This window comes from Lepisma saccharinum, chromosome 14 (assembly GCF_977018435.1).
Source record: "Lepisma saccharinum chromosome 14, izLepSacc3.1, whole genome shotgun sequence".
NCBI classification, from domain to species: Eukaryota; Metazoa; Arthropoda; class Insecta; order Zygentoma; family Lepismatidae; genus Lepisma; species Lepisma saccharinum.
The window spans coordinates 60,884,918-61,029,096 of record NC_139242.1 but is presented as its reverse complement, the minus strand read 5'-3'; the positions used below and the strand labels follow the sequence as shown (position 1 = coordinate 61,029,096).

At 37.9% G+C, this 144,179-nt stretch overlaps 2 protein-coding genes and 1 long non-coding RNA gene across 5 annotated transcripts in view; 1 reads left to right on the top strand and 2 right to left on the bottom strand.

The window, feature by feature from the left end:
• DIP2 (disco-interacting protein 2) overlaps window positions 1-65,111 on the bottom strand; it is a 513,412-nt gene extending 448,301 nt beyond the window's left edge. For all 3 annotated transcript variants that reach the window (XM_083135760.1, XM_083135758.1, XM_083135762.1), the window contains exon 1: window positions 64,942-65,111. In XM_083135760.1, the coding sequence (XP_082991886.1) occupies window positions 64,942-65,029 (88 nt within the window). In that variant the 5' untranslated portion in view covers window positions 65,030-65,111. The remainder of the gene's footprint in view (window positions 1-64,941) is intronic.
• Window positions 36,353-40,921, top strand: LOC145998565 (uncharacterized). Its single transcript, XR_014443329.1, has 3 exons — window positions 36,353-36,418; window positions 39,351-39,498; window positions 40,850-40,921. It is a non-coding gene; the product is annotated as an uncharacterized LOC145998565 (long non-coding RNA).
• A 4,930-nt stretch (window positions 65,112-70,041) lies between the features above and the next one.
• Window positions 70,042-127,381, bottom strand: RecQ4 (RecQ4 helicase). The gene is made up of 15 exons (XM_083135748.1): window positions 127,184-127,381; window positions 121,015-122,309; window positions 112,007-112,227; window positions 110,952-111,091; window positions 109,016-109,139; window positions 106,524-106,753; window positions 102,332-102,601; window positions 98,382-98,684; window positions 93,005-93,128; window positions 89,714-89,889; window positions 87,055-87,516; window positions 80,503-80,662; window positions 78,426-78,612; window positions 75,825-75,951; window positions 70,042-74,339 (listed from the first exon to the last, which is right to left on the bottom strand). The coding sequence occupies exons 1-15, from the start codon at window positions 127,292-127,294 to the stop codon at window positions 74,109-74,111; spliced, it is 4,161 nt and encodes a 1,386-aa protein (XP_082991874.1). The 5' UTR covers window positions 127,295-127,381; the 3' UTR covers window positions 70,042-74,108.
• Between the last annotated feature and the right edge of the window lie 16,798 nt (window positions 127,382-144,179).

Sequence of the window (144,179 nt, the reverse complement as noted above, 5' to 3'; positions counted from 1 at the left end):
ATTTAAACCCAGGAACTTCGGTAGCGAGATCAAGAGCCGGTGAAACACGCAGCTTGTACAAGCTTAAAACATATTTTATAATTCCATAGAAAGAGAATTTCATCTCATATTTCACCATATAACCACTATATTCATACTCTAATAAATATTATTACTATTATTGTAAAATCCACACTGAAAAGGCTGTTCCATTTCTAGCATTTTTCTCTCATCCAGAAATATACCACAGGTGTTTCTTTTCAGAAGTTCAAGCAGATTTCAAGGAAAGTTACGATACTTTATTAAATTCCTTCCCAGTATTCGCGGTGGAGCGGTTAAGGTAGAAAGACGCTACGAAACTAGAGGCCTTAGGTTCGAATCCTGGGTAGGCCATGGAAGTTTTACTGTATTTATCCATTATCTATTGCATCAATTTATCGTCATAGTCGCGATTAACGTATAGAGATAGAATGGCGTTAAATAATCAAAATGCATTAAATCTCTTTATCTATCGTTCTTATGTAGCAACAACAATAGCACAATAAAAATGTTAAAATTATTCATGAACATTGGTATGTCTTGAAGTCAAGCCCTATTCTTCTGTGTTTCCAAATAGCTCCAACTCTACCCCGTTTTGTCACTGACCATTGTATTCCAAGAAAATTGCTACAGGCCTGCTCCTTCATAATTTCGAAACAGGGATGCTTAGCTTTGTCAGTCTAAAAGTTCGTCGTTCCCTTCTTGGCATACATTGCAAGACCTCGCGCTGGAAAGGCGATTGTGTAAGACGATAACGGTTTCTCTGGCAACCAGAAATTCCCAGCTGCATCTATATGGAAACAAGTTTTCAATCGTCGAACTGAAAACGGTTTCGTCAATTGTGATCTTTAAAAGCTGCTTTTGTGGTAAGAATGTTAAACACAGTGTGTGCGGATTGGGGAGACCATATAAAGGCGATACATTTATAATGGAGTCATCAAGTTGCTAAGGGACTCGGGGGGAAAAACAAAAAATACCACGTGGTATTCAAAGTAGGGTTCCCTGATAAATCCAAAATGTATCTTCCCTTACATCTCCGCGAGCTTTCCTCAACCCTATTTTCTTTTTATGGAGCGACGGTGGCATAGGCGGTACAGGGCATCTGACTGCCACGCCGGAGACCCGGATTCGATTCCCCAAGTGGGTGATCTAAGGTTGGATATTTTGCTGCTTTGTCCCTGCATAAAGCGGCTCTGGGGTTCACCAAGTCTCAAATAAATGGGATACCCGGAGGCAATCCAGTAAGCCATTAGCGAGCCTGTTGTAATTCACTGAAGGGTGAGGAAAAACTCTGTAACCTTATGGTCTCAATCTACCTGGGTTGCCCACAGCACAGCCCTGCATTTTGGGGGGAAAAATTAGGATGAATTCAAATCAATAGGTGATTCTGGAAGTATTTTGACACGGAAATGACATCCTTTGCAGTCCGGCTCTCATTTTGGGTGTGGAGATTTTAGTCCTAGTATGATAATTTAGTTTTAGTTCTTAAGGTGTAAATTTCAGCATAAGTTCTCAATTATGTGTGTGTCAAGGGGCTTGTCCCCCCCCATTAAGTGAGGGGTGAAAACAACCAATATGTTGTATCCGCCAATAATTCAACATATCAATCAACACATACTGGCTTGGCTGTGTTTTGGGGGGATCGCCACAGTTGGGTACTTTTCGCAAGGCTTGAAGTGAGGTCACTTTCTTTGCATTACTTCAAGCACACAACAATTGACATTTTTCTATTATCCCCACCTGTCCCAGTAATTATATATCGCTCTTGTCTGAAGAAGCAATACTTTTTTCCTCTCCGGAACGTCTCGTTTTCAGATACCGCACTGGGCACTTCACACAATGGATAGCTCTTCTACCTCCGCTCGATCAAATGCTAAATGGGCTTGACATACAACAAAGCCAACGTCATATCCGACCACAAACGCTTATACAAATCTAATCCTAGATTCCTAGACAATCACAACGGATACCACCTATCTTGACTCCATCCCAGTGAAATCAATGAAGTTAGCGCTCCCTATTTTTTTATTTTTTTCATAGCAAGGTTACTATGGCAACTATCAACCCGCTACCTTTTGCCTTCCACATGGCGGGATGCGAAAAATGGAGCATTGTTCGGCAAACGTTAGTCCCTCATGAAACATTCCTGTATCCCGCTGCTGAAGGTTTAGAGATGAATCGATACCACAAAGTCGAGCTTCCCAACCAAGCTCACTGGATCATCCAGCCCTCAGTGGCCTAGTGGTGAGGGTGTCGAAGTCCTACAATATAAAACTCTTGTAGTAAAAGATCCCACCTCTCTCAAATCGATTTCCGTCATGCACAACGGCGTGTGAAAGGTTTCCTGCTGTCCATTTCTCTCCACAGATCACAATAAATTTTATGCAAATTCTTCTATTACATCCGCATGTCTTTGGAAGATGTTCCGTCCTGCAATTCATGCATGTTCTGCAGTTATAACGCTCAGAAAGCAGTTACAATTTCACTTATCAAAAGAATTGCAAATAAACAAACATGACGAAACAAGTCGATTCCTAGTGTGGTTAACGTGTGTTTATAAAGACGCAAGAAATAAGTCGCTCAGGGTTAATGATTAAATTATTAATGATTCACAATATTTAGTCCACAAATGGTTATGTTGATTGATTGATTTGGTATTTTAAGTCCACTTTATGCACAGTAAGGCTAATCGGGACTGGACCTACGGTTTAAAGTGCAATCCGAACCATTATGTGCCTCCACCGGGTATCGAACCCGGGACCCCTTGGTTACAAGGCGACGACGCAACCACTGCGCCATCGGGGAGGCCACACTGATTTTGATTTGATGCATTTCCAGTTCTGCGTATGGCTCAAACCATACATAGGTGAGACCTCAGGCTTCGTAGTGCTTTATTCTGACCACCGCAGCAATGAGACTAGATTTATTTGGAGAATGTCTTAGCATAAACGTGTACGTATTCCCATTGTATGCGTGTGGCTGCGTGTATCTGTACTGAATTGTTGCTTTTTTTCTCTTTAGTATTAGCATACAAATGTAACGCGAAAAACCATGCCAAAAGTTTACTTTGAGTAATTGCAACAAGACCTGTACTTTCAATCAAATCCGAAACCACTATATGCATCCATCGGGTATCGAACCGGGACCCCTTCATTGCAAACGGATAGCATTATCCACTATGAAAACCTTTAACATTAGCATGTAAGCAAAGTCATAAATAAATTACCGTACCAGAGGAATTTACGAAACAAGTCTGATTAAGCGTTTTGGTAAACGCAGAGAAAAAAAATGGTAAGTAGTATTTACTAAATTTGGTCATTTTGACACATTTTTTTATGCACAATAACTAAAATCCGTGGCGAAGTTGTTAGCACAGCGTGCTACGACACCAGGGGTTCCGGGTCGAACGCCGACCTCGGCATGGGTGTTCCTTGTGAGTGTCCCTGCATCAATTTCAACATGCGATCACTCATTCTCGTTGTCACGATTAGCCAAAAGTGGCAGAAAAGCGACGCTAAATAACAAAAAATCAAATCAAACAATTACTAAGAGAATTTTAGTGTGGTGAGCAACCATTTGTTTCACGCATATTTAAACAAATACTTGGTTACGTAAATATTTTTTGGTTATTTCTAACAAAAGTTTCTCTCTGTGTAGTAATTAACTATCTAAATAACTCTCTAGTATACTAAACCCGAACGCTCATTGCTGCAGCAACAGAGACATTTTATCTGTGCAAAACACATAGCCAAATTCTTCAGAATATTTAGGCATTAGCGAATTCAATTTCTTAACCATTATAGCAGTGCGTGTTACCTTAAAAGTTGGATTCAAAAAGTGAAACAAAACTGGGGAACTTTATACCAATCACAGTTCCACCATGACTGCTCTTTAATTTGTAGATCGAAAGACACTTAATACCACTCCAATATCTCCCGTGCTGGTCACATCGAAGCAAAGATCCTTATGAGGAGACCCAATCTAAGGGACATCTTTGAAAATCAACAGACGCCGAAAAATCACGTGACCGGTATTAATTACTTACTGGACTCGAACAAGCCTCAGACAAATCACGTGGGAAAGCCGTATGGAGCTCTCGCACAACAAAAAAGTACCGGCCCTGCCACCATACAAAACCTGACCTGGCAAGGATATGCGATTGTATGCAAATGTTGCCCACGAAACAGATGTCGTTCCTTGCAAATGCATAAGAATCAGCCATGTGGAAATGCAGGCTACATTTGTCTCAATTGAGGTCGTGAAGATTCTTGCACTTTCATGCAAGTGATCCGGGTTGGGTCGCCGGATATTTCTGGGCAGTTAGGTCTAGGGCAGAGGGTTTTAAACATTTTGCTGTCGCGGCTCCTCTCCGCTGCGAAAATCTACACGCGCATCCCCATACATATATGTGACCATGAAAGATCAACGCAAAATCTCTTGATGTGTTTGTTTACTGTTGGTACACATAGAAGTAATGAAAATATAATGTGTGTGATTAATACAGGTTGTGTGTTTATAAGCTGGTATCGTTTCATTCAGCGATACGATATTCACGAGATAGAAAGAATAATTACAAACAGTAAGAAAAGCCGGATAAAATGTTACCTACTATGGAAATGTTTGTTGTGTGTGCTAATGAAACTAATAATAATTTCAGTAACTTTTCTTCCAGTGAAAATAAAACATTCTGGATGTACTCTATAATTGTAACTAAAATATTAACTTAAATATTTTTATAGTCTTTGTAGTTGAATTTTGGGTATTTTTTAATGATAGAAAAATATCAGATGTCATGTTTATTTACAGTTTAGTGATAATGACACTATTTTTTTTTTTAACATGATTAGTAGTTTGTATATTTTTCTACACAAAATGTTTGTTATTTTTGCATATAAAAATTATTGAATTTTAAATCAAGAGAAATGTGTTAACATTTCCTTTCGTATGAGCTTCCCCCATCACTACATATAATTTATTCCCTTTATTTTCCTATCTTAGAGCCTAATAAACACCATTAAATAATTACGAAATTAATGTACTTTCGCCAAAAGTGATTCTGATATCTACAAAATCCTAATGGACATTATTCTAAGTGAAATAAATCAGTGTTCTTTATTTTTAAATAACCTGATTTAAATCGCGACTTAACTTGACCACTGGCCTAGGGGAAATATAAAATCTACAACACTAACTTAAGGATCCTAATGGTTTCAGTTCAGCAGGTACGCACCCATACAAATAAATTAGAAAATACATAAATATATAATTACGGACACAGTAAACAAGGATATGAAGCGTACTGTTTCATCTATTGTGCAAGTGCAGTTGATTGCGTTGACGGTTAAGCCACGGGTGACAGAAGCTGGAAAGAATATCATACACCTCATTATGCTACCTCTACACTTAAAGGATCATTCATTGAAATGTATAATGTATCAATTTTTGGTTAGTTTTCACGTAGCCATCATCAGTACGTTTCAACATATACTCATATAGTCCTGAATATATTTGAAACTGTCAGGAAGTTTCTTAATATAATATATAATAATATTTGGAGAAATAAGCCAGAGCCCATATTCCTTAAGTGATCTTAGCAGCACTATTACATCCTTAGGATGCATGATCTGGTGTTTTAGATGCATATTGTAGTTAACTGTGGAGGAATTATGTATTATAGAACTATCATTCATGTCTATATTATGTACATTTCTGGTCAGGGATATATACCGAAGGCAATATCTCCGTGCCAATATATACGTTGGATATCCAGAGACGAGAGTTCATGGAAATGGGGAAATTAAAAGATGAAAACTCCTTTAGAATGCGAAAAGAGCGAAATTTTTCTAATGTGTTACCGCATGGAGTTCAATTTGTTGTTTGGTTTCGTTTGAGTTTATGTTTTAAGTCCACTTTGTGCACAGTAAGGCTAATCGGGACTGGACCTACAGTTTAAAGTGGAATCCGAACCACTATGTGCCTCCACCGGGTATCGAACCCGGAACCCCTTCATTACAAGGCGACTACGCAACCACTGCGCCATCGGGGAGGTCCATTCAATTTGTTGTTCTTTGTTAGTTGGACATCCTGTATGAAGATGAAATTAAGAGACAATGTGGTGTATACATATATAAACCATTATGAACAGGAATATGTAACTGAACACAGTGTATGAGATTGCAATTAGAAAGAATGTGATGTGCAGACATTAATATGGCGCACTTTTGCGTATAAATATTAGCATCAAATTGTCCTAGACATTTAGGGTTGTAAATATTAACAATGCACATATTTTACAACACAAAAAAGGTAACAATATAATAAGGATAGTTTGTAGATTTTTGTTTTAAGACTTTCAGTTCCGCACAAGGTTCTCTTACAAATGTGTTTGGTGCAAGTGTCGCGATCTCATTTGCTAAATGTGTGCTTCACAAATGGCATTGCTATATTTTGTACCTTACATGTGGATTTTTGTTAAAAGAAAAAAATAGCGTGCTTCAGCCATCGACATGAGCAAGTCTTTAACAATGGGTGCTCTGAGAGTTGAAATGTAGATGTACACGCGTTTCCATAATCGCAGCTCCAACTCATCTATCGATAGGACACCCCCGCGTAGCACAACCTTGAAGTTATTAGCAAAACGGTTCCTGCGCGCTCGCACACATACACACACACATACGCAAGAACGTGCAGCGAACGGAGGATGTCTGCCGTAAGAGATAACGGAGGAGAGATCGGGGGAAAGAGTGGGGGGTTGGTCTTCAATCGTAAATGGGTGCATCCGGTTCTGAAAGCAGAAATTGAGAGTCTGGGTCCTCGAAGGCTTCCAGTAGGCTAATCTCGTGTGATTACGACTTGGATCGATTCCACAGAGAAAACAATTTCCAACTCACGGGTCCCTCTCCACTTCCTCCTTGCAGTCATAACAAAAGGAATGGGACGGAAGAAACGCCGGTGACATGATGGATTCCTCTGTAGCGGAAACAAAGCAAATTAATCGTATCATTCTATGTTTCAAATGTATGAAGATCCGCAGTGGTCCGGTTGCTATGATATCTGACTACCACGCAGGAGACCCGTGTTCGATAATCGACATGGGGCATCATAGGTGTTAAATTTTCCGACTTTCCACAAATAGCAATCTCCAAGCCATAATACCACATTAGTCAACCATATTAGCTAGAAGCACATCGGTCAAGCCATAACTAACCATCAATAATTAGATGTTAGGTGGCAGCAGCCTAACCTTGCCCTTTAATAAATAACTGAATTGAATATAAATTAATATAAACAATATTAAAATGAAAGCTACATTGAATGTAATTCCCTAATATCTAATATACAAGCCGGACCCTGTGGCCGAGTGGTTAGCACATCGCGCTGCGACGCCAAGGGTCCCGGGTTCGAATCCCGCTCGGGCTTGGTTGTTTGTGAATGTCCATTCATCAATTTCATCATTTCATCACTCATCCCCATCTTCGCAAATTAGCCAAAAGGCACAAAACGCGAAGTGAAATAAACTAAATCGATCAATCTAATATACAAAACAGGACGAATAGCATATCATTAGCAATAATAATTGATTAAAAAATGACAATTTTACCTTAAAATTCAACGTACTAGATCCTCCTCATCTCTGATGTACAAGATACAGTTATCAAAATCTCCACTTACTAAAACAAGGTCCCTGCATAAAAGTGGCTCTGGGGTTCACCCAGTCTCTAATAAACGAGTACCTAGAGGTAAATGCGCTTGGTGCTAATCACATCACCTTCATAAATGGCCAAGATTGTTGATGTTCGAACTTAATTAACTCCGTGACCTAATGTCTCCTTGACGTTAAGTCAACGCTTGGTTATTTCAAATTAACCCAGATAGAAATTAAGAAGACGCGCGTAAAAAAAAAAGGTATTTGAAATATCCTAAGTAATTCACAAAACGTTATGTTACTCTAAAGGCTTTTCGTATGCGATAGGGTGTTAAGAATGAGCAATGCTACTAAAAAGATCTCCGGCAGAAATAAAGAGTATGAATTTCTCCCCATGTGGCAAGTGGAAGCGGTTTCCTAAGTTGATTATTAAGCCTTATACGATTTTTGAAAAATATGATGAATTAGTATTTACCGAATCCCATGTATTCCTTATGGGACATCAACTTCAACTACAAGTTACGGCTCATCAAATGGGAGTTTCGACTTTTCCTACTGCTATGACATAGTTCTACGTGTCCTTTTTCCGTCCATGTACTTTTCTACGTCATCGGATGTTTGATATTCCCGAGAGAACGAATAAAATAATGGTCCCATAAGCCTAGTGCATTTCTCCTTGCCTCCTACGGCCACCCTGGCAGTGTTGCCAAACCTGATGTGCATAATAGAGCTAAATTTCACCATTAATATAGCTAAAGAGGACTTTCAAGGAGCTAGATTAACGAAGGCTGCATAAAGTGCCTACTAGGGTAATTTTAGTTGTCAGAGGGGTAGGGGTGCTGCTATTACCGTTAGCTTTAAAGTGATGGCAATTTATTCTTTCTTAGTTTTCACCGCCTAGATTTGGCGGCATCACCCATCTCAATTATCCAATGATGTTAATATAAAATCGAAAATAAAGGGTTCCCGGATAACAAAATTGTCATCTTCATCTTAGCCACAGCGCTATATATAAAAATACATGGGGAGAAAACAAAAGGTGGGTGACGCAGCCTATAGCTATACGAATACCACGTCACTTGCAAAATGTACACTCATGGCAAAAGTTGGTATTTATGGGCCGGAGCCAGTGGTGACATCATGGTGGGGCAGAGGGCGGGTGCCACAGTTCACAGTCAAACGAGTGCACGAAAGAGCCAGATCTGGCTTCAAAAGAGCGAAGTTGGCAACAGTGATCAGCAGCTGCCCCAGCGAGAAAGACCAAGGGGAAATTGTCCCTCCTCGCCTTAAACGAACACTGAGCTCAGATACGAAAACGCCAGTAGAAACCCTGTGTTAGTGTATCAGCAAAACCACTATAGAAAATTTCCATTTTAATAATGTCCAAGATCCCAAGAAAATTCAAAACTACTGCTTGTTTTCACCGCTTAGCCTCCTTAATGCAATACTTGATATATATATATATATATATATATATATATATATATATATATATATATATATATATATATATATATAAGCACTTTAAACATAGGTTTCACTATGCCTTACCATTCACTCTTTGTCTCGTTGCTGAAACCTTGATCCATCCATGTACGTTGAGGCATCGTTTCGAAACTACGAACCCATGAAAACGGAATGTTTTTACCCTGCATGTATGCAACCACGCGATGCAGAATCACGGTTGCCAATGGCACATATTTTGTCTGCAGGAAAGTGACATCTCTATTGCGATAGGGACACATCATGTTACAAATACAGGCAAGGGCCGCCCTGGCGAGTTAATGGCTTGCTACAGTGTTTCGTTAATGCCAAGGGATTAAATTAATAAGTAAATCGTGTAACGTGATGGCAAATTTAAGATCGGCGACATTACCTTGCAATCATAACAGTGCTCCCATACGGTACCATCACATTAAGAATATTATCCGACAGACAAAAATAAATGACAGTGGCAACTATGATTGTGCCGGTGGTTGCATACATACTAGATAGGAAAGAACGGGGGGAAACTAGTTTCTCGACTGCTGATATCAGCGAAGCGAGACCTCAAGGAGTAAAATATTTCTGAGGAAAGTTCTTCACGCTGATAAATTCTACACACTGTGAAAGTTTGCCGGTGCTATGCTGGCTACATTGTCATAGCCTCTTTACATGCATTTGTCTGTACATGTACGAATAATTCACCCAAAGTAATCCCACACATCGCGCAGGTTAACGCTGGCCCCTTTTCATCAAAGGGACAAGGGCTTAACAGTGAAGGTTTTCTTCAAATTGTTTAGAAATCTGGTGGAGAAAATCTTTAATCGGGAAGGGAACTCCAGGAATATCTCGCGAAGGTTAACGCATCACACGGGGAAAATCGACGGCGAAGTTCTGTTCCTCGAGGCGACAGTAATTCACTTTAGGCGAGCGCCACTTTGGCTTTGCACGAGACGTAACCGAATTAAACCCTATCAACAGATAGCGGGCAGGATAACGTTCGAAAAGCGGAGGAGAGAAACACACAAAGAGTAGAGGGGAAGAAGATAGAGAAGAGGAACGTAGAAGAAACTTGTAGACTAGGAGGTAGAGGGAGAGAAGAAGTGAACTCGGAACCTCTTAATTTCAAGACAGAGACCGTTGAGATGGAGATACGAGAGGTAGAGATGAGGGAGGAATTACGAGAAAGAATGTGAAGAAGAGAAGAAGTGTAAAAGAAATGAAAGGGAAAGAAAAGCAAGAAGGCGGAAATCAAAAAATGAATGAGAAAGGAGGAGTATGAAAGAGGAAAATAAAAGCATGAGAAGAAGTAAAGAAGAAACGACAGAGGAACAAAAAGGCAAGAGAAGAAAGAAATGAGTGAGACAAGAAATCAATTAGAAAGGAGAAGGTGCAGAGAGGCAAATAAAAGCAAGAAAAGAGGTGAAGAAGAAACAAGAGGAAGAGAAAATAAATAAATGAAAGTCAGGAGGGACAGAGTTAAATAAAAGCAAGAGAAGAAGTGAAGAAGAAATGAGAAGGGAAGAGGAAGAAAGAGAGGGAGGAAAGTAAGGGACGAATGAGGGACGGGAGAGAGTAAGATAAAAGCAAGAGAAGAAATGAAGTAGGAAGAAACGAAAGAAGAACTGTTAGAAATCGAGAAGGGAGGGAAAAGGTAGAGAGGGATAGAAACGAGAAAATAAGTATGACAATTATGGGAGAGGAAAATACAAGCAAGAGAAAAAGACAAGAGAAAACATTGGATGATATGGAGACTGAAAATAGAAATGAGAAAGAGGACGAGAAAAAGAGTGTACGAGTGGAGAAAGATAAACATGAGAGTAAAAAGAGGAAAGGCAGAAGGCAGAAATTTGGGAAGAGAGGCAGATGGATACATACACAGACAACGTGAGGATTGAAAGAAAAAATCAGGAGCTTACGTCTGACCCAGTTCGGGAATAAAATTAATCATCTGTTTGGAAAACATTAGAGGACAGGGAACATCTGGAACAGACAACTTTGTTTGGACTGGAACCCGCTCGGCGAACTTTTTTATGTTTCTCCTGGAATGCGATGGAAGGGAGAATAACAGCTACGAAGCAACAATGGAACCGAATTAGAGAATCACTCCCATCAACGTTTCTATCAAAAGAAAGGCGTTCTCTTTGTTGAAGGTTCTCATTCCTACTGTGTCTGAGGAAGTGCCAAAACTAACATACCGATATATCGGGAATTGTTTTTTTTTCCCCGGTATTCAATAACTTCCGTATTCCGAAATACCGGTTTCTATTCATTTTGCATGATTGCTGTTGAAAGTATCGTGAAATACCTAACTGGCGATAGGCAGAAAGCTAACATTTAACAATATTTTGACGTCATGATAATTTGTCTCCATTCGCACCATCGCACGCAGGGATATGAGAAGGAGAGAGGGGGGGAGGAACAATGACACAGAGAGAAAGGACCGAAAGAGACGTAGACACACAGGAAGAATGAAAGGGTAAAAGCTCGAAACAGAGGAAGAGACAGAAAGAGAGAAAGAGGAGATAGAAATATAAAGAGAGAAACAGAGAGTAAGAGAGAAGTTACAGGAAAGATATAAAAGGGAGAAGTAGAAAGTTAAAGAAAGAGAGTAGAGGGAAATTAGAGGAAGGAGATATAAAAGAGGGAAGAATACATAGAACGAAATAGACAGAACGGAAGATATATACAGAGCATTCCCTGACATTCGCTACGAGACTCGGCAGCAAGCTGCCCGGCATCAGCGCTTGTCTTTCCCGGTGAACGGGTCAGCGACAGTCGCTCGAGTCGGCTATTGAAATTACAGTTTTCATGTTGTGTACTAACTTTGACTACAGAAGGTGCTGAAAATTATGTCACTCTGCTGCAACACATTCCTGGCATCTCCGAAGGAAATTGGCATTTGCACGTGCAAGTTCGTCTACTGTAATTCTCCCGATTGTCTTTGTATACTTTATTTTTTTAGATTTCCCCATTTTTCTTTCCACTTTTATTCAGAACTGACCCTGTTACTCTAAACTTCTTTACGAGGTTTAATATAGTGGTCCTATGTGGAACGGGAACACTAGGAAATTTCGTTGCAAAACGTCGTCGCACTTCTCCACAATTCCTCTTTCCGAAGTAACACTCGACAAGATAAATCCTTTGTTGTAATGTAAACTTTTGTGGTGCCATATTAAGCCACAATCTTCAACACACGGACACGACACAACACACCTTCCGAGGGAGGATTATACTGGCGTCAGTCTGCAACGTCAACAGAAAGGGAAAGAGAGCGAAGGCAGGGAGAGCGAAAAAAAAGTGACTAGCGTGCGACTGTCGCGGACCCGTTCACCGGGAAAGACAAGCGCTGATGCCGGGCCGCTTGCCGCCGAGTCTCGTAGCGAATGTCAGGGAATGCTCTATATAAAAAAGGAAGAAGTGGAAAGACAAATAAAAAGAAAATGACAAGAGGAAAGTTACAAAAGAGAATCAAATAGAAAGAAGGAAGAAGAACAATGTAGTGGTATGCCGCAAGAAATCTCGAATCGAACAAGTAGACAGGGTAGAATAGAATCTAGGAATTCTGCCATCCTGTCGTCTTAGGAGTATAATGAAAGGGATTACAAGTAGGATAGCATAGGAAAAGAAGAAACAATTACTAACCTCTAGGAACATATATTTGGTTAGAAGGAAGAGTATTTGGATACGAAACATGGGCAGTGGCTAGAGCTGAAGGAAAGATTGGCTCGAATGCCTTCTGAATGAGGTACGAAATGAAGTCCTCCGTGCTCATTGCACCATACAATGAAGGTAAGTGGGTCTACCTTGTTTCACTTCACTTATGCAACCTTGTCAGACCAGGAAGGTTGGGTTCCATTAGCATAAATACATACAATGACAAATTATTATTTAGGCTAAGAGAACTAAACCTAGCTAGCCTAACCTAACAACGTAGGCATTTAGCCTAAAACTAAAAAGCTCTCTCCCGTGACGTCAGAACACAAGGTTGCTCAAGTGTTGTGCGATAAGTGAGACTCAAGGTACGAATGGGGATGTGCAGGTGGGGCCATTTTTTGGAAGTGGTGTATTCAACACCACGGTCTGGTCACGTTTACCCTTTAACCAGGTACCAATGTTATTAAGAGGCTGGGTAAACCACAGAACCACGGGAATGAAACTGCGTCAGGTTCGGGGCACCGAAATGTGATGATACAGCAATGGCTAAAACAGACGAAGATCTTTTGAGACGACCCCGTGGAAAGAGAGGAGTGTGGAAATAGATCGCCCAGAGAATGTGCAGGATGGTAGACCATATCCTGAGGCATGGAGAAATAGTGAAAACTATACATGAAGGAAGAGCGGAAGGGGAAAATAAATTGGTTGGCCCAGGAAGGAGTATGTAGTTGAAACCTTCCCATGAACGCCAGATCTCATTCACCCCAGCACGGGGACGAGAAATCTTCCTCAAAATGAGTAAATTCAGGGTTCTGTCTTACAAAGACTCAGGAGAGAAAATAAAGACCTCTTATGTGAATACAAAGCCACGGAAAACAAAGGAAAAACCCTAATGGAGGTAGGGGGTAAAATTTTCGAATTGAAGAAAAAGCTTGTACAAACAAATAAAGTGGCACTGCAGATACAGATTTCGTAGTACCTATGCACTTCGTAGTCTATAGCGTCAGTCACTGTGAGCAAGAGCCTTTTGGTTAAACTGTATATCACAACTCTTGCAAAACAATGGCAAACGGCACAAGAAGCAAAGGATTTTCCACACGTTAATACTCCTATGATGATGACGTCAAGAGAACGTCACACACGCCCACGGAGAATGATTCAACAGAGAAAACAGGGACCATTTACCTACGTGAATGCGGTATTTAGGCCCCGAAGGAACGATTCGTCAGCGGTGACGTAACCTACATACTCGTACTTCCGAGGAACTTCTCAAAACTTCAATTCGTTCGCATTTCCTCGTATCAAAAGAAAAGTTGAGAGCACACGAAAAGATGGACGATCTTTATACCCGATTTTGTTCAAAATTTTATGCCATGTGATGCACACCGGCACGATAAGCACAATAATGCGAATTGCATGAAAGCACTTGCTGAGACATTGCCGTGAACTCAACCTCTACGTACAGTCACGGACACATCTGGGTTGTAACACTGCCAACAAATTTCAATGCAATCGTTCCAACCCAGAAGTGTCCGTGACTGTACAACGTTGAACAGAGTCCATCCGATATTAATAATAATAATAATAATAATAAGGATGAACCAGAACATAATGTCGATTTGTTGCAGCAGACAGATGAGGTAAACACGGTCAACATCTGTGGCGGTGGGGTTATGGTAAAACACAACAAAACCATAGGTCCTAGGTTCGAATCCTGGACGTTTCACTGCATTGTGCAATGATCTATTTCACTAATTCATCCTCATTGTTGCGTAGAATTGATTGATTTGGTTTATTTTACTTCGCATTTCTGCCAGTTTTGGCTAACTGCGAAGATGAAGATGAAATTGACGAAGAGACACTAAAAAAGAACACCTATGCCCAGGCCGGGATTCGAACCAGAGACGCCTGGCGTCGTAGCGCGCTGTGCCAACCACTCCGCCACGGAGGCCGGCCCTTCCTTGCCTAGAAGAGCGCGCAAAAAAAAAGCACAATGATATAATAACAATATAATCTAAATATATTGACGCTCAAGATGGAAAAGTCAAAAATACAAATACGAAGTCAGAAAAGAGACATAAAGTAGCTTCAAAAAAATACAAAACTAGAGTTTGAAATGCGTTTACGGTGTTCTCATTGGTACTAATCACAACCTGGATAAGACTATAATAATTTTAATTGTCATTAATTATTAATATATACGTAAACGTATGGTGAATTGCCCTTGTAAAGCCTTAATTTTTTAAAAAAATTAAAAAACACTAGAATCCTTATTTTTGTTTGTGAGAGCATCCAAACTACACCACAGAAAATTCCAGAATAGAATATTGTCACTATTACGGTAACTACGAACAGTGTACATTATATCTATCTATCTATCTATCTACGAAGCTCGATTGTTCACTAAAAGATATTAATAGATGGCATATCGGGAAGATGGAATATCACATGAGGTTTATTAATAATTCACGATTCTTTCAACTCGAGAAATGTCACATCTGATGTATGAATAGATAGGACGATATCGCAACGTTAATCGACGTTCGATTATTATTGGTATTTCGTATGAAGAGCAATGAGGAAATAGGTATTCGACGAGAGATCGATTCCTGGCAAGATCTCGAAGCGTCGGACATCGCGACGAAACGTGTTGCCATGGCGCCTCGGGCAATGGTTCGAGTCGCGTCACGTCCCACGCCAAGACGTTGGAAAGCGACACGTCTCTTCATATTAGAATTCGAGCAACGGCGTCGGCCACATTGACTTTGGAGCGGAAAGGAGAAGCCACGAAATAAAACGCTTCCATTATAGCCTGCGCTCAAAAATATCACAATTTCTGTGAATATTCCACGAACCTCGCTCTCCAGCGTCAATAGCCTTACGTTTTAGCTCTGTATTAACTCAGTATTCTGACAAAAGCAAGTCATTTCTTTTCCCCATTCAGCATTAACCCGTAATAAGTTTCAACCGATTTTACTCTAAATATTTTAGTGGTATAACTAGGAATTTCGTAAAGCGAGAGGGGATAATATTTTTTTTACAGTCACTCCTATATTTGTTATGTTTTCCTATTTTCTTTCAGGAAAGCTGGACGAAAAGAAAAGGGTTATGACACCACTCGCACTCCACTGCTGACATACTGGTTCGAGTCAGGGTATGGGCATGTCTCCTTATCAATTTCAACTAATGAGTATTCATCATCATCGTCATCCAATAATAAGTAAGTCGAATAACCTGTTGCTTGTTGCAATAGATTTGATTCTTGCTTCCTTATAAACCATGTTTGCACTACTACAAGTGTGTCATTATTATAGTAGTATAATATGTGCATGTTTGTGTTTTAATGTGCAGTGTGTACATTACTTCATCTATCCAGTTTATTTGTTTTACGTCTGCATTCAAAACTCGGACGTTTAAGAAATAACATGATTAATAGGGTTAAGATTTTTATGACTTAGCATATTTTTCTTTTTGGTAAGGGTGATGTGTTCCCTAAATATATAGAAATTTATATTGTGAAGAAATTAATTGAATTAAGGTGTTCTGTATGGGCATATTTTGGCATATTTGGTCATTTCTACGTGACAAAGCATATTTTGATGGATTTTCGGTCATATTCAGCATATTTTCGCTTTTTGAAGAAATATACAGTATTTTTCAAGTGGATTCGTTCTTACTCCCATGTTCACTCCAGGGTTTTTCTTGTTTTTTTTTTTTTTTTTTGTTTTTTTGGACTGCAGCAAAATATTTTTCATTTTTAATTGAAAATTTACAGAAAGTATTCATTGTGCATTTCAACTCATCAGGGCCCATAAAGCGAACTAAAAATAGTACGTATGTGAAAATATTTCAGCATAAGTTAGATATTGATGTTTAAAACAGTCTAGTTATAAGGGCATATTTTTAAAATTATAGTGCATATTTTCTAAAATTTTAAGTCATAAGAGCATATTTTATTTTGTATATTTTGGTGATTTTTAGGTCATAAATTTGACCCAAGAAGAGCTTCAAGAATTAAAAGAAAACTCAAAACCAGCTGTTGACAACTTCTGCACCAGCATACATAAAAATCCATAGCTTAAAAACAGATAGGAAAATTAATGAAAATAGTCATGGACAATTTGCACGGTAATACTCATGGATCATACTGTACTAATGTCATTCCATGTACAGGTTTATTACTTTCGAATCGCATTTTTTAAGGGCAGAATTTCAGTTTTGGCTCATAACTGTTATACATTTGTTGTTAAATGGCAGCCAAAGGTTGCAGTTGAATTTCGAACGCATCTTCCTACTTTTTACAAAACTTCGCATTCAAATTTCGACACTTCTCCATCACAGAAGACCAGAGTGGATATCGTCAACGTCCTATTAACAGCTAACATTTCTCATTTTCCTACACCCTCGATTCAGAAGTCTCTTAGCCCGCAGCCACCATAAAATATTCAATACTCAACATGATGTCTCGCCTTTCGCCGAGTTTGTAAAATAGACCCGGTAGAGTAAAATCTTTACAATATCCAACCCATATTTTATGTGCATGTCTTATTCCCCACTGCTTGCTCTAATCTTGGAGGGGGAGAACCCGCAGGTGATGGTTCAATGCATTAACTCGAAGCGCTAGGGAGAAAATAGTAACGTTGTCTTAAAAAGAAAGGGAAAAAAAGGGCATTTGAAAGTGACATTTCATGAAAGCCTTTTCTGTTTTCCGACTTTCGCCTCCAAAGCTAAACTCATTTACACTTTTTTGAATTCAAAGAATTTTTTCGTTTAAAACTGAAAAAAGCCATGTACGAGGGATATCCAGAAAGTAAGTTTTCTCATGCACTGTACAAATCAAAAACTGCACTTTTGTGATTATATCGCAAGTAGTTTAAGGTGTGTGGGTTCTGGTCATAATAAAATTGTGACTACTACATGTATTTCTCTCTTTTAATAGCTTACCGGAACTTACTTTCTGAATTACCATCATAACTTTAACAGCAGTAGAAAGCAGAGTATTGTCTAAAGAAGGGCAGTGATTAGCACATGCACACCAATGTCCCCTAACACTACCGAAAATTTTAACAATACTCCCCTAAAGGTCTGAACATTATTTTGAATCTAAATTTACCCATACATCACTAAAAACGTACTTACACCTCACACGGAAATTCGGGACAAACCAATGGTATAGTCCGCCTGCCTTCGTGGCGACAATCGAAGCAAGTGCGCATGCGCTGACCGAACGAGTCCACTAGCAAAATATGGGTGAAAAGGATATTTATTTATTTCAGAAATTGAACGCAATACGTATATTACCCATTTATGGCGTTCATTATAAAATAATTTTGTGATAACATTATTGATTAATTGCACAGATCAATGTAATATATAGAAAGAAAACATTTAACAAACATACAAGTCTTAGGTTCTATGGTAATTTATGTAATTTTAGTATATTCCTTTTCAAAATTGCGGTCGGGCAAAATAAGTCCACACTGTTTTCACTTTTGATGGTTCATTAAATGTTTTACACATATTCCATCCAAATTGGGGATATTGCCAGAGCGTTGGTTCTATTACGACGGATAATCGCCTGCTGCTGAAACAACATTCTAGATGGGTAGTTAAAGAGTTGCAAAATCCATGACAAACAAAACAAAGCGAGCGTTAATAACGAAATATCGTGCATATTTCTACCTATTTTCCCACCAGCTCACGTTCCTTGTTGGTTGGTGAACAATCATACGCTCTGGAAACGCTGCATTCGACATCGAAGAATAAAAAAGCCGCGTCGCTATGAACGCTTGGCTGCCACGAGTCAGTTATTCATGTAGTAACTTTTCTGTCACCTCCCGTACTGAGGGTGCTCGTCCTCTCGAGCTAGGCTCATCTACCGAGGCAAGGGAGATTTCACACCGAAGCGGCAACCGACACGAGCCCCTTCAGAGCGAGGCGACACAATAAACGGTATCGAGGAAACGACCCAGTCCGAGCGACACATGCAGCTTGCTTTGTCAGTTCGAAAGGTTGCACTGATCACTGAGGGTTCTCTTTCAAGCGACACATGTCGCTTCGGTCTGAAATCTCCTTAAATGATACATACACGCTCGCCAATATTAGACTAATGACTGTATTAAAAAGTACCAACCTAGTATGAGCCTGGAAGAAAACCACGGTTCGGATAATCGCCCGCGAAATTTCCAACAGTTTTCGGTGGCTGAAACGACATGCACTCTCCTCTTATATTGCCTCAGCTTGAACACGAGACTCTCTTGCTTACATAAAACACACTCAAACTGCTGTCAATGAATGGGAAAAGGTCAAGAACAAATTGAATCTAGGTTCTCCATAACTGTTTAAGAGTCTGCTGGGTAAAATTAAAGCAAGATCTGGAGATAAAAGAAGGAGGGGCTGCCTACGTGTGAACCAAAACGTCTTTTCCAGAGTTTGAGGACCCTTCCTTGTCCATGCTTCTACCGTTGAACAGTTTCAGGTGGAATATGCATGCTCAAGAACTAACTAAAAAGCATGTGAAACAGACAATCAGCTTTTTATTCAGCCAGGTACTTACACCCACGATGTGCTCTCGACTGTAACGACATTTACCCGCGGAGACAAAAACTGCACACACACACGAAGGGTGAATCCTCATACAGAACATCAGTAAACAAAGAATGACGGTATCAGTTCTCCAAAGAGCTGCCATCAAAGTATCTGCAAGGACCTGGAATATTCGTTTCAAGGGGTACTTGAACAGCATGGGAAACGATGCAATTTCTCAGTGCAAACACTTCAACACAATTGTTTCACAAAACTTTACTCATTAACTCCAAAGTTTGGTATCTGGACTACAGCAGACTGCAAACTGTTAGCTTGTAACAAACCATGAAAGAAGAAAGCCTGTCAAAAGTGACTTCAACACACAATTTCCCCCAAATATCCTAAACCCCTCACCCCAAGCAAATTGTTGATCCGCAAAATCAGGTTGAAACCTTGTGAAATTGTGAACCTTCGGGTTTTTCCACAAACCGATTACAATTTACCCGTTAATTTATCTGCGTCACGTATCAATTAGTACACCTGAAATGAAAGTACACTTCTAAGATGGTAATATTGGTCGACGCCTCGCATTACATCATGAATTATCGACTAACGGAGATCGAGACAATTTCTGCTCAATATTGATACAGCGTTTGTCCACAGGTACTTTCTATGAAGGTTTTCATATACAGGAGAAAACTTCCGTTGTTGAATAATTACAACATAACTTAAATCCGTTTATTTTTTTATGTCCTCTGGAAGGTTAGCCAGTTAGTGAAAAAAAAATCAACACGCGACACACGAGCAAGGTTGTTTGCTCAGCATGGGCTGAAAGTTGTAGGAATTTCAGTATTTTTTCCAATGAATCCATAACAACTGACATTTTCTCGGAAAGAAATACACTTTTCGTGGAGATCAAAATTACGTAACGGTAGCCCCAGAAGAGTAGGGCCCACGTTCAAATTGTTGTATAACTCCGAACTAATCATTGTACAGACGCACTTTTAATACGGTTCGATTACTATTAGTGTCTTTACACATATACTCACTGCGGAAAGGCATTTTCCCATTCCATATAGGCCTCCCCGATGGCGAAGTGGTAGCGTCGCCTTGTAATCAGGGGGTCCCGGGTTCGATACCCGGTGGAGGCACATAGTGGTTCGGATCCCACTTTAAACAGTAGGTCCACTACCGATTAACATTACTGTGCATAAAGTGAACTTAAAACACAAACTCAATCAATCAAACCCATTCCATATACTTTCATGTAGGACACACCGATAACAGCAAGCCAACGAGGCACTGGCGCCTGAACTCACAGCTAGTATAATACTTTGTGGAGCGTGTGTTGGGCATAATCATCGCGATTAGCCCTAGTGGTAGAAACGTGATGTTAATAAACCAATCAATTCAATTTCGGAGTATGAACACAATACCCTTAGCTTAGTGCCATAAGCCACACACGTTTTCATCGTTCTAGGTCTCTCGGTTCCATTATATACAATTCCATACGGGCCGTGTATGAAGCGTTTTCCAGGTTTGTTCATCAGTACCAGTCACTAGAAGTAATTCAATATACAGTGCGGTTGGTTGAGTCAACCCATTATGGAAATTATATAAAGGAGCCTACCTTGTTCTAATTAAAGATGAGCGCATTCTCACCTTGGTTTACCAGGACATTACTTCCAACACATAAAATTTTGAACCACGGTGCCATTCCACCCAAACCGCAAAGGGAATTAATGGCATGAGAGAGACAGCAAAGGGCATTAAGGCGTTAATTAACCAGATGCTTTCCTGACGAAAAAAATGGCAACCAGACAAGCGCAACACAAAAGCCCATGTTCCCAGTCGGACCTTTTGGAATGAAATGAACAAAACAATGTCTGCAAGGCTCTCCAATTCCTATCTTTGTTTCGCTTCACGTACATGTTACCAATCGGAAGTTTCAGCTTTTGTCTTCTGCTGGTGTTTTTGTTACCCCAGTCCCTCTCTCTCGTGCTTTCACGTTTTGAACACAAAAAAAGCGCCAGCATCAAATGGGTTAATCATGAACTCGCTGGAAATTGGTCCAAAAAAAAAAAAAAAAGTAGATGCATTAATTAAGGTCGGATCACATTTACGCATAACACGAAACGTGATGATGAACACGTTAGCCGTTTAACTGGATTTCAAACCTTGTCACTCTCCAGGGAGTTAACTATTTACAAAAAAATAATTGAAATACTGGGTTTCATTGCCCGGAAGTGGAAACTGTACACTCCTGGTGTCGTGTTACATCATTTGCTTTGAACCAATGCCAGTATTCAGCTTGCTCCAACTCCAGCACGGTGATGACTTGCACCGTGTCTAGTGACCTCAAAGTTGCCGAAAATACGTTTAATTTCCCTCCCCTTTCAAAACGTGCTTCGTTCACTTTATAAGAGAGAAACTCAAATGAAAACCTCGATTTTTTTTTCTTATTATCTAGTTGGTTTCTGAATGTAGGGTTTACACAAGTTGTCTGCGTTTTAGCATGGACCACATTGCTGATGTACATAGTTTCAAGGCTGGGTTAGTGATTGTATACCTCAAGAAAAATAATCTTTGGGATGCACGTGAAGCCACTTATGATCCACAGCGAAGGCCTTTCCACCCATCTGCCTGCCAACAGAGACCATTGTCGAACTTCCTCCCCCCCCCCTTTTGTAAACTTGCTGGTGTGGTAGGCATGCATAGAGGTAATTACAATTTCCATTAAGTTGAAGGCTTTCAGAGGGCAAGAAACCACTTCCCTTTACTTGTACAAGTGTTCGGTGCAGGCGCCATCTTTAAAATGACAAAATAGGTGCTTTGAAGCTTACCTGACGAGTGTTGCAGCTTTGAGGGCGTTTTGTAAATAGCAACTGATATTTCATATAAATTTGAGATATGTACAATGTCATTTATTTGTTGTATTTTTAAGGCTTTAATTTGATTCTCTCTTATGTGTTACGTGATTTCTTCACAGCCAGTTAAACATATTTACTCCTTTATGGGGTTTGTTGTAACTGTCGCAGAATGAAATTAAACAATTAAATCGTTTTGCTATCAAAGAACACAGATGCAACAAAACAAAGGAGGAATGTGGTTCTGGTAAGCTAGGGTGCACTACAACATCGAAAGAGTGAAAATCATGTGACTGTGGTTGTTACTTAAATTTGTATCTGATCTAGAAATGCATAATACAAGAGTCAGTCTTACTTTGTTTGATCTATGCTTAGCGTTAAGAAGTGCGTAAGTCAAAACAATTCTCACCGTTACGCGCAATATTACTGCTGTACCAAGAAGATAATTTTCCAATTGTTAGAATTGTCCTCACGATATTGGGCCAACATCCAAATACTGGTGGTTCCCATCAGGATTCGAACCGGGACCACTCGCACCAAAGGACACAACACTAACAATTTGGCTACGCGGAAGCCAACAGCTTTTTGAATCTAAATACAGAGCCGCGTGGATACGCTCAGAGCGCGTAGGCTCCCTGACCAGTCGCCTTGTACTTTCTCGATAGTCCGCGAACTTTAGGATCATTCCTCGCGAAGAAAATGGGATTTTAATGTCACATTTCGGCTAATGTGGCACAATGTAAAAGTCTAGCCAATGTATGTATAAATAGCAATAGGCCTGTCACTGTCTGCTCATCGTCGATCTCAAAATCTGTAAAAAAAATGTAGTCTGGGATTCGATTGAAACCAACTGGATGCTAATGGGTTGGGAAATGGTTCACATGTCAATTATCATTCACTGGATGTTGGAAACTGCATTCGGGTGAATGCGTGACGCCACGGCGCTCACTTGATCAACGAGCCTGCAAGGTGCAGCGGAATGTATTACATTATGGTCAGGTGCAGTGAACGAACACAGAATTTATAAATTCTGTTGTAATGGCAGGTTATTATATATGGAGATTATAATGCACGCATTTAAGCACTTTTATGTACTGAAAAGACGAAATTTTGTGTTTGTGATTACAGTCACAAGGAACACTGGTCCCGAGACAAGTGTATATAACCTTTTTAATTGGAAGTCACCTGTACTTATCACATATTAAGTACACAGAAAAAACTGGTTTTGGTTGAGCTGTTTGGTTGTTATGCTTTTTGTTTCCGATAACCAAATGTTGCTTGTAATTACTAAATAATTTTGTTTAAATTTGGTTAAATTTACGATATGTGCGTGAACGTGCTTTCGAATTTGAAATAACGATTGTCCAGTTTCGTCGAGTGTAGTATGAAAATCCTTTGTTGAAAATTGAAAGTCATGTAGATAGATAATTACTCGAAGCAAGTCTTTATGTTGTTGTGTAACCTAATATTCTGAAGAAGAAAAAAAAAGCTCAGAATATACTTACTTTATACTGAGTTTCCTACACCGGCCGCTAGATGGTTCTGTCAAAATTTGGACAAAAGTTTTTGGACAACAAATAATGGTACGTTTGATTGTAATCATAGTAAAAAATTGTGCTTTAACACTCTTCAAAAGATATGTGAACATCAAAGCTACAAATTAAAGAAGAAAATGTACTGCAGTGAATAAAAGTGAATCTCTCATGAGCAACCTTTTGATTCTGGACTATATAAGTAGAAGCTAAGGGTGGCGCTGTAATACAAACACGCTCCAAAATCCAGTAGTTCACTTGAACTGTCTATTCTGAATGTGTATTTTGAGAACAGTTAGTTTCTTAAAACTATCCACCCTACCTAAAATTAGCCAGATTATAACATAAATAATTATGAATACATTATTTAACAAATCGTTTGGTAATTTTGACTAAATTATTTGGTTTTACTAAACAAATGGGCTACATTTTGTTAGATTTACCAAAATAATATTTGGTTTTGGTAACCAAAAAATTGTTTACGACAAACAAATAGAACTTGACCAAATCTTTTGGTACTGGTGAACAATTGTTTGGTTGATGCCTATTTAAACAAACGATTTGTTCACCACTACCATTTTTATGGTTAATCCAAACAAACATTTTTCTCTGTGTAGGTGTCTCTACTGATTTATATGGCGGACGGTTAATCAAAGACCACTTTCAAGACACTGAGAACGAGACAGGCTTCTGCAAAATCACACGGAACCGAGAGTAAAATATCGTTTATCTGCAGTAAATTTCTAAAATGTTTCACATACTTATGAATCCCCCTGCACTACATTTTTCGAGACACAGGCTGTGACCGAGACATGCTTTTACAACTTGAGACCGATTGCCAAGTCTTGTCTCGATAGTATTGCTATCAATAAGAAACCATGAAATATTTTTTACGGAACTTATCGAATAAATATAATATTATAGAGAGGAACTGCCGTTCCCACTTTGCTATCGTAAAATAAACAAATATTTCCGATTCAGATCTGAAGAAACCCAAGCATTAACCTAACCATACACAGTATACTGGCTCCGAGCATTGAGAATACAATTGAAGACTTGGCTGAACCTCTGGCTACCCTCCTCAATGGAGGCTGGTATGGGAATGGTCCAAATTAGTAAATGTTCTCAAGATAAACGAGATCAAAATATTCTCCATTACAGAGTACACGGATTTACGTTCTCCAATAAGGGTATAAAATTGACTTCGAGTTATTCAACGTTGCAGTGAACTTTCTCTTCTTAAACCATACTTGGATATTTCATGAATTTTAGTCGATATTTTTACCTTACTACCGGATCGACTTCCTGGTACTAGGTTTCAGCCTATCAGAGTTCTGATGCTGTAATCTTTTATCCCCAAGCCATGCTTTCAGCGACAGGGAAGATTCAAAACACCAAGAGACGTAACCGGAAGACGCTCCAAAGCATACCGTCTTCACAGACAAGATGTAGCCCAAAGTACCGTCCTTAGACGGCAACGTAAACCCCGACGCCCAACTGTCAAGATGACGGACTGGGGGAGAATCAGAGCTCTTGCTGCTCTTCCCGCGAGCAAATTGAACATGACTGAAAAGCGCATTAACCTAAAGTAAAAGGGACGGACGGTCGTTCAGGGAGACTGGAGCTTATGTTCCGATCGAAAGACGTCAAAGTGCGTAGATAAAGGAGGGGGGGGGGTGTAGTTCCATCTTACATTTGAGCTTCTGAACGCGAAAACAACATTTTGCTACTTTGGTTGTGCCTGCTTTTGTAGAACGGGTAGAAACAGAACTTCAAAACTTGAGAAGCATGAGCTCCATACACACACTCACCCCAGATGAATATGTACACTCCTGTTCAGATAAAGTAGCACGTACTTCAACTGTCCCAACGATTTAACATGTGACACTTTGTGCGAACAGGAGTGTACGCCCTAAAATTACTGTAACATACAAGGGCTGGATACACAAAATAGTGCCAACACTGCTGCCACGTGTGAGTCTGTGACGCACGGGGTTGCCGTGGCTGATAGGGTACCACTCAACGCACCGAACTTGAAGATACTTCGTGTTCTGACGTCATTGCGTAAGCCTTCGTTGTTAGGTTTAGTTCTCTTAGCAAACAACTTTTTGGGTAACCTACGAAATATTTTATTGTACTTATGCTAAGAGAAGTAAACCTAACAACGAAGGCTTACGCAATGACGTCAGAACACGAAGTGGCTTCAAGTTGAGAGCGATGAGTGAGACCCTGGCTTTCATAACGGAAGGCTAGACGAGCGAGTGCCGCGACTCGCGAGTAGGAACGGCTGTGTGTTATTCAGTCAAATACTACAGTGACACATTGCACTATGATGTACCTCACAGGTACACGGTCGATGCAGTCTACAACTGCAATTTCTTTGAAAACCACCTTCGTACCGCACTGAGGAGGAAACAACGCAACTTGCTGCCAAGGGTTCCCATCATTCTGCATGACAATGCAAGATATCACACTGCTAACGCTGTGGCGGATCTCCTGGGTAACTGGCGATAAGAAGTACTGGAGCATCCGCCCTATTCACCCGATATGAGTCCGTACGATTATGATATTTTCGAAGAACTTCGCGGGAAGCATTACGACACAAGAGGAGCCATCATCCGTACCATAGGGCGGTCACTGCGTGACATAAACAGAGATAGACGTGGTGACGGCGTACGACGCCTTCCACAAGTGTGGCAGAAGGTGGTCAAGATGAGGGGTGAGTACACTGAAGCAATGTAACTAATGTTTCCTCTGTCCTGTTCTGGTACGAATTATAGCAGTGTTGCCACTACTTTTTATCCAGCCCTTGTATATAAAGATATTTATAAAGTGGCAACATATTTCCTTTACCAACTGGCTAAAAATATCAGTAAATTACAAAATAGTCGAAATTATTTCATTCTTTAGTTTTTGGCTTCTCTTAATGTAAAGTAATTAATTTGAAACTTATATCTGTCTTGCATTCTTGTTTTAAGGTGAGGAGTTACAGTTACGCACCAGTTGTGCATTTATTTCAATATCGCCCGAATGAGCACTGCTACTAAAAAAAACTGGGCGTATGCAAGAGTATGAATTTCTCCCCATGTTGCAAGTGGAAGAGTTTTTTTTAATGTTGATTAAGCTGGACACGATGCTTGAAAAATATGATGAAAAAGAATTAACTACGAAGTACCTAGTCGCTATAAAGAAATTGATGAATGGACACTCACTCCATGCCCAGGCCAGGATTCGAACCCGCAACCACGAAGATGTTTGGTGGGGGATCTTTAGGACAAATTGATGGTAGGTGGACCCCCACTCCCACCAGGATTTTTCACCCTGGCCTCAACAACTCAACTATGCACAGACCTTGTTTGTACCATTTCAAACATGTCCCCTTTTCCATCAGTGCATACGATACCATCCCTACGCAACCTCCAAGTGAGTATAGACGTGATGCTTTCGCACCTGAAAAGTAACACCTTGCACAATGACCGCAGAGGCAACACAAATTCTCTGGCTTCCCTCGATCCCCACATGTCCCTCCAAGGGCGTTGCTCGTCGGTGGTTTTCCGTGTGTGCAACGGCGCGTAGAGGAAACCCCAGCAGGGCAGGGCGAAGGAATGAGTGAATCATAAATAAGTCGGGGTTAGCCATTATAGTGTCTCCGCTCGCATACCAAAATTCCTGGGACGAGCAGGATTACGAATACGAAGAAGAGGTCCCACCCAGAACTAAAAAACAGATGAGTAACTGCAATTTATCCCCCTTCCTAAAAAAAATGACTGTCGATAGAGAGAGAGAGAGCCAGGCTCACTATCAGTATTGCTGGAAGTGTTAGTGAGCTGAATCATAGAATGTGGCCTCTTCCTTCCGCGTTCGGATGGCTCAAACCTCGAGGTTTCTATAAAAGACTGACGTTCAACCAGAGGCACGGGCGTACGAAGAGTGGGTGGGGGCTGATGAGGCTACAGCCCCCTCCGAAATTTTGATAAAATCAATATTTTCTAATAAATGCAGTGAAGAATTCGGGAAAAACCAGAGTGGTAAATTCAAATCCCCCTTAAAATTGCTATTTTTGAGAATGGAAAGATCTAAATATGCGAAATATCCTATTGTACATAAAGCCCCCTAGAAAGCAGAGCTAGTACATAGCTCTATGTACACCCAACGGCGAAAGAAACAGTAGGCGAATTGTCCACCACCGTTTTCACTCGGCCTGAATTACACAATGTGATGATAATGAATTGAAATAAAGACGTCAATAAGCAAAGAACAATGCCTGCTTCGAACAAACATAATTTCATTCCTTAAAACAACGCAGGATGTAAAATAAAAAAGTAATGAAAATAGTGGTGGACAATTTGCCTACCATTATCTTTGCCGTTAACTGTACTATCCAACTTTTCAATTTCAGCACCTCCCGAAAAAAAAAAAAAATGCGTACGCTAATGACCAGAGACCCGCGAATCTTGGTTTTAAGGTTGCACGAAACCTGAAGCCTCTCTCTTCAACAACTGTTCCGCAAATGTTTCCAAGAACCAAGCAATTATTCTAAATGAAAAGTCAAATGTGTATAGTTAATTTTCGAGTGGATGTACGTGAATTGGTTACTGCTCAGGTAGATTCAGCAGAAAGCTATAGGTAGGGAGACAAATTTATGGTAAATAAAAACTGAGGAGAGCGGTAAATAAAATGTTAGATCAGCGGTATATACCAGCGGTGAAAAAAAATAATAATTGGCACACACTTCTTCATTATGAGAGAAAACAACATACAAAAGAGCTATGAATTGATAAACTACTTCATTTTTATATACTGTACGCATACACAAGTACTTAGCTGTCCAACCAAAAAGAAAACATCAACACAAAATCACTTCATTTCTAAATTGCATATCTCAAGTGATTTATACATTGTATGTACGTATATAAAGGATATCCTTGCTGTCCAACAAATAAAATAATCACTACTGCACATACACAAACACATGTTGAAAATCACATGATGATAAACAAAATTCATTCATGACTGAACACAAATGACACCATTGTTTCCCTTGATGTGCGGGAACAGACTAATCTTATCGCTGCTACAGCTAGCAAATTCAATGAAACTGGAAGTTGAGTAGACATTCGGGGGAAGGACGGAATGCAACTTGACAGGGAGCGAAGTTTTCGAACTGAGATTATGTGCATGGGAAATCCCAATTTGCAGCGTCTTCCTGATGTGATCGAAGATAAAACGTTCTTCAGCTGCAAGTGGTAGGAAACTTTAGGCAAACGTTTCGTTACAAATCGACAGTTTGCGCGCACAACCTCGATTGCCGGTTTTTGCGTGTTTTCTACTTAATTTGATGACATTTCACGGTTATTTCGCGAAAAAGCGTTCATTTCGTGGAAAAGCACACATTTCGCATTACTTCGCGAATAAAACTCATGCATTTTTCCTCATTGGGGGTGTAGTTACGTGCAGAATGTTCAAAATTGCATATTTTTTTCACATTTCGCGCATCGCGAAAATTCAATGTCCCTAGCTATAGGGTTCTGAATGTCAGCGTGACAGAAGGGTAGGTAAAATAAAAGTCAAAATAAAGTTGGACTGAGATTCCTACACCACGGACACACATTCGTAATTATATGCACAGAAAACTGCCCACAGTCTTCTACGCAATTTAAACCTTGAACACATCTCTAACATAAGCACCGCATTCATAAGGAATGTCGATTTCCATCTGACTATTGTAAGTCGCTTAAATCTTGAATCAGCTGCTATCATTATCAACGTACGACTTCTGCGTCTATCAGAAAACAATCCTAGTCTTGTATCTACTGCCTTAAGCAACACAGAACTTGGGTTTGCTCCCGCAAGCAACACTGTATTTCAGTCTACATATGTAAACAACACAGGATTTCGGTCTGCTTTACGTAAGCAACGCCGGTTTTCGGTCTCCTTACCTAAGCAACACGGGATTCCGGTCTGCTCCCGAAAGAAATACAAACTTCCGTTTGCTCCCATGAAGCAACGCAGAATTTCTGCTGTCTTTTCTAAGCTTATCACGAAGAAGTTGTACCCAGATTTATTTCTTCGTCAGGTACAATGAACGTGAAATTTTATATGAAAGAAGCTTGCAAAAACCTTGTAAACAACGTTTTCTAATCTGCACAATATAGCTCAGACATCAAACATACACTGCAAAAAAAAAAAGGTGTGTTTGGGGTGAGTTTCGCTCTTTGGTGGCTTCGAAGGTCAGAATACTCGGAATCCTCACCCTTTTGAGTGAGTTTCTCCTCCCTACCCTAGGGTGAGTGCAGATCTGTCGTGAAAACCTTTCCTATACACCTCTTTGGGTGAGTTTCGGCTGCACCGTGATGCCACATGTACAAACTTTCCCACTGAAAATCCACTCACAGGCCTTGTCATAGCGAAAGAATTTTGCCGACATGACAACGTTTGTGGTCCTTGGACCCCCTGCCAGGCTCTCCGAGCAATTTGTCTACCTGCTGAACCCTTTTCCCAACAAATTACCACCCTGTAGCAGTTCTCTAAATATTCAACAGAGGCGCTGTACTGCAAGTGGCGCTGGTTCGAGTGACCAACTCATGAAATACTTTCAAAATAGGTCGAAAACCCAAGGTCCGTCGACGTTGTTCCTGCGGGAGATACTAGCGGTTGACGGCCTTGGAAAAAACCTATCAGTTTTGAGATCCCTGTGATGTTTTTATAATTAAAAAGTGTACGAAATAAATACCTGTATGTTACATGTAAATTTCAGGAATAATCTATTTGAATAGTCATTTCATATTTTCAAGTACCATTTCACTGCTTTACGTCAGTAATTAACAAAATTTGAGCCGAAAGAAAAATATGATTTTTCCTCTCACATTTCATATTGAGGTTTAGATTTGCTGCTACATTTCCTACTGCACTTAAACAAAGGAAATACATGTTTATAGCCTGAAAGAATGTGTGACATATGCAACTGTGCAAGTGCATACAAATTAAGGCATAAAAAGCTGTGTTTTTTTGTTTACAATATTTCTTCTTTTTTGTTGTTCGAACCTTCAGTAAGGTATGACTGTATCTTTGTAGTTCTTTTATCATGAAAATATAATGTGCCTTCATTATCAGTGTTATCTTGGAGAAGTACATTTTGTTATTTGGAGTCGGTATTTCTAGTGTTCATTCATAACGCTTATGTGCCGGGCTGCATTACACTTTTCCTTTTCTTATTTCATTATTTTTTTCGGCTATTAGGAAGCTCTTATGCAAAACACAGATTACAGATATAACACCAGGAGTACACATCCTGAGTACTCAATGTAATTGGAATTATTTTTTAACGTTTAAATAATTTGTTTAACCTTACTACTTTACAGTAAATTTAACGAGAGGCGTCAAGACAATTCTCTTGCCGAGATGTAAAATAAACTTAATGTTTCAAATGTGACCCCACCACAATTAACAATTTAAGATTTCCGAAGTCACTGGGATTATCGTAAAGGATTATGACAGTAAGAGAAGGGTTATGCCTTCTTGTTATGAGGCAAGTTGCCAGGGGGAGGGCTAAGGAGGATGAAGCCACCCGAAATCCTACAAATATCTAATTTAAATAGTGCATAGAGGTAATTAATTTTTCTTTCTTAGCAGGATTAAACATTAGATCGAAAAAAGTTTAGTGTATAATAGAGGAACCAGTTTATATTTTTATATTCTATCATTTTATCCAAAGAATAAATTGATCCACCAGCTCTCAAAAATTGTAGTTTTCTTTGTGACAAGCCATACAATATAAACTTTATGAGTAAAATTTGGGAAAAACTTTTAAAGCCTTTTTCTAACGGAATGTGTAACGGTTAATAACAAAATACAATAACTATGAATTTCAGTAAACTAACTGTACAAAATGTAAGAAAAAATGGACAATGTGTTGGATATACACAGTGGATCGAGTAGCAGTCTCTCTCCATTTACACAATAATAATAATAATAATAACAAATAATTTGGATTAAAATTAATTTATTTTCAATAACTTATAATACTTGTTATTGTAAAATGATAATTATAACCGTAGTAAACTGGTAATAATTATTGTGGTCATTATTCTTTCTACCAATAAAGTTTTATCAATGGCCTGTCCCCTTTCTGCAAATATTTCTGGCGACGCCTGTGCTGATAAGAGATGAGCCCCTGCCCCCCCGAAATAAAATCCTGGCTACGGGCCTGTGTTATAGTCATGTTCCTAGAATTCCCATCCTTCCTGCATTTGAAATTCTTTTTTTAAAGTTCTCTGACAAACAACTTATGTACGCCACGAATATGACATGTGACGAATACTTCAATTTACAATTTGACGAATGGTTTAATTGTAACGATGAGGATAACACTGATGAGACAAAGAAAAGGACATATTCAACCTTTACCCAAAATTTGAACCTAGAACCCTCGGCTTGGTAGTTTACTACACCAACGACTATCTTTTGCATTTATTCAAAAGGTATGCCTAAGTGCGGTAACGCCGACAAAAAATAGTCTAGTAGGAAATGTTTCATCCCACTTTGCGTTTTATCCTTGCAAGGGACCGCAACTCCAGAAGACATTCAACTTTCGTTATTTTCCCCCCACCCCCTACATCACAGTCAATGTACAACCTAAAATGCTTATCCATATCTTTGAAATCTTTAGAGCAGCACAAACAAAAATCATAAAAGCTTCTAAATTAGTCCGCTTTTCTAAATATTCAAAATAAATTTTGGTTAGGCTAATTAATTTCAATGAGCACACAATACCATAAACGCAGTTCCAATTTGTTATTGTTTCATTTCCAAATATACGCTACATTGAATGAGGCAAGTTAGTTCCCTTTCTGAGCCACTGTCTTCAAATAGATGTGGCAACAAATAAATTTTGCAACGACGTGTTGAATACCACACGTGAATATCCTCCAAAGTTCCGTTTCTGGACTTTCTCTCCTTTGTAACGAGCAACCCCTTGCTGTGCGCGTCACGCGTCAAAGCTCCAAACCTGAAGTCTTCCCTGGAAATGACATTACAAGTCGAAGCAGTGTTTTATTTCGGGTACACGATTATATTCCGCTGATAAACGCTGTGATTAAAATTTCTAACTAGCTTTGAAAGCTTTTTCTTGAACAAATTGTACAAAAGTTAATTGTCCTCGTCCGTGGCAGTGCGGTCTAAGGCGCTGTGCTTTGGGCTCCGACGGCATGGGTTCGAGTCCTCCTGGGTCCAGTCTCTGGGTCCTCGGCCTGTGCATAGGACGTGTGGCAACCCACCATCGTGAGGGAATTGGCGAGCTACGAGTGAGTAGTGTAACCCGGTCACGGATATCTCCTATAACGGCTGGGGGTTCGACGTGCTGACCCCACGTCACCCCATTACTGGTTGAAGATCTCCACACCTCTAGGTAGGATTGTGGGATGGAGACTAGCAGCCGGGAGATAGGTCAAGGCCCTTCGAGAGCTGTAGAGTCACGAGTTATTATTATTATAGAAGTTAATAACAACATTTAATTACTATATGCATTTCAGTCAAGTTACTGTTGCGCTGGAAATTCATTTATCAAGTGGATCGAGAAGAAAATTCTCCCCAAGGAGGATATAATAATAATAATAGTAATGATAATACTTTTGGAATAAAGTTGGTTTATTTCAATTAGTTTATAACAATAATAATCATAAGCATGATAATAATTATTGTTATTAATATTACTGTTTAAATTTTATTGTTGGCCTGACCACCCCTATAAAGAACTCCTCTTCCTTGTAATCCACGCGCACGTCGCCTACTAAATCAAGAGATTATTATTGGTTTGTATATATGTGTGGACCTGTTCATAAGCCAACTAATTGATCGTCAAGCATTCTGTAGAAAAATCCTTGAGTCTACTATTCAACGTGCTCTGTCACGGCTTACTTATTACAGACAGTTTGCATTACACTGGCACGTAAGATTTCTCAAAATATGGTGAAATGAAGTGAATCAATGCAATTGAACATAGGATTACTTTTACAAAAATTAATAAAAGTGGAACATTAATTTAGGTTACAAGCTGAGACGAGAGTCGGGAGAGTCGTGAATGAAGGAACCTGTCTGGCCTCTTTCGTTCTTCGCAAGACGTCGCGGTAAGCAGACTCGTTCTCGTTGCTCTTTCTTTCCCGAAGGAAAAGCCTCGGTCTCGTTTAGATTATCTCAATGATAAATATATAAAAAAAATGTTTAAAGACATTTAGTAATAGGACTTAAAAACGAAAGTTTTAGAAAATTAAACATCTTTAAATAAAAAGTAAATCAATTTGCATATTAAAGAAATTTTGATTATAACGAATTCTAAAAATAATTTACACTACGATTTACCAAACCCTTGAAAAATACAAGGCTTTCGGACAGTATAAGTCTCGATTATACAGACGGCTGTCACTCTCGGTCTTGTCTTCATTTTAAATTGTGCTCGGTTTCAGCCAAAGTGGCACAAAAGTGAAGTAGAATAAATCAAATCAATCAATCAAAATAATCATAATAATAATAAATTTTATACCAACGGCTGATCTTCCTTTAAAAATTTCTGGTGACGCCCATGCTTTAATTCTATTGTTCTAGTCAACAGTCGAAGACAATCGATATATGTAATACCTCGAATGACGTGTCTGCCTAGCAGTGAGGGATTTTTTTTAAAAAATGTTATTTTTCGTACGTTCTCATGTCCATTGGCAATATGTACAAATATAGGAAAATAATTTATCTTATGGAAATGGCTATTTCAACAGTCACCCACCCAGGCTCGAACCTGGACCCCAAGTGGCGAGAGCGTTGCACCACAGCTCTGCACCCTGTCCATGGGGGTCCCCTTATTGAGAAGAACTTATTGCTTACAAATCCCGCAGGAAAAGTACATTTTCTTTGGTAACGACCACTATATAAGTTACATTTTCTGGAGTTCTTTGTTCCAATCAGTATATTAGGACACTACAGTAAATGCAAAGACAATATTTTCAACAATAAGACATTAAATACTCATTTATTATTATACAAATTTTCATTACAGATTATTGTAACGAACTGATAATAACCAGCATTACACAATAAACTAAGTTTGAACCTTTCTTTATATAAAAGCGACAAAAATAACATTCTCATGTTCACATTAGTTTTTTAGGTGGTAAAAATCTAGATTTTTGGTCAACTAATCATGCGTATTCGAAAGTATCAATGTCAACTAATAACTAATAAGTTCTGGGGAAGTTTGAAGTTGTTTGTTGCGGAACCTGAATCAACTGTCCTTATTCTCCCCCCTCCTTCTATAGGGCTGTTTCTGGATGAGAATTACAATATTATATTCTACTTTAATATTATTATGAAGTACTTAACCTTATGAAGGAAAGCCAATTTCCATGGCGGTGTGGGTAGCGCAGCGAATCCAGGCCTGGGGATGTGTTTTCTTTGTGAGTGTCCCTTCATGAATTTAATCATATCATCAATTGATTCTCATCTTCGCGATTAGCCAAAAGTGACACAAAAGCGAAATAAAATAAACCAGCTCAATCAATTTGTGGAGGAAAGAAATTCTGTCCTTTATTTTCTTAGAACTTTGGTATCCACAGAGCGCTTTCAAATTGCCACAAACCAGTGGCGGATCCAGAAGTTACAGTTGGGAGGGGCGAATTTCATTCGAATGCCTCACCTCACCGAACCTCAATTCTAACACACACTTGCACTGCTATATATAAACAACATATTATACTGTAAACAGGAATGACGCTGTTTTTTGTGTTCTAGAAGATAGAGAATTGATTTGCAAAAATAGAGGTCGAGGAGTGGAATAGGTGGTTATTATTGTATCATAATTCCTCTTGACCTCCTATTGCCACAATGTAAACTGAATGAGCACATATGAGAAATATAGTGAATACGCAGAGAACACAAAAGTCTATTCCCTCAAGGGGTCTCAGTTCGATTTCATTTTTAAGCATATTGCACAGTGATTCAATACAAATTTAAACTGTAGTGTCTTTTCCGATTAGCTTATCTTGATCATAAAGTTGACTTATTTTATAAATATTCTCGAGCCTTTTAAATTTGGGGATAAAAGGCGGAACATCTGAGTCTCAAGCCCGACCCTGTGGCCGAGTGGTTAGCACATCGCGCTGCGATGCCAAGGGTCCCGGGTTCGAATCCCGGTCGGGCTTGGTTGTTTGTGAATGTCCATTCATCAATTTCATCATTTCATCACTCATCCCCATCTTCGCAAATTAGCCAAGAGGCACAAAACGCGAAGTAAAATAAACTAAATCAAATAAAAAAAAATCAAAATCTGAGTCTCAAAAATATCAGGTATAATATCATATCCAAGAACTGGCAGTTGGGAAAGGAGATCGCTCCCATGGCCCTCCCGGTGGATGCGCCTCCCACAAACAACAGAGTGTAAAAGTTATCTAAACCACCCCCACCCCCAAAGATCGTTGCTTTGTTTGAAGGACATTCACTTTTCTGTGTCTTTTGTTACGAGTCACGCGTCGTATACCCCGCGCTTTTCGTGAGGACCAATCGAAGACGTCTGGGACCAGCAGGAAGTCATCCCAGAATAGGCTTGCCTTTGCCATTGTGTGAGGTCGTCTGTGCGGTGGCCACTGGCCAGAATAGTTTGTCTGCTGAGTGGGTATTTGAAAGTGGAGATAAGAAAGCAACATTCAAAGGTAAGTAAGTTCAATAACGTTTTCAATATTTTTACACTGTAAGTTTTCTTTATACATATATGCTCAGATTGTCGTATCCGCAATGATTAGACCAAAATGTGTTTCACATTTCGAAATAATGACAGTACACAGTGAGAGGACATTGTGTAGCATACAGTGTGAGCCCTTTCAATATTCCTCGTCCGAGGATTGACATTCGTCATGGTTTGATTTGATTTGATTGATTTGTTTTATTTTACTTCGCGGTTTGTGCCTCTTGGCTAATTTTGAGAAGATGGGGATGAGTGATGAAATGATGAAATTGATAAATGGGCATTTACAAACAACCATGCCCAAGCGGGATTCGAATCCGGGACCCCTGGCGTTGCAGCTCGACGTGCTAAGATTCGTCATGGTGTCCCTATCTTTGAGCCCTGTAACCTGGAGCCTACTTTTGAGGGGGAAGGATGAAACCTGAGGCTTAACTTTGGGAGATTAGGGGAAGAGTCACGAAAAATTTTCCATCTCATAAAAATAGAGTCCAGGGATTATTTCATAAATAACTAGCGAAATCACAAATATTACTCTTTATTACTTTGCTCCTCAGGTCGCCTAACTTGAAGATTTTAACAAATGTGAAAATTTTGGGGGTCCTTGTCCCCGCCAATTTACGCCTATGGTTACGGAGACAGAGAAAACATGGTTTAAGTTCGTTTCCGTTCTTCCCACTCCCATTTTTGGAGAGAAATAACTGGAAAACTATAAGGATAAAAAATAAAATTTCAAGTGCACAAACGAAATTCTATCCAAGAAGTTGCTTGATTTTTCTTCCTCCATAATGGGGAGCTTTTAGTTGTTTAGTTTAGTTATTTCAATTGTAGAACGTAATGATTTTGTCCTTCATTTTAAAATTGGGGGCGAGGGAACTTGAAAAAATGCGCTGGGATAAAACTGTACGGGCTTCCCGAAGCCCCCCACCCCACCCCAAGTTCAATTTGTGAATACTCGAACGCTGTAATGTTGCAAACGAAAGTAAATGCGATACAATCCGGTACAAACAAAGGATAATCTTATGACATACTTTAAACAGAATATGTGTATGTTTGGGGGGACAACGTCACAAATGTTGACCGTACTACAATTATCACTGTTACTAGGATTCTCTATCATCTTTATTTCTTTCTCCGTTTTTCATATGTTTCAATTTTTCTTTGCTCTCTTGGTTCCTCTGTTTCCATTTCCGTTATTCTTCTTTACCTTGTCCCTCTCTCTTTGTGTTCTTCTGACCTTGTGTGATTCTCGCTGTGCTGTAAGCAATCCTAATTTTTAACTGTTGGCTATTTGTGTTAGGAGGAGATGGGCCAAAAATATTTCGTGGTGGGCTAGAGCCCGCTTTGGTGTCGACTATTCTGACTGCGACTGACACCTTCGTTTGGTGTGTGATGTTCCTAAAGTTGTAAAGTAACTTGTTGCACACAATTCATAATATTTCGTTATTGGCTGTCGGAACGTACCCCAGAGGGATTTGTAATTGATTTTTAAGTAAAGAGGCCAAAATAATGCAGTGGGATACTGTGGGACGTAAAGTTAATTTCCATGGGAAATATTATTTACAAAACAGGCTTCTGTAAGAGTTTATAAGATTTGTAAGGTGCTGCTTAAACTCACTTCATTCATTCGTTGTAGTCGATTGCGTCTAATATCACAATTTTTTAAAGGAAAAAAGACACATTGTAAGCAAGGGCGTGAAAGTTAAATATACAATGACCATGGCCGTATTTAGAGGGGGGGTTCTAGGGTTCAACCCCCCCCCCCAAACTTCTGACATGTTGCATTAATGGATGTTCAGAAACCAAAATCTGTAACAAATTTTCAATTTTTCTTTCGAAGCATCACAAAAATACAAGGAGACAATGTTGAAACGATCGAGCTTGAATTTTCATACATTTGGAATTCTGAAAGTTGAGTGAAACAGGATTTATTCTCGGAATCGCAGCCCGCCCGCGGGCCCTCCATTATCACTTCTGCTGTCATCTTTCCAGTGTTGCTCCTGCGTTACAAGGAATATAGACTGAAGATTCCCTTATGATTGTCCCAAAATTCCCTTTCCAGATTTTAAATTCCCCGTCCGATAAAGTCGAAAATAAATCCCCCTTGATAGGAGTTCAAACCTAGTACCTCCAGTTTCGTAGCGCATTACGTTCACGATTGAGGTTACAATCCATGCACCAGGCTAAGCTTTTAAAGAGAATAACTGGTTCTACACTTTTCAAAATTCCAAAAATTTAATTTTAAAGTCAAACAACAAAAACTTTATGACTAAAATTTCCATCTAACTTTTAAAGTATTTTCTTGAAGGTATCTAAAGTTTAATGACGAAGTAAAATAATTGTGCATTACAGTACACACTGTATGAAACGTAAAAAAAAAGAAAGAAAGAAACTTATGCTGGATATTCACTCATCTGCTGGATTGAGTAAGCCCCCTCAAGGATATAACAATAATATAATAATAATAATTATTATTATTATTATGGAATAAAATTGTTTTATTATTATGAAATTTTAATTATTATTGTACATTTATTATTATTATTTCTATTATTCAAATTTCTGGCTACGCCCTCGGAATAATTATGAATTAACCCCCCCCCCCACGAAATTTTTCCCTGCCTACGACCATGACAATGACATTAATTTTTGGGAGCAATGAACGCCTTCCCACACTCAGACGCTGATATTCGTGAGGTTTTCTGTAGTGTGCGTCCATAGTATCTTCAAATTTTCGGTCCTTGGGGGATTCTAAACATTAACAATTTAAGTTAAGGAAACTTACAATTTCAAGCAGCAGATAGAATTTCTTTTAGAGTGTTGTCTTAGATTTCTTTTACACATAAATATGGTTGTGTAACATAACATTTTAAGCATTATTTCAATTTTCAACTCCTTTTCAGGAATGTGCCATGCATAGAGCAGTGGATACGGATAATGCCCACAAACACACTTGCCTTAGTTCCAACCTACACTGAACATTAAGCCACTCTTTGCTGAGAGCAGTTTTTCAAGGATCCTGCATGGGTTTGGTTTACACAGATATGCAATGTAAGTAGAGTAGTTCAAATCTAATTTTGTTCTTTTTTCAAGGGAATTTATTATTCATTATTTTCATAAGTTTTAAGCTGTAGGAACTTGAAATGACAGAGGTCTCTTAGGAAGTAAGCTTATATGCTGAGATGGGAAGACCAGTGGCGACCACTATATGTACCCAGGTGTAGCACACGCTAGAGGTGGTCAGCTAGTATTGAACATTTAGTCAACATGGTGAGTGTGAAAAGAAAATGAAAGTGTCAAAAGTACATGCATACTTAAATACATGTATCAAGGAGTCCGATGTTCGATACTCGGTAGCGGTTCATAATGGTTCAGATCTCACTTTGAACTTTAGGTCCAGTCCCGATTAGCCTTTCTGTGATTAAATTGGTCTTAGAAACAAATTCAAACAACAAATCTGGAAATAGGAAAGGGTGGGTGGGTGTCTCAGCTTCGGTCTTTTCTGTTTCAAAGGGAGTGTTCGCCACTGGGAAGGACAGTACTCATAGTTATACACATTGTAGGCTGGAGTGTGAAACTTTGTTGTGGCTGTCTTAAGAAGTATTTTGAAATTGATATGGCATACTAATTACACAATGTGTACAGCGAGATGTTAAAATATTACCAGGCAAGTTGTTCATAATTTTCAATATTTTTTGACGTCCCATGTGTATTTAAGGAATTGAACTCCATTGAACTTTTCCTGGAAATATTTATGCATCTCACTCTTTACATACCTTTCCTAATATCTTTGTTACACAATTAATTTCATGGAGGATTAGTGAAAAAAAATATGGTTGACTAGACCACACAGCAAATATACTTCTGTGTCAGCATCTTTAATTTCTGAGAATCGATTGCTGCTTGTGTACAATTTAGTGTTCTTATAGATGTGGGATGAAGTAAGTGATTCATACATTTTATTTGTTTTCTCTTTTCAACTTGCAAAGTGAGGGTCTGTGATGCTACATTTATTGGCTATCAGTTACCCTGTGAAAGCCTACATACACATTTTGTCTTTGGAAATTAAATTCACTTTGAGAAATTATGTAGAAGAAAACAAACAGATAAAGAAATTAATTCTTATTTGAAAAGTATCTAAACTTTCATCATTCTGGGTTTCTTTCATTCAATCTTCCACTGTATGTATAGACATTCCTTAGGAGAATTTAAATTGCTGGGGGGATCCAAATGATACTAACTTTGCATGATAATTAACTTTTATATGTTAAATCTACTTGAACGCTTCAAATAGTCTTCCATCTATTAACAAATATAGTTGTACAATAAACTGTTGTATTGAAGAAGTTAAAGTTTTGCTACTTTCAAGATTAATCTAATTTAAATTTATTCCTTATTTCAGGCATTGAATGCTGTTTAACTAAAATAACCACCTCTGATGTTTGAAGATGATCCTGATTTTGTAAATGGAAATGTAAGTAAATACATCAATTAACCTGTATGTAATCTGAAAATGTCAGAATCACATAAATAGAACTAGGAACGTAAAATATAATGCTGCGTGTGGGAACCATACATACACACCTTTCATTTTGTAATTAATAATCTTTGGATATGCATTTCCAAAATGCACCTTAACATAAATATACAAATTATAATCTTTATGTATTTCTTTCGTAGCCTACTAAACTTTTAATATAACTTTATTTCTGCTACTTGAAAACAGAATCATATCCATGATTTTATTTTTGGAGAGTTGAACTTTCATATAGCTATGTCTTATTTCTATAGAAAATATTTAAAATTGTCAAGGGTATGTGTCTCTTGACTGCTGGGTGAAGGGATGGAATGAGGCATCCACTCACTTCTCCTTCTGGCACTGTGCCTGTTACATGCTAGTATAATGTACAGAATAATCTTTTTGCCTTTTCGCTACATGATGTTTACACATACACTTTGACAGGACAGAACTACAGGGTGCAAAATCATTGAAAACTGGTGGGGGAACAAAGTTCTTAATCTACATTCCCCCACTCCGCCACATATGTGTATTATTAAAAGTAAATTAATTTGTTACTTTTATACATATCAGATATTATAAAGCAGCCAACTAATTCCTTTAGTAACTTGGTTAAAGATGTTATAAATTATGAAATAGTTGAAGTGCTTTTATTATGTGTAAGTTTTTGTTTTGTTTGTGCTTTATGTTAATATAAATCAATTAGATTTCATAGTTATAATTTTCTTGCATTCTTGTCTTACTTTAATTGTGCGTATTGTAGATTTGTTAATGATCTCTTGAGAGAGAAAGCATTCAATACTCACAACTACACTAATTTGTGTGTTCGATATTATACTTAGTACAGTATATTTGAAATTAAAAGTAATTGCTTATCTTTCGTTTGTTATAACAAAAAATCTTCCCCCCGGAAATTTTTGGTGGGGGGATTTTTGAGGCCAAGATTGTTGGTGGTGGGAAATCCCCCTGTCCCTCCAGGATTTCACACCCTGCAGAACTAACAGAAACACAAGAAAGCTAAAGCTAAACACTCAAAAATTAGTAAAAAATTATTTTTCACACCAACATTGAATGGTAGTGTTTGAGCTCTTAGGCGACACCAGAAAGGTGTTTGTGCGTGTGTGTTGGGGGGCAACCCATTGACTTAACTTAATAGTAGAACAAATATTAACAATAAGAATCATGGTTATGATAATAATTTTACAGTAATAACTATTATAACAAAAAAATAAAATTATATTATTATTATTACTATTATTAAATCATTTGGGAGGACTACTAGATGAATGAATATCAAGTACAACTTTTCCTTATGATTATATTTTTTTTTTTTACATTTTATACAGTTAGTGTACTGAAATGCACAGTTATTCTGTTTTATCTTTAAGTTTTAACTTTTCAATAAAAGCTTTCTAAACATTATTTATGTTATAACAACTTCTGCTTTTTGTGACTTGAAATGGCCGATGGCAATTCCAGGGGGTGGGGGTCAACGGATATGTTCCACCTCCATCCCGACACCGATGTTTCAGCACAAAATATTATCCTAAAGTGTGCCATTTCCAGTTATATACTGTGGCGTGCCCAGTAGTCAGCCCTCATTTCGATATTTTTTCCTGCCTGTTTATAGCCTCATCATCACCCTCCTTGCTTATGAAATAAAAGCATGCATGTTTATATTACCTTTGCATAATAGGGTGACATAATCTTAGTCTCTCCACCTGTTCATTCAATCAGTGGCGTACACAAGAGGGGTTACTGGGTTTAACCCCCCCCCCGAGCTTTAAATATTATGGGAAATGCTGTGTAAAATAAATTGCCAATTTAGCGCTACCTCATTCAATGTAGAAACTGATCAGCTTGAGGGCCTCCCCGATGGTGCAGTGGTAGGTCGTTGCCTTATAATCAAGGGGTCCCGGGTTCGATACCCTGTGGAGGCACATAGTGGTTCGGATCCCACTTTGAACCGCAGGTCCAGTCTCGATTAGCCATACTGTGCATAAAGTGGACTTAAAACACCAACTCAATCTATCAATTGACAGCTTGACTGATTGATTTTGTTTATTTTTCTTCGCATTTCTGCTACTTTTGGGCTAATTGCGAAGATGAGGATGAGTGATGATATGATGGAATGGATGAAAGGACACTCACAAAGAACACCTGTGCTCAGGCTGGAATTCGAACTCGACACCCCAGGCGTTTCAGCATGCTTTCCTAATTACTCATCCACGAAGGCTGGCTACTTAAGCTTGAATCATTTTGTATGCACACATCACTCGTATACTTTTCAGGGAAGTATTAAGATTCATAAATGTTATAAGTACATTCTAAACTATCACACTCTGACCTAAATACATTCTTGGTTATATTCTTATTTACTCTTACATTTTTTTCTCCTTTCAGATCATGGACGCCTTTCCATACAGACATTTTAAAGGAATACAGCATGCATATTTTTAGCAATGAAGTAAAATTGGCACTGAAAAATCAATCCTCTTTTTTTGGATAAAATTGTGAGAACTATGTTGAATTATTGCAAGATGAAATGTACGAATATTGTAAATAAAGTTGAATTTTTTGCTAACTGTAACTTTATTTCTTCAACCTAATCTTTGGGGCGAAAAAAATTAAGCTCTGTATTTGAAATAGAGTGGTTAAAAATTATGTATATGAACATTTATAAATTCTACTAAATTTGCTCTGCCTTCTTAAGAATGTACATTTTCCTTTCTAATTAATTTATTAAAGTACTGAAATAGGTTCTAAAAGCACCAAAAATCACTCACATTGTAATGATTGTGGCATTGAACTGAGTGTCCAGAAACAAAAGCAAAGGAAAGGTAAGGTTGAATTATTGCTTAATGTGTATGCATTTAGTGGCAAGGTAGTATTTTTCAGAGATTATCCCCTTACCATGTATTAATATACTTCCATCCAAAGTATACATAAAATTTATCTACGGATATACAAATATACAGTATTTTGTTGTGTTAAGTATGTCATTTATTTATCCTAGCAATGTATGTGAGCATGAGTGTTGCTTTCCAAACAGTACAGAAAAATTTGTTATTTTTTAATTAACTTCTGAAGATTAATCCCCTTCATGTTATATTGTACACGCAAGGACACTTCTGGGTTGTAAGAGCACCATTGACTTTCAATTAAATCATTACAACCCAGCAGTGTATGTGACTGTACATATATCCAGTCCCAATTGGCTTCTAATCATCAAGTGGAAGTTCCAAAAAAGACTTATTGGAAAATATGTATGTACATTAAAAGTTGCGGCTTTTTTGTATGATTTAGAAATCGATACATAATATTCCTTGCAAGCTTCATGTAATTTATGGATGGCTTGTTCTTCTACATGAATACCTTGGTGAGCGTGCCGCATCTAGTTTCCTCTATGTTTTTTAAGCTTTGTCAAAATTTAATGCTGAATTGAATGGTATTCTTTTTATAAAGAAGACAATTAATCACATTAAAATCTGAACGCATTAAATGAAGAAACACTGTTTCCCCTGTGATGTCGTATATTATACAATGCAAGAGTTAACATTGCATTTCTCTACTTTGATACATTTGCCATCTGGGAAGAAATTACAATGAAGTTATGATTGCTCTATCTTATTCTGAATTCATATTGGATAAGATAGAAAAGATCTGACTGATTCTTCAAGGTTAAAGGTAAGCATTATTATACTAAACGAAGATCATTTACCTCTTCCTCACGAACCCCTCAAACTCACCGTATGGGAGGAAAAACACACTCTATACTATGGTGAGAAAACTCACCCTATGGGAGGAAAAGCACACTCTATACTAGGGTGAAAAAACTCACCCTTATGGGAGGAAAAACACACTATACTAGGGTGAGAAAACTCACCCTTATGGGAGGATAAACACACACTATACTAGGGTGAGAAAACTCACCCTTATGGGAGGAAAAACACACTATACTAGGGTGAGAAAACTCACCCTTATGGGAGGATAAACACACTCTATACTAGGGTGAGAAAACTCACCCTTATGGGAGGAAAAACACACTCTATACTAGGGTGAGAAAACTCACCCTTATGGGAGGAAAAACACACTCTATACTAGGGTGAGAAAACTCACCCTTATGGGAGGATAAACACACTCTATACTAGGGTGAGAAAACTCACCCTTATGGGAGGATAAACACACTCTATACTAGGGTGAGAAAACTCACCCTTATGGGAGGATAAACACACTCTATACTAGGGTGAGAAAACTCACCCTTATGGGAGGAAAAACACACTCTATACTAGGGTGAGAAAACTCACCCTATGGGAGGAAAAACACACTCTATACTAGGGTGAGAAAAACTCACCCCAATATGGGGTGTGGAAACTCACCTTTTGGGGACGGCTATTTGTGACAAGCCAAACTCACCCCAAAAGGTGAGTTTCCACACCTTTATTTTTTTCAGTGTACACACACAAAAAAAATGATCAGCGAACGCCACATCTTCCAGGTATTCCAAGAAAGTTTACACTACACAGAAGCATTTATCACTTGTTACGACAGTGATAAAAGTGTCTCCAAGCTTCTTGAAATGCATTTTTAATGCTGACATGTGTGATTTATGTCATGTTATTATGTAAATCCCAACGAATCTCTCTCTTAGAATAAGCTATGCATATAAGCGTATACAGTATCGAGCGGAAGGATAAAGCGTCGTTATTTAATGAGATGTGATGGACGCTAACTTCGGTGTTTCTCGGAACTACGTATTTAAAACTTCCTACCCAAAGAATAATTTGTACAGAATACTTAAGTAATGATGGGATATAATGCGCAGTGGCAATGTTTGCAAATATCCTTATTTCCGTACTATTTTTTTCAGTCACGCACACGCACAGTTTAACTGAAAAGGACGTGTGCACATAGCATATTTCTATCGGTTCTCTCTTACGTTTGGTTACGAGATGATCAAGGTGGGTGATTAGATAAACACTTTGAAACACTCAAATCCTGGCCGCCAATTTGAACTCGGGACCTTCATTGACCACTCAAATACGATCGGTGTGCTACAAGGACACAAGAGTCTCTACGCAACAGGAAAAAGGAATTCCCCTAGAATCTAATCATAGTTGACCAAGGGGTATCTAGTCGCTATAAAGAATAAATGGTTAAATCTGGTTGTAACTCAATCGTTTAATAAGTTTGAGTTTGTATTTTAAGTCCACTTTATGCACAGATAGGCTAATCAGAACTGCACCTACAATTTAAAGAGAGATCCGAACCACTATGTGCCTCCACTGGGTATCGAACCCGGAATTCCTTAATTACAGGGCAACGACGTTAACACTACGCCATCGGGGAGGGCCCAATTGTTTGACGAAAGAAATCTATAAATATTGTAGTTAGAAATGAAGGGTGTGGTTGTGAAACTAGCACCTTTGAGAGAATCTGCCTGGAGCCCTAGGAGAACTGTGGTGTACAAATTTGCCACTAACTGGGTATTTCCGTGGAGGATAATTCTGATAGTAAAGTAGTTTTGATAAAATTTTTGTATCATACTTAACAGTTTACCAAAGTCTTGGACACTAAGATTTCTCTCGTGTCGATTTAAGGCCGTCTCTGTACCATCCCTAGTGACGTAAATAAATCTCGCACACTTTTGTCTCGCCAGGGATGGCATCCTTCTTATTTTCATAATCTTCACCGTGTGAAGTAACGTTAACACCGTAACGCCAGTCTCCGCTCACGACATCTTACGTCATATCACGAATGCGCGTCCTACTTTAGCTATGCAGATTCACGGAAAGAAAATAGTCCCAATTTCCAACAGGAACAAAAAAAAAAAAAAAAAAAATAAGCATACGCAAGGCAACAGAGATGCCAGCTGTGAACAGAAGCGGACAGCACGGAAAGAATGTCTGCTGAGGAAACTCGAAGGTACAATGGTAGAACACGATGTCATGACGAGACGCCAGCTGGTTATGGTCATTAATTTTCTATTCTAGCAGACCATTAATATAACAAGGTCAATGGAACCCTATCTGCATTCACTAACAATTGTTCCTTCCTTTTGCTTACCCCAATTCTTAACTAATGAAAAGGTTTCCTCCTTCCTATGGTTTGAACTTCGAGAACAACAGAAGAAACGATGTTGAGATGAACCTCAAAAGAACTGACAAAAAAAAGTAAAGTGTTCCCCTGTGCTTAGCACCACGCCATGAAGGCGTATAGGAGATGTGGAGTTAGGGCACCACACTTTCTTGATCACGGCCGAATGTGAAGGGGTTGTGATCAGCACCACGCCCCTGGCCGCCTTTACCCCCCAGAGTTTCCTCCAGGTACCCACTTTATACGACGCTGGGTGGGCGACGGAGCCGCTTAACAGGTGGAAAAAATCCCGGTTCTCCCCCGCCGGGGATCGAAGCAGGGTCTCTCGCATGGTAGTCAGACACCCTAAGGAACTGACAAGGAGCGGCAAAAATGATTTGCTCTTGCACAGGATGGGTACAGACGGAAAGCTTCTGTTGCAGCGATAATGAACCTTCGGGCTTATGAATGCCAGGTAATTAGTTTCACCACAAAAGGCATATCATACAGTTATTCTAATTGATATCGTCGATTTCTCCCACTTTTTATGCCTGAATTGTATTGTCTTCCGTGTGCTAGTGGGCATTTAAATCAAAATTTTGGGTGCGTCAGCTCTTGGGCTATTTGCTCCCGCTAGATTACATGGGAACGCGTCCCTTACCTAAAATAAATTCAACACGAATCTCCGAGGACTAAAATAACCTCACCTAGGTAAAAAATGATGCTGTAAAGAGGCGCTCAGCTCATATAAGGACTAAACACACAGCCCTACAGACGAATATACAGACTGTATGTCCACACGCCAGAGCATCAATGGCCGGCAACAATGCAGTTACCGGGTGTGAAGTGATGCTGACTCTTGGGTGCCTTCTGCGATAGTCACCCCCTCACATCCTACAATCCCAATTCAAATCCACTACATGCTCAGAACGGCTAATCGAGAGTAAACCATATGACAGATCATAAGTTCTCGAGTTCTAAAATGTTGTGTAAAATTTAATTGTATACGAGTTCAATCACGCTGTACAAATTATAACTTTGCAAGTGATGTGAACAAAAGCCATATTGGCAATCAGGCTGTATAAATTATAACTCTGAGAGCGACGTAAAGAAAAGCCATACTGGCAATCACGATGTAAAAAAGACAGTAATGGCAGTGTGGTGATATTTTGTGGATTAGCTGATGGAAGCCGTGGTTGTAAATATTTGCGATGCACGTGAATCCGATTGTCTTGGAATGATTTAAAGCATGTTTGCATGTGAAACCTAATAAAAACCTGAAATTACTAACCAAATACTTGTTTTTGACAATTAGGTTGGTCCCGACTGTTCTCCAGCCGCAGGCAGTACTACGAGAATTGGTGGGCGGTCACAAGCAGTTTCAAGTGGGATTCGCTGAACCTGTAACCACCGAGGATCGAACCCGGGATCCCTTGATTACAAGGCGACATCGTTATCGGGGAGGCTATGGTGTGGCGTGTCACGTGGAAGAACCTGAGGTGGGGTGATCTCAGATGAAAAGAGGTTGTGAGTCTGGATAGATGCGTCTCGATCAATGACGGCGCCGTAAAAAATAATGTGGAGGCAGAAGGGAAAGTATTTCTGAGGTGTGTCACAATTAATGTACTCCAAAATACCAGAAAAATGCATGTTTCGGCTACAAAAGCATTTGCTGAGGAACTGGCTGGTTGACAAGGATTTCTGTCACTTTGTCTCGAGTTTGGAATATAGCTTGTTGACTGTTGTCTACGTCATAGTTTACACTAATGTACTTGCTAGGACATTGTTTCTTCCCCTAATTGGCTAACGAGCTTGAGACCTCCAACTGAGACAATACAAGTTTACGAACACATTATGTAGGAATTGTCCTACTTTTAACGGCGGTTCGATCGCGATTTCATCCTCCACCTCGGTGGCCGATGCGCACAGAATGCATCAAATCAATACACGCTTGGTGTATCAATTGACTCACTTAAACGTGTAATTTTGGTATCTTTGAAATCAACTGCTCAACTGATGCATTCTTAGTGCATCCCGCGGAACACCAGCTCATAAAGGTACCCTTTGATGTATTTCCCTGCACTGAAATAACCCATTTGTTTCCATCAACAAATCATGTTTGGTTAATCCTTTTGGTAACTTTAAACAAAACAAAATAGTAGCATTTACCACACGCAAATTGGGCCAAACAAATATGAACGATAACTAGAATATACTTCTGGTGAACAGTCATTTGTTTATCGCGTATTTAAACCAATGTCTGATTACGAGAAACTACTTTTTTGGATATTTCAAACACACTTTTCCCTCTGTGTGTATATTTGCATACACCAAAAGTACATCATTAGTACGTTATGCACTTTAATTTGTTACTGGAGTCAACATATTTCTGTCAATTGATGATGTGCCCGGATTGGGCATTCCTCTGCGAGCGTCCCTTTATCGTGATTGGTCCAAAGAGTGAAGAGTGACGCAAAATACGAACACGAGAATGCAATACCATCCTATAATGAAGCACTGCAACATAAAAATCAGTACCAGTACAAACTTAAAATACTGGCAACACTGATTTGGGCAGTTGTTCGCAGTTGGTCAATGAATTGAGTGATAAAACTGCTTCTGAGATCACGCCTACTGGCCAAGCCCGTTTTACGATTTCCTGTTGACTCCGAAGAGTATTTTTAAGGAAAGGGATAAAAAGACCAAGCTCCAGTTGAAAGTGGTCCTTCACATCCACCACAGAAACCTTGAAGCAGTTCAACGGCGTCTTATCTCTTCACGCTAACGTGGTTGCAAAAGCCAAGAGCGTTTGATAACATGGCAACAGGCGAATACAGAACAATCAGCCTACATTATCAGTGTCACGCGCATTCACTACAAATTTTGTTCCGTTTTTACCCAATCACAAGCAGACAAAAATGGTTGTGTACACGTGCGCATTACGCTTGTTTTCGGCAAATGGTAATTATGGTAATGAAATGAATGAAGGCCTCCTCGATGGCGTAGGGGAAGCGTAGCCGCCTTCCAACCAAGGGATCGACGGATCGATACCCGGTGAACACACACAGTGATTCGGAACCCACTTTAAACTGTAGATTCAGTCCTGATTAACCAAATCTGTGCACATAGTGGATTTAAAACCTCAAAGAAACGATTAAGTTGTACTTGAATTTTTGTCATTCAGTGTCGCTCTTGAGTTTTAGGTTGATCGCGACAATGAGGACTAGTGATGAGTAGAAATGAAATTGACGAATTGACACAAAGAATGCCCAGACCGGGAACTTCGGTGGTGAGTCCATATGACGTGCTCAGCCACCGAGCCAGGGAGGGGAACCGGCCTCCGTGGCGTAGTGGTTAGCACATCGCGCCAAGACACCAGAGGTCCCGGCCTGGGCATGGGTGTTCTTTGTGAGTGTCCCTTCATCAATTTCACCGTATCATCACCATTTCCATCTTCGCGATTAGCCAAAAGTAGCAGAAAAGCAAAGTAAAATAAACCAAATCAAGAGAGGAGGGGAGGAGAAGATTCACAACGAAGCGCTCATGGCCAGGGTAGGATTCGAACCCGGAACTTGAAACTGGCAGACGAGACGACACTCAATGAGCTGGGCTATCGAAGCGACATCAGAATTTCAGCACTTATTTTAAAGGCAAGTTACTTCTCCCAAACACACGTTCCATATGAAATATCAAAGGTAAACAATTAACATTGCCACTTGAATTCAATCTACGAAAGCACACTGTGCAAATATACGTAGTTTTTCCTTCGTACCCATTCATCTCTGTCCATAAAATTCTGCAAATGATAAATGCTCCGCTTATCGCCTTCTTTCAGTATTGAATCAACTCCATTCGGGTCATCTCATGACCAGATGACCGTTATCAAGAACTTTGTCTAACACTGCATATGCGTTATGGGGAAACGCATTTCCCCCACTCCAGTAGAACAAACCTTATCAGAATTTTCTCTGCATCGCATATCCCCATGACTCAGCCTTCGCCTTTCTTATCTAACACCAACATTTATATTTGGTCACCTCCCCTGCTCACCAATCTGTGCATTTGGTTCTAGGCAGCACAGTCGCTATTATATATATATATATATAAACACCTGCCCTCTTCGGGAACATCGCTTGAATTTGGAATTCTGATATTTTTCTAACAAACTTGTACCAGTCTTGCTTGTAACTATCAGTTCCATATTATAATTACTGCATGTATTCTCACTGTAATGAAATCTAGGAAATTTGAAATTTCTGCCCGACAGTAACATTCCGGAGACGGAGGGGATTAACTTTCCCTGGGTCCGTTTCGAACGCCAATGACATCTCCTAAAGCCACTATTTTTTTGTAAACTGACTCGCAGTAATATAAAATACCTGATTTGTTTGAAACCTAAACTTGCACACCCAACGGCGAAAGAAAACAGTATTCGAATTGTCCACCACCATTTTCATTCGGTCTGAATTACAGAATGTGATGACAATGAATTGAAATAAAGACGTCAATAAGCAGAGATTAATGCCTGCTTCGAATCAACATAGTTTCATTCCTTAAAACAACGCAGGATGTATTGGTTGGTTGGTTGATTTGGCGTTTTAAGTCCACTTTACGCACAGTAACGCTAATCGGGACTGGACCTACAGTTTAAAGTGGAATCCGAACCACTATGTGCCTCCACCGGGTATTGTACCCGGGACCCCTTGAAACGCAGGATGTAGAATAAGAAAGTAATGAAATTAGCGATGGACAATTTGCCTCTTTGCCGTTGTCTGTACGTCATAATAGATTAAGCCAGTGTACGTTGGAGGGACAACCACTAACATTTACAATGTGTTTTAATACTTATTAACAGAGGCCGGATCTTTAGGTGCAAACAAAGGTGTCAAAATAAACCAAAATAGGAAAACCTTAAGTACATTTATGTGTATCATATAATTTTTCATTTTAGACATTACAAAGAAAGTATTGTGAGAAATTAAATTTACTTTGATTGCATATACAGGACATTCACCAGTAGAGAATCCTTGAGTTTTTACCTTCACTCATCCCTGGCACTGGTTTCTGAATACAAAAGGATTGAGTTGTACTGAATTATGTTGTACCTTTCTATGTTGGGGAACTCAAAGCTTAATCGTTTATCGGCCAGGAAGTGTTTCTATGCGGAGAATGACCTCTCCACGTCAACAGACACTAAGGGGGAAATCTACAGAAAAATCTTGTCCTTTTATGATAATCCGTCACCACTTACAACTCATAATATGTCCGGATTTTTGGCCAAACTCTGTTCTAGTTTGTGAAGAGCAAATCCTTGACGACTGTTCTTGGTTTCTGTGAAGATCAGTCACTGTTCAGTGGGTGATAGTTCTCCTTCCTCCAGTTGCTTTATGGATGCACGATTTAGTTTAAAGAAGTGAACACAAAACAACTCTCGCTGTAAAGAGGGATCGAGCACCATTTCTTTCAGTTTCGTTGTGGCTGCTGAACTTCCCTCGCCAAGATTATTGACAAAATTTGTGATTTTTTCAAAGTTCTCAGCATAAAAGACACTGCTTTATATACACTTGCCCCCAGGAGTGCCCACAGGTTTGGTGGGGGGGGATTATGGCGCAGGCTGCGCCATAGAGATTTTTTTGGGGGATCTTTTTTCCTTCAAATAATTTAAAATTCAACATTTATACATTTTTCCAAATATATGTAAAAGTTTTACATCTTAAATGCACCATATTTAATCCATTAGATTAAATATTAGGCCTTAATTGACACATGGGTTCTAGGGGGGATTATGAATTATACTTGGGAGGGACAGTATCCAACTCTAGGTCTTAGATTATGGCGGGTATTTTATTTAGAGGGGGATTGGGCATTAAATTGAGAAGGGTATACAATTATTGTGTATTACTACGAGTATTTTCTTAGACTGTTGTGGAAATTCTGGTGTGGAGACTGAGAATTTAATTTTTGGAGGAGGCAATATCCTATTTTCAATATCAACAGTAAGTCTAAATTTGACATGGAAATTTTGGTAGGATTGAGTATTAAATTTAAAGGGGGAGATAGGAAGCTCTTGATAAAGTGTTAAATCTTAGATTGTCAAGGTATTTCTGTAGTGGAGAGAGAGTTCGAACATTAAATTTTGGAGACTGTATTTAGCGATATGCTATCCACAAGTTTTCTACCCCGAACGTGCCAAAAGAGAAGCTGGAAAAGACGAAATATCTCGGGATCTTAAGAAAGTATTGACACCCTATTAAATTAATATTCTTGAGCGCCTTGAAAGAAAAGGATGAAAAAATTTTCTTGCTCGCTTCGCTCGCATTCTTATGTTCCGAGAATGTGTGTTTGGCGCTTTACTGAGGTCAATGTGAATTTTTATACTATAGCTGGATTACGAGACAAGCGATATTCTCGATTATGATGAACGATTTTAGGGGCGGTCTTGAGTGATGGGCATCCCTGTTCAGGGAGGAGGGCGAGATCAAGTATAGTGTTGAGGAAAGCTAAGGAAATAGTTACTTTCGGTAGACACGCTGACGTAATTAAATACTTTGTGGGGATTACGATATGGTTTGAGGGCTCCAATGATATGATTTGGGGGGACACATGACATGATTTTCTGGGGGATCCGCCATTGGCCTTGGGGAGGATGGGCACCCCTGCTTGCCCCAGCGGGTGACAACAGGATGAGGTGGTAGTGAAAGATCACAGGTGCTTTCTTTGTAGAAGAACGCTAGCTGGACATTTAGTAAGCACTTCTTTCATCAAGAGATGAAATTGTTTGCAACGATGTACTCCGCACGTACTGCTTCCGATACTCTGTGCGTGAGCTAGACAAGCGACATGATTTAATTTGGGAAACACATCTCCCAAATGGCAAAATTGTCCAATTTCTTCCAAAAATTCCCTCGATGTACAGAACATCACATACAATCGTACATATATACTTTAATTCGCTGCAACCATGTTTTAAGGGCAGAATAGGTGCACAATTCATGTTTGGGTGCAAATTAGGGGGAATAATGTACCACGGAATGGATCTATATGTCGATATATAAGATGCAAGATTCCATATATGGAAGCGCCCAACAGTATTCTTGTGAAGGTGCAGTACCTAAAGGTCCGGGCTCTACTTATTAACAATACGCACGTTTCATCCAAGGCCACTCGCACAACTGTACAGCACACAAGCTCATTTCTTCTAGCCCACAAATACTTCTAAATCAGTCCTGGATATATCTTTATGGAGTAAGTAACAGACAAGGGACTACTGCAGGCAATACTAAATGGTGTAATGGTCGCGGTGATGGACGTAAGCAATCCTGAGAGCACTACTCTGCGGACTCGTTTCCAACAACTTTGGAAACTGTGGAGGGCAGAGACAGAGTGCCTGGACGTTGACCAGAATTTTTTGTGTGAGAGGTAAGACCCTCGACATCAAACTGAATAATAATTCAAAATTATTATTATTATTATAAACTAACAACAAACTGCTACTACTGTACCCTTAGAGAGACTCTTCTATTCGATCCAGCGATTATCCAACACGACTGTCATTTGTTTTCTCCTCTCGCTTTCCCTTCTCTCCTGCCTTTTGAAGGTGCTGCACAAATTGGTAACGCAGGAACTTCGGGAAAATGCAAGCAGCTGATTGCATCCCCCATGCCACCTCTGCTAGCCACCGATTGGAAATACGACAGCGCCACAGAGGTTTTCTCATTTTGGTTAAGCTGTCCCAGACTACATAGCTGAACGCTTTGGAATTTTACGTATTCAAAATAGCTTGTAAGAAATAAACCAGTCGCTATGAGCCGAAGAATTCTGAACTGAAGCTTTATTGTTGTACTTTAAAGTGTGGTACAAAATTTCACCAGAAGTTCAAAAAGTGGTGAGTACGTGAATGGTAATATTAAATTCTTGAAATAGTGCGATTATACAGGGTGAGTCAAAAATCAAGTTACATAGGGATTTATAATATATCTTCAATGTGTCCACCTTGAACATCAATGCATTTGTGTACGCAACGATTCCAGTTCTCCAGAACATTTTGCAGAACGTTCGGCAAAATTATTTCTGCACATTGCACAATGCGTTCCTTCAAATGCTGGATGTTCTGAATCTTAACTGAGTAGACGAGCGCCTTTAAATAACCCAAAAGGAAAACAATCCATTGGTGGCCGGTCCGGAGACCGCGGTGGCCACTCAGGAAAATCACCCCCACTCTTTCGTTTGTTGTGAGCTTCTTTCTTCACTCACAGTCAGAAACTTCCTACGTAACCTGACTTTTGACTCATCCTGTATATTAATTAGGAGAATAATTATTTCCACAAATAGGGGGGCCAAAGGGTAGGCCATCACATTTCTTTTGGGGGGGGCGTGATTTCTCAATCGTAATGACTTATGGCTTTGTGAGCAGTTTCTTTCAAGGGAGCCACATAGCGTCCCAAATGGCGTAGTGGTGACGTCATAGCCTTGTAATCGAGTCCCGGGTTCAATGCTCGGTGGATGCATACAGGTGATCGAATTCCACTTTAAACTGTATGCCCAGTCCCGATTAGCGTATCTATACATAAGTGGGCTTCTAACAAAAAAAAATAAACGGAGTATGGATCGAATGGCTAATTTTAAACCCGGCTCTGCATGTACTTGACAAACACCCTGCTCCCTTGTACGAAATCCAAGCGGACGCGTGCGGGACGGGTTCTCCGCTTCTGCCTTTATCCTCATTAACACCCCAACCCCCTAACCCTCCCTGTGTGGCGGATAGCGCCGTAACGCACAGGATGCGGCGCATAATTAAGCTATCTAATCACAGTCGGCTGATAAGGCCCAGCGGCGGGCAGCTGCGAATTCAGTCAAGAGCGCGGGCAGGAGTTGATGATAAAGCCCAATAGACAATCATTTCCTTGTGCAATTATGTAGCTAGATACACGGAAGGTACAATAAAACAGGTAAATTTCTACCCTGTGCATTCCACCGTGGCATGAAGCCACATGGGAATTTTTGATTGATTAGCAATAACAGCAGGCTGCGAGGGCCAGGGTCTGTCTACCTACTGCCTGCCGGTCTCAGCAGAGGTGCGCGATCATCCAACGAGTTACGGGGTGACGTGTGGTCAGCACGACGAACCCTGTCGTTGCTGTAGGTTTACTATGAGCGGCTTACCTTACTCATTCATGGCTCCCCAAATTCCTCATGATGGTGGGTGGTCACCGGTCCCATACACAGGCCGAAATCTCGGGAGAAAAATTGTCATGCTTCCCCCTAGGAGATTCGAACCAGCGCGCCTCCCCGATCCAAAAACTTGAAACCTTAGACCGCACGGTGGCGGTGAGACTTTTGATTGGTTAATTTCGTTTATTTTACTTCCCTCTTCTTCGGCATTTTGACTCATCGCACAAAAACACCCACGCCCAATTTGGGATTCGAGCTCGGGACCCCTGGCGTCGTAGCGCACTGTGCTAACCACTCCGTCCCGGAGGTTGACGTCGGATAATTTTATAGTACGTCCGTTTTTACGGATTCTCCACATGTTCTTAAAATTTTTACCTTTTAGGTCTAAAACAGATCTCTGCATTACTAAGTATACATGCACAAAGTTTTCCGTTGTACCAAAAAAACGTAAATGAGATACAGTTTAACATATAACATTGCCAGTTTCGTGCCCTGATGACCAGCTAACCCTAAGGCTAGACCAAACATCCTCCCCAGCTAACTTTATCCACTTCAAGTCAGATTGTATTTACTCATATGACGACAACAATTATCGAATTTTCGTGCAATTACGTAATTCAAGTAATATCACATCTGGCAATCTAAAATGACATACTGATAAGGTAACAATGGAGATTATCATCCTAAGTGCAATATCTAAGAAAACACACTTTCCTGCATTCTTGAATATTGCATATAGTTGAAGTGGGGGCAGGGCGGGATTAAGACGAAATTGGGCCTGATGCACTTACATACTATGATCAGTGGCGGCGATTAGGGGCCTAATGCTGCAGCATCAATAGCACCCACCTTATCCGTCACTGCGTGGGGGAACGCTGTGTCAATTTAACATTACTACAATGAACACAGGTGTTAGTTTTAGTTCATACTGAAATAAGACAGATATTTGCCTTTATCAGCTGCAATTTCAAAATCAAAGGTTCTTTGTCACTGCACCAAGATAAAATGATGCTGTATACAGGCTGTGCGAAGAGTGCACTGTTAAGCCCGGTTTACATTGGTCGAGTAGACAGGAGAGTAGCTGGAGCGAGTAGGGTCAAGCGAGCTACTCTCCTCGTGTAAACAACTGGAGAGAGCACTGGAGCCAGTACTCGCTCCAGTAGTCAGGACAGTCGAGTGGCTGTCCAAGGAGGACAGCGACGCGACCGAGTAAACGCTTTCTGAGGACAGTAAAGAGTCTGTCTTGTGTTGTGTCTGTGAGTGTCCATGGAATTTGTGTCGATTATAGGAACAAACAAAATAAACTACGTGAGTATGAAGTTGAAGAGATGAGACTTGATGTATTTGGAGCAGGAGAAATAAAATTAAAAATAAGGGATTTACGTTCAACCAAGAATGATCGAAAATAGAAAAATCAAAGAAATTAGTTTTTTTTCCACACATATCCTTGTGCATTATTGTATTCATTTCTCGTGAAAAAAGTGTGTAAACAGTTTCAGAACTTTTTTTATTAAATCGACAACGACGTCGATGGGTTCATTCTGTGAAAAGAGCACCAAACAGCTGCAGCTAGTATCCCACTTTGCCGCAGTCGAGTAGAAAGTGTGTAAACAGCTACTCGCCATAGAAGGGTCGAGTCTATATAGCAGACAGGCCAGTAACTCTCCCGCTCACTCGACCAATGTAAACCAGCCTTTAGAAATACATAGAAAAGCAGTATTCTGTGTATTTGCTTGATATGGATATTCTGTGTATATTTTTGCGCTGCAAGAGTCTGTGCCCGGCGAGAGAGATGTTACGTATTGTATGTATGTGTGATTAAATATTAATTTCCTTATCATTGGCGTTTTGTTTCTAACATGCACCATGGAAGCAGTTATGCAGCTGATATGGTGCTTGCTTGCCATTTTCTCAAACTAAGTTGTGAAGTTAGTGAAAAAAAGTGCAAAGCAGCGAATTTAGACTCTCCCCACCAAACTACCTTCGGCTATTCTTCCACCACAAGAATTTTGGTACTATGGTTCATACACAGACGGGACTAAGATATCATAAAATACAACACACACTAATAAGCATGTACTGATGAATTATATTGGCAAAGGACACACACTAGGAATGGAACCATGCCTCCAAATAATGAATGGCGAAAATATCCATTGTTCTTTTTACGTGGAGTCAAATAAATGTTCTTCTCCTTTCAAATAATTCAAACTAAAGTATTGCTCTCGCTTAAAAAGTGTTTTTTGTCCCCCTGTAAAAAAAGGTTTGTTTCACCCCTCCCTCTGGAAAAAATCTGGATACGCCCATGAAAGAACAATATAAAAGAAGTGCCCACATGTAGTTTACCCATACCAATAACAAATATTTTTAGGGCTACACACTAACCCAAAATAAAGAACACTGTAAATAATATGTAGGAAGAAATATATTGTAATTAATGTAAAATCGACATGTTTTCATTTAAAAAATAATGACTCTTAACATTAGTTGTACAGTGCAAAATGCCCAAACTTACATTCAGTAATGCTGCTTGCATTTTCAGGTGTACTTCTCGGAGTAACCAATTTTTCTCAGTTTCCTTGTGATTTTCTGTTTCTCCAGCAGTAACTTATTTTCGTGTGTAAATTGCATGACAGTTACGATTGCCTTTAAATTCGTGTTGAACACTAAAATGCAAGATATATCCAGAAAAATAACAAATCTGGTAACCCTATTCTACTTATCTGATATAGTGCAAATGCTCTGCCTAGAATTCCTTAATTAATATGACCAGTTGACTGCAATAAGTTTGGTTTTGAGTGCCCACACCTACTTTACAAAACTAGGGTAAATGTATTACATAAATCGTTAATAAGTTGACAATTTTTTTCACTAACCTACAAGCTATTTATAGAATGTCAGCAATTTTACTGAAAACAGATACACTGGTGTACCTCGAGTACTGATGGAACAAATCAATAGACCTTTCCTCTAAAATGAGTATATGTGCATTAATTCCCTCTCATGTGATGGCCTCATCATAGACCACAATGCCTACTTACACTGTTCACACAATGCATCTGGAACTTACTTTACTGTTTGATCCAGGGCCTGGGGCATTCAAAATTTCCAGATGTCAGATATTTTTGTTCCTTAGTCTGAATTATGGGTATTGTATACAGTCATAGTGTAAACACTGTTGCTATTAATATAGCAATAAACAGAACATGTCAAGTTGAAACCAAGAATTACAAGGAGCTAATAAAAGTTTCTAAATTAGGTTTTCTTTTAGTTTCCAAGGTGCCACTGGTATAATATTCATTATATTTAATTATAAAACTGTGTTTGTTCAATATCAAATTATTATTTTAGCTACAAAAGCTGCAATTTTTAATCATATCCAACATTCTCTATTATAATTCTTTTATGATTACATTTCTTATAATTTTTACATTGTTTCATATAAAATAATATTTTTACTTCATGATTTCATTCTATAATTAAATGAATAGTACACATTAACTGTTTTTGTGTAGTAATTTGAAAAAAAACTTCAGTAATTTTTAAAGATTTCTAAATATGTTGAAACAATCCATAAAGTCAAGAAAACTCATATTAGGTTGTTTTTTTTGTAATTGGAAGCACCAGCATCCTATAACTTGTATCAAACCATACACACACAAATTTTCTCTGACCAAGTGACCAACTTTCCTTTCCCTTGGGACAGCTGTGGTATTCTCTTTTTCCTGTACCAAGATACCAGTGAATAAATTGCTGATATAAAGAGCAGACCAAGGGTACATTCAAGATTGCAAATGAAACAAAGAGCACTGCGATAACTACAGTTCTGGGAAAACTAGATAATATGGCAATAGTCTATCCCAAATGGCTTGTAAGGAAGAGAATGTCCAAGAATGATCTGTTGGGAGACATTCCAGAGCATAGTTGAACATGCACAACTATGCAATGACTAGATGAACATTATTCCAATATCTCCGTGAAAAATAAATACATAGCATGGCAGGAAATGCGACACTGCCAAATATGGAGATTAGCTTCCTGTACTTCAACCTTAGCTTTGTGTGTTCTTGTAGATCTAGCTCATCCACAACTACTGTTACGGACCGAACATGTCTCCTGCTATTGCTAAACCCATCTGCGAATTGACTTATCAGATAGTATAGTATAGACTCATCCATACACCTGTACTATGCACAAAACGCACTTTGATTCTGTATGATTGAGTCTATTGTGTGATGTGCTGTACTGCTGACACAGGCTGTTGTACAGTCACGGACAGTTCTGGGTTGTAACGATCCCATTGACTTTCACTGGGATTGTTACAGCCCAGAAATGTCTGTGGCTGTACAATCCAATGGCCTGTGCTGAACTAATCTCAACAGGCTACTCTTTCATTATATGTGTGGCATCATCTCAGTGTCTTTAGTTTTCTCATCAATGTCATTGTGAAATTGCATGAATCCTTATTCTGATTCTGACAACAGAATTATTATTGTCACTTATGCCTCTATATTAAACACACACAGTGTAATATAGTGGATTGAGTTTCAACATGTATCCACTGCAAAGTTACTTGGATTTAAGAAAAAGGTTGTGCACATATCAAGGTCAATAAAATTACATGACATCATCACACCCAATCCTGGAAAGTGTTTGCCCACCTGCAGGCTCACATTGCACAGCATTAGAAACTAAAACACTGAATATTTTCACCATAAGTTATTCCAAATACTCTGTTCATAGTAAAATTCAACTAGGAATCCTAGTGAAAAGATGAAATTTGTGATCAAATACCATGTATTTTAACATTCTGATGTAATTAGTTAATATTTTAAAGCAAAATTCTTGGTAAATTGATACATATAATTGGAGTACAATAATTAAATACTAATATTGATCAGCATTTTGAACAACTTCCAATTATTACAATTTTCAAGTATCGGTATTGGTGGGAATCTGTAAGAATATCGGTTTCAGTTCAAAGTGGTATCGGCTCAGCCCTAGTTTTTTACTGTGTCAGATTTTTTATCAATTTGTATTTACACATGTATTCTGTACGAAATTCCCTCTACTTTCTTCAGAAATCCTGTCAAATTATGCACTAACTTATAAGCATGGCAGAACATCCCTTTGAGTGGCCAAGTGCTACCAGGGAGTTTTCCATTGGGTCCAATTCAGATGTGCCACACGTATAATTAACAATATACAAATTTAACAACTGATCAGAATATATGATGTATATGACGGTAACGGTTCCGATTGTTTTATGATTTCTCCTAGCACAAAGACTAATTATTGTAGAATTTTGGAAATCATTGTCACACGAAATTTGAACCTTCCTTAAAGTAATGAGCACTGTTTGGACTCAAAAAAAAGTTATTTATGTTGAAAAAAACAACTTGAAAATTACCTTACGCACTTCTCATGGACAAAATATTCTCAGTCGACAAGCGACAGTAAATATCGTAGAAGCATGGGAATGAATGTAGAAGTAAATCGGAACCTTAGTAGAATGTATTTAGGAACTTTATGTTAAATGCTAAGAGAACCTAACCTAACCACGAAAGCATATATTGTACAAAATCTTAAGTAATCGCTAAAACTCCGCAGTATGTGTTAACAGACATACATCGAAATCGAACGACGTAAAAATTGCATTCGTAGCATGACGAATTTGCAATAAAACAAAAGGAGCTTGGGGCCAAACTGTTTTTCCACTTAAGTTTTCATGGCATTAGTGCTGATATTTTACATGTATTAAAGTGTCCACAAGAAACATGTATGTACGTTATATGGACGTTATGTTTGAACTTGGAAATAGAAATTTGGTCAAGTTTTCGGTGTTACTAGTTACATTGCTCTTATTGCGTACGAGTTTGAGATTTCTTAGAATGTAAATATAACAAGTGTTTCCAGATTATGTGTAAATGCTGTCATAAGATTTTATGATCAAGGTTAGAACCAACGTTTGGTAACATGTATACAAATTTGCATACTCCCTCACCCCCCTGCACAGTGTACATGGCACTTGCAACAAAAAATGTAGCTGCATAGTAAGCTCTGTTGTTTTCTTCGCTATGTCATATTTTCCCAACCTGCACATTCATACTGTAGCTATAAATTTATCCCAAGGAAAATTTCACTTTTGAAATCTAGTTTACATACTCACATGATATCTGTGGGTAATTTTAATGAGTGAAGCACATAGACACTTCAACATGAGAATAAACAACCATCACCTACTACAGGCAAAACTTGGATAGTGTTCATGGGAAGGACATTTGGTTGCAATTTTTAGCCCTTGGAGGCAGTGGCAGCGATAAGGGGGGCAATTGCCCCCACTTTTGGCTTAATTGAAGATGACGGGAGTGTTCCCTGATTTGTTTGAAATTTTGTATGCTTTCTACGGTATGAATTGAGATGACCGGACTCCTCTCCGATTTTCTTCATATTTGACATACTTAATAATTGAGGCCTCTTAATCACAAATCTGAAGTTAAAATTTGTCGGACATCTAGAAATTGTGAACCACTGACGCTAGCCAAACGAACCATTGGCACGTGGTTAGGTTAGTTTCGGTTAAGTTAGGCAAACATAGTTAAAATTGGGTGTTGTGGTAGTATCAGGATCTAGAAATTAGAAATAATTGCGAACCATTGACACTAGCCCCACAAACCATTGGCACGTGGTTAGGTTAGGCAAACATAGTTAAAATTTGGTGTTGTGGTAGTATCAGGATCTAGAAATTAGAAATAATTGCGAACCATTGACGCTAGCCCCACAAACCATTGGCACGTGGTTAGGTTAGGCAAACATAGTTAAAATTTGGTGTTGTGGTAGTATCAGGAATATATATATTTGGTTGTGAAACAACAAAAAAAAATCGCGAAAATCGACAGTTTCCATTCCGAAAACTAACGCCTTATTTTAGCTTATTTTGCAATTTCCAGACGTTTCCGACAAATTTTAACTTCAGATTCGTGATTAGGAGGCCTCAATTAGTGAGAATGCCAAATATGAAGAAAATTGGAGAGGGGTCCGGTCATCTTAAGTCGTTCCCTTTCTACATGAGGTCTCCTGAACACGAATCTGACATTAGAAATTCCCGGTCATGTCTGTAACTTGAAAATTTCATGTAACATTAGGTTAGGTTATGTTTGGCAAACATACTTCAAATAACACTAAGCTTACCTTCAAAGTCTGTAGTGTTTCAAGTGACAAACACACTATGTGGCAACACTGTAGACAGCGCAACTCAGTGGCTACATTCCACAAAACATGGCTTCCTCACTTCTTTCCGGAGAAATATCGCTATTATGAAAAGCAATATATTACACCTTACACACGTAATATCCAAATTTCAAACAGTGACCGGGACATCAGAACTTCTGATACTTCATCCGGAAAACTTATTTGGATAGTTACATTCTCTAGTAAATAAATCGGAGAACACTACCGTCACCTTCAATTGCTCCCTACTTTTGCCCCCGCTCCATGCTAAACCTTATCCACAAAGGGAAATATACTGCTTTTGACCCCCCCCCCCCCGAAGTTTTGGAACCAAATCGCCGCCACTGCTTGGAGGGGTTGAATGTCACACACTTTCATGTGCTTAGATAGTGGATCTCGTCTTAACAAGAAACCAATGGATGAATGAACACATTCCCTGGTTCCGAGGAGGCCAGAGGGCAAGCATGGTGTAGGAAGTCCGAGCATGATGCTGATCACATCACTCCACAAATAGCAAGAGATTGTGAATGTATGGGGCCCTAACTCCCCATCCCTATCTTATGCCTTCATGGCATGTTGCAATAGGCAAGGGGCAGCTCTACTTTTTAACAGTGGTTATTCACATTGATGGATCCACAATTGCTATACATTTCAATTATGATAGGTTTAAACTACTGAAAAAGTTATGTCGAGAAGAGCATGATGAAGTTATTAAAAAATAATATACAGAATACTTAGTAAACCGTGTAGAAACGGCGATTGTATGTAATCATCATAAGAATTATGCAAACGCAGTATCCTTATTATGTGCGCGTTCCAATTTAAATTACCCTTCATGGTGTTAAGGACTCATTTTTATTGCTTTATGATAACAAGAATGGTTCACTTCCGAATATATTTAATTACAAATGCTGAGTTTCAACGATCGTCAATTTTTCCAGTCTACACACCTAAGTCAGCACGATATGTTTTCAGCATTTCAATCTCCACGACTGTTATTTTTTATGGGGAAAAAATGAGCCGATTTCAATTTCTTTACTCAATCCTGAATACTGTAATATTATACAACTAATTCATTGTCGGCGAGACATTAAGAAAAGAACGAAGAGGGGAAATGTGTGCTGGTGGATGCAGTGGACAGCAGCAATCAAATCGAACTAAACTAGTGGGTTACAACGAGAGATGATTGGTACGTGAAACACGGAAAGCGTTAATACAGAACTAATAATTTTGTTTATCGCATTTCATAGATGATCCTACTTTTTGACAGGCCAGCTGATTTGTTTACAACGTTCTATATTTGCTGCTAAATGAACAGAACTATTGATTATTTAACTGGTGAAGAAAACCTTTACATTGTTGTCCCATAAAATGTGTAAATACAGCTTTGTTAACACTCCGATATCAAGCTCAAGGACAGATATGATTTATAATAGTCATCACATTGCTTATTGACTAGTGTATAGCTGCAATGAAATCGTTAGGTTTTTCTCACTTACCTTCTGAAAGCTCTAAATCCAATTCTGCTAATTTATCCCTCACATCTGGCGGGAGCTTTGATATGTCTATGTTAAAATCTGCCATCATGAGGCATTAAACTTCACTAATAAACAAAACTACGAACATCACAGTACGAACACAGCACAGAAACACTTCCAGCCATCTTGGATTTACCACACCTTTTTCCAGTGACCGGTAGATGTCACCACATTACAGTGTTAGAAGCAGAGCTACGAAGCAAGCGGGTTGAATCATCGGAAGCAGAAACGCAAGAGTGGCAGAAATCTGGCAGAGAATGTTACATTCATCCTCCCCTTGACGTAACACAGGGAATTGCAAATTAATTTTGGCTGTTAACTGCAACCGATTCCGAGAGTGTAAGAGCTAATTGCATTTCATGGTAACATCGAGCCCCAGAAACACTAAATTAATATTTTCCCATCAGAGCAAGAAGAGCAAGTGCGTTTCTTTTCCATTTTTTATTTGGTTACCAAAATATTTATTCTCAGCCATTGATTCATTTAAAATAATATATACAATACATTAAAACCAGTTTACATTATTGTTGAGTTGTCAAATGCACACTGAAATGTATTTCATGCTGCATATTAAAGGAAGTTCCGAGAACGGACTATTACGTCAGTCTAAGGACGTGGGACGAAAGATACAAGGAAAGTATCTGGCCTTCATTAAAGATATTATCCAAGCATTAATTAACGAAAACTTGGGTTACATTGGTTTCAGTACTCTTCATGTTATTATAATCCGTTAGATATATAACTGTGTGATCTCTTCCCGCCAACCTTTTAACGTAATAGAGCGCAAGTATCAATCGGCTTCAGTTATTCACGTCCGGGGGTGCTGTTAAATTGACTTCGTTGGTGGCGCACTTGGTGGAGTCAGGCTTTGCTGTGAAAAAAAGTTATATCTCACGGACTGTAGGATTTTTTCCAGGGAGAGACAAGCAAGATATTTTTTCGTTAGGGAGGGGGGGGGGGCAAACGAATATTTTCCCCGACAATAACGTTGACCCCTCAAAAACAGCTCTTCAGTTTGAAGTTATGTTTCTGCAACGCCCTTACAATAATTAACATAAATAACTGTGATTGAAAATAAATTATATTACCTATGTGAAATATACAGTGCGTTCACTTTGGCTCGGGGCAGGAATAGGACGTGACTAAAGAACGGCTAGGCATGGCGCAGATGCCGGCATTTTCGTCCCGCTTATATTTACTCACATATCTATAGCATGCAGACAATTATAATTATGTTGCATAACGAGAACTAACATGCGTTATAAAATAAGAGTTGTTCAAAGTGATGGCCAACTGTACTCATACATTCCCGGCATCTTTTGATGAAATTTTGATTGGCAAACAAAAGTTCCTCTTTCGTAATTCTTGTAAGTTCTGTTCTTATATTGTCTTTCAGTCCATCTATAGTGTGGGAATTGTTCCTATTTTTTTTAGGATTCCCCACAAATAATAAATTGCCTACAAAACAGAGAGAAATTACACTGCCCGCTAAAACGAACAGATTGCCTCCCCGATGGCGCAGTGGTAGCGTTGTCGCATTGTAATCAAGGGGCCCCTGGTTCGATACCCGGTGGAGGCACATTGTGGTTCGGATCCCACTTTAAACTGTAGGTCCAGCCCCGATTAGCCTTAATGTGCATAAAGTAAACTTAAAACACCAAATCAACCAAGACGAACAGAACTGTACTGATAAGCGAGCAACAACAATTACGCTTGCAACGTGAGCTTTAGCCTTGTAAGCTCTCCCGGCGCCTAAACAATCAACTTTTGCATGTCGATGCGATGGCGTTTTCTTTCAGAGAATGATCAAGAATAACCACTGTAACTGCTGATATCTTGTGTCTATTTTCGGATTAGAAATTATGGATGCTCGAGTTCGGACTCCAATTAAAAATAACCAGTAGACCTATATAAAAACGAGTTACATCAAAATTTAGCTTATTCAATTCTGCGTCAATCTGGACACAGCGATGTCCATTGAATCGTGGAAATTGCGGGCTGTCACAGCGAGTCAGTGCGAGCGATGTTGCCGCGCTTCACAAACATTATTTACTCCGTTGAATAAAAATCTGTATGAAATCGGTTTCGCAATGTGAATTGACAATGATGAACGATTTTTAAAAGCAGATGCAAAGGGTTTTAAAAGAAGACCAAGGTCGTATTTGTAGGACTACCTAATCCAAAGAAAAAGTTGTTTCACAAATTTAAAAGAACGGTCTTTTGACCAATTTTTAAAATCTGAAAATTAAGAATTGTGTTTAAAACCTTTCTGCCTATACCATATTAAAATTTCATCACTACCGGACCACACGTTATTTATTTATAAAATTTCAAATCTGCACCATGCGCCTCGCCGTTCTGCAGTCACGCGCTATCTCGGCCGAGACAAAATGAATGCACTGTACAATCTTAGGTCAACATTCAATTTTCAGGAGAACCGTGCCCCCCCCCCCTCCCCTTTTCCTCGTTCCGGACGTCCATGCTGACATAATGTCTAATCTTGCAACAAACTAACGCCTCCTTTGAGAAATAAACTAACAGTGGCATTCCCAGAGTCCCTAAGTACAGACAAGCTTTCAAGCTTGCAGACAACAAGACTGACAACTTTCTTACATTTAACACCAGGATAATTTTGTCCTCCGAAACTATGCGAACTGCAGACTTCCCCATGGCTTAACTTTCGACAACAGCATCACTTCTTCCAAGCTAGGACTTCAAATATGGTGGTGGAACCACAGGATCATCTTGCTCGTTTCAACACTGGAACATTTGAAAAACGGCATTTTCTATCCTCTATTTATGTAGCCATTTGCAATAGTTTACAGTTGCCACTGACAGATGAATTTTGTTCGAATGGCACATTGCAACGATTTGGGGGGGGGGGGGGTCAGGCCACTGGTAAAACTTCAATAGTAGGAAAAATAATATTATCATCGTGGTTGATTATCATACAATAATAACTATTATAAATTAAGAAAAATGAGTCAATTTATTCCATACTATTATTATTATTATATCCTTGAAGCGACATTGCTGCTCAATCAAGCAGGTAGCCGATTACACAACACAACCATTATCAATTTTTCCTTTTTTATATTTTATGAAATTAATATACTGAAATCCATAGTTATTCTATTTTGTTATTAACTTTTACATACTTTGTACAAGAAAAGGGCTTTAAAAGTTAGTACGAAGAATTAGTCATTACTAGGGACCTGATTATTAGGTGCTAAAAAACTAGAAAATTATTTTTCATGTTCTAAAAACACAGGAAATATGTGGCTAAAAGTAAAAATATTTTCATTCAAAAACTGTCAAACAAATAAATAGATACTAATGCCTGACAGCAGACCTTTATATGCTTTTGTTGCATTCTATGGATGTATTACAATGAACATGAAAGCATATTTCCAAATTGTCCATTGAAAATGCACACCTCTGAACAATGTCTTGTATTGCGAAAATGACCTTTCCACATCAAACATAGTCAGGAGTGAGGGATATATTGCACTTACACCATCAATATCACCTACATGTTCTTCCTCCAGAACATAAGCAACTTTGCACAGATTTTGGTACCCTGTGTTTTTTTCGAACAGATTTCGGAATTTGTCCCTGACAGAGTTCAATTTAATTTCCTTTCAACTGCATTTCCCTTCACTGTTTCACAAAGCAGTTGTGTGGGAGTTTTCAGTTTTTCTATTATGCCACAGAAGCAGCTTACATATGCAGACAGGAAACCCAAATTGTTGTGTAAACATCAATCTTTCAATAAATCTTGAGGTATCGCAATGGACGATGACTTAGTTTTGTCAAACTCATTCAGAACATATGCAAAATCTTCAAAATTATTTATTGTGGAGTCCTCAATAGGATAGCAATTTACTAATTTACGCGTGTTTCATTTATTTTATGCATCAACTCCAAAATATGAGTTTACACAAAAAATTTGAAAATTTTATTTTGTCTGGAATGCCTAAAATATGTACATGTTCTTTCCCTAGAAATATGTGTTGTGTGTGCTAAACTTAAAATTATGCATTTTTATGTAAAATAAGATTTCGCAGATTACATTGCAACCATATGGTTGGTCAGCACTCCTCCCAAGTTTGGCCGACTAATATATATATATATATATATATATAGTTTTAACCTAAAAATCCACTCCCTAGTCATAACATTTGTTCTGGGACCTCTCACTACGTGAACACATTTTTGAAAATATGGAACAATTTATTCTGTGGTTTAAATGGTGGAAGATGAAAACAAACTGATCCTGTATTTTACACCCATTTTTTCCCCGATCTAATGGTTTTTACTTTGCTTACTCTCTTTGAATACTAACTAACTGGACTCTATTTCTATTAGTAGCTATATAAATAGCTTTCTGTAACTTGAAATGAAGGATTGCAATCTCTAGGGGCAGTCGACAGACAGATTCAACCAGCCTTCCCGATGCCCATGTATGCTTTAATGATTTTAACCTAAATGTTCAAAACCTATGTGAGAAAAGTTTGTTTACCGGTGTTAAACGCACATGGGGAATATATGCATTACATATTTTGTTACCATTTATTTTCTTTCAATATTAGAATGTTATTACATCCAACCAAAATATTGTTTCTACGCTTTTGGTTATAAGGAAGGTAAAGGTTATGTTCTAGGGAATTATTCATTACGTATGTGTATATGGATAGAGGTATGTTTCATACAGTTGTATACACTTACTTTATGTAAAATATATATACTAGTATATATCTGTGTATGTGACTATATGTATGTACAATATATTGTTATATGCTTTTTACTTAATTAGAAAGTATGTACAGCTTTCCTGTATATGAAAATATTATGTCTGTTGGAAATATCTATTGGAGGCAATCATTTAATATCAATATCAGTACTTGTATTCATAAAGTTGTTTGGTAGTTTACTAAAATTTACTCATGTTGGTGTTGAGTTTCTTGATTATTCCTTCTGTTGATGTTATTGTTTACTTCAATAGCTATTTTGAGAGAGAAGGGCACTGTATGTTGAAAGAAAGAACAAAATATATCATGTACCAATTTATTCATGCATATAAAAATACAAAAGATGATAAAATTCAACTTTCTCAAGCTACGCTTACATAGAGCTTTACAAAAATCCTTGAAAGATATCTCTTAAAATATACAGAATATGTCACACACACTCCTTGGTATTTTTTTTATTTATATATTCATGTTTGGGTTGGCCTTCAATAACTTTTCTTACACTACTTCTAGGTTACCAATGACATTAATTATTCATGACAAATGTGGTTTATGTACTCAGTCACTTGAATACATTTTTTGAACTAAGTAAGTAAACATGCAATATTGTGGATTTTTTTACTTAATGGTTGAATTATCGTCATCACAGAAAAATTACACAAAAGTTTCCTTAACAATTGCATAAGACAGATTTTCTTAAACAGTACAGCCCCCGGCAGTACAAAGGGGATACCTATATCCTGAAACACTCACTTCCCTACAATGCATTAAGTATTTTAACTAACTCCACAGCGATGAGCAAACTTCAATAGCAAGTATGACCATCGCTGTACAGTTAAGCAAGATTATATCAAGAATATCAGCTGTCCCAGCTAACTGTAGAGCACGGCCATGCATATTGGCAGAGGAGGAGGAGGAGTAAAATCAATTGGTAAAAGTGCAGTGTTGCCTGACCGTACATGTACGGAAATTTCATGGCATGTACGGATGTACGATCCAGACCTTAGTCCGTACGCTAAATGCATGGCTTGTCAAAATTTGCTCTTGCAGTTTTATCCCTAATATTTCCCTAAGAAATTCTTAAACCAATCATACGGACCTGGAGACAAAAATGTGCAATGTGCGTTCGGTAGTATTATCCTCTTCAAAAAATTGCAACGCTTACAGGAAGATGAAGGAAATCGGGTACCTCCCGTCGCCCATTACACAATCCCGTTTCTCTCACTGTTCATTGGTGGAACCGTCTCGCATCACTACTTGCGGAGACTTGTTCTCGTTCGCCTGGTCTACAGTTAGCTGGTAAGGAGTTTAAGAGCTTGTTTTTATTGCTGGTAAATGCACAGAGGTACAAAGTACTTTTGGGGAGGGGAGTAGTAACAGAAATTTTAATTGTATGAAAGATGGATGGAAATACCATGTTTCCATGTAGAACAGCAGTGAGATGGATCAATTTTAATAGCATGTGCCAGACTCAAACTGGCAGTTTGTAATTCATGACCATGAGAAATAGTCAAGACCTACCACACAGGTCTTCGTTGGTGACTTGTGGTTAGCACAGGGAGTCCATCGTCCACTACACGTAGATTCTCATGAAATTTTGGAGTTCCCACCAGGATGAAACCCTGGTCTGCATGTACCACAGGCAACAACACTAACCATTCAGATATGTGGAAACTTTTGCTTGTCTATATCATATGTTTTGGTGTTTGATGTAGGTCTCATCAGTTCAACATCCACAATGGACTTTTAGCTTCTTTTATTTTTATTTTTTTTAGCTAATTAGCTGTTTATAATCAGTCGTGACCACATAAATTGGTTTGAAATATGAACACCCTCTGGTACGTCATTAAGATATAATGAGGTTTTTAAGTTCAATTTATGCACAGAAGTGGGATCTGAACTACCATGTGCCTTTACCAGTATTGAACCCATGATTACAAGGTGACGACGTTACCACTATGCCATTCGAGATGCCCGAAGATATAATGACAAGCAAATCAGCACTACAATGTGTTTTATAAAACAAGATCACAGGATATGTAAGTAGGGAATGGTGCATTAAAACATTAGTTTTATCTCCTTCCAGTACTCCACAACAGTGCTTTAAGGTTCGACTGGACCGTTGGCAGACTTCAGCACGGCCATTTTCTAAATTTCCTCTCCTTTTGAAAAACACTGTGATAATCCAAATTGTGAAAAATTACATGTGTTTAAAATTCCTTCTAGAGCATTCATGTGAGTCTTTGCATGGTGTACAGATATTCACATTAGTTTTGTGGCTACGTAAAATTAAACTGTTGTGAATATCAGCCAAAGGTCCCACCGAGCCTTAAGGAATAAAGCCTGCCAAGCAGCTTCGATGCACAGTGTGCTTTTTGAAAAAATTCTGTGTGAGGACATTCTAGTAACACCCCATTCAAGTATCAGGGTGTCACATGGAACACATACCACTCAGACTGCAAATTTGGAACCAAAGACCCCCGCACAAATACCACCTTGGGGATTCATTGTCAGTGCATATGTTCCATAGGCAATGCAATACATAAAGCTCTTGCTTGTTTTACTCTACTGTAATAAAACTGTTAGGGAGATTTCACACCAAAGTGACAAGTAACATCTGCGAGGATCGACCAATCGAATGCAGACTTATGCAGCATACATTACACAATGCTGTGAAGCGCTGCTGTTGCTCGTTTCCAAGTGTCATGTGTTGTACGTTGTTTATCACTTCAGTATGAATTCTCCCTAAGTGACAGTAACTAGCAATGCAAACCACCATGAAGAATCTTCAGCGGAGACACATTGCAGCGGTTCGGATCCCACTTTAAACTGTAGATCCAGTCCCGATTAGCCTATCTGCGGATAAAGTGGACTTATTCAATTCAAGTCAATTAAGAATCCTCAATAGGAGCCGTCCACTAACACTGCTTTCAAGGAGTTCCCCAATTGTCCTCATAATGCTGGATCTCCACTGGGGTTAAAACTGGAATAGCTCATATCAAAGTCATGAGTGCTAACTGCTAGGCTATAAAGTCTGTTTAAGGATTCTACTTGCAAGATGCTGTTCATCTTCAGATATCCCATTCATCTCAGTTCTCAACGTATGATCACAATCTGGAAGTTTCACAACCAGTGTTCCAGAGCTAAAAATATGATTGCCGTAGGTAACTGTGCTCAATGGTGTGGTTAGTACCTTATATGGGTTTGCTACTGAAATTGATCATTCCTACTGACGAAACACAGAAACAAGGGTATTTTCATTTCTCTAAGCTGAACTGTACTGTTACATGGAAAACTTGATGGGATTATTCTCGTGCAAAAGGAATACTGCATGCATTTTTCAGATTGCCTGTAGTTTCCACCTGATTCCTTGTTGATATTCATTCTGGCAAAATTGCAATAAGTGGCAAAAATTCAGGATTTTACGAAACAAGCAAGCAGATGTGTTAAAATGCTAGCCACCATTCAACTTTACCTATCAAATATTTGGTGCACAAGCATCCTATTTTACACTATGGGAATCGAAAAATGCATCATCTCACCAAAGCTTGTCATGTTTTGTATGCAACTGGAATTTTTCTATAATTTCCAAATCTGTATGTAGATTGTCTCGTTGTTTCAACATGCATGTAATGAAGACACCACGGAAAATGGTACATATTCACTCACCAATTATGCACGTTACTTTTTTCAGATGACAAACACTGCCTTTCTCAGCAAACTTTTGAGTTCATTACAGAAACAGACAACGTAAAAACTGCTTTATTAGCAGCTGCATGATCAATCTTTGTGGCGATTTTGATGTCAACAACTGACATAAATTTTATTGTGGGTGTAACAAGAATGATGAATAAATACGCAATTGTTGCAAATGAGAAGTGAACTATACTTTGTACAGGTAGTGTTTGCTAATCTAATGTCCATAAAGAATATTTCATATATTTTATACTGATAAGTATCAAAAATATGTAGCACTGAATTCTAAGAGTGATATTATGCTCGAATCTCTACAAATTTCACATACATCTTAATGCAGTTATAATTAAGGTTTTAGTAATAAATATATAAATAAATAAAAGTAATAAAAGCATCCTAAAACCAAACATAACAGTATGAGCAAATTAATTTTCAAAATTTCATGAGAGCAGTGTGGGCAGGCAGCATATAACTTACTAACCCTGATGAGTGGTAAAATTATTACTTCTGCTTAGTGTAAAATGTGTATATAGCCCAGCCTTTGTCAGTGATTCACATTTACGTGTCAATGAAAGCATCGTGCAACCAGAAGGCACATTAACAAACGAAATGCCTGATCTGAAAAGTCAACCACATCCTCATACATGAATTAAAAGCCATTATAACTTGACTACGCTACACCTATCTTAAGCTCAACAGTTCTTGCGCTGCAATCTGCAGAATGTAGTTGAAATCGGTCTCCAGGTGGAGTCGCCAGAACCTGTTTCTGCCCCAGACGTGAGGTGGATAACACGGACTGCCAATGCCGTGCAATATTCTTGCGATGGAACGAGCCGTGAAGTTGTTGTCCCTGAATGAGCAAACCAAGCTGCGGATGTCAGCCTGGAGTTGCTCAGGGTTGGAAATTTCAACCTGAAGAGAGAAATAAGCTACAATTACACACATATCTATTAGGGATGGCCACAAAATGGATATCCAGATTTCAAATTATCCGATATCCATTTTGGATGCAATGGATAATGTGGATATACAAATATCCAGATAGTATGGATATGCAGATAATCAGAATATCCGGATAGAACAGATTTTGTAGAAAGTCTGTACTGAAATACGGAAATGACATATAAAAGAATATGAAGATAGCCTGTAAAATGGATAAACTATGAAACTGTCCAGATAATGTTCATTCGGGTATCTGGACATTTCGAGAGAGAGAAATAAAAGTAATGAATAAAATAAAGGTATACAATTCATATACACTCTGGTTACATGAAGTAAATGTTCAAATACACAATTCCTATTTCAAGACAAAATTCATTGCAATTACCTAGTTACATGTATCAACTAAAGAGATGAACGAGCCAATTGCATACTTTATGGAATGTTTACTATATAATACTGGATTGATAAAATATTGGTTACAAGTATCGGAAAATCTTATATTAATCCATCCTTAGTAAAGTTATTTCACCCACCTAAAATATTAACATTTACAGAGTAGAATAACTTTTTTTGTTGTTGTTGTATTTGTAATTTGGTTGCATCATACTGATAAGACAGTAATACAGTCAAATTAGGCCATTTTGGAGGCAAACCTGGACATACTTAAAAATGAAACGAAACTTGCTGGAGCATGTAGCACTACTTGAGTTGTATTTCTCACAAAAACTAACAAAGAATCCTGTTGTGGGTTTCGGAGATATGACATCATCAATATGGCTGCCATCAGAATCTGTAGTGCAATCTTTAAACAAGTATAACTTCTCGCAGGAAAGAGATAAAACCTTCGTTTTTGCACCAAATGAAAGAAAATTGATTGGGAAATTTATCGAATAAAGTATATTCTATGTACTGGATACATTGTCTGAAATATAGTAAAAAAATGAGAAAATTAGATTTTTAATTAAGTGTTTTAACGTTTTTTTCATAAATTACTTAATAATTATAAATGTATTATTGAACATTAGAATTGTTGAGCATTTTAAGGACTTTACAATGATGACTGGCTCTTCTCTCTACCATTAACCATAAGGGAGTTATTTCATGTAATGTAGTGGTTGCTTGCTAGCTGATATACAGCCCTACTAGTGCGGTTGAAATGTAAGGAAAAGTGGTAGATTGCACTATAAATTCTGATGGCGGCCATATTGATGACATCATATCTCCGAAACCCGCAACAGGATTCTTTGGGACTTTTTGTGAGAAATACAAATCAAGTAGTGCTACATGCTCCAGCAAGTTTCGTCCTATTTTTTAGAATGTCCAGGTTAAACTCTAATTTGACTGGACTACAGTGGCACGTATATCTCTCACAGACAATTCTATGGCAAGATATTCCTGTAACAAGATAGTGCATGCTATTAAAAAATTAGACCACATCTGACAAGCACAACATACCTTTTGCTGCAAGTCCACTTCCAAGACCTTGTCTTCTTCAAAATAAGCACGAATCTGATCTTTAAGAGAGTCACTTCGCTTGTCATCTGCAGCATCACAACACTCTACACAGTCACGGTATGATATACTGAAAACCAATATCATATTACTGCATTATTAATAGAAAAACTTCAGAAACAAAGAGTTTCAAACAGTTAAAAATGGAACTTACAAACAGTGAGCATAACAGAAAAACTATATTTCATTAAAGGTAAAATAATGCACTTTATTACAAAATTACAACACCAAAATTTAATTCATATATAAGGATGAAACTATCAACAGACCATCGATGAAAATGGTTATATTAATTTCTTTACTAAATAGTGTAAGTCCTACCTCTGAAGCATGAAGCAGGGAAGCATGTAACTGTAATTTACAAAGCCAAAAGCACAAACACATTTATCTGCGTGTGTAAATTTGTCCAAATGGATAATAACAAAAGTTACTGATAACAAACTAGTATTAAGGCCTGAGTTAATACCAGCATATCGGAATTGACCGATACATAGAGGCACATATTTTTGGTAAATAAAAAAGCAACATTTCGGTACAAAACTGAGTCAATTTCGGGTTCAAAAGCGGGTAAATAAAATGAAATATCGGTGTTATAGCGGTGAAAAATTGGATGAAAAGTGGTATATAAAAAGACATTTTGGTTTTAAAATTGTGAATATAATCTTAAATTTGATTTAAAAACTACACTTATTCCACAGAATTAACATTTCACTTCTAATAGCATATTTATGTAGTTATAAGAGTATTAAGTTTATTTCTGTGTAAAGGAGTCCATTTTTGCTTCTCCAGTATTAACAGCAGAATTAATCAATTTTCCGGGAATTGCATAACTCACAGGATACTTCTTACTTCAGAAAGTGTCGCGTCGGTATATAAATGGTAAATTTCGTGTTTAAGAGTTAATTTCGCTTTTTGAAGTTCATTTCGTATTATTTCGTGACAAAACATGGTCACAAAATGCATCTCACACCTTTCAAAAACATGAAAAATTAACACTACAATGTGTTTTTTCAAATTTCGTTTTTTCGTCAAAAACGAAATATGCATGCCCCTACCGATACAGCATTTTAAGTATCAAAAAGCATCACTTCAAATTTAATCAGTGATGTCAGTCAATACTTCTCTGGAGTTCACATATTGTGGAAATTATACAAAATGCACTATTTTCATTAATTCTGTGAGAAAATTGTATGGCAAAAAGCTAGTAGATTTATGTGGAACAATAGTGTTGCAATGTAAAGTTTGTACTCCCAGAGTTACAAATAAACTAAACCGCTTCGTGCAGCTTATCATTGCATAATTATTCTTGTATATATGTATTGCTTGCATTGTAGAATTATTTTTCTTGCAATTTACAGTTCTTACAAGCCCATAAACACAAATTTCGCTGTTAGATTTTGGGAGAACACACGCTCCATTCATCAGACATTTATTTGTATTTTGGATAATATTACAGTTACAATGGAAATAATTTAACAAAAGCATAAGAAGCAGTCATACAATGAATCTTGTGAATAATATCACATTATTTGAATATAACAATTCAACATGAAACAAGCAATTTATTATTATTATCATTTTTAAAAATGAAGTTGTCAAATTTTAATTATGGATCCCAAATATCATGAGATCATTTTTATGTCATCCTCCTATGTACAAAGATTCTTGATCTCTTCTGTAGGATTAAATTTCAAAGGTGGTGGCTTAACCCATTTGTGAAAGAAGAACTCCACAGTGAGTCTATAGTGGAAGAAATGAAATAATGAGAATGGCAATATGTGAACCCAAAAGTGCTGGGCATTTAGCTATAGGGTGTTCCAGAAATTGTAACTACTCTAATCAATTTTGAATTGCATTAACATAAAAGTAAAGCCGTGGTAGTAGGTAAGGCATTTGACTTCCACATGGGAGAGCCGGGTTCGATTCCTGGGGTGGGTTTCTAAGGTTGGAATCTCTCTGGTTTTGTTCCCGGAAAAAAGCAGCTCTGGGGCTCACCCAGTCTCAAATCAATGGGTACCTGGGGACAACCCTGGGGGGAGAACGGTGGCCGGAGCATGGAGCTGATCAGACTATGATGCCAAGGGTCCCAGGTTCGAATCCCAGCCTGGCCGTGGATGAATTGAGTATCCATTCATCAATTTCATCATATCATCACTCATCCCCATCTTTGTAAATTAGCCAAAAGTGGCACAAAAAGCGAAGTAAAATAAAGCAAATCAATTAACCTCAAAAGAGATCGAGAATGTGTGGGACCTTACCCCCACTCCCTAAATGTGCCTTCATGGCACGTTGCTATATGCACGGGGAACTTTACCTTACCATTACTTTTAATATAAAAGTATCAGTATCAACTTAGTCCTAATCACTACACTAGTTGCAATACAAACAGATTAACACAGTTGTCTACACTTTCTTTGTTCACGACATAACCAACGAAATAACTCAGACACAGAAGTGGGAGCAGATCTCAAGAAATCAATATTTACCTCAAATTTCGTGGCACAACTAAGTTCAAGCAAATATTCACACAGAACATAAACATACCTTGATAAAGCCTTGAATACTGTTTCCAACTGCATCAGAGAGCTCTTCTCCTGGAACACAGCTCTCTGATGCAAAGTCTCTAAAGCTTCATCCAGTTCAGTTGGACTGAGATTCCCAGGGGATCGGACATGGAAACCAGGAATAGAAAATTCCACCACAATCCCAGACTTCCTTGATTTCTCCCCAACTATGGACACAAAAATATAAAACAATTGGAAGGTGCATTAACCCTCGCATTACCAAGCAGGGTATTCTGACTACCCCAGGTTGATTTTTCCCTATAATAATTTTATCTGAAGAGCTGCATACTTGTGGTTTTATGACTTTGTCCTAAAATGATTGAAATTTTATTTACACTCGTGCTGACCCAATTCTTTTGTTTTTATAGTTATTACTGACGGAATATATTGGTAGGGTTGTCAGACTACCCCGCTTGGTATGAAATGTCTTATCTTCTTATTTGTCAAAAATGAAGGTTTTACGAAATATTTATCTCATTCATCTTCGTTATTTAATTTTTCCATACATTGTTTAGCTCAAATAACATATAATAATAAAATAATAATCCGTCGCGCAACAGCCCATGAAGGGCCTAGGCATACCTACCGACTGCCGGTCTCCCTCCCACGCTTTTCTTAGTCACCTCTAAGCGTGGAGATCTTCAACCAGTAGTGGAATAGTGGAGGGGGGGGGGGGGGTCAGCCCGACGTATCCCCAGCCGTTATAGTAGGTCTCCGTGACCGGATTACGCTCACTCACTCGGAGCTCCCCAATTTCCTCACGATGGTGGGTTGCCACCGGCCCTATACGTAGGCCGAATAAATTCCGACCAGAGCCGGATTCGAACCTACACCGTCCCGCAGCGAACGATATCAAGACGAGTGAACGCCTTAACCTGCTCGGCTACGGAGGAGGACTCAAATAACATATATTGTTCTCTATTGTTTCAGGTTACTATTGTTGAGTTGAATTAGAGCGCGCATACATGGCAACGCTGCACTAGTGTCACCATACGGTGTTTATGTTCAGTTTAAATACTTTTAATAATTTGAAAAACTGTATTTCAATACTAAATAAAGCTATTCATTGAAAATAACAGAATCTAAAAACAAATATTACACTAAATCACAAAATTGTATTGCGGTAGTCAAAATACCCCGCTTGGTAAAATAAAGGTGTCGAAAAGCTTGGCAAAGGGAGGGTTAATATCTTGATAAAAAATCAAATTAAAATTAATTCAGTTCAAATAATTGTAGTATTAATATAAGCAAACTCATCTACTGGAATGAATTTGGAAACAAAGATTCTGATAATTTTGACCTGGAATCAGGATGATCCTAAGGAAGATTTCACACCAAAGCGAACCTGCAGTAATCAATTAAATTTTTCGAACAAAAACAAACAACAAGCTGCACATGTCGATTGTCACTCGCATGTTGTTCTGACGGCCTGTTTTCTCAATACCATGCATCGTGTCACCTCTTGACACAATGAATGTTTTTCTCTAGACCAGTGGTTCTCAACCTTTTTCAGTATGGGACCCACCTTGAAGGATATTACACTTCATGGGACCCATAAGCATTGGCGCTGGCAGAACTACTTGTAGGGGTGTGCACCCAGCTTATGATCATATTCTTGATAACATCGAGTACTCTCCTTTCAGCTTGTTTAAATAAATTACACATACTTCATACTAGAAAAGTAAATATGTAATTTAAAAGACTTAGTAATTTAAATGTAATAGATTTTTAAGGCACATAAAATACATTTTCGAGCCCGACTTAGAGACCCACCAAATGCCCCCTTGCAACCTGGTAGTGGGTCGCTCCCCATAGGTTGAGCAACGATGGTCTAGACTGATGGGTTAATGTTGTCTGTCACTTTGCAGCTTCGGTGTGAATTCTACCCAAGATTAAAAAAATGTATCAACAAAGCTGCAATAGCAATACATCTATGAAGATTCAGTTATAAATCAATCAGTTTTCTATTCCACAGGGAAAAGATTTACCGGTACTTCATTTAGGTAATGAACCTGTCATTGCACCAGGTGCTGAAAAATATACAAACATTTACTCACTTTTTGTCCACTCCAATCCTTTCAAGTGCTTCTTCACAATTCCGCTGTCCCAGCCAATGGAGGAAGCCACTTCAACAACAGGGAACTCAAGTTTGGTGCTGTCATCATGGGTAGAGCCCTTATTCATGTTGAGGGCAATGGCAACTGCTAGTGGGGGACACTACGGAGAAAGTCATAGAAATGGTATGGTAATTCCCATTTGTGAATCTAGAAGCACTACATATATGTCTTGTCACTTTACAAATTAGAACGTCATTCCAAATACTATGCTATATATATTAATTTAATGCAATTAATCTTATGTGACATCACAAGAACATTTGCTCAATGAATAAGTAACACAGTTTGCACTAATTTTGCATGTAAATTTTATGGTGGAAGAAGATTCTTTGTTACGAGGCGTATTTTATAAGTAAGTATCATTTTGATATGTACAAAAAACAAGTAAACTTTTGTAACAATTTTATTGTTACATGAAAGACCACACTTTTATCTACTTTTCCACATAATTGCCACCAATATTAAGGCACTTATCATATCGAACAACAAGCTTTTGTATTCCGTCGTCAGAGAAGTTTGCCGCCGGAGTTGACAGCCACTGCAACATGGCCGTTTTGAGGCTATCGTCTGCTTAAACTTCACTTTCTTGAGCGATGTTGAATGCTGCCATTCCATTGGTTGTTGTTTTGTTTCGGGTGTAACGTAGGCCACCCACGTTTCATCACATGTGACAATTTGGCTTAAGTACGCGCCACCTTCAGCTTCATAATGCACAAGAAAAGTCAAGGCGCTACCTAAACGTTTGCTTTTGTGCACCTCAGTTAACATTTTTGGTACCCATCGTGAGCACAGTTTTTCGATAGTTTAAGCGTTCGGTAACAATTTCGTAGATAACACTTCTTGAAACTTCAAGGAACTCCTCTTATAACGAAGAAATCGTGAAGCGTCTGTTCTCTTTCACTTTTTCGTCGACTTTCTGCACCAAATCGACAGTGATCGCTGAGGGTCGCCCACTCAGTTCCTCGTCATGAACATCCTTTCGGCCATCTTTGAAAGTTCTTACCTATTGGCATACCATTCCATCACTCATAATGTTTTGTCCGTACACTTCACAAATCTGACGGTGAATTTCAACTGCTTTCACGCCTTTAGCACTAAGAAAACGAATAACAGCACGTATTTCACAGTCAGCGGAGGCATTTTAAATACGCAAAAGCAAATGTATACACGATTGATTGTTGCCGCAATGGCGTCTGTGGCTTGCCAACAGATGTAGGTACACAGTGCACATGCACGGGACACCAACCGCAGCGCTGCAGCGGCGGAATTTCAAAACGGTACTTACTTTTAAAATACGCCTCGTATTTCTTAAAGGTTAACTGAATCACTTGCATACATATGGTAGGAATATTTCTTTGTACCGTGCGTCCATTTCGATCTTCAGCCGAGATCGGGAGAAGCATGGCACGCGGCGCTGATGGAGATGCCGACATTTGCGACCTGTAATGCCCGCTTATTTTTATGGACGTATGCAGACATTTATATAAATATTGAAAAACGAGCACTAACCTGTGTTATAAGATTACGGTTTTAATTTTAGTAGCTTAGTGGCTGTATGTGCCGATGATTTTGACATGCCCACCTCTTGTGAAACACGGCGTAGAGGTTTGTTTGGAGAACGTTCTAACGCTGCACCAATATCATAGAGTTATGCTTCGGTTAGAATCCGTCGTTTTTGCTTAGGTGTTTTAAAATTTAACGATCCAGTTTCTCGTAATTTAAGGACAACATGTCTAACCATATCTCTGTGTGGAGTTGAAACACCTGGGAATTTCTGTACAAATTGCCTACACATGTCTCGACACGAGTCTGTTTTCATGTACGTGTCATACATAATATATCTTCGTTCTAACGTGAACCTTGCGGCTGGCATTCCAATCGTCTAACTGACACAACATACATACACACTGCAATAACACAAACAAGTAACTGAAAGTAACCAAGAATAACACTCTTGCGCACAGTACGAAATTAACACGCTCTTGGTTTACATTGCTCGCCACTATATTCACAGTTCTGTCTTCATCTAGTCGCGAAGGAACAAAAAAACTCGAGCTCGGAGAAATCGGATTGCAAGGAAGCTTACGAAAACCATTTACTTTTAACGGTTTCGTCTGCAGCGTAATCTTGATACAGTGTTGCACATTCGAAACCTCCAAACGATCCCCATCGACACAAAACTCTTTCAAGGATATAAACTTAAGGAGGACATTACTGGTCAAAATTATGATTAAAATGTTCTATTATCTGTGGCTCTTAACATCGTTTCTAAAGCGTATTTTTTTGTGTATATAAGGGCAGAACTTGGATGAATTACAGATGATAAATTATAACACAGGTTAGTGCTCATTTTGCAATATTTATATAAATGTCTGCATATGTCCATAAAAATAAGCGGGCATTACAGGCCGCAAATATCAGCATCTCTGTCAGCGCCGCCCGCCACGCTTCTCCCGATCTCTCGGCTGAAGATCGAAATGGACGCACTGTAGTTTTATACGAGATTTTTACGTACTAAATTTTTGCTGTCTTCTTTTGAACCACAACATTGCAATTTTGCCTCCCACATGAAGAAATGTAACTAAATTCAATCCAATAGATCCAGACATGAAGCTACCAACGCCACCTATTGAGACCCATTCTGGTAGACCTTTTAATTACAAGTGTTTTCTTTGTTTTTAAGTTACTGGTACAAAAAAAACTTTTGGGAGTCCAAACCCTGTAAATTATGCAGTGTTCAACTTATTAACATGCTATTTGTCCACATCAATCTCTCAAAAGTTCCAGAATGTCAGTGTTGACACAGTGGACATAAGCCAATTTTTGTGTTATTTATTACTACATGCACGTAAAAAGTGGCGAAATTCACAAGCTAAGACCAAATCTATGTTATTTTGTGAGTTTAAATGCATTAAAAATGTGTTAACATACCCCTTTCGCCACTTGTACTCACTTTCTGGTAACAATGAACGTTTTTTTGGTATTATCGCGAATCCGAAAAGTCAAGGTCCCTACATATAGGTCATGATCTTCTGAAAGCAGATTGGTCATGGACAGGCATGCTCTAGTAAAAATGGATATCTTTCAAAAGCTAAATTTAGAGCAATATTTCTATAGTTACATAACAGAGTGCTTTAGTAGAGTGGCATGAAAAGTTGAAGTGTAATACTTATCTCGGTGGCTTTAAAAAATTGAAAGGTTAACATACCAGTGTCCAAAGGGATATGGGAAAGTAGCAGTTTAAAGTGTTCTTGCTGACAAGTACTGTGGTCTACATGCAAATCCTGAATGTAACATTGTGTTTGACTCTTTATCTATTTCTAACCATTATTCATTAATAGAATTGCCTCCCCGATGGCATAGTGGTAATGTTGTCACCTAGTAAAGAGTCCTACATTCTATACCCAGTGGAGGCACATGGCACAGTGGTTTGGTTCCCACTTTAAACTGCATGTACAGTCCCGATTAGCCTATCTGTGCATAAAGTGGACTTAAAACAAGAATCTTCAATGGTATGATTAACATAGAGGTAGAATGCAACATAACATAAAACAATCAAAAAAAAAAAGATGTGGTCTTGCTTTGACTATCAGAACATACAGGGAGGGCTATTCAAAATGAATGATGAATTTTTAGAAAATACCAAGTATGACGAATTTGAAATTTTGTTAAAATTCTTCAAGACTTTAGTATTTTGCATCACTTTCTGCCTCTAGACTAATGAATACTAACTGGCCTCTCCGATAGTGAAGTGGCTTAAACTCATTGGTAACACCGTTCGAAATTTGAAATTGAAATTATTGTGAATCTTTGAGGAAGACCCTGTTAAAGGGTGGAAACATTACATTTTAGTGTAAATTTTTTCTACAATAAATTCTGCCTTGGTCAGCATTTGCTTGTTTCACTTACACTCATGCTTTGTAATCAAAGAGTTCCAAGTTGCATACTCAGTGGAGGCATCTTGCACAATGGTTTGGATCCAAGTTTCAACCTTAGGTCCAGTCCAACTTAGTAAATCTGAGCAACAAGTGGAATTAAAACAAAATTTGACACTGAGTATAGATGATGATTAGATAAATACTGATGTTAGGACACCAGGAAGAAACTCTCATGCATAGAGCAGGACTCAAACCCAGATCCTTCAGTGGTGAAATCATCAACTTGAATGCTAACTATGCTCTGCCACTGCTTTTTTCCTCACGCAAATACAATGCCTTCTGGAATTGTTAGAGAGCACATCATTTCCACATTACCAGACTGTTTTTGATGAAACCTGGGAATATGCATGATCTCCATACTGTCAAGCATCACATTCCAAACTGACAGTTGAGTTGGAGTTTTAAGTCCACTTTGTGCACAGTAAGGCTAATCGGTAGAGGCATGCAAATTTTGTTTTTGACGAAAACACGAAATATGAAATAACATGCTGTAATGTTCATTTTTCACGTTTCTGAAAGGTGTGAGGTGCATTTTCCTACCGTTTTGTCACGAGATAATGCGAAATGAACTGCAAAATGCGAAATATACTCTTAAACACGAAATTTACCGTTTATATATAATGGAACCACGAGCAAAACAACCTGCGCAGACCCGCGACTCCTGTGCACCGTACCCCCGCGAGTAGGGGAGGGGGAAAGTGGACCATGCTTTCTTATGGCCCGAGGTGGAGGGAAGGGAAAGCTGCATGGTGACTCTCAAGGTTTTTTTACTTGTGGTTGATCTATAACAACACAACACTTTCTGAAGTCGGAAGTATCCTGTGAGTTATGCAATTCACGGAAAATTTATTAATTCTACTGTAAATATTTAAGAAGCAAAAATGGAACCCTTTACACAGGAATAAACTTAATACTATGGTAACTACATAAATGTGCTATTAGAAGGGGTAAGTTTATTTTGTGTAATAAGTGCAGTTTTTTAATCAAATTTAGGATTATATTCACAATTTTAAAACCAAAATGTCATTTTATATACCACTTTTAATCCAATTTTTCGCCGCTATAACACCGATATTTTATTTTCTTTACCGCTTTTGAACCTGAAATTGACTGTTTTTATACTGAAATTTTGCTTTTTTATTTACCAAAAATATGTGCTTCTAATAATAACACATTACATTAATTCAACTAAAAAGAGTTTACAAATTACAAATATAGGTATTGGACAGTATAACAAGTATAGTTGTATTTGACCAAATAAACATCTGAAATCTTTGGGTCCGTTACAATTACAAGCGGAAGGGGGCATAATGTTCCAATAGAACTAAGTAATGAAGACTAGTTTTGGCATGTACTTACTTGTTCTCAAGCTTTCACCCCTATAACAGCGAAATTTTATTTTATTTACCGCTTTTGAACCTGAAATTTTGCTTTTTTATTTACCAAAGATATGTGCCTCTACTAATCGGGATTGGACCTACAGTTTAACTTTTTGATTGATTGCGTTGGAGTTTTAAGTCCACTTTATGCACAAAAAGGCTAATCGGGACTGGACCTACGGTTTAAAGTGGGATCCGAACCACTATGTTCCTCCATGTGATGGCGCAGTGATGACACTATCCCTGCACCATCGGGGGAGGCCCTCAAACTGACAGTTTGTAGCCAGAACAAAACCTTGAAAATTCCTCTACTCTAACCACCAATTTATTTATAACCTTCATTCTTTTAATAGTACCATATAATTTATGGATGGGCCAATGTCAAATTTTGGTAGATACCGATAAAGTACCGACATAAAATTTATTGATATTCTACCGATCTGATATAAATTTCCAAATGGTCCTCGAAGAACCTGAATGGTTCATTGACCTCCTCAATAAATGTGTGTTTCTAAGTGACTGCAATGCAAAAGAAGTTGCATATTTAAACATTTACTTTTTTAAAAAGTGGGACCGTTAATCGGTACTCTATCGGTATCAGCCGATCTAGGCATATCGGTGTATCAGTTTATCGGTAAAATTACCGATTATTTTATCAATCCGATATATCGATAAATATCTGATAATTTAGTGCAAAATTCTGCCATTTTGTTGTAATTTTTATGAATAATCTCCATGCTCTACTTTCTAAAAAAAGTAAATGTCTGTCACCTTGAAACACACATTAATTAAGGTCAATGAACTTTTCAGGTTCATCAAGGACCATTTCTAATTTTATATCGGATCGGTAGAATATCGGTTATCGGTATCGGTAAATTTTATATCGGTACTTTATTGGTATCGGCCAAAATTTCATATCGGCCCATCCCTAATAAAAATTATAACAAAATGAGAAAATTATGCACTAAGTTATAAGATATTTATAGATATATCGGACCGGTAAAGTAATTGGTAATTTTACTGATAAACCGATGCGCCTATATCAGCCAATACTGACAAGAGCATCAATTAATTGGTCACATCCCTAATATAATTACAACTAGTTGACCTACATCTTGCTAATTCTTGCTCCTAATTTCAGCACTTAGAAAGTAACTCTCCCTATTGAGACTCACCTTCTTTGCAGCTGCTTTCAACTGCTTTGACCCACCATAACACTGGATTTTGCACATCAGATAAACAGACGACAGAACATGAATCCACTTCTTACTGTGGAGTTCCAAGTAACACAATAAAGTGGATATATTCTCCTCCGGTAGATCCAGTGCCATCACTGTGTCGTATATCGGAAATCCCACTTCATGCCCTGGGCAAACTTTATTATCAAAATCCGGCCCACCAGACACCTCTTGTGACAGACTAGCGTCGTCGCCCACAGTTTGATTTTCAGTGACTTCATTCCGTACAGCCTGCGGCATTTCGGAAGCATCCTGGTTAACCTCCATGCTGTCTCCTAGCATTTCAGCCAGCTTGTTACATTTGCAGGGAATGAAAACCTTCTGTAGAAGTTTCCGAATAGTATGTCGGTCCATTGAGTTTGCGTATATGTGTCTCTTCAGCTCATTCAAATCACCTCCCTGTAAGAAAAACAAAAATCACTACTTGAAGGAAGCTAGCCTTAGGTAGCACATAGCTACTACTTGGTGAGAGTTCTCTCAGTCTCAATGATCATCCAGAGTAAGCTTCTTACAACCAAATAGCACATAATAACTATTCAATTCTTGTATATAATACTAATCATTCTGTTGAAGATCAGGCACATACAGGAGATGTACTACGTAGAAATTTTCAGTGAAACATTTCTATGTAATCATTCTGTTTCTTGGAAACAATATTTTAATCATTATCAATATCTGTAACCCACTGCCATCAACCACAACTGGTTGTTCATCAATAAGTGATTAAAATATATATCTTCACAAATAACACAGACTTTTATTATTATTGTTATTATTATTATTTTATACAAGAATAGGATTATACACATTTGGTATCAGTTTAATTTTAACCATTTTAACATGATTGAAAACTTGAATGAAAAATAGGTTTGTAATGTTTAAAGTTTTATGTTATTTACCTACTGACTTGCTTTTCCTTTTTTATCTTTATAATTATTTTATAAATTGTAATTTCATTAAAAGTAAACTGAGCATAATAACTAGGGGCATGCATATTTCATTTTTGACGAAAAAACGAAATTTGAAAAAACACATTGTAGTGTTAATTTTTCATGTTTTTGAAAGGTGTGAGATGCATTTTGTGACTATGTTTTGTCACGAAATAATGCAAAATGAACTGCAAAAAGCGAAATTAACTCTTAAACACAAAATTCAGGGTTTATTCACCGACGCGACACCTTCCGAGGTCTGAATTATCCTGAGAGTTATGCAATTCCCGGAAAATTGATTAATTTTGCTGTTAATATTGGAGAAACTAAAATTGACTCCTTTACACAGAAATAAACTTAATACGTACTCGGATAACTACATAAATGGGCTATTAGAAGTGAAATGTTAATTCTGTGGAATAAGTGTAGTTTTTAAACAAATTAGGATTATATTCACAATTTTAAAACCAAAATGTCTTTTTATATACCACTTTTAATCAAATTTTTCACCCCTATAACACCGATATTTTATTTTCTTTACCGCTTTTGAACCTGAAATTGACTCAGTTTTTATACCGAAATTTTCCTTTTTTATTTACCAAAAATATGTGTCTCTAATAATAACACATTACATTAATTCAACTAAAAAGAGTTTACAAATTACAAATGTAGGTATTGCACAGTATAACAAGTATAGTTGTGTTTGACCAAATAAACATCTGAAATCTTTGGGTCCGTTACAATTACAAGGGAAGGGGCATAATGTTCCAATAGAACTAAGTAATGAAGACTAGTTTTGGCATGCAATTACTTGTTCTCAAGCTTTCACCACATAATGTGGCTTCCTCAGGAGATAGGACAAGTATAGTAAAGATTAAGACATTGGAAGGTAAGTTTGAAGGTTAAAAAAGGTTAGTTGCCAGGTGGACTTGGAGTAGGAAGGGGTGACAGTGCACTGCTTTGTCTTTTAACTTTTTATCATATTTTTATCTTTTTAACCTTTTTTACCTTCAAACTTATCTTCCAATGTCTTAATCTTTACTATACTTGTCCTATCTCCTGAGGAAGCCACATTATGTGGTGAAAGCTTGAGAACTAAGTAAGTACATGCCAAAACTGATCTTTATTACTTAGTGAAATGATGGCATGTGGTGTAAGTTATGGCTTATCTAGTTTCAATAGAAGTTATGAATTATTATTGAACCAGTGAAGTATATCTAATATAAAAAAAATGTAACTGTAAACAAAACAGTCACTTTACCTGTAGAATTATAGGGCAGAAAATACAAAAATATATACTAATCCAGTCTGAAATAGTTGCCTCAATTGCAGGGAAATGGTACTAATTGTCCATTCTCTAAAGGCAGCCACAGGCAACATGAGCTTTCAGAAGGTCTGGAATAGACATAGCATAAAGATAGATTGGGGCAGTGGAATCTGGGATGAAGCCAGAGATGGGCTTGGTAGTTCAGTGATAGAACATTAGTCCAAAGACACTGGTTTGATCCCAGTTTAAGTCTCAAGTTTTCACTAATTTTTCGATAAGTTTCATTTGTAAACATATTTTTGACAAGTTGTAACACACCAAGAAACTAAAATTAAATTCAACAACTAAATAAGTAAATGCTAAATTGACAGAATAGTCAGAAAGAAAGCGAAATTCTTACTTTGGCATCCAGAAAGACATGGCAGTGAGCAGGCATTCCGTCTCTTCCAGCTCGTCCAATTTCTTGCACGTAGCTTTCGAAGTTCTTTGGCATGTTGTAATGAATAATTCCTCTAATGTTCTGCTTGTTGATGCCCATCCCAAAGGCAACTGTTGCGACCACAATTCGAAGTTTCCCTGCAAGTACAACAATATAAATGCAGAAGAAAACAATGCATGTTTTCAAGATTATACATTGTGCATCTTAGTTCAGAATGATTAACAGAAATCTATTAGTTTGATTTGGATGATCCTAGTCACTGTTTTCATTTTTCACTTCAAAAAGTTGCCTTCATTTTTCAAACAATTAAAAGTTGTTCAAAATACTGGATAATATTAGTGGGCGAGTTTCCACTTCAATTGTAAGCATCAATTTACAAGTGTTTAACTTCAATTGTAAGCATCAATTTACAAGTGTTTAACTTCAATTGTAAGCATCAATTTACAAGTGTTTAACTTCAATTGTAAGCATCAATTTACAAGTGTTTATCTTCAAAATGTTCAAGAATTACATCAAAATATAAAAATCCCTGCTATGAAATCACAAAACACCATTTTTTTCCACACAATATTTCTGCAAAATCAATGCAAACTTTGAATTTCACATAACTTCCAGGATAATTAGAAACAAAGTGTTGTATGACATTTTCGTGGACCCCGCAAACAATCAAAATGTTGGAAGTATCGGGTGGTATCGGTAAATACAATCCAACTAATTCTTTCTGATACTGACATCACTGGCATCAGCCAATCAGCTCTAGTAATAAGTGACTGTTATTTTGACTTTACACATTCTTCATTCTCTTGCTAGTACAAGGGAGAATGAAATAAAAACCTTAAAAGTCTGATAAAAATTATATGAGAGGCTGTATTCAAGTCAAATTTACATCAGGTATCAACTGTTATTTACAAAACCATCTCAAGGGTGCAACACTGATCGAATGAGCTTCATAACACCATTTTTGTCATTTTTAAGATAGCACCTCCTTCACACACTTGCACCAGTGAAGAGCAGTGGTCTCTTGCCCTCAGGAAGCTTAAACTTATAGAAATTTTCTGGCAAATGAAAATTCAATATCACTATGCATTATTACCACACCAGCAAGTTTAAGAATGGAGGGAGAAGTACGACAATGGCTTCAGTTCGCTGGCAGATTGGTGGAAAGACCTTCGCAATGGGTCATAAGCAAGGTTTATTTAAATCACTTCAAGTATATAATTGACAAAGTAATGTGCGTAAGGATTTTGTTGATATCAGAATCACTTTTAGTCAAAGTACATTAATCTTGAAATCACTGAATGGTGTTTATTAGGCTCTACGAAAGGAAACATGACATATGTACTGATGAGGTGAAGTTCATATGAAAGGAAATGTAATATGTACGAGATGTGACACAAAAAAAAACAGGATTGATTGCATAAGTGTAAAACAAAAAGGAGTTGGCAACAAGTTTTGGTGACATCATGCGACACCCCTAATCTATCTGTGCTGCAAGTTTGGACTCACCCGGTCTCGCCAGTTGGGAGTATTACGTCATTGAGTGAACACCTGCAACCGTGATCTGCCGAAAAAATGTCTAGTGTGAAAAGGGAACAAAGAATCAACATCAAATTCCTTGTGAAACTTACTTTCAGGGTCATAGGTAAAAATCCATGTCTCATTGCAAGTAACAACAGATTCCAACAAACTTGGCTCTTTCTAAGGCGTTGTAACATGTCCTCACTCAAGTCTTTACGACACAGTTTTTGGTCATCTGACAGATCTTTTGGTACAACCTTCGCACAAATCATGTTCAATTCCTCTGTTAAAATGAGTCGAACAGCTTCCCTATCCAAGTTAAGTAACTCAGCCACTGCACGAACACTTAATCTTTGGTCACCTCGTATCACTTCAGGAACTCTTGCAATGTTTTGTTCCGTAATCGCAGATCGTGGGCACCCTGTACGTTCATTGTCATCCACACTGTCCCTTCCCTCCAAAAACCGTTTATGCCATTCAAACACGTGTGTCCTAGACAAAGTATCATCCCCATAAGCCTCACTTAACATTTGGAATGTTTCTATTGCCGATTTCTTAAGTTTCATAAGGAATTTGATGTTGATTCTTTGTTCACTTTTCACACTAGACATTCTTTCGGCAGATCACGGTTGCAGGTGTTCACTCAATGACGTAATACTCCCAACTGGCGAGACCGGGCAAGTCCAAACTTGCAGCACAGACTAGGGGTGTCACATAATGTCACCAAAACTGTTGTTACCAACTCCTTTTTGTTTTTCACTTATGCAATCAATCTGTTTTTGTTTTTTTGTCACACCTCGTATACTCTACACACACTTAAATTTATCTGATTTAAAATTCAATAATTTTTATAGGCAAAAATAGCAAACATTTTGTTTAGAATAACATACAAAATACTAATAATGTTAAATTGTAAACAGTGTCATTATCATCAAGCTGTAAATAAACATGGCAGCTGACATTTTGCAAACTATCATTTTAAAAAATTCCAAAATTCAGCTACAAAGACTTTAAAAAATAAATTAAATTATAATTATGGAGTTCATCCAGAATGTTTTATTTTCACTGGAAGAAAAGTTACTGAAACTATGTATTATAGTTTCATTAACACACACCACAAACATTTCCATACTAGGTTTATGTATACAGTATCAGAAACCGAAAAATGTATATTTGTATATAATTTTTTAAAATTTGCTTTAATCGAACTGTTCAATCATTTTTATCCACCCTGGAAGTGACTGAGCGTGCATCCCAAAGATCAATCTTCCTGAGACTAACTCAAGATTGAAAATATATGTGGATCAACAATGGATACATACTAAAATGCAACAAACTTATGCAACTCTACATGAAGAAATATACTAGACAAAAAACAAATTATTTTTTAAGGTTTTAATTTGACTGTCCCTCGTACTTTGCAATGCTTATTCTGCAAGTTTCAACTGAAGTGGAAAAAAAAATTGCAAAAACCTTCAGTAAGCATCTTGAAGGTCTGAAATGGCCAATGATGGACATGCATCAAGGAGCAAGCATGGATGACACACATGCCCACAGCTATGTGTCACACAATGCACATGGGCATTAGCAAATGCTCCAAATTTTGATAGTATGCCCTGTGCTGGTACAGTGCAGTACAGTATGCTGTCAAACAATAAATACCTAATACATAACGTCAAGCCATTGTTATGGAATGATTTCATTATGTACCGCATTTAAAAGTTATTCACACACCTGCCATAAAGAAATCCTGCACTTGCTTCCTCCTAGCAGCACTGAGACCAGCATGGTATGGCTCTGCATTCCAAGATAGCCTGCACCGACCATTTTTTGTTTTGCTCTCTCGTTTGTTGACATCCTGAAAATAAACAAAAATTAGCCAGTGATGTATTAGTCTGCAAGGTAAGGCTCCTAATCATTTTTTCTACTTGAACATCTAGTTTTGGACAGTCAAACTAAATATTTAAATGACATTAATTAGCTACTTGGAACAGTTTATGGCATCACAAGATATAAACTATGAAAGAGTTATGTGGAAATTATGGTTTCACCAATATTAGGTTTGGGTTTTTGGCATTTTATACCACTGAACTACCAAACAAACCTCTAGCCTCCCCACAATTTTTAGGACATCAATAAATTTATTCTTCAAAATTTTCAATAAATAGTAAAGTAGTGCCTCAATAATCTGACGTTTAGTATAATCTGATGTAAAAAAAAAAAGTTTTCTTCTGATAAGCGAGTGAACAGAAACAACTAGGCGAAAGTCCTGAGGCAGACGAAATTCGAATATTTATTTTTCTAATATTTGTTACTACTGTACACATACTATAGTATTTTGTTATACTGTTTTTCCTTTGGCATCATCCAATTTTCCTTAAGTTTGCCACAGTGCGGTCCATAAGCTCCCGAACTAAGGCAATAACAAATTCAAAGTCAAAAGCGCATGAGTCTTGACAGTTTATTTTCTCAAAATAAGATCCATTTGATGCGATACATTGCTCAACAAGAGTTTTCAATCCCTTCATGGCCTCAGAAAAGTCTTCTTTTGGAAGTATCTTGAGTTTATCGGTCACAGCGTTCTGGATCTCCTCAATCGAATTGAATCTTGAACCCTTCAGGTGCATTTTCAGTTTTGGGAAGATGAAATAGTCCGGAGGTGACAAATCTGGTGATTGAGGTGGATGGTGCAACGTGGAGACTTGCTTTTCAGCGAGGAACTGGCGATTTATTGCTGCAGAATGAGCCGGGGTGTTGTCGTGCAGTAGGAAAAAATCACGAGAGGTGAAGAGGTCTGGTCGATCTCATTGGATTGGAGCTAGCAAGAGTTTTAACACTTCCTGATAGATTTCCTCATTTACTGTTCTACCTGGATGCACTAATTCTTTGTGAACGACGCCACTGCTATCAGAAAACATGAACATCGTCTTCGCCCTTGATTTTTGGAAGCGCAGTTTTTTCAGTCTTGGGGATGTTTAACCGACCCATTCGGATCTCAAAAACGGTTGTCCGACTCAGTGCTGACTCACCGTATGCCTTCTGAATCAGTTCCAATGTCTTTGTCGCTGAAAATTCAGCTTTGCAGCAAAATTTAATTGCTACCCGCTGTTCCTCCTCTTCGTCCATCTACAGAGTCTGACACACACACACAACACCAGGTTATATCAGATGTCTGCACTAGGGATGGCCAAACGGATCCGGATCAACAACCACTGCTCCTCTACCCAAAACCTGGACTTTGCTGTTGCCATTCACACCAATCACCACAATATTCCTTTTAATGACTGCTTCCAGGTAGCGATCGTCCACTCCTTGCCCCAATCCACCAACACCTCAATACGTAGAAGATGGGAGAGGGCCTACATATTGACCATGAATGCAACCACACCTCCAGGCCTGAACAAGGCCACCCAGTAACGCCCCTCATCCCCTATCCTCACCCTCACCACCACCTTTTCCCAACCAACCCCCACCACTCACAGTTTTCGACAAGCCAGGCGAAAGAACCATTTTTTTTCCTTCGGGACCTGGCAACACTGCAGGTCATGCTTACTCTTCCCCTCTAGTCACCTAGTTATACAACGTCTCTCTACTCCTGAAGATGTGATACACCATCACGAAAATTTGAATTTTTTCTTTGTCCAGTGAGTGTTTCCTCTCTCCTCTTTCACTTTTTATTTAGCCCTTGTGGCCCTCCTTCCTTTTATCCAATATATATATATATATATATATATACAAATAATGAAGGAGACAGTAAACACTTACCACATGAATAGAAATAATTCAATATTTCGCGATCTGAGTCGCATTTTCAAGAAGGTAGATAAAAGATCGACGACACTGTGAGTAGAGGCACAGAATACTGACCGTAGCGTCTCTACGGTCAGTGTTGCCAGAAACAGTTGAAAGGAAACACGAAGTACTTTAGCCAGTGTTTACTGTAAGGTGGGTGGGTAGTTTCGGGGAGGAGAGGAAAGAGTTACTGGTTGGCTAGGTTGAGTCCGGGGGGTATAACAATATGTTATAAGCACATTCTTACTTTCCAAAGAAGCGCATGTTGGATGGCAAAACGGATCCGGATCCCAAAGTACCGGATCCAGATCAAAAAGTTCTGGATCCAGATCCGAAAGTACCGGATCCGGATCCGAAAAATTTTATGATCCGGATCCGCCAGGATCTGGATCTGGCCATCCCTAGTCTGCACTCTTCAGCAACAAAGGCTAGACTGATGCCACTCAGCATGGCTGTTCAAAAGGGTTCAAACTACGTAGTTCAACAGTTGTCCGCTGGATGGTGTTAATAAGGCTGCAAAAAAGTCAATATGGGAACTTATGGACCGCACTGTGTAAGTCTCAGTTTTTTGTAATTACAGGTAGTGTCGGTTACCTCCATTGCAAATTACTGTATTTGCAAGAAAGTTAGCAGATTTCTGTGAATTTTGCCATCAGAACTACACACACAGACTCTTTACATATATTTGACACAATAAACTGCCTTACGGATTGTGCTAGAAAATACATTATTCTGGATTCACTAAATATGAGTATATACACAGCATGTTGATTAATTTATAATAGGTAATGTTTGTATCATCAAACCCAATGGAGCAGGAAGAAAAACACTTTACATTACATAGTTTGCTGAACAGTTCCAAGATCGTATGAGTTTAGTTTTAAGTCCACTTTATGCACAGATAGGCTAATTGGGACTGGACCTACAGTTTAAAGTGGGATCCGAACCACTATTTTTTGTATTTCTCCACCGGGTATCAAATCCAGCATCCTTTGATTACAAGGAGGCATTAATTAATTGTTGCTGACCAAACACATAATTTCACAGATGCCAGGTTTTACGTTCTTGTGCCACGGCCACTATTCAAACCCAGATTTTGGAGCCCATATCGTGAGCCCTAAATTCTTATTTGGAGAGAAAGTGTTCTAATGTTTCAACTAAATACCAATCTTGCCATGGGATGACCCAGCACAGATACCAGATAATGTTCAAAGGTTGGGAGGATGAGAAGCATTTGGTGATATGAAAAGAACTAGTGAAGTACATTATTTGTGATGCCATCCATAGATATATCAACATAACTGTTACAGGTATAAGTTAGTACTGTATACATATTACAAATGGCAGTTAAAAAATACTAAACACTTACATATGCACAGATAGGCTAATTGGGACTGGACCTACAGTTTAAAGTGGGATCCGAACCACTATTTTTTGTATTTCTCCACCGGGTATCAAATCCAGCATCCTTTGATTACAAGGAGGCATTAATTAATTGTTGCTGACCAAACACATAATTTCACAGATGCCAGGTTTTACGTTCTTGTGCCACGGCCACTATTCAAACCCAGATTTTGGAGCCCATATCGTGAGCCCTAAATTCTTATTTGGAGAGAAAGTGTTCTAATGTTTCAACTAAATACCAATCTTGCCATGGGATGACCCAGCACAGATACCAGATAATGTTCAAAGGTTGGGAGGATGAGAAGCATTTGGTGATATGAAAAGAACTAGTGAAGTACATTATTTGTGATGCCATCCATAGATATATCAACATAACTGTTACAGGTATAAGTTAGTACTGTATACATATTACAAATGGCAGTTAAAAAATACTAAACACTTACATAATCCTTATTGATATTGATTACATTTCATTGCTTTACCCGTGCCTCAATACCTGCAGCACGTACGTCCCTGGTAACCCATGCTCAAGTTCTTGGTCATCTTGGCACTCACCATGAGCAGTCTTTTGGAAATTCAAATGTTTTTGGTTTTTGAATATGCTCTATAGGTTCTACCATGAGAATACCCTACTACATATGCTGCACTATCTATTGAAACTTGGCCTCCCCAAAGGCATAGTGCGAAAGCTGATGTCTTGTAATCAAGAGGTGTCAGGTTCTGTACAGAGGCACATAGTGGTTCGGATCCTATTTTAAACTGTAGGTCCAGGCCCAATTAACCATCTGTGTATCAAGTAGATGTAACACAAGAAAAAAAAATCAAATCTATTGTTATTTGCCTGTCAGCACAATCACATCATACCCATTGGATGCAAAAAAAGGAGTCCATCAAGCATTACCTGTTTTAAAATAATCAATGTACTGTTTATAAATAGTAGTTAATAATAACGCATTTTCAGCACAAAGTATGAAACACTTTCTTGTGTCATAACTAGTAACTTGTTATTATTTCTCAGCAACTTACCCAACTAATATTAAGCAGCATATACAGTGCAACCTTGACAACTCAAACCTCAACATTCCGAATTCCTTGATAAGTCGAATTTTTTGTAATCCTCTTGAATTGTTCATAACACTCAATACGAATTTTACCTCAACAACTCGAATAAAACCTTGATAAGATGAATTTATGTACAGTCTATGGGATGCCATTCGAGCTCAATAACTCAAGGGAAAGTATTAAAAACCTCTATGAGTCAAAGTTAAATTCTAATCACCTCTATAACACGAAATTTTAGTCGCACGGACCTCAATAAGTCGAAGTGTAGGGTCCGTAAGTACAATGTCAGGTGATAAACATACGTTATAGGCATACATAGTGCCGACCTTCAGAAGGGTCAGTAAACTTTAGACCTCTATAACTCGGCGATTTTGGCCCTCAATAACTTGAACCTTGGTAAGTTGAAATCCTTGATACCTCGAACTTTCTTCTCTTTCCCCTCAAGTTCGAGTTATCTAGGTTCCACTGTACTGCATAAAGAGGAATATAGTACTCAGAAAGACTATAAATACCTAATATTTAAAGAAAATGTAACGATACATGGAGAGCCATGGCACTAAGCACATAAACTCAAGAAATGTCGCCTCCCTGACAGTGCAGTGATATTGCCTTGTAATCAAAGGGTCCTTGGATCAATGGCCAGTGGAGGCAGACAATGCTTTAGAGCCTACTGTAGGTCCAGTCCCGATTAGCCTATCTGTGCATAAAACTGAGTTAAAACATATGTATTTTTTTTAAAATCAAGAAATGTTAAATACTATCGGGAAATGTGTACAATCAACTATCCATACATCACTAATGACAGACAAGTTATTGACATCTAAAAGTGACAATATGATGCAATGCAATTTACCTGAAGGCGTGTGCGAATTATAGCAGCCAGCCTCACACATTCTTCTCTCCTCGTGCAGTAGATTATGATGGACTCACAGCTGCTGAATCTTTCCCCTCTCAGCATGGAAATTAATGCACTGTCTTTACCTTCGTCACAGGAGACGGACAAGCACAGATTCCGTGGCATAATCACTCCCTTGATAATGGCATTCTCGTCACCTTCGCTGATGCCAATGTGCTCTACAATGCTCCTACCTGTATACTTAGTTGCAGTAGCAGTCAAGCCAAGAATGGAGGTCACTCCTAATCTGTCTCGTAGTATCTGCAGATCAAGCATTGGAATTATAATCCTTGATGTACAATGGTAGTGTAATCAGAACTGGAGTAATTTTTATTCTTCCACAAAATAATGATTTCCTGACGTTGTAAGGAAATCAAGGAATATTCTACTTTATAGTATGCAAGCAAATTGTTAGAAACTAGGGATGGCTGATCCAGATATCGGGTAATTTTCTATCCGGATTTGAAATATCTGAATATTGGATATTCTGATACCTGGATATGCAGATTATCCATACATCCAAATTATCTGGATATTTGGATTATCTACATAACCAGACTAAATTATCCTGATATTCGAATTATCCAAATTAGCTGGATATTTGGATTATCTGCATAATCTAGACCAAATTATCCTGATATTCGAATTATCTAGATATCCAGATTATCCAAATGTGTGTATTATCCAGACAGTTCAATAGTTTATCGTTTTACAAGCTATGCACATGTTCCTTTATTCATCATTTCGTATTTCACTGTACGGATTTTCTACAAATCCTTAATCAAATCTGTTCTATCCGAATAACCGTACTATGAAACACTCAAACGCTGGCCAAGGCAAAATTTATTGTATAAAAATACACTAAAAAAGTAACGTTTTCACCCTCTAACAGGGTCTTCTTCAGACAAAGATTCACACTAAAATGAAATCAACTGTACTATCTGGATATTCAGATTGTGTGTTGCATCCGAAACAGATATCGGATAATTTGAAATACGTATAGCAGTTATACGGATCTTTGGCCATCCCTATTAGAAACCATTCAAATACATGTAGAAACTTTATAGTACACAATAAAAGAACAAAAATGTATTGAATGAAAACATTTACTGAGGAATCAAGGTTCCCGTTAAGCTATTAGTAACATCTGATGAGTGTGTCTTTTATCAACATACAAAATAAATATTTACCACAGATTCTCAACAGCATTACAAGCATGCATATATACTAATCAAATGCAAAGTTTTTACACTGCGACAACAATTGCAAGGAATTATATTACTGCAGGCCTGGAAGCTGGATTTTTACATGGACGCTTATGGAATTATATTTTTAAGTACTCTAGGAACATGTTATTTAACATAATATAACACAAACAGAAAATGAAAATTTTAAGAACTGGCTGTTACAAAAAATGCCAAAACATTACTCTCAATAGTGAAAACTTATGTTGCAAAGCAGAGCAAGCATTATCATTCCCCATAATAAACATGTGGGAGTCTGAACAGATTTACTAGTGATGTTTTAATGAACTTGATGTAACTTATTAGGCAACATAAAAGGTCTGCTTACAACTGGTCATAATCTACAATTCTTACATGCATTTTGACTAGAGCTGAGCCGATGTCATTGTATTGGTATTGGTTGATACCAGTGGTATCGGCATCGGAAAGTATCAATTGGATTTTATTCACAGGTACCGGCCAATACTTTTCCGGCATTTTGATCTTTCGCAGTGTCCGCAAAAATGCCACGCAACACTTTTGCGAAGTATAATTATACTGGAAATTTTGCAAAATAACAATTTTCAATTAATATTACACCAATGTTGTGCAGAATTATTATTGTAAAGGGTACTTTAACCATGCAAGGCGGAGCAATGTACAACTGAATGTTTGTGTGGTTCTGTGTTAATAGCAGTTTGCTGCATGGTTGACGTCGAACTGCTGTCATCTATTGGTGGTAGACATAAAATGCTTTTACCAGTTTAAAAGAAAAGTGCTAGTCTATACTGCCATCTACAGGGAAATAAAAACCTACTTGCACAACATTGTTTTTGTCAGTCAACCGAGAAGCATTGCAGAAGAATACCACAGAAGGACCAAATTGCAAATTTTCGACAATAACACTCGCCTGAAAATGTACAGTAATTTTTCAAGTTATTTGTAATAACAAGTGTTAGCTTTTATATGAGTTGGTGTGATAAAAACTGTGTTAAGAGTGAAAATGTTACTTAGTTTCAAATATTAGTTACAAACCCAATGCAACTAGAATACAAGCAAAATGCATGAATCAAAAAAAGTTCACACTGATCACGATGTGTGAGGATACTGTCGGTGAATAACTAAAAAAAAATGATTTAAATACAATATTCTCAAGATTTAAAAATATAGAAATTTGTTTGATATAACCAGAAAATGCTGAAGCTGAATGATTTAAATCCCGCTTAAGGTTCAGCAGGAGAGAAATTTAAATTCTGGGCAGAGGCGTTAATATTCTCAAGTAATACTCGAATATTTTCAAGCAAAATTCTGTTAAATTGCTACTCATAATTGGAAAGAGTTACTTACACTCTAAAATTAATCAATATTTTGAACAACTTTTAATGATTACAGTTTTCAAGCTTTGGTATTTCAATCGGTGAGAGTTATCAGTATCAATATGGTTATCAGTTCAACCTTAATTTTAACACAATGGAAACAAATGTGTACCTTATGCAAAAACCGGACATCATTACTTTGACAGTTTTAAACTTTCAACACAGGTGATAAAAAAAAATCAGATTTAAATCACTTTAAATAAATAATTTATAGAATAATGTACATAAGAATTTTGTAGATATCAGAATCACTTTTCGTGAAAGTACATTCACTTCGTAATCATTCAATGGTGCTTATTAGGCCTCAAGAAAGGAAAAAAAAAATATATGTACTGATGGGGTGAAGCTCATACGAAAGGAAGTGTAATATGTAAACTGTAAAAACGCTTACATTTCTCTTGATTTAAAATTCGATAATTTTTATAGGCAAAATAGGAAACATTTTGTGTAGAATAATATACAAAATACTAATCATGTTAAACCATAAAGTGTCATTATCATTAAACTGTAAATAAACAAGGCAGCTGATATTTTGCAAACTATCATTAAAAAAATTGCCAAAATTCAGCTACAAGAGTTACAATTATATAGTACATCCAGAATGTTTTATTTTCACTGGGAGAAAGTTACTGAAATTATTATAGTTTCATTAACACATTCAACAAACATTTCCATAGTAGATTCATATGTACAGTATCAGTAACAGAAAAATGTATATTTACATGTACTTTTCATTTGTATTAATCAAACTGTTCAAATATTTTTTACAGGGCCGTTTACCAGAAAAAGCCTTTTTATATATAAAAAAATCTATATGTATGGTGCCAAAAACCATACAAGCAATCTTAAGCATATACGCATATTTTTTAAAAAAATAAAAAAAAAGATTTAAATTTTAAAAAATCTGATTTAAATTTAAGATTTTTAAATAAAAATCATGATTTTTACCCACCCTGCCAACAAGGTTCTGGTGCCTGGTTTCACGGCCATGATAATCCTTTATGAGGCTGTGTTTGTTCTGTGTGCTGAGTATCGGTTTACAGCCTCATTTTTTAATATGGGTAAGACATTTTTAGTCCTCAGAGAAGTGTTGGTTTTAGTTAGGTTAAGTGGCTAGACCTGGTATACTGTGACAGGTGCAAAATAACATGTTGATGCACCAAAAATAAAAAAAATTCATCTACCAATTCTTTCACATCAAGTTTGATGCCAAATTACGGCACAGATAATGTTAGCTAAAATCCATACCTTAGACCAATTCACTTTAGTCCATGTGTATACTAAAACCTCAATGCCAATAAGCACATACCTTGCAAAGCCTTAAATAGGATGGTCTGAAGTTATGTGACCACTGGGATACACAGTGAGCCTCATCGATGCATGCAAATGCAATTGGCGGAAGCTCTCTCAGAAGGCTACCAAATCCCGTTGAATTCTCACTCCCTACAACAGCTTCCGGCGAGACAAGCAGAATGTGGATATCTCCCTTCTTCACGAGATCGACCACTTTCTCTCGCTGCTTCGGACTCTGATTTGTGTGGAGGCAAGCTGCATGAAGAAAGGGAGGAAGCCCGGTCACCTGTAAAGGAAAGTCACAATCATGTCTTGGTAACATTATTACAGAATATTGTAACGACCCTGCGTGGTCATCACATTTAGCTATCCTGCGTGATACCCATATTCTTTAATATATAATTATTAATGCTTGAGAAATGCCCTGCGAGGCTTACGCTTTTGATTTATCTTTTATCTAATTTTGAGTGCATTGTTGTTAAGCATATATTGTTATGGCACACACGTTTTGGTTAAAGAAAGCATGCTAAATACCCTGCGTGGTTTACGCATTCAGTTATCTTTTGTGCAGTAATTGTTGTTTAATTTGTAACTTGCATTGTCGAATCTCTTTATCTTGTAATTTCTTTAATGTAACGTGTTCAGTTTAGCACACAAGTGTTAAGTTTTTATCGCCACATGCTAGTGGTTTTTACAATGCTAAACTTGATATTTTATAACGCACGAGTTGCATCTCGTGAATTGAAGGGAGTTTGCAACGCTGCAGCCGGCTTAGTTCCAATCTTCCCCACCCACCTCAGTGCTGCCACCAAACAGTATATAAACAAAGCAGCGAGGCCCGGAGCTCAGTCGACTGCCAGATGCCGACTGCGAAAGACCTGGTTCCCAGATCTAGTCTGGATGTTTCCCCTACCAGGATCCAATAGCTTCCTTGAGAAGGAAGGAGGAGAATAAGAAAAGCAGATTCCCTACCTACCTGGTCTGCTCCATAAGAGCTTGATGTGCTACCCTTGGGTCGTGGCGGCCCAAGCCCAAGTCTCCTGGGTGCTTCCAGACCTTCCCTTTGTACGGTGCCGTCTCTTGCTACTGACTGGACATACCTTGTCGTAGCTGGATTGACTTTGCGGCGTCCTTTCATATCAACACCTTTGTGAAACCGCGGGCCCTTTGGCCCGTCCCTCACTATTGATGCTTTCGCATGTGGTCCCCAGACGGCGTGGCACGTGACGACTACCAAAGTTCCTATTGGTTACCTGTACTAGTTGGTTCCCCCTAAATTAGATAAGAATACTAATACTGCCCAGGTACCTCACTGAGGAGGATTTAAGAGCGTGTGTGCTAAACTGGTTATTTACATGCGTGTATAAATATAAATAAACTTTTACAAGTTGACCTTTGACCTTTCCATACTAAACCCCGCAAGCCCTGAGATACTTTGAGTCCATGTCTTCGGCTGGCTACAAGCTAGCATATATGGGTACACTTTTGCACCGCTCCGTGGTGTACTGTGCAGTGCTCCGGTGCGCGGACGTTGCAATATTTACACAAAACAATTATAAATGCAACAGAGAAATAGAAGAAAGCAAAATGATTTAATTGAGTCTGTGGCAAAACAGTTAACAGAAGCACATATGACCAGAAGTATGTTCCTCGGCAGATTCAACAAACTATATCTTCCATTCTGAAGAAACAACTTCCAGTCTCACGTCAGAGGGATTTGGTGAAATATGTAAAGTTCCTTAGGTACCCTCGTGGCAATGGAAAGAAAACTTAACAAAGATGTGTTGTGTGCACCCTACCTGTATGTGGAGACCCCAGAAATCACAACTGCTTAAATTTAATCTAAACATTTGGTTCATTTTTGGAAACAATGGTGTTAGTCTTTATATTAATAGAGACATTATTGTTTACCTTACAACGTTCTGATGTTAATTTTGTTCACTATTATCTTTTGTGTTTATTAACATAGCGTAAAACCATGTTCATGAATTTCCTAAAGTACAAATTTGATGACAGTAAAGCTTTCCTTTCCACAAAAATAATTATCTTTTGTGCTTTTTCATGATTAAATATTATCACACGTGCTTACAAAATTACTTTGATTCTCAGACTAGAAAATTGATCCTTGTTTTTAGAACGAGGTAGAAAATACCCCACATCCAAAATAGCATGACAAACAAGAAATGTCCCAAGTTATGGGTTAAATATTGCATAGGTGAAGTTCTATATTCCTACGTTGCAGTTTTTATTGGTTTTCCAATTAATTTCGATGACAAAACCTTTGATTATAAAGGCAATGGTACTTTGAAATTTATCAGAAAACCAATAAAAACGGGAATGCAGAAATATGGAACATTGCCCATGGAATATAAGTGATATTTTCCACAAATATACAAGGACTCATGTTTTTGAAAAACTAATAGAAATTAAGATGCCTCATTAGGGTATATGCATGCATATTGACCATTTTCTACCTGACAGCATATTTAAACCATTTTTCAGTTATATTCAGAATATTTTTACTTTCTCAAGCTATAAAAAGCTTATTTCTCTTGTAGTCTACGGTTGTTACAAGCATAAAAACACAATTTGTTGAGACATTTCAGGAAAACACATGCTGCCTTCATCAGACATTTATTTTTAGTTTGATTAAAGATATGGTTATAACAATGGTTAAAAAATTTCAACAAAAATGAATTAGTTATACAATGGATCTTGTCAATGTTACATTGTTGTAACATAGCAACTTAACTGGGAAACAAGCAGTCTGTTTTATTATTATTTTAGTTAAAATATTTATCACATTTTTAAAAAATTACAAATCCCAAATATCATCAGGCAATTCAAAATCATCATTGCATACCAATGAAATCTCTAAAATGACTCAGTTTAATTCCTTATACTCCGTAAATGTATTTCATACAGTTAAAAAAAAGAAAAAGAAAATCAGTTTTTCATACACCATCTTGAAACACATTGTCAAATTTTGCCACAAGTTTTCTACCTGCAAAAAGAATTTTACGTAAATAGTTCTAAATTTATATCAGTTATCATGGCCACTAAATATATGACTTATTCCTCTCTGCCCATCCACTCTAACTCATGCCCCATATTATAACTTTATTGTCAAATTATAGTGCAAGTACATAATGCTCCTGTAATTTTCATGCACAAAGCTCAAAACTATAAACTATTCAAAGCTATGAAAATGTCAAATATGATCAAAATATGAAAGTATACATATATGCTGTACTTACTTGAGTACCCTACACCCTTAAAAATAAAAGTAAGAAAAAAAAACTGAAATTGTGGTAGATCATGAAGGTGCACAACTTACATGGGTACAGAGCTCCTGACCAGACACAAATAACATTTATCCTGCATAGGCAAGCAACCCATTATGATGAGAAATGAGAAAAATTATTTAAAGTGTGTTCTGATTTAATTATGCCACAATTAAAGACATTTCAATAAAATGTACTTAATTCTCCCTTGTAATGATTAAACATGCAAAAAATTTATTGTATCAATTGATCATTACAGTTTGAACTTTGATGTACCACTATGGTTTCTCCCACATAAGGAAGTGACTGATGACCAAGGTGCTACCACATTTCAAAATTATAAGCTTTGTTCTAAAAATGCAATTGTTTTATCTAAAAATTTCTGATACTTTTTATTTTTTGTTTCCTGGATATATAGTCCCTTATAGTCCTTTTCTAGCATGATTTGAGGAAAATACCCTGAAAAAAAAACATTTTAATTTGTACTACATTCATTATTTTTAGTATTATAAGCTCTGCTAAGCGTTTCCTTTAGAAGTTTTCCAAAAATTCTTGACAATCGTAGAACGTCACAAGTATTTAAAGCAATAACTTTTTGACTGGGTTTTTCGAGGTGGGTTTTCTGAAAGAACCCGCATGAAAAGGCTGGATCCTGAGAAACAGGATCTGAACATCTGAATGGTAGTTTTAGTTTCTTCTACCCCTTGTCCCACAAACTTGTTTCTCTTTTGTTTTTTTAATCCTATAATAATTTTACACCCTATGAAGAAAATATTATTAATTAATTAGAAACTTGATTGTTCTTAGGGCATATTTATGGTCAGATATATATTTTGTTGATTTTTATGATTCTAGCAATAACTATGTTGGAAAGGTTCTTTCTTGTTACATTTGCATTAAACATTACTGTTCCTAGGTACTCACCTGATCCTCCATAAGCGATACCAATGGAGAGACGACCAGTGTGATGCAGCTAGTCCTTTGAGCATACATGTACGCAGGCAGCTGGTAGCACAAGCTCTTTCCTGCCCCTGTTGACAATATGAGTAGAGTGGGCAAGCCAGATAATACTCTCATTACAGCTTCTTCTTGACCTGGCCTGAACGTTTCATGTCCAAACATCTTGAGAATGTCATATACTTCATCAGGAGTACCTAAATAATTGTTAAATATGATAAAACATCATTAATTCAAAAATATTTTAAGTCATGCCCAGACTTACAAATGATTTTTGGAAATTAATTCTATTAAACTTATTATTTATAACTGGGGATGAACCAATACCATACTGATGCCGATTCATTCCAGTCTATTATTGTCTGTTTATGAAATGAAAATGTATACATAAGTATGCAACATGAAGATGAAATAATAATTCTATTCACGTTAGCATTCTAATACCTAAAATCATACACAAAAAGTACATTCTATGGGGTACAGTATTTCCTTGTTTGGTCACTTCATAGCAAGTTCTTCTGAAGCCATGTTGTGAAATAATTATACAGGGTGTCACAAAACTAAGCAGCATAACCTCAGGAATGTGTTCCTCATATGTAAACAAAAAAAGCAGTTGCTTATATTTTGGACACCCTGTGTACACAGTGGAACCCCAATTTTACATTTTCTTGCATTATGTATTCGATCTTGATGCTCCCAACATACCAAAATGTTATTCAAGTTTCCCAAATTTTAAATTTTTTCAGCTTAGTCCTCTGAAAAACCATAAATTGAGGTGGCACTGTACTAGGAATGGAAGGTTCTGAGTTACAAGCGTTGCTAGGAATGTTTGCAGGGGGTTGATATAAAATCAATTAACAAGTATGAACAATTATTATTATTATAGATTAGGGATGGGACGATATGAAATTTTGGCCGATACCGATAAACTACCAATATAAAATTTACCGATCCGATATAAAATTAGAAATGGTCCTGGAAGAACCTGAAAGGTTCATTGACCTCCTTAAAAATTGTGTGTTATAAAAAGACTGCCGTGCAAGAGAAATTGCATATTTAGACATTTACTTTTTAATAAAGTAGGGCATGGAGATTATCCATAAAAATTACAACAAAACAGCAGAATTTTGCACTAATCTATCAGATATTTATCGATATATCGGATCGGTAAAATAATCGGTAATTTTACCGATAAACCGATATGCCTATATCTGCCGATACCGATTAATCGGTCCGATCCCTATTATAGATGGATATTAATTTACTGTTATCATATACTTGCAGAATTTCTAATCAATAAGCTAGATAATTGGTGTCTGGCATAACTGTTTCTCTTTAATAATTATTGTTATTTTTCAGATTACATACCACATGCATCAAAATACATAGTCATTCCAGTGTTTTCTTTTGCCACACATTTTAGTCAACATTTATAATTCGTATTCTATTTTCCGGAATTTGAAAATGGATTTTGGAATTTAGAATCTACTATTCTTTAAATCGAGTGATAAATGTGAAAATTTAGCATTTCCACCTAGCAGCATGTTAAATGAGACCTGTAAAAAGTGGAGGGAATTTGAATTTATGACATGATTTCACAGCATAGCCCACTAACTATAGTGAATCCTCGATCAGATGTTTTTCAGGGGATCAAGGAGAAAAATCTTAAAATGTGGGAAAATGTATAATTAATGAACATTTCGTAATATTTTGCTATGTTGGAATCATCAGGAATAATCTACAATGGGGAAAAATCTAATGGGAAAATATGGGAATTTAAAATCAGCACACGCAGTGTGCGATGTATATGGTATGAATTTCATCATGCACACAATCAATAAACAGTTGTATCTGAATATTAGCTGTAAATGGTTTTAACTAGTTGTGTGGTACCATAAAAAAATTTACATGCTATGTACCAAGGGGTTGCAGTCAATGAACCAAAACATTATCTTATCATATTTAAACATTACGGGGACTCAAATATTTAAAAAAAATTGCAGTAAGTGTGAACAAAATAGAATGCTGTAATTACTAATGATCTTTCAAGTTTGTTAAGAGAAAGAAGAAACAGATTACAATAACATTGTAACGTTTTAATAAGATTTGTATTAAAGTGAATAAAAACATATATTTACTCTTGGTAGCAATAGTATCATACAAACTCTCCTTTCTTTCAAATTTCAGGAAATTATAGACAATAACAAAGATTCACAATACTCATCTGACTGATTCAAGGAACTCTAAAACCTATTACAAGTAAAATACAGGGTTATAAAAGCGTAACCAATCATTCCCTCCCCCCCCCCCCCCAAATCTTACATCTGAACACTTTAAAGCAAGAAAGATGAGTGCCACAAAAACTTTACTTGTTTTGATACATGCAGTTTTATTTAAGCCTGGGACTCAAATGGACCCCATGGTACCACACTTGGGTTGGTTAAAACAGCCTTTATTACCTATCACAGATCCATTTTCATTGAGTTGATAGTATGGCTCAATTCTAGATCCTCGTGATCGCATCTGTGGAGCCTCCTCTTTGCTTTGTTCTACCTCTTCACAGGTATTGCTCTCCTTCGGAACCTGCATAAATAATACATATGTGATTATTAATTATATGAAGAGGAAATAAAGCTCACATACATGTATGACAAAAAGCCACTTGGTAGGTTGCACCTCTGAGTAAACAGATATACCATCACCTTACTAATAATTGGAGAAAATTTGTTCACTGACAACACTCATCAGTCAAATATGTATTATAGAGACATTAATTTGATGCGTTTCCAGTGCACTTCAGAGCACACCCAGAAATAAATCATATAACTCTAACTGCCAACATTTTCACACAAGAAATGGCTGCTATTCGCACATATCTCTCTTTTCCTGTAGCTTTCGTCTAGAACCAATGCTTGAAAATTGCAACAATTAAAAGATTAAAATATTGATTAATATATCTGTGTCAGTATGCATGGGTTTTCTTTAAAATTTTCAAGAATTACATGAAAATACCCAGCATTTAAATACAATATCCACTTTACCCAATGCTGGTGCAAAATTAATAAAAACTTGAAATTTTCCACAATTTTCAGGATAATTAAAAGTGTCTTGCAGCATTTTGAGGACCCTACAAAAGACACAAATTCAGAAAAGTATCACCTGGCAGGGTTAAAAAAAATTTTTTTTTTTAATATTTTCAGTTTATTTATGGAAATTTATATAACTTTTCTTTAATAACATGTTTTTTTGTGTGTTTTCTTTATCATGTACATCATTAAATCAGAATAATAATAAACTTGCCATTATAAATTTTTGCACTGTTGCCAACTAAATTTTAAAATCAGCAGCGATATGTTAGTCTGGGTCATATATTATTATGTACGGCATAGTTATTCATGCTATTATTCCTTGAATCTTCTTTAAGAAGGCCACTCCGGCACAAGAATTTTAATTATTTTTAATTCAATATTATTCTAAATAATAAGGTAAATGTTTTAAGATCACATTTCATAGCTTATCTAAGTTGGATTCATGGCTTCGCAAATGAAGAAAAAAATGCTGGCTCCTGAAAAAAAAGGTCTGACACCTGAATTATTTTTAGTTTTGTCTACTCCTGTCACCTGATATTGGTAAATAAATTCCAACCAATACACAGCATTGGTATCAGACCTACTTTCCTCACACATCATGTGGCTACATCAGGAAGCTGAACATTCTAAACTTTGAAACATAATAAATGATGGTAAGACTGAAAAGACAAAGACAAACAGAAAAGCAAGACAGAAGTTGCCACGTCACATTTCTTTCGGTTTCACTTCTGGCTGGTTACTATTTTTTACAACTTTTCTTGTGTTTTCAAGTTAAAAATCTACTCCTATATAAAGCAGCATGATGATGTGAAAGCTACAGAGAGGTGTGTGCCAAAAGTGAACACATTGCTTGTGTTAAAAGTCATTACAACAGATTCTTGCCAACAGAACCTTAAGGTAAGTAGTTAAATGTTAAGGTCCAGGTATCAGGAACTGGTGTGTAATCACAGCGCAGAATGGTTATTTTGACACAATCCTGGTACCCTACTGGCTGCTTTCGGGAGGGGGATCTTTAACGTTGTTGGATTGTTGGATCTTGCCTAAGCACTAGGCCCAATTGGTTGTTTGACCGCAAGTTCCTTCATAGGGAAACGCGGTAACATAAGGTCACTGCCATAAAGGCAGTTCCCATGCCAGATATAAGAGTGGCGGGACTGTAATAGTTGTGTAATACTACCCTAGAAGATGGTGACAGTGGCTATCAAAAGTAATAAAACTAACAAAAACAAAGTTTTGTGGATAAGATAGTACTTTATTCCAGAAGAAATAAATAATGATGAGAATGGTGGTGCCCGTTATACACTACCTGAACTTCTGCCACAGCATTCTCCCTTTGCCTCTTTCTCCTATGGGCTTCCTCAGAGGCCTGGTCCGCCATCAAAGCTGCTTCCTCAAGGGTTGGAAAATACACTTCTTCCTCCTCTTCAGCACACTGTTGATTCTCAACTGGAGAACAAAAAGAGAGTAGTTACACCCTTTAGATCATGAGGCAGTTTAAGTATAGTGTAAATGAATGCATTCATTTCATGTTCAATACGAAGAGCAATCAACTGAAACCTCAGTCAAATGTACTGCTGTCCTTGAACAAATATTAAGCCGACCTCTGTCGCGAAGTGGTTAGCATAAAGTGCTAAGACACCAGGGGTCCCGGGTTCAAATCCAGGTCTGAGCATGGGTGTTCTTTGTGAGTGTCCCTTCATCAATGTCATCACATCATCACTCATGTTTGAGACTTGTAAAAATTGGAAGAAAACGAAGTAAGCCAATTCAATCATTGAAGCAATATTGCATGGTAGTCCGCTGGCTGCATATCCTGTATGTGGTGCTTTTGCCTCTCTTCCTGAAAGTCTGTAACATGGTCATGGAAACACCCTGTATATTTCACCATTATGAAGAGTCAATGCTCAAGAAAAAGGTTAGAAAAAATGTTAATGAACCAAGAAAAATCTACCATCTTACGGGAAAGTCATTATGTATACCCCAAAATTCAATAACAAAAATTTAAAAATCACAAATTGCAGTCAACAACACAAAAGATAAAAAAATACTGAACAATCCTTACAAAAAAAACCTAACAAATTGCAGATCAAGATGAAAAAACATTTACTAACATTACTGACTATTTTTCCCCTCTGCAATAGCAATCATTATTTTAGAATCCAAGATCATACGTTGCTATGTGTAAGATTTTTCTCTCTAATAATCCTTTTACTAGGCCTATACCTCAAAATAAATCAGGGATGTCTTTCTCAACATTTGAATGTAATTTATGAGTTTTTCTCAAGCATTATAAACATAAAAAATACAATACTAGCCACAAATAAAATGAAATGGATTCTGTGAAGAAATGGAAAATTCTACCTTTCAGACAATTTCTTGCAAAATGTCCAATATCGCCACACTTGAAACATTTCAACAGTCTCCCACTTTTTGTATCGTCATCTATAGAAGAGTTCTGCCTTTTCTTCCACATCATCTTCTTGTACTTTGAGTAAGACGTGTTCTTCCGTCCTCTAACGTAGATCTTCTTCTTTATGTTGATTCTAACATAATTCTCATTAGCTTTACCACTTTCGACTTTCCTGTAAAACGGAAATAAAAATCAGTATTGCACTATGTATACATAAAAAGTACATATAGCTATGCACAGGGCTCGAAAAATCTCGGTCGCCATGGCGACTCAAATTTCAGCCTGGCGACTGTGATCTTATGCTGTAATATGTACGAAATTTTGATGATTCTAAGTTCAAATTGCAGTACAGCATAAGTTAGCAAATGATTTTTTTTTTTAAATCAACGATGTGAACATTCCAAAGGGTCAGTAATAATTTTTTACTCTTTGTCCACCAACACCCCATTTCCTGTTTTATTGAATGATTTAGCGATGTTTTGAATACCGTGGTGCTCAGCTTCTTATACAGAGTGTTCCAAAAGTTGCACAACCCAAACTTTGAAAATGTATATCATGAAAACCGTAAGAGATATTTACACCGGGTTTTCTGCATTATAAAGTCTCATCCATTGCGATACTTTTCAATGCTTAAAATTATCAGTTTTCTCCATACAGAAAATTTAGATAAATTAATAACTGGAGGAAGGCAGCGTTAAAATTCTTACAGAAATGCACTTTTGAATGAGAAAAATATGTAAGAAATTATCGAAGGGTCATAATTATATGTCTGATGACTGATGCCATATCAATCTATCATTTGTGACCAATATTGCTCATGTGCAACATTTGATGGATTTTTATTGGCGATGTTATGGGTTGAGTGAAAAGTGCCATTTATGAGATATATATATGGCAATGCTAGCAGGTCGAACGATTTCTCTAACCACTGAGCTACTGAGCCGGCCTGATTACCTGTGTGGAATCGTCTCTGCCAGTGGTACCGCAACGTGATCTGTTGCCTTTGAAACACAGTCGACTTCGACATTGCCTGGTTCCTCCCAGCGTAGAGATGTTAATGCATTTTTCGCTGAAAATTTCTATGTAGTACATTTCCTGTGTGTGCCTGATCTTCAATAATTAACATCTCTACGCTGGGAGGAACCAGGCAACGTCGAAGTCTACTGTATTTCAAAGACAACAGATCCCGTTGTGGTAACACTGGCAGAGAAGATTCCACACAGGTAAAACAGCGACAGCGAAAAAATAGATGAGGCCAGGCTGGCTCAGTGGTTAGAGCAATGGCACAGTATATCAGAGACCCGTGTTCGAGTCCTGGTCGAACCTGCATTTTTCACTGAAAATTTCTACGTTGGTATATATTGTTGAAAATCAATTCTCAGATGTTTTCAGCAAATTAACAATATTTTTTAAAATAATGTAATTGCTTTTATTTGGATACATGCTAACATAAATTTATTAACCCAGTGATAGCTGCTTACATGATTAGTTTAGTGCAGAAAACCTGGTGTAAATATATCTTACGGTTTTCATGATATACATTTTCAAAGTTTGGGTTGTGCGACTTTTGAAACACACTGTAGTGTTAAAACCCTTACCATATCCAAATTAACATATTTTTCTTTTACATACGTGGGTTAGGTCATAAGTGATGGCAACTATTCTCTTTCTCGCGAACAGGGGACAAGACGAAAAATCTAAGATATATGTTTGAAAGTGTATGGAATGGACTTGAGAAAGAAGCCACCAGATGGTGTATGTGAACAACGGTGGGGGTAGTAAGTGTGCATGCAAGTTCAGTCAGTGAATGACAGCGTTCGAAAATTATCCTACACGAGAACGCAACAGCTCACACGGCGGACAATGTTAGGCATCGCTTACAGCGGTGGGGATGGAAGGTTCTTCCACACCCGCCTTATTCTCCTGATCTAAGTTCATGTGACTATGATCTCATCCCCAAAGTGAAGAAGCCATTGCGTGGGAAACGGATTGCCAACAAAGAAGAGATCATAAAAGTATTTTGGGGAGAGGTAGCACACGTTAGTGCTGCACATGCAGTGGATGGTATTCAGCGCTTGCCAAATCGCTGGCAACGGACAGTGGGTGACCTGGGTGAATACTCTGAAGGTTGTTAAACAGTGTAGTCTTGTGTACTTCTTGTTCATGCCATCATAAAACACTGTTCTCCAATGTCCTGTGTTCTGCCTCTTCCCTACGAGAGTCTCCTGCATCCAGACTTCATCTGGTGGCTTCATTCGAAGATACATTCCATACACTTTCGAACGTTTATCTTAGATTTTTCGTGTTGTTCCCTGTTCGCGAGAAGAAAAAAAAATGCCATGACTTATGAATTAACCCACGTATATGACTGAATGTTACATAAAAAAATACACATGTGAAAGCGACCCTGAACCTCAATTTTTAAAATTAAATGCAAGGCTGTATATTTACCCTATCTTGTGAGTGAACAATCTTAATTCCCTATCTTGTGAGTGAACAACCTTAATTTGTCTTTTGGATAAGAATTCCAAGTATTACACATAATTAAGGTAGAAAGTAGAAGGTATTTTAAATATTATTCGCTTATTTTAAGTTTTTGATTTACTTGTGTTTTCTATTGTGTCCCACCCATGACACCAAAAAACAATTAATTTCTCCTTTAACTGTTAGATTTCCCTTTCAACTCCACTAAAATATTCAAAGGTCAATTACCTTCTCTCTTTGTCTTAAATAATTTATTTTTCATCATAAGACAATTCACAGAAATTAAAATAAATTTCTTATTAAGTGATAGTTACCGTATCGTACCCAAGGTATTGGGCAAGAAGTATAAAGTCTTAGCATAGCAGGTATCAGAGAAAGGAATGCTGAATAAGTAATCAGGCAAAGGTCGGGTGATTGACTTGGAAGTCGTATGTGGCATGAGTGTTGGAATTGTCAGGAGGTGTGATCAGTTGGCGAGAATACGAGAGAGAGTAAGGACTACGGATTGTGAGAGAGGAAAAAAGTGGGGAACGACTATTGGACGATGGTGTGTGACAAGAGACAAGTGATAGTTGAGAGGACAAGCGTGGGAACAATCTTCATATATTTGTAAGGCAAGTAATATCCTTTTCTTAACCAATCCATATCGGTTCAGTCATGGAGAGTATAAAACCCATATCCAATCTAAGCTAATTTCTATCGCCATTCCTTTAAAAGGTAACCTCTTGCATTTATCACATTTAGGCCAAGCGAGTGATAACCATCTGAGAGATGAATGAGAAATAACTGCATCACCCAATTCAATCTAGAGGTTCTTGGTTCGATCCCAAACGCAGCATGGGAGTTGCGTTACGTGGTGGAGTCTGCTTAGGGCTTCTCATCAATTTTTTTGCAAATGTGATGAGAAAACACTGCAGTACGTGAAATACTGCGATTTTCATCTATTTCATTCCGAAATATGATGAAAATAATAGAGCCTTCTAGCTTTTCAAATTACGTACGGGAGATATGGCGCCGGAATTTTCACTTGTTAGCGCTTCACGTTGTGTTAATTATCAATTGTTACCAAAGATCAAGAAAAGAAAGCAAAAGGTAGGCCTAGCAATATGCTACGCGGTAAGGCGCAAATAAATAAGAGTAGAGCTTTAACTAGGTTATTCGGCTATTGGCTTGTGAAAAGATGAGAATTAACATTAGGATGTTGCATAAAGGTTGGTTAAATATTTTAAAGATGTGTTCGGTACTGTCGTCACTCTGTTACGGGATTGTTGAACCTAACTTATCAAATTTCCGGGAGAGTAAACAATTGAATTGCTGATAATGTCCTGTCAAAGCCACGGGGGGATGAGAAAAGAAAACAAGCAACTTAGTGCTAATTTTAAGCTAATCCAGCATTTTTCCTGCGCATAGGCTAATCATAGAATCATGGCGCAATCTAGATTTATCTACCCCGATATTCTCGAAACTATCCAGTTTCAAGGTAACATTCACGAGGATGTATTAAAATTCATTGACAAATTTGAAAGTTTAGCTATTCTTAATGAGTGGAATGACTTAAAGAAAAGGCAATTGCTACCGGCATTTTTGGCTGATTCAGCATTGAAATGGTTCAATACTTGGAGTCGAACTCAGGAAGCACAGGATATAGATTTTGTAACTTTAAAAACTAAAATTGTGGAAGAATTTACGGAACCGGGGGACACTTTTCAATTAGAGGAACAAATCAGATTACGCTTCCATCAGGAAAATGAACCTGTTTCAAAATATGTGAGAGAAAAACAGTTATTGTTATTAAAATTAGATCCTGCCATGGACATTAGTGAGCAAATTAAGCAAATAAGCGGGGGTTTACAACCTAACTTTATGAAAGAAGTTTATAACAGGGAATATGATTCAGTGCATGAAATGTTACGAGACCTGAAAAATGTTGAACAATTCAAATATCTTGTGCAAAAACGTAAAATTCTAGAAACTGAATGTGAGACAATGAAAGCTCTGTCGTATTCTGAATCGAGTCGAGCCTACATGCCGACTCAGCAAGCTATCACGTTGCAGCGCACGGTCAATGGTCATGTTGACATAAGTTATTCTCAGGCTAATCGGGAGATCGAGGAAAGATTAAATGCACTACAACAAGACCTTGATCAATTACAGTCGAACACGGGACTCCAGTCTCATGAGTCAGATTTAGTTTTGCAATTTCAGAATCTTGAGGCTAAAGTAAATGCACTTGCAGAACATAGGAAAAAACATTCATTCACTGAGTCATCATTCTCATATACAGTTAGAGAAAATGAACATAGAGACAGAAACAATAGAAGAACCTATTATCATAATAGTAATCATAGAGTTCAGAATAGAAATACTTGGCATAACAACCACAATAATAATCTCGACACACAGTCGCAACGTTCGCATAGGGGGCGATGGCGCAATGGCGGTAACCCTCGATTTCAGCGTTCGCATTTTTCATCTTCATCGCCGCGAACATTTTTGGAGCAACAACAGGGACGCGAAGATCCAAATAACCATGCTAATCAGGTTGTAAATACAAATCATTCTACTTTTTGTCGGAACAGAAGCAATTTTAAACGAGTAAGACCTGCAAATGACGGGGACCTAGGTGCAAGGCTTTCGGGAAAAACTCTAACAGTCTCTACTTTTCCTTCTGAAGATCTGATTTACATCAATGTGAAAGTAGATGGGGAAATTAGACAGTTCATCCTGGATAGTGGAAGTCAAATTTCGGTTACGGGAGATAAGAACATACCGGTCAATGCCAAGCGATTTAATATAAATACTGCGATTAGAGGGGTCACTAATAGTCAACTGACGGTTAAGGAAATTGTGTTACTACCATTTTCTATACATAACCAAACATTTGTTCATCCATTTAGAATTGTTAAGGATTTTAATCAAATTACTATATTAGGAAATGATTTTTTGAAGGGACAAAAGGCTAAGTTAGATTTTGAGGAAAATAAGCTTACATTGCATAGATTCGGCACACCTCCTAGAAACCAAATTAAAAATGAGAATAAGAAAGCTTTTGACGTGTCAATCAAAGTTTCCCATTTGTTACATCATGTTTTGCAACCAGAATTTGTAGCTGCTAAAAAGATAAAAGTGAAACCCAGGACGCATTTGTGCGTTCCATTGAAATTGGCTAATTCATATGACAAAGATAGGACACTCTTGGAACCGGACCTACAGTTTCAAGAGAAAACGGGATTGATGGTTGCCAGAGCAATTATTAATCCGGATTCGAATCTCATTTGGATCACAAATCCTTTAAATTATAATGTTACAATTAAGAAAGGCACTATTATCGGGAAAGCTGAAACATGGGATAGGCCAATCATGAGTAACAATAATGATGAGAATAAGGATGAAATTGGTGAACAGGCACAGGTTTTTGCGACGGAAGAGTCAGGGAACGTCAGTGACGCACGGGCGGACCCTAGTCGGTTTGATGTGAATCCGAATTTAGAAGCCCAGCAAAAAGAGCAACTTTTGGCTGTTTTAATGAAATATCCACATGTTTTTGCGTGGTCAAAGGATGATATAGGTAGAGCCACGAATTATAAACATAGAATTCAACTAAAAGATGACACAGAATTTCACTTAAAATCCTACCCGATTCCAGTTCACCTTCGTGATGAAATTAAAGATCAGATTGAGACTTTATTAAAGCAAGGTGTTATTTCACCTACACAATCACCCTTTAACTCTCCAGTTATCCTTGTAAAGAAGGCAAAGGGGGGTTATAGATTATGCCAGGATTATCGCAGATTGAATGTTTCGTCTGTATTTGACGCTCTGGGTGTGAATAACATCAATGAAATATTATACAATATGGGGGGCAAGAAATATTACTGTACGGCAGACTTGAAGAGCGGATTCTTTAATATTCCTCTCACCGAGGATAGTAAGAAATATACAGCATTTACAATACCAGGAATGTCACAGTATCAAATGAACGTCGTGCCACAGGGCCATGTCAGTTCATCAAGTGCGATGACTCGTTGCATTCACCTTGCTTGCTCAAATTTGGATCCCAATCACTTTGCCCATTATGTGGACGATTTATTTTGCTTTGGAAATACCTTTGAAGAAATGCTCGTAACTCTGGAGAAAATGTTACAATGTTTACAGGCCGCGGGATTGAAACTTGCAATAGAAAAATGTCACTTCGGCTACGCTGAGATCATTGCTTTAGGACATAAAATTTCAAAATTTGGCTATCGGATCAATGACAAAATCATTGATTCTATCAAGAAATATAAGACACCGACAACTCTGAAACAAGTTCGCACATTTCTCGGATTAACATCTTATGTCAGGAAGTTTTTAAAATCATATTCCGAGATGGCACTTCCCTTGCAAAAATTGATAGGAAAGAAGAAGAAATTTCTCTGGGGGGAAGAACAGCAAACTGCGTTTGAGAGGTTGAAAGAGGCTTTACTTACAGCTCCTGTATTAATGGCATATGATCCATCCAAAGAAGTAAGGGTATATACGGATGCAAGCAGTAAGGCTATTGGCGCGGTGATTTTACAACCGAATGGGAACGGTGATTTTCAGCCTATTTCCTACTGCAGTAGAGTTTTAAAAGACCATGAAACTCGACTTTCCACCATCGAGCAAGAATTGTTGGCAATCATATACGCATTTAAGTCATTCAGATTCTTCTTACTGGGCCGACATTTCGAATTATTTACCGACAATCAAGCAATCACATTCATTCGCTCCTCAATGCAACTTTCAAACAAATTATTTAGATGGTACACGTTGATGGCCGAGTTCGATTTTACGCCAATTCACTGTAAAACTACACAAAATATGGCGGATGCTATCAGCAGAGAAACAGAACATGATCCACAGGGAGAAGACGAGGAGCTTCCAGAGCCACGTACATTGTTATTGTTAGATGAGACAATTGATATTGCTATACACCAACGAGAGGATTCTTTTTTTGGAAATATTATTAATATTTTGGAAGGAAAAGAAGACGAGGAGGGCAACAACCCACCCAACCCCTCCCTGCAGAGGCAAGCCTGCTATTATGTTATGGAAAATGGACTTCTTTATAGACAACATAAACTGGGAGCTACGACTAAAAAATTATTATGCATACCGAAGTCACTTCGCAACACTGTCATTGAGACATAAATTTTGACAAGATCCATTCTTGTGGAACAATGCTTTTATAATTTTCTCACGTGGTGTCAGAGTGTTGCATGCTTATGCACGGACTTCGCTACGTCATCATGTAGTATTGGAACTCAGATGTGTAGCGTAAGCCTCTCAATGAATACGCGCACGAGCAGATTGTCAAGTTAGCATAACAAACTCACGTGCCAGTGTTTACCTTTTATATGCTTTACGCAGACATGTATTTTTTTCTTCTTTTTTTTTTTTTCTATCGAGACTTGTGATATATCTATATTTTCAGGACCTATATTATTCCATGTACATATATTCTGGGTAATGGTATGTTATTACAATATTTTTAGTACACTATATTTTATAATAAAAAAAAATCTCTCCATAGAAAGGATCGATATGGAATACAACTTTAAATCTTTCATCTTTAGGTGAAAATCAAAAGATTTTCTTTAGGGGGTAGAGGAGCGTATCGTACCCAAGGTATTGGGCAAGAAGTATAAAGTCTTAGCATAGCAGGTATCAGAGAAAGGAATGCTGAATAAGTAATCAGGCAAAGGTCGGGTGATTGACTTGGAAGTCGTATGTGGCATGAGTGTTGGAATTGTCAGGAGGTGTGATCAGTTGGCGAGAATACGAGAGAGAGTAAGGACTACGGATTGTGAGAGAGGAAAAAAGTGGGGAACGACTATTGGACGATGGTGTGTGACAAGAGACAAGTGATAGTTGAGAGGACAAGCGTGGGAACAATCTTCATATATTTGTAAGGCAAGTAATATCCTTTTCTTAACCAATCCATATCGGTTCAGTCATGGAGAGTATAAAACCCATATCCAATCTAAGCTAATTTCTATCGCCATTCCTTTAAAAGGTAACCTCTTGCATTTATCACATTTAGGCCAAGCGAGTGATAACCATCTGAGAGATGAATGAGAAATAACTGCATCACCCAATTCAATCTAGAGGTTCTTGGTTCGATCCCAAACGCAGCATGGGAGTTGCGTTACGTTACTTTAATATCAAAAATGTAGTCCACTTGTCCCACCCGTAACGATGGAATGCCCCACATGTATTTTTATATTTCTCATCCTGCAAAAATATTTCTCTACATTTGATCATGAGGTTTCTTCATAACAAGAAAGGGGGGGGGGGTTAAGTGTTGCAACATTTAGAGAAGCACGGACTCACAACTAAGTCTTCACGTATGGCCATCCATTGTTTTACAGAACCATTTCACTCTGTGGAACCACCAAGTCACACCATGTGGTGACAAAACTAGTAACAATAATAAAATGAAACTACATCTTACCTTTCTAATATTTCTCTCTTGGAAAGTCCACCACTTTGGCCTTTCTTTCCAAGACCTCGTCCTGACTTGGAATTCCCACAGTCCATTGGAACACTTTCGGTTGGTACATATTCTTCAGTGTCACCCAACTGAGTCATTCTTTTGTTAACCATACTGAAACTAGGAGAACAGTCCCTCTTCCTCTTCATTGGCAATATTCTTGAAGTGAGCGACGAATTATTCTCAGTGTCAGAGTCGCTTATAATCTCTTCACTGTCACTGTTTTCGTTTGGCACGTATGATTCGCTGTCCGGTTTGCAACTAGGAGTAGAGTCCATTGTCTGGTTTTCATCACGCGCATTCATGAGCGTTGAATTTTGTGCTTGGCAATCTTGAGTGGCAACATCATTATCTGAGTGATCATCACAACTATCTTTTCTAGTCCTGCGGTCTAGACTGTTCACCTGCGTGCATCGTTCTAACCAGCCCGGGTCTAACTTTCTCACTGGAGCAAGATTTGAAATTCGATTTTTTGTGAGGGCACTGTGTACAATGCTAACAGCTTGGTGAGATGTAGTGTGCGTAATCAAAGTTACTTTGGGTTTAATTTTGTCCTCGGAAAATGATGAAATGAGGTCTGTGCTGTTTTCTGCATCAGTCACTTTGAAATCCTTATCCTCTTCAGTCTCAGTGCAAGCAGACGATTGCAAGAGCGAACTTTCACATGTGCTATCTGACATAAAAACACTATTATCACTAGCTTCAGAGCTCAATGAGGACAAACTACTCTTTGGCTTCTGGGAAAATGAGAAAGACTTTCTGGGGTTTCTCTTGATGCTGAACTTTGAACCGAGGAACAGTTTCTCAGAAAAGTGGAATGACGAAGATCGTTTGATAGGATTGGACTTTTTCGGAACAGAACTGCCATCTGTGCTTACGTCAGATTTACTTGAATTATGCAGGTCAAAATTTTCTTGCTCGGACACATTTAGCTTTTGCTTCAATACTGGCTTGGCACTTGCAAAGACTGAAGTACTATCTTTATTGTTTTCATGGCATGTGTTGCTTTGTATAACACCAAGAACTTTCCTTGGAGACTTACTGCTGTTACTCAATACATTCACGGTGGTAGATGGTTTAGAATCAGATTTTGCATTGCTCTGAATTTCCTCCATGGAGTTACTGAATACATTTGAATTTTCCTGTTCTTCGAATCCACATTGAGAGAGGTTATAATCTTTCTGAAGCTTGTGTTTGGCCTTGTAATATCTTTTGTAGAGTTCTTTGACTTGTGGTGTTGCTGCCCTGATGTCATCCTGCAAAAATAAAAACATTACTAACTCAGGATAAGAAGAGAATTCTTTATTACAGAAACAAAAGTGATTATTAGCAGAAACAGAAACATTGTTATTATTAAAATGTTCCCATCATTAAGTCCACTCTTGCAATTGGTAGTGAAAGCAATCAGAAGTTCATGACAACACACTTGGAATTTTGACATTAGTGATGATTGCGTGAACAGCATCATATTGCACTTTCCTATGTCAGTCTTAGATGCCATACATATATGGGAATTTAACCTGGATCACCTACTAGTTATTCAGAGCATTGTATTGCCTTAACCATTGGAGATTCCATAAGCTGCATTCTCAGTTTTGAAAAAATATTCATGAGGTATGACTACACAATGCTGTAATAATTGTTAACATATTACCACAACATTCGAAACTACAGCAAAATTTGATATGTACAGATAGCCTAATCAGGACAGCCTCAGCGAGATCCAATCAATGTAATGTGCTCCCAATGGGTATTGATCCTCAGAATCCTTGATTAGAACGTACAGGCAATATCTAACAATCTAATATCTAAACATCAATATCTAACATGTTTCCAACAGCTGATCATTTAAAATCTGGTCTCTAGCAGGAAATCCATTGGAGGGTAACAGTTCTAATTGTTTCATGATTTTTCAAATTCTCCTAGCAGAAAGAATAATTATTATTGTAGAATTTTATCAATCATTGAAATTTGAACCTTCCTTAAAGTAATGAGCACTGTTTGAATTTCGAAAAAGTTATTTATGTTTGAAAAAGAAACAACTTAAAAATCACATTACACAGGTGGTAAGAACAGCATATGTGACTATTTTCACCAACAAAAGTAATTACCTGAATCATACCATAACATTGACTTTCATTTTACTATATTAATTGGCAGTGCTGCTGAACTTACTGCTAAGAAGTTATTTTAAAAATGTGTGCAACTACTGCCGGGACCTGGTAGTGAGAATAGCAGAAAGTGCTGAAGACAGAAATTATATGATCAGGCTATGGGAAGTATTTACAGAAGTAATTTTAATGCTAATAGCCCTAAACCTGACATGCCTAACCAAACAACGAAAGCATTTAGGAAAGTAATACCCCTTCATACTTATGTCAGGTGACCATATTAGCAGCACTAGTCCATATCAGAACACCTTGCGGTATCTTTCCAACTCCATGGCATGCAGAAAAAAAGTATTCTTCCTGCAGAAAATAAATGCACGCCGAAGTAAGCTTCACACATCAACAATGAAAGAATATACACATCCGTGTAGCAGCGAAAGCCAGGTTGTAGATGATGCACACGCACAGTTCAAATCTGGAGAAAATAGCTCAAAAGCTATTCACCACGTGGTAAAGGTAGTCACTCTGTCATTTTTATGCTAAGAGAACTAAACCTGACCCACCTAACCTAACCACAAAAGCATTTAGGGTTATTATTAAAAATCTAAGGGAACTAAACCTGGCCCTCCTAACTTAAATACGAAAGCACGTATTGAACAAAATCTTCGAGACATTTTGGCCACAAGAATTATATAAAATATATGGAAGTGAAAAACCCATGTCAAGGAAACGCGCAGTAAGTAATCGCTAAAACTCTGCAGTTGTGTTAACAGATGTAACTCGAACCATGTCAAAAATGCATACGTAACATGATGAAATCGCAATAAAACAAAAGGGACTTGTGCCCCTTAGTGTCTCCCATGAAAATCTGCCAGCACCTATTTATCCTCAAATCAATGGGTACCTGGGAGAAGAGGGAAGGTAAAGGCAGCCGGAGCATTGTGCTGATCGCATCACCTCCAAAATGGCCGTGATCGAGAATGTGGGGCCCTCCCCCCTCGTGCCCTCAATGTGCCTTCATGGCACGGTGCTATATGTACAGGAAACTTTACATTTTACCTTACCTACTTAGTGTCTGAGACAACTGTAGACCAAGAACGCCTGCTCATTGGGAAGCACAGATGTTCGATTAAGTTACTGTTAAACCTAATTGTATATCTGCAATTGAATATGAAGAGTTGAAGCAAAATTCAATTCTCGTAAAATGGATTCGGGCTTCCCAGATGACACAGTGGTAGTGTCGTCGCCTTGTAATCAAGAGGTCCCGGGTACAATACCCGGTGGAGGCACATAGTGGACTTAAAACAACAATTCAATTCAAAATTCGGTAAAATTTTAGTATCCGCAAAACATATTTCTTCAATTTTACATGAGAAATTACTTACTGCACTGACTTTCCGTACACTTTTGAAAGATCGTGGAAGTGTTTTTTTCCCATCTCTTAATTTATTTTGCCGTATATCATGTATTTTTGGAGATTAATGTCTCTCCGGTGCACGAAAGCAGTTGCCTCTATGTCCTTCCACTACGTGAACCAAATGCTGCGTGCGTTCGATGATGTAAACCCCGGTCAATGTTTCCAACCACGCCGATGTCTTGCAAGAACATGACAATTTTAACTATGCTTGCCTAACCTAACCTTGTCGTGCATGGTTCGTGGGGCTATTTATGAATGGCTTGTGGGGCTATCCGTGAATGGTTCGTGGGGCTATGTATGAATGGTTTGTGGGGCTATGTGTATGGTTCGTGGGGTTTTCGAACCCGAAAAATAAATACAAAATCAGTAACACGAAAGTAGGTATTTCTCGGTGAAGAAGGTTGGAAACACTGCACACCCAGTGCAGAATACACTAGTACCAATGTGAAAAATAAGAAAAAGGAATTTGAGACGTTTGGCGGATACTAAAGTTTTACCCAAAATTCAATTCGTAAAATGGATTCGAGTATTTTGTGTGTTATTGCATAACAACAAAAAACTATAACTTCATGACAGGGTGCAATGTCCTTTCTATTACCTTTAATCAGTATTGATGATGTTGAAAAGGCAATAAAAAAGTTAAAACCAAAGAAATCTTGTGGCCCTGACGGCATTCCGCCCTACGTGTTAAAAGGTTGTGCAAGCTTATTAGCCCTACCCTTAATGAAAATATTCAATCTTTCCCTAACCACATCTGTATTTCCCAGGAAATGGAAAACATCTACAGTGCGTCCCGTACCCAAAAATAGTGGCACCGGTAACATTGAGGAGCATAGGCCCATATCTTTATTGTCTGCGCCCGCAAAAGTTTTCGAAAGTATTATTTATCAAAGATTGTTGTCACACATATCCCCAGTAATATCTGCCAACCAACATGGCTTCGTCCCGGGTAGATCCACTGTTACGAACCTATCCCTCCTAAGTCATTTCGTAGCAACTAATCTAGAAGAAAGAAAGCAAGTAGATGTCATCTATACAGATATATCCAAAGCCTTCGATAGAGTAAACCACGATATCTTGTTGAGTAAACTCTCGTGTTACGACCTCTCCAAACCAGCACTAAATTTCTTTGCTTCTTATCTAAAAGACCGTAAGCAGAACGTATCTTATAATGGAATTTTAACAGAAGAGTTCGCAGTTTTCTCAGGAGCCCCCCAGGGTTCGAATCTCGGACCTCTGTTATTTTTAATTCTAATCAATGACTTACCAAAGTACCTGTGTGACTCATTCAGACTCTTATACGCCGATGACTTGAAATTCGGTAAGACTATTTGTAATATTGATGACTGCAAATCCTTACAAAGTGAAATCAATACAGTAACAAAGTGGTGCGAAATAAATGATCTTAATCTGAACATAGAAAAATGCTGCACGATGACATACTCACGCAACAGAAAGCAAATTGAATTCGATTACAAAATAAATAACACAAAAATTAAAAGGGTTAACGAGATGAGAGATCTAGGAGTTACATTTGATTCAAAACTTACATTTGCAACACATGTTGAAAGGGTCGTAAATGAGGCACACAGGAACCTAGGGTACGCAATTAGAATGAGTAAAGAGTTTATGAACAAAGAAATAATGAAAATAATATTTAACGCTTTAGTCCGAAGCAAAGTAGAATATGCAGCAGAAATATGGGCTCCTCAGGACAAAAAGTACACGCATAAAATAGAAATGCTGCAGTCTAAATTCGTAAGGTACGCCACTTATAAAGAAACAGGCATATATCCCCGATATGAATCATACACTTCCCTCTGTAAACACCACAACCTGCCTTCTCTCAGCAAAAGAAGGAAGATGCAATTGCTCTGTTTCTTATACAAAATCATGAACAATAATATTCAAGTGCAACATCTTCTAGAACAAATACACATACGTGTTCCTATCTCCAAGACACGATCCAAAGGGGGCCTCTTTTACTGTAGTAACAGAAGATCGAACATTATAAATAAATCACCTATCAGGAGAATGTGTGAACTGTACAACAGATGTTCCGAAAGGGAACCAAAATTAGACATATTTCACATGCCTATTGGAACATTCAAAAATGTTATTCAAGGAATGGAAGAATAAATGTCAACAATGTAAACATAAACGCAATATTTGTAAATATATATTTCTTTCGTAGTTTATACTCAATTACATATATGTACGTACTTTCTAGTGTGTCAATTATTTACAGGTCATTTATTACACACATAATTAATATATTTCTTTAATGTAAATAACTTCTATCCTTGATTTATCCTTGCTTATTTTATTTCCATATTTTATGTAATTTATAATATATTATATCTGTATCTTATATATATTGTACATGGTGGTAAAGATCTGATATACTGAGTGTAAAGATAAATAAGAAATGTAGAACACTGTAATTGGGCATTCGCCTGTTGTGTTTAGTAATAAATATAAATAAATAAATAAACATAAATTAAACACAAGGATCTTTAATTTCTACAATTGAAAATTATTTTTGCAAAAACTAAAAAAAGAAAAGAAAAACCAACGGAATGCAAGTGAAAGTCCGTGTACTAACCTTAAGAGGATTGCGTCCATTAGTTTTCCTAAATTCTTCTTCCCACAGTTTGAGTTTGTATTTACACTTTTGATAAAAATGCTTCAAAGCGGAATTTTGGGAACTTTCCATTTTTGAAATGGGTCCAAAACAGTAAAAACTGAAATTTAACAATAATTTAAAACGCTGGAAAAATTCATCAGAATTCCCGCCGAAACACCGACGGCAACTGAACTCACAGATTATACAAATTGCTGTAACCGCTTCCATTTCTTCTTATAGCTGGATTTCTAATACACACACCGTAAATGTCACAATGTGTAGATTTCACATGTACTACTATATCCAACATATTTCGCCCAATAATTTATTCAGTGAATAAATTGGATACATTTGATAAAATGACAAAAGATTAACATTTCAGTATCCGCCAAACGTCTGAAATTCCTTTATTTTCTTCTTTTTAACATTGGTACGTACTAACGTATTCTGCATTGCTATTGCTAAGAATTCTTGAAGGTGGTATTTCGTTTTTTCACGACAACAATTTCAATTTTCCACATATCGAGTATTGTTCGTTCGTTTTTCGGTTGCGTTACACACAATATGGCGGGCAAATCTTGACTAGCGTTGTCTATGATCAGTTGGTGTGCAGTGTTTCCAACCATCTTCACCGAAAAATACCTACTTTCGTGCTATTGATTTTGTATTATTTCCGGCTTTGAAAACCCCACGAACCATGCACATAGCCCCACGAACCATGCACGTAGCCCCACAAACCATTCATAAATAGCCCCACGAACCATGCACGGCAAGGTTAGGTAAGGTTAGGTTCGGTTAGGTTAGGCAAACATAGTTAAAATTGTCATCTTCAAAATTGTCATGTTCTTGCAAAACAACGGCGTGGTTGGAAACACGGACCGGGGGTTACATCATCGAACGCACGCAGCATTTGGTTCACGTAGTGGAAGGACATAGAGGCAACAGCTTTCGTGCATCGGAGAGACACTAATCTTCAAAAATACATGATTTACGGCGAAATAAATTAAGAGATGGGAAAAAAAACACTTCCACGACCTTTCAAAAGTGTACGGAAAGTCAGTTCGGTAAGAAATTTCTCTTGTAAAATTGAAGAAATACGTTTTGCGGATATCAAAATTTTACCGTAACTAACGAAAATCAATCGATCTGGATGGTTTTCGGTTTGAAATGATAAATGGGTCGAGTCAACTTCACATTCATTTTGCCCACCCATTTATTTCTTGAATAAAATGACGAAAGTTTTATCAAAACTGACTCATATTCCCTACAGTTTACCAATTGGGAGAAGTTTTTGATAAAAATTCCGTGTGAAAATTGGGACACTGCAAATTACCTCCATTATTTATTCGGCTAATAAATTGGATAAATTTTGAGAACTAACGAAAATTTTATGAGAACTAGAGGGAACTAAAGAAAATCAATCGATCTGGATGGTTTTCGGTTCGAAGATGAATATGGGTCGTAAAGATGTGAAGTTTGCCAGACCCATTTATTTCCTTAATAGTTTCTATGTATTTGGGGGATTAACGAAAATTTTATGAGAACTGTCGAGAACTAACGAAGAACTAACATCCTGACTAGGTTTGAGGTGGGCAACAAAAATGTAGAATTCTCTTTGACTAGGGGCACAGACAAAGAAGTGTACTTCTTTATTTGTGCAAGGGGTATGCAGGACACCGAAAAGTCGGTACCGGGATCGGGGGGTCCTGTCTCGAACACGACTTCGGGAAATGATTTCCCGATTTTGGGGGATCGCGAACAATCGAGAAATTACAAAAGTGAATGTTTTCTGCATTGTTCCAATATTTTCACTGAAATGACACTTATTTCTTAGGGTACACATGGTTTTAGAATCAGACCATCGCATCAAATCCAATCAATGATATGATTGTTCCAAATATGTGCTTATTTAGTGTACTTTACATGTAAAATGTTTCTGAATTTGAATTTTAACTTGAAGCAAGCAAGCAACCTAACCACAGTAACTGAGCGTTGCAAGTGTTAAAGAGGCCTAAATTCTGACTTGGGCGCCGCGGAATGATCTTGTAACACTAAGGGCGCCGTGAAACGAAAAAGTTTGGTAACCTTTGACTTAAGGTAAAAATGGCGTGTAGAATTCGAGATTTCCAGTGTCGGGAAATTCGAATATTTCCCGTACCGAAAATTTCCTGAATTAGCCGGGAAGTTGTAATTTTTCCCGGCCCGAACGTCGCGATTTTAAAAAATTACCGCTCACGAAATCGTTCCGACCAAAACATTTCTGTCCCTCACTCCCGTGCCGCATACTTTTACGCTCTACAACCGAAGGTTTCTAGGTTACTAGAGCGGCGAAATAACGACTATAGAGCGACTACAAACAAGAGAACCTTCGACGAAAAGTCTTCGCGCAGCTCCCCCTTGTTCCATTCAACTTAGGCCATAAGGAAGCATGCTCCACTCTGCCCCTCCCCTCCACGCGGTAGTACGGTGCACAGGAATCGCGGGTCTGCGCAGGTTCTTTTGCTTGTGGTTCCACTATAATATTACAAATATTTTCATAAAAATTAAATAGCACAGAATACATTTGGCACAAATCCTCTGAATTTTTTTCTCCTTTTTAAAATTTATATAAATGGATATCGTGGATAATAGTCAGCTCGCCCAACTGTAATATATATATATATATATATATATATATATATATATATATATATATATACTTATTTTCAATATTCTCTTTTAATAATACTAAGAATCAAGTAAAAGATAATATTTCCATGTTGTTATTTTGCGTATGATCAGGGATTGGATTTACTGATTGACTCACTTGAACAATCGAATCCACAAGACACGGCAAATAAAAATAATAATAATTAAGAAATAAAGAGTGAAAACGAAAACCAGAAACCACAAAAGATGAAGGTAACATAGACGACATCATACTCTGCTAAGCCCCCTCACGGCAACAACGCATCTGAACATTGAGGGAAAGGTTGTATGAATGCTATTGATTGATTGATTTGGTGTTTTAAGTCCACTTTATGCACAGTAGGGCTGATCGGGGCTGGACCTACAGTTTAAAGTTGGATCTGAATCACTATGTGTCTCCATCGGATATCGAACCCCAGACCCTTTGATTACAAGGCGACGACGCTACCACTGCGCCATCGGGGAGTATGCATTATATAATATATAGAGCTACTATTAAAGAGTATTAACAATTTAGTTCACACTGGAAAGGAAAATGTAGTGAAATATCTAGATAAAAAAATAACGAGCCTGAACGGTCCGTTGTCATTTCTGACGTGACGGAAAGTGTCATTTATGTTCCTTCATCAATCCAAATCCATCATCAGGGTAAGCCTAAGGGAGATTTTAGACAGGAGTGACAAGCGACACGCGACACATGAGCAAATCAACAGCAACGTTTCACAGCGTAGATACATGGCAGGAAGCACAAGCCTGCGTTCGATTGGTGAAATCCTGAAGCTACACGTGTCGCGTGTCGCGTCTCTTCGGTGTGAAATCTCCCTAAACAATGACCAAAATACAAAACACGACAGGTACACATTAATACCTAAAACTGCAGATACACTCCCAATCGACCTGTGTGTCTAACGTAAATTTTAATAGAACTCGTGGCCTTTGACTTTTTCCACTTGTCCGTGTGTACGAGTATATGCTTGACTTAGATTGATGAGGAGATAGAGAACGGAAGCTCCATGGAGGAGGCGGAATTCAGACTGGTGTTGGAGAGAAAACTTTTGCATTGTATTGTATTTGTTATTGAACGTCGTTTTTCTTCCACTTTTGGCTGATTGCGACGATGAGGGTAAGTAATGATTAGGTGACAGTGATGAAAGGACTCGAACCCGGAAACTTCGGCGTTGGAAATGGAGAGAAAACGATAAAAAGAAAGAGGCGAGAGAGGGGATTTCAGTAAGTGTTGCTTACTATGTCGTCATTCGTCAATGTTATTTTTTTCGATATTGCACATTGTATTAGGTTGGGTAGTCAACTTTCAACTTGCTTTTTTTTCGTAGATAATTTCTTACAGAAAATATCCACCAACTCTCCCGGTTCAATCTTTCATTCGCCGCCAGTGGTGTCAGAAAGTCCAGTTAATGCCTAAAATTAGCTTCAACATGGTAATAGTATCCCTGTCTATCTTTGCTAAGCTGGTTAACGAACGTGGACTTTGCCTTAACCCATAGCTGGCGACTCAACCATTCATGACAAAGATAACCTTTGGCATTTTAAAGCAGAAGCAAGGAGAACAAAATTTGCGTAAAGCATTTGTAGAGAAAAAAACGTGTCAATCGTAAGGTAAGAGTAATAATTACTTACACTTTATACGGAATTTTAATCCGATGTTGTTCGAACTGCACCTTGGACAAAAATACTTTATAAAGGAGTGAATTGTAGCACAAAGTGAGAGGAATGTACACTTTCCATTAATCATCATAAGAATAATTTTTATCAAAGATGCATTGAAGGGACATAACTGGGAATGAATTAAACTCTTGGAAAATATGGGGAAGTTACATGCTATTTTTAGGAGTGTGCTTATTTAAAAAGAATCGAGTGCAAAAAAGTTTGTACTGATTCATTCCACTTGTACAGTGGGATTCATGAGTATTACCGTGCAATTGTCCATGACTAATTTCAATAATTTTTCTCTTACATCCTATGTGTTTTTAAGCAATAGATTTTATGTATGCTGATGCAGAAGTTGTCAACAGCTTGTTTTGAGTTTTCTTTTAAGTCTTGAAGTTCTTATTAGGTCAAATAAAGTGCACGAACATGGTGATGGACAATTTGCACGGTAATACTTATGGATCCCACTGCACATTCCTGTTAAAAACGATTTAAAACATGCACATGAACCAATTACTATGGGTATGGATTTTGTTATCTGGGATAGGTTTTAAAATCAAATAATACTAAGGAAGTAAATAATATTAAAACGTTTGAAATTTCTGAATTAAGTATGTTTAAATTATTCTAAAAGTTGGCGGCAGGATAATACCCGAAACACCAGTGTGAGTGCGGAAGTTGGCTCAAAAATAAAATCCTTTATACGTTATTTGTTCATATTGGGCATGGCAGGCACATAGTACCAGAAAATTTTAAATTTATAAAGAGTTAAAGATACTGTAAAAAAGAGTGAATGATACTTCCCACACTTCAACAAAATGAAACGTGGCATAATTATATTTAACTTCCACAACACCCGTTGTTAATCCTGCGCTGGTCTCATGGTGTTTTGCACAGGCATATTAAAAAATATTGCATTTTAAAAATTTTAGAGAAGAACTAAAAAAAAAAAAGTCAGGATATTCGCATATTTGTGCGAAATAAGCCAAGCAACAGCATGAAACAGTTCGAAATACGGAAGAGATTCCCTAAAGTTTAGCGCATCGAAATGAGGGCCCGGTACTACCCCTCGCACAGAACCCTCCCGCCAAGTTTCCTATTGAAGGCAATGATATTGGACGACTCAGCTCATCGCAGAATGGGGCGAATCTCTCTGGTCTCTGCCGGTGCCGAGAACAGTCGAACGCTTCCGAACTGGCAGACCCTACGACATGGTCCAACAACCTCTACTCCCCCCCCCCCCACTCTTGAAGGTCTGGGTCAAAACAGACCTTTTTTCAGCCCCCATTCCCATGTCTACAGCTGATTCTTTCGAGTGCCCAGTGGCGTGCTCTAGGAAGGGTTGGTGAGGGTCATAATCCCTGCTTAGGCTCAATATAAAAATAAGATTGTCAAAGGTAGAAAAAGATGGCAAAATGAGGAATGATTACTGAAAAAAAAAGTACACGTAATTCTCCCTTTCGAAAATCCCGGGCACGCCACTGCGAATGTCTGCTATTTCCACATATATTGAACTATATAATCATATTTAATAATTCTCATCGTATGGGATACAATTATGCATTTTGTAGTCGTAAAATCTATCTGTGGTATGAGCTTTTACATAGAATTGGCAATGACCTTGGCAATTATCGCAGAGAAATATTGTTACCTCCCCCCCCCTCCTCCCGTTGAAACATCGACCCTGACGTTTGGCAAATCTTGCGATGAACGTGAAGATGTCACGCTTCGCCACTTTAATGTTTTGCTACATATATTTCATTGTTACATAGTCTACATCGACCACAGATACAACACAGGCTATGCTTTTTTACATGTAGACACACATTACTTGTCCATACCGGCGAACATCAACATGTTTGCACTTTACAATTTGCGCTTACAATTGAAAACGCGAAGTTTTTGCTTCTCCGATTAAGAAAATTTGATATTAAAGTGTACGAACTAAAGGAAAAAATACCATACAACACACCAAGCAGTGTTTTCCACGCCTCGAATACATGTACATTCTAGGTTGGTCACACAGTGTAACGTGATAAAACGTTGAAATTTGTAAATGAAGCAAAAAACAATGGTGCAGTAAGCTTCATTCTTCTTACGTATGTAATAGAATGTTAATGAAACATTCATTGTGAAATAGTTATGATGTAATCCAAGTTCCAATTCATATCATAATAATGGCTTCACCGCACAGGCGTCGTCAATGGTAGGGCGGGGAGAGGCGCCCTATCCAAAATCCAGAAAAAAATATTTTGTAGCTCTATATGTGAGATTCTGGCATATTACACAGTATATCCTACTTATAACTAAAGGTAACGACATTTATTTATACTTCAGGGAGTTGTTGCAAATTCTCTATAACCTTAAGATCACATTACACATGTGCACCAGAGAGCGCTCATACATCACCTGCCTGTCTCCCTTTCTATCTGTGCTCCCCTCTCTTCTCTCAACACACGCACACACACGAACATACATACACACATATATCAATTAAATAAGCTGCTCTGTAATCAATTTCTATCAGCAAGGTCACATGAGATATATTATTTTTATCAATGTTTAATATCATACGATACACAACCAGATTTTAGGGTGAAGTTCGTGAATGTTTATAAAACGCATTCCACTGATTAGAACTTAATACGTCCGGTGTCACGGTCTCTAGAAGTTATAATTTTAGCAAGAACATTTACGTGTTCCAAAGATTATTAAACAAACCCGCCCGTTTGAACTAATACAACTTGACACTAAAAAAAAAAAAGGGAAATAAATAGTTATTTCACGAAATTACTTTGTTTCAGGGATAACGAAATCTTTAAATATGTTTTTTTTAAGCGAATAGCTATTTCTAGAGTGTGATCATTTTTGCAGTCGATAGGACCACAGCCTACACAGGAATCTTCCTACCCAAAATTAATTAATAAAGGGTCCCGGGTTCGATACCCGGTGGAGGCACAAAGTGGTTCGGATCCCATTTTAAACTATAGGTCCAGTTCCGATTAGCCTTACTGTGCATAAAGTGGACTTAAAACATTAATCAATCAACCAAAATATAGAACGGTTTGATTCAACCGGAGGATCTGTTTGAATTTTAATCTCTGAAGATATGCAGCTCTCGACAGCTTGGAAAACTTTCAGAACTAACTTGATCTATATCCCGAGAGAATGTTAATAAGGTCTTACTTAGTATCTGAGGGAGATTTCACATCGAGCGACACATGTCACTTCGGAACGAACTAATCAAGAGTAACATTTCACATCGTAGCGGCACGATACGCAGTGGGATGCACGAGTATTGCTCGGCAAATTGTCCATGACTATGTTCATTAATTTTTCTCTTGCATATAACTTCTGCTTCAATGCATATGACTACTACTTTCGATTACTGTAGCTTATATGTTTAAATGCAATCATTAAAGTACTTGTTTCATATTTTATTTTATTTTAAGAATAAAACCTTCGCTCAGCCCTGTTTTATACCAAGTATGAGTATATGATCGCATCATCACTAGCACTACGAGGGTCACTATTTATATTTTGAGCCTTGGCAACACTGATTGAAGTTAGGCGCGATTTGATGTTTGCACGGAATCGTCTGACATTATTGACCATAACGTACTTCAAATGTTTTGTCAATAGCTTCATTTGTGTTGTTTATGTTGCCTTGGAGATTGCGCGACAACAATAAAATGAAATTAACTCGTGAACATTTTCGTGCGATGATTCTTTACGATTTTCGACGTGGATTATCAAGACAAGAGTGCATCGATCAACTTACTTCCACATTTGGCGATGAAGCCCCATCCTTTGCCACTGTGAAACGCTGGTATAACGAATTTAATCGTGGCCGCCATTCGCTCACCGACGAGATTCGCGAAGGTCGTCCAAAATCAGTTGTTGTTCAAGAAAACATTGATGCTGTGCAAAACCTAATACTGCAAGATCGTCATGTGACATACTGTGAGATTGAGGCAACCATAGGCATTAGTTCCACCAGCATATATAAAATATTACATGATCATTTAGCTGTGAGAAAGGTATGTTCTCGTTGGATCCCACACAATTTGACAAAAACTCAAAAAGACGCTCGCGTCAATTGGTGCAAACAAATGCTCAATAAATACAATCGTGGTGCTTCAAAAGACGTATATAAGATTGTAACAGGTGACGAATCATGGATATATGCATATGAGCCGGAACGTAAACAGCAGTCGACTGTATGGGTGTTTCAAGATGAACCCAATCCAACAAAAGTTGTTCGCGCTCGAAACACATCGAAACAAATGGTCGCCTGTTTTTTCGGGAAAACTGCTCATGTGGCAACTGTGCCTTTAGAGGAACGTAGAACGGTCAACTCTGAATGGTACACAACAATTTGTTTGCCAGAGGTCTTCGGTGAAATACGGAAAACAAACAAACGCCGTCGGATCATTCTTCATCAAGACAATGCCAGCTGTCACACATCTCGTCTAACAACCGCCTTTATGAACAGTCAAAAAATCGAATTGATGGGTCATCCGCCGTACAGTCCTGATTTGGCACCAAATGACTTCTTCTTGTTCCCGAATGTCAAGAATAAATTGCGTGGACAACGATTTTCGTCGGCGGAAGACGCCGTTGATGCGTTCAAAAACCATATTATGGAGGTGTCTCAAGAAGATTGGAAAAACTGCTTTGACAAATGGTTCGAACGAATGCAAAAGTGTATTGACCATAAAGGAGAATACTTCGAAAAACAATAAAGCAGTTTTCAATGCCAAATTCCTGTTTTTTCATTGTTAGGCTCAAAATATAAATAGTGACCCTCGTACCAACAATGACATGTTTTCTTGAAGTTAAATGATTTCATCCATTTTAATGGAAGCATAATCCAAAGTTAAACAAGAGTTAATTAATTAATAAAGTTAATGGAAACATGTTCCCTACTTAAAGTTTCACAAACGTTAGCGTGTATCTATCGATCTCGGCCATGTTGAAGGTGATGTGATCAGCACCACGCTCCGGCCGCCCTTAGGGTTGCCACCCAAGTACACATTTAATTGAGGCTGGGTGAACCCCAGAGCCGCTTTGTGTGTGGACAAGGCTGGACATTTACGACCTTGGATCACCCACTCCGGGAATCAAGCCTGGATCTCCCCGTGTAGCTCAATATAAATATATATATATATCAAAATGCAACTTACTTTGAAACAATGAAATTAGTAGCAGCAGAACAGGAAGTTATGATCTTAACACTCCACGAGTAATTCTACGGTGCTCGGGAAAAGGTAGATAAGTCCAAGACTGCGATTTCCTATTGAAGATAATATTTTTGCAAATATTTTTTTTTTATGTTGGGCATGTTGTAAGATTCCAAACCGTGATGATCCAACATTTATTGATTGAGTTTGTGTTTTAAGTCCACTTTATGTACAGTAAGGCTAATAGGGACTGGGCCTACAGTTTAAATTGGGATCCGAACCACTTGTGCCTCCACCGGGTATCGAACACGGGATCCCTTGATTACAAGGCGGCAACGTCACTACTACGCCATCGGGGCGGCACGATCCAACACGTAGATCATGTCTGTAATGTTTTCTATTATAAAGATAAACATAAAAATGTCTGCTGTAAAATTGCATTTCATGACTTCAGTACTTTTTCCCAAACAACCTAGTACGTATTCCCCTGCCCGGTTTGGTGAAACTCGTGTTTTCTTCGTAAGCTAAATAGTCATGAATATAGCAATACCAGGCTTTCAAGTTTTCCATTGTCCTACATTTCCTAGAACAGTACAAACCTACGTCAGTTACCATATCCGTTGGCAATGGTGGTTCTGCACTTCCGTTTTCGAGACACTTCTTGTTCTTGAGTTCAGCTGGAGCAGAACATAGAGATTGTTTACAACGGCGGTTGTTATCGCTAACCAAATAAGACAGTGCTTTTCGCAAAAGGCGGAAAAAGCATGTAGCTATGTAATTTATGTACTTTGCACGTAATATTTGCATTATGTATCGTCCAAAGATCGAATATTGTCACACTTGCCTAGTTTGTAAGTTTATATGCTATACATCCATTTCGGATTGCTACGATGCAGCAGTTTTTTTAATGCATATGATGTATTCGAAAATAAATGTCTACAAACTCCCTTTTTCTTTACGTCAATTATTACCTTTCTGTACGATCACAACATGTAACAATCATCTAATTAAGTATTTTAGACGAACCTTACAAAACAAGTAGATCATAAAGTAGATCATGCAGTTTCAAAACGAGCAACAACAATAATGCCATAACTCTTATTAAGCTAATAAAATGTTAAGAATAGCTTGAAACCAAATACATCACTAAGGCAAATGGAATACAAATAATTTATGGGCGTATTTAAGGGGAGGGTCAAGGGAATCCGAACTCCCCCCGAAAGAATTAGAAAGTATATACATTAAATAATGAAAATACAGTTGTTTAGCATTTGTTGTGTAATCGATGTTCACTTATTTCCTTTGGACGTACTGGAAGGTAAGGATTATATTGGGATCATGTGACTTTGAAAGACAGTACCAAAGAAGATTTATGCATATTACTACTTGTGATAATATGCATAAAACAGTAATCAAGAACTTTACTCTTCGTTAACTAGATCTAACAACTTTTTTGTTGTTCAATAAATATTCAATTCTTTATGTAGGGGAAGGTGGGGCAAAGTGAAATAGCTAACAAATAATAATATTTGAAACGCATGTAATTACAGAAATAACAAATCTAAATACACAGTGTAATACCTACATATGTTGGCTACATATAATAAAAACAATGAGATGTAGCCATCTTTACTTTAGGAAAGACATACAATATTTATAAACACTGCAAAAATTTCACTTTGCCCCATATATGGGGCAAAGTGAAAAACTAATTGGGGCAAAGTGAAATACACCAATTGTGAAACATTACAATTAATTATGTGTTACAATTGTCACAAATGTAATGGTTTTCATCATCAATCTCATTATCAAATGTTGTGCATTCCTCATGAGCCCATTTCTTGCACTTGGAGCACGTGATCCATCCCTCACCTGGCTTCGATCTTGAAAAGGGCTCACTACAAAACATGCACTCTTCTTCGTCACTCTCATCAGAAGATTCATCATCTAGGCCTACTGGTAGTTTTGGTTTTTTGTTCTTACCCTTGCTTAGAGCTCGACCCCCAAACAATTGTTTACGCGCTGGCCTGTTCTTACATGATGAATCTTTGCTGTTTCCTGTAGCTGAAGAGTTGTGAACCTTCAGCTCTGTCAAGTAAGGACTAGAAGTCAAAACTGCTGTCACTCCTGTCTTTCTCGATGTTTTTCGGATACTGTTGTCTCTTATCATTGCAGGCAAAGGCAAGATGTCCTTAGGGCTCACCTGTTTACACACTTTTGATGAAGTGCTAGGTTGTGGCTGTACCGTTAGGACGTCAAATGGACGAACTTTTGGCTCATCGCGAACTATTTGTACTCCTACTCCTGATGGACCAGCTGATGCCTCTCCTGGAACTGCCGATTGGTTTGGAATTACATCGTCCTCACCTGGAGGTGGTCTGTTCGTCGTTTCTGCAGGTACAAACGCCTCTTCCGGAAAGATGTTGGGGTCACAAGGACAGATTCCAGTTGACCTGAATCCATTTACTGCGGTCACTGTGGTGGCTGCCTTCATGTACGCTTTCCCAAATAGTTCACCAACTTCAGTTATAGAGACTACCTTTCCTGGGTGATTACGTAGCCACGTTGCACATTCCTGAGAATAAAATGTGCTTAATGGGCCCATGAAGGCAACATCTAGAGGTTGGAGTTTATGACTCGTGTGAGGAGGGATACACAGGATATGCACGTGGTTGTCGCGTGCCTTTAGGACCAATTGAAGGTTCTTTGTGTGGGTCGCGTGGCCATCGAGAATAAGGAGAGCAGGATCATGAACGGAAGGTTTGGTACAATGGATGAAATGATCAAACCACTTTGTAAAAATATCTGTCTGCATCCAGCCTGAAGGGTGGCAATGAACAATCGTATCTGGAGGTGTTCCATGGGAAAAGGCTGGATTATTTCTAACACGTGGAAAAATAAGAAGAGGTGGAATGTAGTATCCTGCTGCACTAAAGCAGATCACAGCAGTTGTTGTTGTTCCTCTTTCTGCTGATGAAATTTGTCCAACTTGTCTCCTACCCTTTAAACTGATAACCTTGGAAGTTTTATTGGGAACATTGTTCATACCTGTCTCGTCGACATTATAAATGCGACTAGGAGAAAACTTGTGGGTGTCCATCAGTGCTGTAAGGAGATCGAAAAATTTAGCTACAGTTACCTTGTTGAAAGATGAGGCTCTAGCTTGAGAAGTAGACTCTGGAGTTCGAAGTGTTAAAGCAGGATGACGTTTCAAAAATCCATACAGCCAGTCTACACCAGCCATTCTAGACTGCTTAGAGAATGGATGTGCAATATTATTACACTCAGCATACTGAAACGCCAGGCAGCGAAGATCCTTCGTCGTGAGTCCGAATAGTCGTGATTCCATAAGAATGACATGTTCCTCTAATTCTGCCTCCTGAGATTCTGTGAAAATCGTACTGAATCTTCCTAGTCGTTTCTCACATGACTGGTCAACGTCCACTACAATAAAGAAAAAAAAGTGTTAATACAATTAGTATCAGCCTATTGTATGTAATTACGTTTGTCACTCGAACCTTCAAATATGTCTATTTTGGTTTACTTTATTTCTCTTTATACTCATAACAATTTAATTTTCACAACAAGACTGAAAAGTTTCCAAACATTATCCTGTGTTACAGTGGAGGTCCACACGTCTAGGTCCTTTCAAATACGGATGGAATGTTTATAGCCTACTGACCATTCATGAATTAATTTATACAATGTTAAGAGCTAATTTTTAATCAAAAACTAACAGTCCAATCAGCTGGGATTTATGAGCTGCACAGCAGGCTTCATGACACAGTGGTTAGGAAACTAGTCCCTAAATCTAAGTCTTAGGTGCGGTCCCCACGCTGGGTTTCTGATGTCAAAAATGGGGGGGGGGGGGGAAATATAAGTTTTATTAGCTACATTATTCATCACATGTAGGCCTTTTATCAATAATTTGTTTAATAATGTTAATTTATAGCAGATAAAGTAATAAAAATAAAGTTAATATATTCATTATTTCTTTTTTCAATCCAATACTGTTTCAAATTAGGTCACACCTTTAATGTTTTCAAGTTGGTATCACACTGAGGATAAATGTCTTCATAATTGCTTAAGCCTACTTAGGCCTTCTGCTCATTCACAATACGATTTGATTTAAATTAAACAATGACAAACTTATTAGCCTACACACTAAAATGCACTAGGCTATATCCATAAGTTGCAGTTCTACAAAAATAAAATGTATTAAATAATACAAATTGAAACTCTTACCATCTCGTTTTACTCGACGGTACAGCGTGGCAACAGGAACGGCGAATGAGTCAGCAGCCTTCTGGAAACTCATAATATTATCTTTTACAGCTGTTACAGCTAGAGCCATAGACTCCTCTGTCCAGGATTGCTGATTAGTTTTGCGTTTGTAATTACGTACCATCTTGCCTGAAACAAGAAGATGTAACATAAATAATACACAATTTTATTGGAATTGTATTAAAATCTAACCATTACTATTTAGATACTTCGAGAAACTGTAGCCCGGGGCAAAGTGGAATAACATTTCTCTTTGCCCCTTTCATTTTGCCCCTGGCACACAGTACAGGTTTATAAATTATTTGCATTTAATTTATTTCGTCTTTACACATTTTGCCATTGCCACATGATGCATGACTTTATAAGTAATGATAAAAATATCAAGAGAATAATGTTAACAAAATACATACCTCTCAGTGTGCAACGAAGCAGGGCGCCAATATTACAAGACCATGTGCTCCAAACACTTTCTTTGTTACTGAAGCCGGAGGAAAAGTTGTCGCGTGCTACCACCTATGAGGGAGATGCACCTGTACGTGATGGTGACAATACATCGGCAAACGAAAAGATGGCGCTGCGTGTGTGCTTTGCAATTCGATCATTTCACTTTGCCCCTTATTTCGCTTTGCCCCACTTTCCCCTATTTGATAGGGTAAAAGAAGGGATGTTCGCCATGCTGGGAATTTCGCCGTACTTGTGGTTTTTGTAATCGTAGATAAAAACTATAGGTTGGAAACACTCACTGATGCCTATAAAAATCAAGTAACATGTGCCTTGTTTCCACTGAAATCTGCAGTGTGGTGAGCGAACTAGCAAGCAAGCAGTACAGTTTGGAATGCGTCTACACAGAAGGCAAAGAAAGGTGCCGAATTTCAAGACTACGTTGGCAATTGTCATTTCGTGGCAGGAAGAATTATTTTTCTTACTTTTAATTTTTGATATCGTAACCTCAAACCGTAAGAATGTCGTGAAAAGATTTGCTTTGTAAAGCGTGCATCTACAAGTAAACATAAGTTGTTTTCTTTCGACTATGCATTTGCTGGTAAATTCGCCAGAGTAACACACAACATTCCGATTCACAGCCAATAACCAATCCAAGTTCTGGTCCTTCTGGAGAGCAGTGCCCATTGACAGACTTCCCAAATTAGTTTGTATTTTATCTTTTTAAGCAGTTTTGTATTGTCATTTGTAGGTGTTTTACACTTTGTTGTCTGAGCTATTGGCAACAACTTGGTATTTCATACACTTAAACTGACGATAAAATGATAAATAAGTTAAGATAAATAAGTATGGCGAATTTCCCAGCATGTGGCGGGAATTTCGCCACTTTTTCTCATTTTAGTATTTTTATTATTACGTCATAAATATAATTAACACAGTGTTTATGTTATATTCCTCATAATCCACAATGACTACTTTTTGTATCGTATAAATTTTGTCCTTCTACCCCAATTCGTTTAGAAGGAAAAAAATGAAAAACATTTTGGTGGCGAACTTCTCCTCCTTTACCCTATTATTTGATATTAATATTCTTGCTTTGCTTTTATACAAATTTTGGTGATCATGAATACACACAATGTAGAGAATGAGTACGTGCTGTTATATCTCTATTCGTGTTGATGCAATAATAACAATTCAATATTAATTAATTTAATACTTTATTAATATTTTAATTTAAATGTAATTACTTTAATTTAGATATTATTATTACTTTTCCTAAGACATTGGTTCGGACCCATTCCGTGCCTGAGTAAGATCAATGCATTTATATTTCCTTACGTTGCAATTTCAAGTTGAATTACGTATATTCAACAATACATTTAATTTCAATAAGATCTGATAATATAACACTGTCCAAGGATGTTAGAATAGATGTTTCTCATTTTTGGGTTTATCCTTACAAAGTAGGAGATAAATTGCGAGAGAGAGAGAGAGAGAGAGAGAGAGAGAGAGAGAGAGAGAGAGAGAGAGAGAGAGAGAGAAAGAGAGAGAGAGAGAAAGTAAGAAGTTCGAGAGGATAGAGAAAGTATAATGAGAAAACAATACAGGAAAGAGGAAAGATAAGATAGTAAAAAAATAAAGAACAAAAGAGAAAGTAAAACACAATTAAGGCAAAAATCTGGTACAAAGATGGAAGAACAGAAATGAAAAAAACGGAATACAAACAAAAGTGGTATATCGTAATTTTGTTATTTAGCGTCCCCTTTTCTGCCACCATGGGCTAATCGCGACGATGAGGATCAGATGACATTGGTGAAGGATCATGAGGGGACACTCACAAAGAACACCCCCCCCCTCCTCCAACCAGGTCGGAACTCAAGCTCCAGAACTTCGCAAATGAATCATCCAGTTTATCAATATAAAGCAAGTATAAAACATAGTAACGGATTCTGTTACAATTGCTCTTTAAATTTCGGTAGCGTATTATACTGACGCAAATACGGACAAGGTAACATGTTACTGAGACACCAAAAAGTGACGCTTTACATTACCTCTCAACTCTACCTAAATGTTACGTTTATTCCACGCCTTGTCTTGATCATTTATCTTGACTATTATGCAACATTGTTACGTCATTATAACTTCCTCCACAATAGTACTTCAATTGGAGCCAAAATGCCTCGGGTTGCGTATTACCTTGAAGCATAAAGCACGAGAGGCACCGAACAACAATTGTTCTTCCATCTTGTCAGCAATCTTTTCATTAGTAATCCTTCACACCTCTCTCGGTACATTAGCTCAAATGTTACTTTGAACAATAGTCTACATCAAATAAGCCAACTTCGAGTATTCTGTGTGGCGAATAGCTATACACGAGTCGAGCTTACCCTCGACCAAGTTCAGGGCTATTCTTGAAATATCCGTAATCATGTAGTCGTGGAGAATGTTCAAGGTCATTTGGCTTGGCAATAAGCATCAAGTGTTATCTGTCTAGGTTTTTGCGAAAGCTAATAAAGTTATTTGAGAAGTAAAAATGTTCGTCCTCGCTTCTGCGACCTTGAAGTGTTCATTAAAGGCAACAAAGATTAATTATTTTGTGCCTTTAGCATGCCGTGTCCATTGCACGTTGTTTATGCAAGTTGCACTGTTTGCACAGAAAAAGTGTGGCTTGCATTTTAAAAGCCCATACTTCTGAGTGTGACAGTGTATGT

What these genes read in the sequence shown, in the direction of transcription:
- RecQ4 (XM_083135748.1), bottom strand. Translation starts at nt 127,294, where the DNA reads ATGGAAAGTTCCCAAAATTCCGCTTTGAAGCATTTTTATCAAAAGTGT. An exon ending in CCTATTTAAGGCTTTGCAAG is followed by an intron (nt 98,685 to 102,331) that starts GTATGTGCTTAT and finishes CTTGATCTGCAG; the next exon opens with ATACTACGAGACAGATTAGG. An exon ending in TAATTCGCACACGCCTTCAG is followed by an intron (nt 93,129 to 98,381) that starts GTAAATTGCATT and finishes GTTTATTTTCAG; the next exon opens with GATGTCAACAAACGAGAGAG.